Genomic DNA, 129,556 nt, shown 5'->3' with positions numbered 1-129,556 from the left:
CCTGATGAAAGAAAGACAAGGTCAGAAAGTGCCAAGAATGATTCCAGATTTCTAACATGATCTTAGGTGAGAGATTTGGGCTAGAATAACATTTTTGGAATTTTGTATACACGATCTTTGAAGCCAAGGGAATACAGAATTCTGGAGCGAGAGAAAAAGAGTGAGAAGACCAAGTCCTGAGAACTTCTAACAAAGTTTGAGTAGAGGAGCATGACGTATACTGAGAAGGGCAGATCTCAGAGAGGGGGACACATTTAGGAGAACTGTGTCAGAGAAGCCAAATGAAGACGGTTTCAAGGAAGGAGAGGACAACTCTTTTTTTTTTTTTTTAATATATTTTATTGAGTTTTTACAGAGAGGAAAGGAGAGAGATAGAGAGTTAGAAACATCGATGAGAGAGAAACATCGACCAGCTGCCTCCTGCACACTCCCTACTGGGGATGTGCCCGCAACCAAGGTACATGCCCTTGACCGGAATCGAACCTGGGACCTTTCAGTCCGCAGGCCGACGCTCTATCCACTGAGCCAAACCGGTTTCGGCGAGAGGACAACTCTTGGAAGATGTGGGTTAACAAGGTTTACTTCAAACAATCTGCTACCTCTCCTATGGTAAGGCTGTTATTTAGAACAAAGATAAATCATCTTTGTTCTCATTAATCCTGGAGAACTAAGACCTGATGAGGATGAGCCAATCTGCCATCTTCTTTACTTTTATATCATCCATCGAAGAACTTACTCAAAGATAATATTTATAAACAGTAATGATGAGGCTGAGGGAATAGTCAGGTTTTCCAGATGTCAGTCTCTGAGGAAGCACTCTATAGGCAGCTAATTATTTCCATAATTTGCTCAGTAGTTAGCTAGTACAAAAATAAAGATCCCAGTAAATGCTACCAAAAGCTACTTTTAATTTTAAAATAACTAATGAAAATACTCACTTGACCTGATTTGGGCCAACATGTATTATTCTTCCAGAAGCATCAGGATGAAAATAGATCCAGTCAGATTCTAGAGAACAACATTCCATTTCTTGGATTCCATTTTTAGCCTGAAGTTGGGAAAAAATATTGAGACTAAAGATTAAAAGACAGGAATTTTTTTTCCCTTTCAAATCTAAGAGCAGTGACAGATCAGTAACCCATGAACCAGGAGGTCATGGATAGATTCCCATCAGGGCACATGTCCAGTTACAGGCTCCAGCCCTGGTAGGGGGCATGCAGGAGGCAGCCAATCAATGAGTCTCTCTCATCATTAATGTTTCTATCTGTCTCTCCTTCTCCCTTCCTCTCTGAAATCAATAAAAACATTTTTCTTTAAATGGGGGTCCTGCCCAGGCCCTGGCAAAATAAAAAAGGGGGGGGGGGTCCTTTCTTTGGTCACTAGGACAAAGCCAGCTCTCAGGGGCCTCAAAGATCCTCCTTCTAGGCCCTGGCCGGTTTGGCTCAGTGGATAGAGCATCGGCCTGCGGACCAACAGGTCCCAGGTTTGATTCCGGTCAAGGGCACATGCCTGGGTTGCGGGCTCGGTCCAACGTGCAGGAGGTAGCCAATCAATGATTCCCTCTCATTATTGATGTTTCTGTCTTTCCTCTCTCAAATCAATGAAAAAATATATATATTTTTAAATCCTCCTTCCAGCCCTGATTCTCTTCCTCCTCTGAGCTCCCAAGGCACTTTCTTCTTGCTTGTGCTGCTCAGAGAACACTAAGCACAAACTCTCCATTTTAAAGTCCCGCTTTTTAGATGTCTTGTCTGCTCAGCTAGACTGTGAGCCCATGGAGGGCAAGGAGCTAATTTCAGGCATGCCTGCACCCCGCACCTTGCCCGAGCCTAGCAAAGAGCCAGGCAGGTACGAGGGCATTCCCGAATATCTGCCGAGTGGCAGGCGGGAATGTTGCACACGGTCACCGCTCAGATGAGTCCGAGCACAGTGGCTCAGGCATCACGCTGGCATAGCCCATCTTTATTAGTGACGCTCAGGTGACACTGGGAAAGCCATTTCTCTTCCCGGTGTTAGCTGCCTAAGAACAGAGGGGATTAGAACTGACGGCTTGTAGGGTCTGTTCTAGCTTTAAGATTCTATCATTCAGTTTACTCATCGAACACAGCCTATAGTTATATACTAGGCACTGTGACCCTGAAACTCAGAATGGAGGGTCATGAGGAAAGGGCGTAGTGGAGTCTAGAAAGGTGAGCTGGTATCAGGCAGATTTACAAGTCTCTGTGTTTATGTGTGTGGGTAAGGGTATGCACGTGCTTAGTCAGGCTAAGAAGTACAATTAAAGAAAATGGGTATCGTTGACACATGCACAGAGACACAGAGTCAGAGCAAAACAAAGATGTGTACAAAGTGTTCTGGAAGCTTGGAGACGAGAACCGTATCTGCAGCCAGAGTGGTGGTCTGCACAGGCTTACGGGAAAGGTGACAAGGCTGGGCAGAGAAGGTAGGCTAGGAGTTTCCTCGGAGCTTGTGTGGGGTGGTGAAACTGTGGCTTAGCATGTTCTGGGACTAAAGACAAACATTTGGTGGGTGGGGGTGGGTAGCTGAGAGGCAGGGAAGGGTTTACGCTGGAGAGAGGGAGAGGGCCTGGAGCCCCAAAGCAGGGGGTCTTACACGGCAGGTCTGAGGTTCACAGCTCTCTAAGGCTCTACCTTACCCTGTGACAGGCGGTCGTTGCTCTCGCTGGGTCCCAGCAGTAGATCCTGGCTGGGCAGACTCTCTGAGTGATTCAGGCAGGGCAGTTCCAGGCTGTCTGTGTTCTCTCTTGTAAGAAATGAGGCCCCAGGGGCCAGTGGGAGGGTCATGGGGTGGGGACTGGTAGCAGGGCAGGGCCTGCAGAGACAGGGAAAATGGTGCTGGTAGGAATGTCACCAGGTGAGAGGACAGGCTGCTCCCACCCCAGCCCCTGGTTTCCTCACCCCGGGCTCAGGCATTCTTGGATGTCAGACACCCAGGCCTTCACATGTAGGGCATCAGCTGTCTCCAGGATATACTCTGAGGAGCCTTCCACCTATGGGACAAGAGGAGGTCCATCCGCATTGCAGTTCCTAGGGCCTAAGGCACCCCTAATGAGAACACAAGCATCCTGCCTCTCCCCCCGCTCCCAGAAGGGCTGTAGCTTCAGGGACCTACGCTCAAGGAACCCGACGTGCATGCACCTCCTTCCACCAATGCCCCTTGCTGTTCTGTACTGAATGCTTTCTCCCCAACAGGAGTGCGCCACGGGGGCAGGGGAGCTCACGGCTCCCACCTTAACCACAAATGTGTTCTCCCGATCAGGCATCTCCAGCGCTGTGGTCGCCCGCACATCCGTGATGGTAGAGCAGGGAATGCTGAGCCGAGGCCGAGATGCCTAGGTTGGAAGAGAACAAGATCCAGACCTTTGGTGGGTAAAGACCATCTTTCCCTTCCCTCCAGAGATCCACCTTTCCTTCTACATCCTAAGGGAATTAGGCAAAAAGGAGTAACACTCCTCCTTCAGTCCTGCCCACAGCTCCTAGCTCAGAGTCAGGAGCTAGCTTTAAAAACCAAAGCCTGGCCAGTCTGGCTCAGTGGCTGAGCATCAACCTGTGAACCAGGAGGTCACGGTTGGATCCGGGTCAGGGCACATGCCTCGTTTGTGGGCTCCATCCCCAGTAGGGGGCGTGCAGGAGGCAGCTGATCAATGATTCTCATCATTGATGCTTCTACCTCTCTCTCTCTCTCTCTCTCTCTCTCTCTCTCTGAAATCAATAAAAATATAAAAGTCAAACAAAAAAACAAAGTAAGCCAAGCTATGCATGTGGGCGATGGCCACTTTGGCAGTTCAACCATTCACTCCCAGTCACCCCCTCCTCTGGGTCTCACCTTGGGTGGTACAAAGAACTCCAGGCGACTTCCTCCTCCTCCTTCTCCTTCACTTCGAAGCAGTAAGCGGCACTTCTGCCACTGAGGCTGCCCTCCTCCCCCTGAGGCAGGCCCAGCTGCCCCTCCGCCCCGGCCCACTCCAGCTGGGTCAGGGGCTGCCTCTTCCGCCCCCATGAAGCTCAGCAGCTCTTCCCTCTGCACCATCCCTGCTCCGTCCTTCAAGGTCCCTCCTCCCCGACTGAGTCTCAGCCTCTCAAAACGGTGAGTCCACCTGTCCCCCGGGGATGGTCCATCACTAACCAGCCCCCTGCCAACGGTCCCAGCCCCACCAGAGGAGTTGGAGTTGCTGTTTCCGCCTAACACTGGGGGGCCTGATGAGGTCTCCAGGGGCCCGGCCGGGGAGGGGGGGTCCACGGTCCCCCGCCACTGCAGGATGCCGCGGACCGAACCTCGGACGGAGCGGCCCACTGAACGGAGGGAGAAGCGTTTCTTCAGCTTCGGCTTCGAGGAGGAGGTTGTAGAAGAGGAAGAGACCGAGGAAGGGAGGGGGCCGGCCAGGTCCTCAGATGATCGAGAAGGGCCCAGCACAGCCAGAGGCCCGCCCGCCCTGCAGCTCTCAAGGGACAGGTCGTGTGGCGGGATCTCCACACCGGGACTCAGAGGGGCCGGGACGGGTGGTGAGAGGGAGCCAGAGGCCCGGGCCACCTCGGCTTCGAAATGCTGCAGGAAGAGCTCAGCGAAACGGCGGGAGAAGGCAGCCTCGGCCCCGGGCCCTGCGTATTGGGGGTGGGAGGCCAGGTACAGGCGGAAACGGCGGGCAAAATCCAGGGCAGCGGCCCGGGCATGGGACTCACAGAACTCCCGCCAACTGGGGGGAGGGGGCGGTGGCAAGGGAGGAGGAGAGGGGAAGGCCCCGTCCTCCAGGGAAGGGGCACCATTCATGACGGTCCCCAGGAGGTGCAGAGGGGGAGCCTGTGGGGAGGGGCAGCAAAGAGGGAAGCGGCCAGAAGACACGGGGTGAGCGGCAGCAGCTGCAGGAGAAAGAGAGGCACATACACCGAGTCACCGCTGAGGTGGGACTGCGGGCAGAGCCCCACCCGAGCCAGACTCCCTCCTCTGGCCTAGACTCATCAGAGAGCAACGGGGAAGAGCAGCAACTGCTTCCCTACCCTTTCCAAGACCCTCGCACCCCACAAGCCCCAGCCAGCCAGCCCCCCACCCCGAGGTCTAGCTGCACCCACCCTGCTGCCTTCCCAGCCCACTTTCCCAGGCGTTGGTTCCAGGAGCGATAAAGGGCCGTCTAAAAAGTCATCTCCCTTCTCTACAACAGACCCTCCGATGTGCACCATATGCTTCGCAAGCGCCGTTCTTACCTTTCCCCATGGGAGCCTTAATAACCTCTATAACAGATGCGGACACGGGAGCTCAGAAAGGTTTCAGGGCTCGCTGGACCGACCTCAGCCACAGCCTCTCACTGCCCCAGCTCCAGGAGGAGCTAGGCCTACAGAGCTCAGAGACCCTGCCTCACGTGTCCCCCAGTCCAGCTCTCAGGGAGGGTGCTCACTGAGGAGGGTGGACGGATGATGGATTGAAACAGCAACTGTCTTGGAAGCCGACCCCAGGGCCCAGCGCCCAAGCCCTGTGCGAAGGCCTGCAATGGTCACAGCCCACTTCTTTGCTGCCCCTTCAGTCTGGATCTCAGAGGCAGCAGCACCAGGTGAGGAAAGGCTAGGAGGTCGGGTCAGGGCGAGTCTTTGCTGGTCACAAACTACATAAAACGTAACAGGGAGCGGGGATCCTCGGCCTTTTCACCTCCCTCTTCTCTCACTGGGGAGTGTGCCCTAAAGGCTGGCTAGCCTGCTGGTTAAGGCCATGGCTTATGGGGTCAGACTTGGGATGAAATCCAACCTCTGACACCTATTAGCTGTGTAATCTTGAACAAATTATACGTCCTCTCTGAGCTTCAGTTTTTGTATCTATCGGGAGAATTAAGTGGAACACAAAGTAAGCACAAAATAAAGGACCACCATTATTGCTATCTTTGTGGGTTCCAATCTTCTAAAAGAGAAATTAGAGAAGGAAGAGATTTCCCGAGGTCTTACAACTGGCAAACGGCAGAGCTGGACATGGAATTTAGCGCTCCTCCCCCCTATTATACTGGAAAAATGACTGGCACCAGGACTGGGGTGAAGGTAGCTCGAGGTCTCCCCCAAACCCCAGACTCCTATTGAGCCCCACAGGCTGCACCCCCGCCCCTTCCTCGCCGGCCTAGGCCCTGCACACTCAGGTGCTCCAAGCACAGGGACCATCCCCAACCAACGCGAAGCCAGGAGATGCCGGAGTCATGGAGCACAGGGGCCCGAGCCAAGAGGTGCGGACACAGAAGAGAAACCGATCTCCAGGCAGAGGCCACCTCCGCGCACAGGCCCACCCCACCCTCCGCGCCGCGGGCGGACCCAGCGCCCTCGGGCCCGCTGACCCTGCGGCTCCTGGGCCGGGGACTCAGTTTCTCTTCTGTCCAACAGGACTCAGACCCATCTGCCCGGTGCACCTGCCTCTTGGCTCAGGTCTGATAGTCCCCGAAGGGCGGGCGGCGGAGGGTGCAGGCTCCCCTCCTGGCTCGGACCTCCGGGCCCGCCGCAGCCCGCCGCCCCGACCCTACTCCCCGGACACCCTCTACCCACCCATTCCCCGGGGCCGCCGTCTCCGGGGGGGCACCCCGCCTCCTGCGCTCTCCGCGCCGAGCGCCCCCCTGCCTCGGGGGCCCCCACGCCCGCTCCCACCCGGGGCTTCTCGGAGGCGCCAGCCGGGTCGCGGAGAGGAAAGGAGGACTGGGAGAGGGGGGTTCCGGTTCCGGTCCCACCTGCATCTCGGTCCCCGCGGTTAGCTCCGGCGGCGGCGGCAGCTCCCGCTCCCTGCCCCTCCCCCACCCCGCGGCGGCCTCCCAGCCCGGCTCTGCGCAGGCTCCGGGACCCCTCTCCCGTCACCGGAGGCAGCGACCATAGAGAGGAGCGGGCGGGAAGGGCACCTTCACGCTCACTTCCGCCGTCCTCCCGCCCCGCGCTCCCGGAGGCCGAGGAGGTGCGCTTCCGGCGGCCTCGGGGACGGAGCGGCCGAGGAGGGGCCGCGTCCCCAGCGGGAGTCCGGGGCCGGGGAGGGGAGTCGGCCTCAGAGAAGCCACTGGAGGGGGTGGCGTCGCGAGGCCGCCGACGGCCAGAGTGGTCGCCGGGCCCGGCAGCAGCGAGCCGAGGAGGCGTTTTGACGGGCGCGGCAGCCTAGAGCGCCCGGCCCGGCGGCGGCGGCGGCGCGGATGCCGCCCCGAGGAGCTGGTCCCGGGAAGACGGGGGTGACCTCGGTAAGGCCCCGCGAGGAGGCGGAGCCTGGACCGGCGGCCTTGGCTCCTCGAGGAAACGGCGAGAGGTTGGACGAGGCTCGCTCTCCGACCCGGGAATAAGGCAGGGGCGGGGAGGGAGCCAGGAATAACGCCCGTTTGGGCCGTGTCGGTGGACTTGGGAGGCGGCGGACGCAGTCCGGGGCTCAGGCGAGCCATCAAGGCCGGAGACAGAACCTGAGGAGCGTGAGGGTGCAGAGGATGGCTCACATCGAGCGCAGAGACCTGTCAGTCCGGCTCCTCTGACCGCCCCGACTCCCCGCGCAGTAAGGGAACTGCTTGCTCGAGCGGCTGAAAACCCCGGAGTGGGCTCCGCTTCTTCAGGGCGACCCACCGGAGTCAGAGGCCGAGAGGTGCCGGGAGCCCGTGCGCACCTCCTCCCGGCTCCCGGCTCCCCACGGCCCCAAACGCCGCGTCCTCGCAGCTCAGCGCCTCCAGCAGGAGCATGCCTCTCCCCTGAGGTGCGCCGTGTTTCCAGAACTGACTTTAGCTTTTCGGTCTGGGTTCAGTGCTCATCCTGGAACACGGAGGCAAGGACCCAGGAGCGTGGCGATGGGGAAAAGCCTGAACTCACACACGCACGTTGGTGCGAGGCCGAGGCTGCCTGGCGCCGTTGGGAACATCCACTGTGGCCTGGGCGGCCTTGGTGCCCCCGGCCTGCGCTGTAACCGGACATCAGCGCACAGATAGCCTTTGTTAATGCGTCCACCCATCTTCCCGGTTCAGAGAAAGATATCGATGGAAAAGAGTTTAGTTCTGTGGTCGCCTTCTTCCTCCGTGGAACCGGACACTCACCTTCTCTGTAGTTGGCCCGTCACTGTCTAGGACAGGGATCGTGGGGGAATGCAAGGACAGCAAGGGGCTGGTGATGAGGTTAAGTTTGGAAATGTGTCCACGCTGTCCAGTAAAACGTTCTGCAATGAGAGAAATGTCCTATGTTGGCACTGTCCAATGTGGTAACCACCAGCTGCATGTGGCTAGTGTGACTAAGTGTGTAGACCGTGGGAGTGGCACCAGGTGTCGGACCAGTGGGGTTAGAGTTAGACCAAACCCGGGTTCAGCAACCTTGGTCCTTGGGTTCTGGCTAGGTAAGAATTCAGAGCCAAGATAACATTTGTTTGGTAAATCAAGTAAGTGTGGAAGAAGTAATTACTAGAAATGGGCTTAGGAAACAAGTCATGAAGGTAAAGGGAGGGCCCTTGGAGCTTGGGAGTGAGGAAGCCAATAGGGGTGAAAGGGGGAGGGGTTGGGGAGGGGGGTAGGCAGGGCTAGCAGAGCCCACTGGGTCCCCTTCCTGAGGGTTTTAAGGGTGGTCCCAGGAGAAGATCTCAATAGAATAATCAGCTGCTTTCCAGGTGTGTCCTTTCAGGGTTGTGATTTCCACTGATTGATTGGCCGGCACCAGGAGAGGGGGGGTCACTATTCAGCACAACTGGTCCTGACATCAGCCTGGCTGGTTTTGTTGTTTCTCTGGGCCTGGAGCTGAAACATAACTCAGGCATAGATATTATCTCTAGAGAGGAAAGGTTAGGGGTCCAAACCCCATGGCGAGAGATATGCTAGGGGAGGAAAGGTCATCGGGGGAGCAGGGTCCCACCCTTTAATGGATTGTCTGTTGTTAGGCACCTGGGCTTTACACCCTGGTGACCTGCACCTGGCCCATTGCCCTTGCTCTGCTCATGTCTGTTTAACGGCCTGTCACAAAGAGCATGTGGCTAGTGACTACTGTATTAGTCCAGGAGGTGTCTGGCCAACCAAGTGGAGCTCTTCAGCAGAGATGGATCAATGGTCTGAACTGCACAAAGCAGTTTAGTGGTGATCAGACATGACAGTGGTTGAAACCATGGATATGAATGACATTGTCCAGGTAATATATGTAGAAAGAGGAGGGCCAGAGCCTAATTCGGGGAACGAGACAAAGAAAGAGGAGTAAAAAAAATTGCAGAGATGATGTCTTCTTCCCAGAAGCAGACCCTGAGATGAGGATTTGTGTGCAAGTTATTTAAAACGTGCTACAAGAAGAAACCAGTAAGGGAGCGGGGAAAGCAGGAGAGAAAACCAGGCAGCTTTACCACGGGGGAGCTCTGGATGTTAAGTTATGCCTCAGATTTGTCAGGAAATGAGGGAACTGGGCCTTACATATACCAACATCCCTTAGCTGTTGACCAAGGGTTGCCCCAGGAGATGTCAATTCCAAGGCCAAGCCTCCAACATTCCTCAAACGAAAAACAAAAACAGAAAAGAAAGAAAAACCACCTGGAAGTTCTATTAGAAACCACACACCAAAGACCAGGGGGTGTGGGAGTATAGAGTGTATATGGGGGGGGGGGAGGGCAAAAACAAATGATAAACAGAGATCCATAATGCTGCTATTGTCTTCTATAATGACTACCATTGCTCAGTGACCTTGGTGAGAATAATGTGAGGGACATGGTGGAAGCAGAAGCCAAATGGTAGAGGATTGAAGAACAAATGGAAGGTGAGTAAGTGGGAGGAGGGATGTGGAGAACTATCTCACAGTTTGACCAAAAGGAAGGAAAGAGATGGTGGGCTGTAGTTTGAAAGGGAAGAAAAGATCTGCCTGTGTATATCCCGAGGAAGACCTAATTATGTCAAAAGTCTAAGGAGAAAGGAGCCAGTAGAAAGGATGGTAATTGAAGGAATGAGTTTTGGGGAAGGTGGGAAGGATGGATCCAGGGCCCAGGTTAAGCCAAGATATTGATAAGGAAGTGAGAAACATGTCTTCCTCAGTAAGAGGGCATTTACTTCTCAGGATGCTTTCAGCCACAGTGGAAACTCCAATTTAAGGCTGATTGAACATAAAAAGAGGGGGAGTTTGTTGGTTCACAAATTTGAAAAATCAAAGAATGACTTCAGGCATGCTTAGAGCCAAAAGCTCAATGTCCATTTGAACTTGGTCTCTTTCTCTTCGTTCTGCTTTTTTTCTGGACGATCTTCATTCTCAGGCAGGTTGTACCCTCAGAGATAGCAATGTGGCTGCCTGCAGCTGCAAGCTTCCCGGAGTAACAACCTGAGCGGAAAATGATCCTGGCTTTCCCAACAGCTCCAACAAACGCAGTCGGGTTGAATTTCATCAGCTCAGCTTGGGTCACCCAATAAACATCTGTTGTATAATAAAGAATTTGTCTGATCTTTGTCCCATGTTCCTGGCACTGAGGATTAAAAGTACTTGGTAATTCCAGAGTGATAGAAGTGTCTGTTATTCATGAGCCCTTAAGTAACTCACGGCAAGCCCCTAAATATCTTCAGGATGGGGGCTGGTCACCACAAAGACCAACGTTGTGATAAGAGGGTTGGGATTTTGAGCCAGCTCAGCATCCAAGAGGGCAGGGAGGGGGCCTGGAGATTGTGTTCAGTCACATGGGAATGATTTAATCAATCATGCCTAAATAATGAAGCCCCAATAACTACTCTGGACAGTGAAGCCCAACCAGTTCTTCCTGGTTGGTGAATGCATTGATGTTCCAGGAGGACGATATGTTGATTCCATGGGGAGAGTGGATGGATGCTCTGTATTTGGACCCTCCTAGACCTCACCCTATGTGTCTCTTCATCTGGCTGTTCCTGACTTGTATCCTTGATTATGAAACTGTAAGCATGAACCATAGTGCTTTCCTGCATTCTGAGTTGTCCTTGCAAATTATCAAACAGGGAGTGGGGGTCATGGGAAACGCCCACATCTGTAGCCAGTTGGTCAGAAGTGCAGGTGGCTGGGGGACTCCACTTGCAGCTGGCATTTGAAGTGGGGGCAGTCTTGTCAAGGACTGAGCCCTTAACTCGTGTCTATGCTAACTTTGGGCAGTTAGTGCCGGAACTGAACTTGGTTAGTACGCCAGTTGGGGTAGAAACAGAATACTAACCCTGAACCAATACTTGCAACCAGGAGGGATAGAGTATGCTAATTTGTAAACTGGATCGTGGACCCATCTGAGATTGGAGTGGGCTGAGCATGGCAGAAGGTGGTGCTTTAAAGGAAAAACAGGGTCTGACTGAGGGAAGGGGTTGCTTGTGGGATTCTTCTGGAGGTCATCCTGACCCTCCCTCACCCCAAGAGAAGGGGCTTTCTGGAATTTTGTCTTCTTTCCTGGATGTCACAATCAGCCTTGGTGCTTTGGCCTAGACCTCCTGGCCCTCCAAGTCATACTCGGTTCTGTCAGGGCAGTTTGACAGCCCAAAACCCCGGCTTTACTTCGGCTCTGCCTCTGAACGACACACCATCTCCCTCACTGCTGTCCATCTTCTTCCCTCCGGTTCCAGGCTTCAAAGCCTGTCCCCCTCCAGGAAGCCAGGTGTGGCCGAACCACCTGGGCCACCTCTCAAGTGCCTTTTACTTGGCAGCTTTTGGGTGACATTCACTAAGTGTTTTCAATTAGAATGTCTCCAGTCACATCTGAGTGACACGGGTATGATCAAAGTTCTGTGTTGGGAAGGGCATTCAGGTCCAGCATGGCCTGGGGCTTGGGGGCTGGAAGCAGAGAGGAGACTGTTGCAGTGTCTGGGAGAGCTGATGCGGACCTGGCCAGGGTAGTGCAGCGGGGTTATACCGAGAAGAATGTCCAGAGAGATCTCTGAGGAAGCACTGCCAGGCTGGCTGGTGGGGAGAAGAGTGAAGGATGGCCTTGAGCTTCCAAAAAGTCTGTTCAGTGACTCTGAGGACAAAGCTCTGGGTCCTGGTCCTCAATTTCCCATTAAGTTGCTGGCCAGCCCAGTACTCATTTCAATTACAACCTCCTTTTAGAAGTCAGGGTTACAATAAAGCTAAGAAACCATACGGTTTAACCTTGCCACTCCATCCCCATTTTATAGATAACAGAGGCTCCAAAAGTTAGTAACTCATCTTTATTTTATTTTATTAAATATATTTTTATTGATTTCAGAGAGGAAGGAAGAAATAGAAACATCAATGATGAATCAGAAACACCAATCAGAAAGGATATATGCACCCCTATGTTCATAGCAGCACAATTCACCATAGCTAAGATCTGGAAGCAGCCTAAGTGCCCATCAGTAGATGAATGGATTAGAAAACTGTGGTACATCTACACGATGGAATACTATGCTGCTGTAAAAAGGAAGGAACTCTTACCATTTGCAACGTCATGGATGGAACTGGAGAGCATTATGCTAAGTGAAATAAGCCAGTCAATAAAGGAAAAATACCACATGATCTCACTCATTCATGGACAATAGAGACCATTATAAACTTTTGAACAATAATAGATACAGAGGCAGAGCTGCCTCAAACAGATTGTCAAACTGCAGCGGGAAGGCCGGGGAGGGTTGGGGGGCAGGAGGTAGGGGGGTAAGAGATCAACTAAAGGACTTGTATGCATGCATATAAGCATAACCAATGGACATAAGACACTGGGTGATAGGGGAGGCTAGGGGACTGTCTAGGGCGGGGGGATAAAATGGATACATATGTAATACCCTTTGTAATACTTTAAGCAATAAAAAAAAAAAAAAAAAAAAAAAAAAAAAAAGAAACATCCAAAAAAAAAAAAAAAAAAAAAAAAAAAAAAAAAAAAGAAACATCAATGATGAGAGAGAATCATTGATCGGCTGCCTCCTGCATGTCCCCTACTGGGGATCGAGCCCACAACCTGGGCATGTGCCCTTGACTGGAATCGAACCTGGGACCCTTCAGTCTGCAGGTTGACGCTCTATCCACTGAGCCAAACTAGCTAGGGCGACTCATCTTTATTTTTAAAATGAATGTGAATACAAAATTTGCTTTCTATTGAAAACATCAGAAAACTTAACAAGCCCAATACAAATGCTCAACTGATACGATTCAACACATAATTCCTTCAACAAATACTTCTTCACCTGTTAGGCACTGTACTTAAAAGTAAAAAATAAGTTCTTATTTCATGAGCTGGTGAGACAGAAAAAACAACAACAACCAAGCAAACTTTATAATTTTGAATATTTAGGTGCAATGACGAAAATCAAAGGGGACAATTGATAACAGGATGACCTGGCGTTACTTTAGATACAAGAGGTGAGACCTGAATGAGGAGAAAGAACAAGCCATGGGGAAAGCTACAGGAAAAACATCAAAGCCCTTGCCATTTTGGCTCAGTGTGGCTGGGAGGGAGGGAGAGGAAACTCCTACTAGATGGGTCAAAGAGGTAGGCAGGGGCCAGATCATGCAGGAGTTTGGATTCTTTAATAACAGCTTTATTGTGATAAAATTTACCTGCCTACAGTTCATCCATTTCAAGTAAGAGTTTGGTTTTTATACTAAGTGTCATAAGGAGTCATTGAAGGGGGATTAATTTTTCACCCATATTTTAAAGACTGATGTGGCTGCTGAGTGGAGGATGGATTTGACAGGTATTGAGAATAAGAGTAGAAGCCGATGCCCGACCGGCGTGGCTCAGTGGACACCTATGAACCAGGAAGTCACGGTTCAATTCCCCATCAGGGCACATGCCTAGGTTGTGGGCTGGATCCCCATTGGGGGGGGCTTGTGGGAGGCAGCCAACCAATGAGTCCCTCTCATCGTTATGTTTCTAACTCTCCCTCTCCCTTCCTCTCTAAAATCAATAAAAATTATTATTATTTTTAAAGAGTAGAAGCTGAGAGGCCCATTGGAGAACCTATAAGGTGACCTAGATGAGAGATGATCCCATATTGAACCAGTGTCCACAGTTGAGCTAGGAAGACGTGGTCACATTCAGGATATATTTTGGAGCAAGAACCAGCAGGACTGGGTACTGGGTTAGGTGTGGAGTGAGGGGAAGGGTGAGTGGTGATGCTGCTTATTAGATGTGGGAGGACAGTGTGGGAGAGAACTGAGAACCTGTTTTAGATGTGTTAAGTCTGGGGCACCACATAGAGGCACCCTTCAGTTTGGAAGGCTCATTAATTCAAAGCAAACATTCTCAGAGGACTGCAGTGGCCAGGCACAGAGGATATGGAGATAAAGGAAGCCCAGTCCTGGCCTACTCAAGTCACTGTCTCGCACGAGTGAAACCAAGAAGTATGTCTCAGGGGACAAGCACTATAATCTGTTAGTATTTGGTTGCAAATAACAGACAACTCTGACACAGTCTGGGTTAAACGATAAGAACATTGTCATTATATACCACAAGGAGTCCAGCCTTCTAAGATCCTCTTTACTTCGCTCTCTTCTGGATTTTGGCTGCATTATTGCCTGGGAACAAAATGGGCACAGGAGTTCTAGGCTCCCCATCCAGACAAGGACCACTCAGAATCAGAAGAAGGTCTATTTCTTTGGGGTTTCCTTCTTAAGAATAAGGAATCCCCCATAAGCAGACCTTTTACTAATCATTGGCCCCATAGGAGTAGCAACCAACCCTAAACAAACTGCCTGGCCAGGAGAATAGGACCATGAGAGTGGACCAGACCTGTCAGGGTTTATCCCTGGAACAGGAGAAGGGCCACTCTGAACAAAATCAGAGCCCTGCCTACAGGAAGATGGAAAATGGTTATTAGCAGGAACTCAAAGTGTCTCCCACATAGCAGAATGAATGGACTCAGAGTCACTGAACAGACTTTTTGGAAGCTCAAGGCCATCCTTCACTCTTCTCCCCACCAGCCAGCCTGGCAGTGCTTCCTCAGAGATCTCTCTGGACATTCTTCTCGGTATAACCCCGCTGCACTACCCTGGCCAGGTCCGCATCAGCTCTCCCAGACACTGCAACAGTCTCCTCTCTTGGGGGTGGGGGCGGGGCAGAAGGGCATGTGATTTCAAGAGCATCTTTTTAAAGAGTTCAAGATTCTACATAAAAAACTTTTCGTTTTTAACTATAATCACATAAAATGTTTGAAAGAGAGAACAATCTCTCTCCTTAAGCAAATTCAGTCTCCTAAAGACATAATTGTTTTCGACTTCCTTTGTCTCTCACCCCACCTTATATGCATGCTATCCTAATATATAAAAAGCCAGGGGCCATCAGGACTGAAACAACCGGATGGATGACCAAACAGCAGGCTGCGTGGGGCAACCAGGCCAGCAGCGGGGTTAGTGAGGGATGACCAAACGACCCAACAGCAGGCTGTGTGGGGTGACCAGGCCTGCAGGGGGGGTAGTTAGGGGTGACCAGGCCGGCAGAGGGGGGCAGTTGGGGGTGACCAGGCTGGTGGTGGTGGGGCAGTTGGGGGTGACCAGGCCATTGGGGGGGCAGTTAGGGGTGATCAGGCCAGCAGGCAGAGGTGGTTAGGATCAGGCTAGCACGGGGGGCGTTTAGGGGCGATCAGGCAGGCAGGCAGGTGAGCAGTTAGGAGCCAGCAGTCCTGGATTGTGAGAGGGATGTCCGACTACCGGTTTAGGCCTGATCCCTGGGATCATTGCCAACATAGATTTGGTGAATCTATATTGGGATCAGGCCTAAACTGGCAGTCGGACATCTCCGAGGAGTCCCAGATTGGACAGTGTGCAGGCTGGGCTGAATATTGTGCGAATTTTGTGCACCAGGCCTCTAGTTTTTCTATAGCAGTAAGCCTTCCTCTTCATTTAGCACGACTCACAGCATTTACACAGGTGGTTGGCAACCCTTGTCTCTGCAGTTTGAACTCACTCCAATATTTCACCCAGCGGCTGTGCCAAAATTCATGCCACCATATCCACGTACGGGGCATTTGTGCTCCTCCCACTCTTTTACTGTGACATTGGCCACAGGCATCTGGGGAAATTCCCTGCTACTAGTTCTGCCCCCAACATCAAAGAGTACATCTCTGAGCCTGCTCCAATACATATGTGAGACTTTGAATTTGCCAGGCTTGGGGGGCGGGGGAGGGGGGGAGAGAGGTCCCCTTCTTGATGCAGCAGTTGTCAGTGCCACCAGCAGTAGCTGTTGCAGAGAAGTCTAAGTCCCGGCATTTAGTGTTTGGTGGCAGTGGCAGTGGCAACAGTTTTCTTGTCAGATCAGTTCTATGGCTTGGGAGCTATTCCTCCAGCCCATCCCATAGTTCTATAAGCTGCCCAATACTATCCTGAAACAAATCCCTTTTTCACTTAAATCAGCCAATGTAAAGTCTGTCACCTGTAAATCTAAACTCCTGACTATTACAGAGGCTGCTATTCTCCCTTTGGACTTTTGTGAGCACTGTGTTCCTCGAATTTCAGGGGTCAAAAGTTGTTTGGTCAGGGTTGCAGAGTTGCAACTGCCTCACTTACAGTCCCTGACTCCTGTTGTGGCCGCTGACAGCCCCGGCACTGACCCTACCTTAACAAAATTTGTCATCTATTCATATCACCCATAATGTTATCTATCAAGTATTATTTCAAAAACTGATTCATTTTTAACAGTATTTACTTATGTCAGTCTTTTTTTCAAGCTAATTAAATTAAAATTGATACAGCAACACTAAAACACATTAAAATTGATACAGCAACACTAAAAAGGAAAGTTTTGTTCCTTTAAGAAGTTTACCATCCCCCCAAAATCTCACAATCCAGTAGTGGTCAATAGTGTCATAGGATAGATTTCCAGGAGTGGAGTGACTAAGGAACTAAAAAAAAATGGCTTTTTATACTGTACCACCCCCTTCCTAAGCAGATGAGGTTGGAGAATCAGGACATAAGTCTTAGCAAGTCTCTCATTTTATCATTAACACTAGAGGCCCAGTGCACGGGATTCATGCACTTCGGCGGGGGGGTGGGGGGGGGGTTGTCCCTCAGCCCAGCCTGCGCCCTCTCCGCAGTCTGCATTCTGGGAGCCCTCAGGGGATGTCCGACTGATGGCTTAGGCCTGCTCCCTGGCAATTGGACATCCTTAGTGCTGCCGTGGAGAAGCCATGAGCACGGCTTCTGGCTGAGCGGCACTCCCCCTGTGGGAGCGCACTGACCACCAGGGGCAGCTCCTGCATTGAGCCCTCTGGTGGTCAGTGCGCATCATAGTGACCGGTCGTTCCGCAGTTTGGTCAATTTGCATATTACCCTTTTATTATATAGGATGACGCATATACAGTGCAGTGCAGTAGCTAAGCGCACACTTTGGAGTTTAGTTATATTGGGTCCTTAATCACCCTGGTGCTGTTTTCTCACCTGTAAAATGGGGGCAAGACCAGCTCCTGCTGATAACCGGAATGGTGAGTTGAGGTTTTTCCCCGGGGTTGTCTCTCTCAGTGCTGAAGAATGAGCTCCGAGGACCAGAAGATTTAAGCAAAAGTGTGGAAAATTTATTACAAGCAGACTTAGACTCCCCGCATGGGGACGGGGGCCCAATAATGGCTGCCCATGAGCCTTGTAGTCCAGGGGTATATATTTGCTACAAGCCTGCTTTATATCTACCTGTGTCACCACCTGATTTCTTTGTTCAGGCCCATCAATGGACCTGAACTTGCTGTTTCTATGTATTTGTACACTTTTTTTGCTGCAGGCCCTCCCTTGGTTTCCCATACCTCCCGTTCTGTGTCCAAAAACATTCTATTATTTCAGCATGGTTGTTTTTTGTGATTAGGCTTGCTCAAACTGCTGTGTCTGTCCCTGCCTATGTTCCACTTGCCTTTGTTTCACACTGGACCCTGCCCTATCTGCCTGCGTTCAAGCTAACTTCTCTCACTGCCACACAGGGTAACACTGAGAAGGGTGTGTGTGTGTGTGTGTGTGTGTAATAAATAAATATGGCCCTGACCAGTTTGGCTCAGTGGATAGAGCATCGGCCTGCAGACTGAAGGATCCCAGGTTCAATTCCGGTCAGGGGCATGTACCTTGGTTGTGGGCACATCCCCAGTAGGGAGTGTGCAGGAAGCAGCTTAATCGATGTTTCTAACTCTCTATTCCTCTCCTTCTCCCTTCCTCTCTGTAAAAAAAAAATCAATAAAATATATTTAAAAACAAATAAATAAATTGGTTTCCCCTTCTGTGCCCAGACCCTACTGAACATAATTTAGAGAGGGGATTCAGGAAATCTTCTTGAAATATAGTTAATTGAGTCCTAGGAACTGATGCATTTTGGAAACATTAACCAGGGTTAAAAATAAGCATCTGCTATTATCATTCCAGGGTGATGAGATGAGGGATGTGAAAGTTAAAGGTTATATACTCTCCTTGAACTCATTCATTCAGTTAACAGACATCTACTGAGCACTCACTGGGTGCCCCGCCCTGTGTTAGCTGCTGGGGACAAGCAGGAATAAGAAAGACTCAAGCTGCTCTCTCTCTTTTTTTAAATGTATTTTTATTGATTTCAGAGAGAAAGGGAGGGCAAGATAGAAATATCAGTGATGAGAGAGTATCACTGATCGGCCAGACCCCCGAACATCCCACACTGGGGATGGAGCCTGCGACCCAGCATGTGTCCCTACAGGAAATAAGCCACCACTGGGAGTCCAACTGTTACCTGTGTTAACATAAAAACATTCAAACCTGTAAAGAATTTTTGTGAGTTTATCTGAGCCAAACTGTAGACAATTGCTGGGAAGCAGAACCTCAACGGATTGAGATAATGCTCCAGAGAATGGCGGGTTACGTCTATATTTATACACTAGAGGCCCGGTGCATGGATTTTTGCCCTGGTGGGGGTCCCTTGGCCCCACCTGCAGGGATTGGGCTGAAACCGGCTCTCTGACATCCCCCGAGGGGTCCCAGATTGTGAGAGGGCACAGACCAGGCTGAGGAACCCCACCGGTGCACGAATCCATGCACCAGGCCTCTAGTATGCATATAAGATCTTTGGTTAGCCCTAGCTGGTTTGGCTCCATGGGTAGAGCATCAGCCTGCAGACTGAAGGGTCCCAGGTTCGATTCCAGTCAAGGGCACATGCCCGGGTTGTGGGTTTGATCCCCAGCAGGGGGCATGGAGGAGGCAGCCAATCAATGATTCTCTCTCATCATTGATGTTTCTATTTCTCTCTTCCTCTCTGAAATCAATAAAAATATATTTTAAAAAAATCTTTGGTTAATCTCTTCCCGCCCTCCCCTTTCCCTCTCCCCTCTGAGATTCATCAGCCTGTTCCATGTTTCCAAGCCTGTGGTTTCCGTTCCTGACTTGAGCATCTGCCCCTGGTGGTCAGTGCACATCATAGCGACCAGGTGGTCGGCTGGTCGCTTAGGCTTTTATATATACAGACTGCAATCAAAGGAAGGGATGTAGGTGGGTTACATGAAATCCAATGGTGACAGACGAGAGAGGCAGGAAAAAGCAAAGCGGGGAAACCCCTGGGAATGGATAAAAAGTAAAATGATAAACACATACTTAGGTGGGTGCAGGAACATTTAACATGATAACAATGAAGGAATTTGTGATATCTGTCCTGGTGTCCTGGTTGTGCCCTGAGGGGTCTGGAAAAAGGGAAGTTACAAGTTACCCAGACACTTCAAGGGTATGTTATTATAGATGCAAAAAGACAGATAGGCTCAGTTAAGGTAAAGGTTGACCTTGTCAATGAAGATGCCAGTCTAGGATGTAACCACCCACCATAACTGTTTAATTTCCAACCATCCTTTGTGGTTACTTTAGTTCTCTGAGTTTGCAAGATCGTCATGCAGGCCTTCCCTGAGCTTGTCAGGTTAGCACGTGGTCCCTTCTGTCCACACCTGGTTCATAGGTCAATGCTCAACCTCCCCACCAGGCCAGCTGGGCTCAAGCTGCTCTTAATGGTACCTGAGGCTGGTCCCTCACCCTTGGTGTCATCAGTAAAACTGGGTGGGTGGGTGAGGCAATCAACAGGGAATTATTTCTTGAACTGCTGAGGTGTGACGGTGGATGGCACGGCCTGTCTGTCCCCGCAGGCTGTGGGCTAGGAGGGCAGGTTTTTGAGGTTTAAGGACTGCGCGACCAGGAGGCCTCGGGACCCCACTCCTGCTTCTTCTCCAGCTCATTCATTCCCAGAGCAGGGTCTCTCTATGCGGTAGATGTTACTACTGTAATCCCATTTTACAGAAAAAAAAACAAAGGCTCAGCACTGAGATGGGTCTTAGCTGAGCCCCACCCCCGAAAGGCGCCCAGGACCCTCTTCCTCAGCCCGGCGGCAGGGCCTCGTCCTCCCTCCCTCTCGACAGACCCGCGCAGTGGGTCGGACTCCAGGGGTTCGAGTCGTGGACGTTCCCGAGCAGTCCGCGCCGGGGCCGCCTCTGCCTGGCGGAGGCCGGGAGCCTCCCTCCTCACCCGGCCTCCCCGTACCTACCTCTTCCTCTAAACGCAAACACAGCCCGCCGCTCTGGGAACCCCGGAGTCCACAGGTCCTCCGGGCGCTGGTGCATCATGGGAGGCTCACATCGCCCCCTGGCGGCGTCGGAGAGAACTGCGTGCTCCCTCCTCCCGCGGGGCCCGGGTGGGTGTGGAAACCTCCATCCTACCCCGCCCCCGCGCTCCAGTATTTACTTTCCTTGACGTCTTCCGGCCCGCGCCCGGAAGTCGGCGGAGATGACCATAGAAAACTGGTGGCTAGAGGTGCCCGGATTTGCCCTCTTGGTCCTCACTTCCGCCGGAAGTAACCTCCAGTCGCAATTGCCCTCTCTGCACGCGCGGGCATCGGGTACCTCGCACCGGTACTCGGGGCGTGAGTACGACCACAATGGCCGTCACCACCTTGCTGCGCGCGACGCCCCTCTTCAGCGGTGAGGGGGCGGGGAGGGCGATGGCACGTGGGGGTCCGGGGACACGTGGGGGTCGTCGGGAGTGGCCGAGCTGCGACCTGATTGCACGCCTCTGCCCCGGCAGGTCTCGGCGCCGGCCCGACCCCACTCCTGCAGGGCCTGTTGCGGCCGCTGACGGCCCCGGCACTGACCCTCTTGTGCCGCGGCCTGGCCGTGGAGGCCAAGAAGACCTATGTGCGCGACAAGCCCCATGTGAACGTGGGTACCATCGGCCATGTGGACCACGGCAAGACCACACTGACCGCGGCCATCACGAAAAGTAAGCGGGTTGCAGAGGGGGCATCCGGCAGCGCCCGCTCTGCAAGCGGGACCTGGAGCCCGGGAGGCGGGGCCCGCACAGAGGCCGCTGGAGGTGTTTAGTGTAGCCCCAGGAGCCAGAACTCCAGTGGGCGGGGGGTGGGGCTGGAAGATTTCTGTTCAGGAGACAGATTTCCCCTGAACAGAAGAACTTTGTGGTGCATAATTGGGGGACCCTGAATGGCCTCTCTCTAGCCATAGGGACCGCCCTGTAAGCGGAGGCTTGACCCTAGAACAGCGGTTCTCAACCTGTGGGTCGCGACCCCTTTGGCGGTCGAACGACCCTTTCACAGGGGTCGCCTAAGACCGTCCTGCATATCAGATATTTACATGACGATTCATAACAGTAGCAACATGACAGTTATGAAGTAGCAACGAAATTAATTTTATGGTTGGGTCACAACACGAGGAACTGTATTTAAAGGGCCAGAAGGTTGAGAACCACTGCCCTAGAAAGTCGCTGAACGTGACCTTCAGGCCTTTTTTTCTGACTGGTGATCTCTGCAGAAGTTGAGGGAGGGTCCATCCCCCAGGCTGTCCGATTGAGGTTGTGTAAGTGGGAGGGACCTAGGCGTGTGCCCTGAGCCCCCCTCTGCCTCTGGAACTATAGCTGAGAGCTGTGTTCGCTTGCCTTCCCCCTTAGTTCTAGCCGAGGGCGGTGGGGCCAAGTTTAAGAAGTATGAAGAGATTGACAATGCCCCGGAGGAGCGAGCCCGCGGTATCACCATCAATGCAGCTCACGTGGAGTACAGCACTGCTGCCCGCCACTATGCCCACACAGACTGTCCCGGCCACGCCGATTACGTTAAGGTGAGAGCATTGCTGGGACAGGCCAGGAGCTGCCTCCTGTCAGGAGAAACGTTAGGCTTGTGGGAGGAGCTTAAGATACTCAAGATGTTTAGGTTTGAGGTCATGGATTTGTGGGCAGGGCTGATTAAAGTGGGTGGTGAGATGGCAGAGAAAGGTGAGCCTCAGTTCCTAACGGCTGTGCTTGGCTAGATGGATGTGGAGCTGAGGTCACTGAGCGAGGCTGTTTCCTCCCCTACCCAGAATATGATCACAGGCACTGCCCCCCTTGACGGCTGCATCCTGGTGGTGGCAGCCAATGATGGTCCCATGCCCCAGACCCGAGAGCACTTACTACTGGCCAAACAGGTATGCGGCGCCTGGGTAGGAGTGGAAAGAGGAAGCGTGGGGAGTTGGGCCACTAAGGACACCATCTCCCTCTTTCCCATCTGCAGATTGGAGTAGAACATGTTGTGGTGTATGTGAACAAGGCAGATGCTGTCCAGGACTCTGAGATGGTGGACCTAGTCGAGCTGGAGATCCGGGAACTGCTCACTGAGTTTGGCTACAAAGGGGAGGAGACCCCGGTCATCGTAGGCTCTGCCCTCTGTGCCCTTGAGGTGAAGGCAGGGTCAGGCAGGGGCTGCGGTGGCAGAGGATGGGGCGGGATAGGCATCCGGAGCTGTGCTCTGAGTCTGGGGGGGGGGTAAGCAGAACGGAAACTTCAGAGTCCTGTCATACCCCTCCCCCACCCCTTCCAGCAACGTGACCCTGAGTTAGGCGTGAAGTCTGTGCAGAAGCTGCTGGATGCTGTGGACACTCACATCCCCGTGCCCACCCGGGACCTAGAGAAGCCTTTCCTGCTGCCTGTAGAGTCAGTTTACTCGATCCCTGGTGAGGACCCGCTCATTTGCATTCTCCCCCTAACGAGAGCCTTGCCCAAGTCCCCAATGTCCTTTCTGGTTCCCTCCCAGGCCGGGGCACGGTGGTGACAGGTACGCTGGAACGTGGAATTTTGAAGAAGGGAGACGAGTGTGAGTTCCTGGGACATAACAAGAACATTCGCACTGTGGTAACAGGTATGGGAAGAAAGCCTTGAGACCCAGGGGCTGGCTCCAGGATGACCCCCTGCCTTGCAGACCCGTGCCTTCCCTCTGCTCCAGATGGTCCTCCCTTTCCCCTCTTCTCCCTCCTAGGAATTGAGATGTTCCACAAGAGCCTGGAGAGGGCAGAGGCAGGCGATAATCTTGGGGCCCTGGTTCGAGGCTTGAAGCGGGAGGACCTGAGACGTGGCCTGGTTATGGCCAAACCAGGTTCCATCCAGCCCCACCAGAAGGTGGAGGCACAGGTGAGGCTTCAGGCAAAGGACAGGGCTGACTGAGACGGATTGCCCCCTCGAGGCAGTGCTTCCAGCCACTTGCTCTCTTTTCCAGGTTTACATCCTCACCAAAGAGGAAGGTGGCCGCCACAAGCCCTTTGTGTCTCACTTCATGCCTGTCATGTTCTCCCTGACCTGGGACATGTCCTGTCGTATCGTCTTGCCTCCAGGGAAGGTATGGTGGGTACAGGGATGGGATGTGAAGGAGCGCTCTTCATATTAGGCCTGCGTCACTTACAGTTCCAAAGATGTGACAATGCGGGTGACTCTTCCTTCGGTGAAGAGAAGCTGGCTGATGATGTCGATCAGTGGTTCTCAACCTTCTGGCCCTTTAAATACAGTTCCTCATGTTGTGACCCAACCATACAATTATTTTCGTTGCTACTTCATAACAGTAATGTTGCTACTGTTATGAATCACAATGTAAATATCTGATATGCAGGATGGTCTTAGGCGACCCCTGTGAAAGGGTCGTTCCACCGCCAAAGGGGTTGTGGCCCACAGATTGAGAACCGCTGATGCAGATGAACCTAGTGATGGAAGGGTCTGGACCAATGGGTTTTGGAGGAGTGAGTCCTCATCCACTATTCCCTAGGCCAGTGGTCGGCTCTTTGGCCCCTTGAGTGTGGCTCTTACACAAAATACCAACTTCTGTGCATGGGCCACGAAGTTTCAATCTCATTGTACGTGCACCCACACGTGGTATTTTGTGGAAGAGCTACTACACTCAAGGGGCCAAAGAGCCGCATGTGGCTCGCGAGCCACAGTTTGCCGACCACTGCCCTAGGCTGAAGTAGTTGAAAAACTTAGTCATATTACCATTTACCCAGAGACTTCTATACGTACGGCTTAGAGAAGTTCCTAAGAGACCTACGTAGCCCAAAATTTCAACATTTTCCCTTAAGAACATACCTTAGGAATACTGATCAGTGGTCCTTTTTTTTTTTTTTTTTTTGCCTTTGCATCTGCCTGGCAGCTGGGATGAAGCTGCTCCCAGAAATCATCATCATGCTGCTTTTCCCCACAATCAGTCACTTTGGTAGCCAGCAAAACTGTTGGAATAAAGACATCTTGAAGGCCAAGCATGATCCCTGTTTCTGTCCCCTCTAGGAGCTTGCTATGCCTGGGGAGGACCTGAAGCTTAGCCTAATCTTGCGGCAACCAATGATCTTAGAAAAAGGCCAGCGTTTTACTCTGCGAGATGGCAACCGGACCATTGGCACTGGCCTCGTCACTGACACACCAGCCATGACTGAGGAGGACAAGAACATCAAGTGGAGTTGAGTGCGGACCTCTGCTCAGGCTCTTGTATGCAGGGCTGTGCTGGCCAGTGTTCTGTTTCTCATGCCCCCTTCCCAGGGCATAGGCTGCAACCCAGCAGAGTTGCAACTAGACCATCACTTCTCCTGGCCAGAAGGGCCACACGGCCTGCCAGGTGAGGTAGGTCAATAAACTGTTCTGTGAATAGTAAGCTAGCCTGGGTCTTGTGTCCTTTGTTTAAGTTGGAAGGATGGAGGAATATAAAAAGGGAGCCAGAGCCAGGCTGGCATGGCTCAATGAACCAGGTCATAGTTCAATTTCTGGTCGGGGCATATACCTGGGCTTGATCCCAATGGGGAGACATGAAGGAGGCAGCCTATCAGTGATTTTCTCTCATCATTGATGTTCCTCTCCCTCTCCTCGGAAATCAATAAAAATATCTTTTAAAAGTGGGGGAGCCACAAGCCCAGGAGGTGCCCTGGAGCCGGCTATTTTAACCGAGTTCTCTCTCTAGCCTTAGTTCATCTCAATGAAAGCTCCTCTTTGCTGTGGCAATTGGAGGACGCCAAAGGGCTGAAAGCTCGTCCTGTGAGCTTTGTGTGCTACAGTAGAATATTAGCGGATGTCTTTTTGGGAGACGGTGGGAAAGGATTTATCACTTGGAGCCAGCAGGGGCTCAGCTCATTTCCTCCTTGTGTAGGCACTGGCATTAATGTCTAGCTCTCCTTGTTTAAGCTCTGATATGTATCTTACCTCTGGATCCAGCACCCCTATGGTCTGTGCTTGATGGGTTATTACTGTGGTCACCAATTCCAAATAGGCTTGAGAAGATGTAGAATGAAGGTTTCACTTTTCAACGTTTGAGAAAAATGCTGTATCAAATAATCAGAATAAAATGCTGAGGTTTTTAAAAAATTGAGGCCCTGACTGGGTAGTTAAGTGGGTTAGAGCGGCATCTTGATGCACCAAGGTTATGTGTTTGATTCCTGGTCAGGGCACATAAAAGAATCAACCAGTGAATGCATACCAAAGTGGAACAGCAAATCAATGTCTCTCTAAAATCAATTTTAAAAAGAAAAAAAAAATTGAACCTACTGACCAGGATGCTGCCTTGAAACAAACAAAAGGTAACGTTCAGCAGGGAATAATGGGTACACCTTTCACACTTGGTCCTGACAAATGAGTACATCCCAGACATCTATCCTACTGAGTCCTGAGAGGAGAGGCTGAGGGCTGTTTGGAAAAACTCAGAACCTGATTTGACTCATGAGAAGAGGCTCAAGGGAAGGAGGATTTAGGATTAAGAGGGATTCCTGGCTGGCTGGAGTATGAGCTCCCAACTTTGAGATTTCTGCTCTTAGGGGTAAGATAAAGCCAATCTGCAATTTTTTTAAAAAATGTATTTTTAGCCGAAACCGGTTTGGCTCAGTGGATGGAGCGTCAGCCTGTAGACTGAAGGGTCCCGGGTTCGATTCCGGTCAAGGCCATGTGCCTGGGTTGTGGGTACATCCCCAGTGGGAGATGTGCAGGAGGCAGCTGATGTTTCTCTCATCATCGATGTCTCTAGCTCTCTCTCTCTCTTCCTCTGTAAAAAGTCAATAAAATATATTTTATTTTTATTTATTTTTTTAAAAATATATTTTATTGATATTTTACAGAGAGGAAGGGAGAGAGATAGAGAGTTAGAAACATCGATGAGAGAAACATCGATCAGCTGCCTCCTGCACATCTCCCACTGGGGATATGCCTGCAACCCAGGTACATGCCCTTGACCAGAATCGAACCTGGGACCTTTCAGTCCTCAGGCCGATGCTCTATCCACTGAGCCAAACCGGTTTCGGCAATAAAATATATTTTTAAAAAAAGTATTTTTTTATTGATTTCAGATAGGAAGGGAGAGAGAGAAACATCAATGATGAGAATCATTGATTGGCTGCCTCCTGCACGCCCCCCACTGGGGACCGAGCCCACAACCCAGGCGTGCACCCCTGACAGGAATCGAACCTGGGACCCTTCAGTCCGCAGGCCGGCGCTCTATCCACTGAGCCAAACCAGCCAGGGCCAATCTGCAATTCTTAACACATCAAAAGGACTAGTAGGGCCCTGGCCGTGTGGCTGTTAAGTGTCCCGTTCACCAAAAGGCCGCCAGTTTGATTCCCAGTCAGGCACATCCCTAGGTTGTGAGTTCGATCCCCAGTTCAGGTGTGTATGGGAGGCAACCAATAGATGTTTCTCTACAAAATCTTTAAATTGTTTTTGTTTTTTTTACAAGTACTACTACTTGCCCTAGGTGGTTTGGCTCAGTGGATAGAGCGTGGGCCTGCGGACTGAAGGGTCCCGGGTTTGATTCCAGTCAAGGGCACATGCCCAGGTTGCAGGCTCGATCCCTAGTAGGCCCCGTGCAGGAGGCAGCCAATCAGTGATTCTCATCATTAATGTTTCTCACTCTCTCTCTGAAGTCAAAAATACACTATTAAAAAAAGAGTACTAGTTAACACCTGTAATTAAATCACTCACAGTACTAGAGACCTGCACTTCAAACATCCCCAGGCCTGCCCGGCCAGTGTGGTTTAGTGGTTGTCTCAACCTATGAACCAAGGGTTGAAGTTTGATTCCTGGTCAGGGCATATGCCCAGGTTGCTGGTTGGCTGGGGCACATGCTCAGGTTGTGGGCTTGATCCCCAGTGGGGGTGTGCAAGAGGCCCTATTGCTGTTACTATCTCTCCCTCTCGGAAAGGTTTTCCTGCTTCTTCCATCATTGCCCCCACATCCCCAACTGACATCCCCTAGAGAGTTCTTTAATTTGGGACCTCAAAACTTACCCTCCCTCCCCAACCCCATGCCCACCACGTTTCAGATCCTGGGAATTCTTTCCCACTAGCTCATCTTCATTCTTCCTGTCCCAGTCCCAGCCAATTTTCTCTGGCTTTGCTCAGAGTTAAAAGTCCCCTGCCTACAATTAAACACCAGTCCTTACAATTCCCTAAGGGTGAAATAATCTCTACTTCACAGACAAAACCAAGGCCAGGTCAAAAAAAGAATTCCTACTGCTGCCTCGAACAAAAAACCCCAAACCTCTGAAGCCTGATTTTTCTACATCTCATGCTTGGTTCTTGTCCTAGTGTAGCTCCAATTCCCCATCACCTGGCCCCTCAACCTAGCCCTCCCCCTTTTCCCACTGCAACTTCCTTTTTATAGGTCTCACCCATACCCAAGACCACTCACCAGTCAAACCTTTATTTCCAGTGGCCACACACACACAAGTGCATTTCAGTCAGTAGATGCACTTCATGAGGACCAAGCTGGAGGGGAGGAAATTCACTGGGAGGTGGGGACCTGTACAGCGGTAGAGCCAGAAGGGCAGCATCCTCAGGCTGAAGGGCCCACCTTGGGAACCGTATCACACCACATTTCAGACTGATGGCCACATCTTAACTGTATTCTCCAAAAAGTAAACTTTAGGCAGGTTAAGTTAGTTTAAAATTTTATTTTTTTAATTTTTTTTTTATATTTTTATGTAATAAAAAGTAAAAGTCCTTGTCCAACCATCCTTGTGGGGCGTCTGTCTCTCACGCAGGTCACTCAAGTTAATGGGGAAGAAAGAAGGGGGCCCAAGTCTGACATATAAATAATAGAAAATAAAAGATCTTCCGTTTCCAGTGGGGGACAAGAGGATGGGAGGGCAAGATGGGGTGGGGATGGGCAGGGGCAGAGCAGGAACCCCCCCCACCCCCGCTGGACCCTGGCCCACCCACTTGGAGGCCTCTCCCATTCAAGGTGCTTGGCAGGAATTCTCCAGCTCCCCCGGGGAAAGGGGGATTTGGGGAGCTGGGACTGGTCCGAGCTGCTGGGGGAAGAGACATAGAGATCACTCTTCCCTCCACTCATGGAGGTCTCAGGTCGCGGCCAGGACAATCTTCAGTTCCCCGGGGGGTGGAAGGGGAGCTGCTGGGAGGGATGAGATTGAACTGGTTGGAGGGGAAAGAGAAGAGAGCAGGAGCATTAGAACCCAAGCAGCTGTCCCTTCATCCAATGCCGTCCAGTGTGGGGTGTGGGGGGAGTGGGTAGGAGCGGCCTCCTCAAGGTGTCTCATGGGGCTGTCAGAAGCACAAATCAAACACTGTTTCCCAGTGAGCCAGAGCCCTTCCTCGTGCGCCCAGCTCAGCCCCCCACACCCCAGCCTGGCCCTGTCTGCTGCGCTGCCCTTACCTCGGCTAAGTCAGGAGACAGTCGGGGTCACTGAGAGCTGGGGAGGCAGTGGGGAGGGGGGCTGCTGGATCACAACTGAGCGAGGACGGAGGGAAGCAAAGGACAGAGCCAGGAGCAAGCCCCTGGCGGCGGCGACTGTGGCTTCTGCCCACCCTACATACTTCACAGACAGGTGCAGGTCGGCAGGCGCCCTGTGGGACAGCCCTGCCTCCAAGACCCCTCACTCCCCACCCAGAACCCGTGCATCCTGCCCCACCTGCAGCCCATCAGCTCTTCCATGCCAAATTCCCCCAGCTAACGAGAACTCACGAATCCTGTCATCGGCTCCTCCTGGAAATCCAGGCGCCTGGCCAGGCTGCTCACCTTGGGGGTGTCCGATGTAGGGGTAGGGTGAGGGTGTGGAAGCTGAGAGTGCAGGCACCCCACTCTGGGGCACTGCGCCTTGGGGGGGTCCCCCATGGCTCTGGGGTGGGTGCAGCAGCATCACCTGGGGCGGGTGGGGAGCCCCAGGGTGAGGGGGCGGGGCTGCTGTGATTCCAGTTTGGACATGGGCCTGCAGAAAACAGAGAGTAGTTAGGAGCACCCCAGAAGCCTGACAAAGGCGCCGAGAATCCTAGTGTCAGGAGCATGACGTAGAGGCAGCACGGCACCAGGGACTCAGGAATGGGACAGTCTCGTGGCCCAGGTCCTCATGGCAAAACAAACCCAGACAAAGCAGGTTCCTGGAGTTCTTACCTGGGTAACATGGGCCATGTTGGTGAAGCCGTGGGGCAGCTGCTGGTGGGCATGGATGGCATACACAGCAGCTGGTTGGGGGAAGCTGCTCTGAGGGGACTGGGCAGAAGGTCCCGGTGGCAGAGAAGGAGGCGTGCCTGTCAGGGCCCCTGGGTGGTACAGATTCTGCTGTGGCTGTCCACTGCCCAGGTGTGGGGCCTGCCCTGCCTGGTGCTGTCAGGTGAAGGGGAAGGTTAAGCGCCACTCACTGCTGATACCCAGGCCTTCTACCCACTGACCCCTAATCCACCCCGCTGGGGAAATACCCCAAGCTCTACCGCTCTCCCTCAGCCACCCACTCCTGCCCCGACCACTCAGCTCCCCCAAGGCAAGCACCTGGACAGGACTGGGGGCCGCATGCTGGGACTGGGGCTGGCTCCCCGTAGGCGTGGTGGCCGGCTGCGGCTGGTGGGCATGGAGCTGCGTGGCATGGTGTGGATAGGACTGGTGAACAGTGGCTACAGATGGAAGGAGAGATAATCAGTGCTGAGCACATGGAGGGGGACTGAGGAGCACAGCCTGGAGGGAGAGGGTACAGAACTCACCATAAAGGGCTTGGGGGGTGGGCTGCTCTGCTGAAGGGTACTGGGGGGTGGAGGACGACACAATGGCCTGGGGATGGCTCCCCGATGTCAGCATGCGTGGGTTGCTTTGAAGCATGGGGGCAAACACCGGCTGGAGTGGCAGAGAGAAATGGTCAGCACAGGACTTGGAAGGCATAACTCTGCACAGCAATGCTCTGGCCTTGTCACAACTACCTTGTTGGACATTCACAAATAACCTAACTACATAGATGCTTTTTTACTGACACTTTAGTCAAGGCTTGGGTGATGGCTGGTTTTTAATTTTTATTTTATTTGTCTGGGGCTTGGGTCTTTAGGTGCCTTGCAACAGGTCCTACCAGAGCCAGGACTGAATCCCCAGCCTGGCACCACCACCCAGAACGCTGCCTGCCTCTCACCAGCTCCTCCGTGTCTGGGAGGTGGAGGTGGGATCCTAGCAAGGCCCCTGTGCCCCCACGTCCCTCCCGTGCTTCAGTCACCTGTGAGGGATAGTGGGCCATGGGCTGCATCATGGCGGGCTGGCCCGGGAACTGCTGTGGGTTGTAGGGGATGTAGGAAGAATAAGGTGTGGCAGCCACCAGAGGTGGGCCAGCAGCAGCGGCAGCCTGCATCATTGGAGGGGCCGAGGCAGGCTGGTGTTGGTCCGAGCGCTGGGGAGGCAGGGAGCCTGGGGGCAGAGGAAAAATAGTGCAGAGCTCAAGCTCCATCTGCCAGGAGGCACTGGGCAGCCCCGACTGCCCCTCCCGACCCTGCTCACCTTTTGCTCCCCGGTACTTGCCCTGCTGTCCAGGCACTGAGTTGGATACAGGATATGGATACATCTGAGGTGCCTAGGGACAGTAACGCAGAGAAGGCTGAATGACTTGCATACAAATGCCCAGAACAGGTCTGACCTGGTCCCTCAGCCAGCCCCACCAAACCTCTTACCCTGGGCCCACCGAGCCTTCTCTTACCTGAACAGCTGGTCCCATGTGGATCTGAGGTATGTAGGAAATGTACTGGGGGCTATACAGCCCACTCTGGCCTGCTGTAAGCACCGGGATGGAGGGAGTAGAATGAGTCCGGGGCCCCGGAGAAGTTGGGGTACTGGTGGATTTATTCTGTAAGAGACAAGGGAGGATGTGTATAAAGTATCTTACGATTTTTCTATTACCCATAACAACCCCCTTGCCTATACAGTAACAGCGTTTATGGAGGGAGTATTGTGTCCCAAACACATTCTGCACTCTATTTTGGTTAAGCCTCACGTCAACCCTATGAGGTGGACACACTCGAGTTATAGCTGACAGTACTGAGGGGTTTAAGCCAAGTCAGTGAGTCCAAATGAACCTCATGCTCTTAACTACCACAGACAATCCCTGAGCCAAATGCTAAGTACCAGAGAGAAACCCATCAATACTTGTCGGACATATCACAATCCTTTGCCACCCAGCCCTGAACTTGGTCGTTTTCCCCAAACCAGCCTACACACTTTCACACGTCTTCTCTCTGCCTGGTGGCAAGCACTCTCCCCTCCAGTGCGTCTACCCCAGTCCCAAGTCTCCTTTATGGAAGATGCTCCCCCATCTCACCACAGACAGCAGAGGCTTTGCAGGATTGAACTCCTTGGCATTAGGATTCAATGTGGACTTCTTCACTTGTCTATGAGAGAACAACAAAGTAAATCCTCGTGGCTTGCCCCCCATCACCCCGACACCCACCCACCTCCCCACCAACTCACTCGGCAACAGGGCCCTCATCCTTGTCATCTCCCTTGATGAGGCCCACGGGGGGGCTGCCAGTTTGGCTTGGGCAAGGTGGTGGGAGCTGATCTGGCCCCTCCGTGCCTCCTGCTGGTGGCAGGGGCGGTTTGTCCTCCTTATCCAGTAAGGACTCTGTCTTGGAGATCGGGGACCCCATGGGCTCTGAAGTCAATAGACCATCAGCTTCCTTCTCCTTCCCTTTGGCCTCCTCCTTTAAGATCCGGGGAGGAAAAGGATCCAGGCAGGTCTCAGGAGAGCTACTGGGCTGAAGCTGGAAGGAGAAAATCACACATACAACACTGGTCCAGACCCACGGCCCTGCTTCCTTCCTTCACCCTTGCTCTCATCTCTTCTACCCCACCTCGTCCTGTGCCTCTTCTTTAAGCTGCCCACCCACTTCACCTTCATCCTGTTAGCATCCTAGAGCTCATTCCCACACTTTTCTCACCTTAAACTGGGCCCCAAACTTTCTCAGTTCTTCCAGCTGAAAGCGTTTCTGTTCATTCTGAAGGCCAGGGACTATGAGAAACAGTTAAGAGAGAAAATATACATTTCTTTGTTCAAAGGTGGCTACACAGTGCCAGTAGCCCACAGTATAAAAATCTAAAAAACAGAAGAATCATCTAAGGCCTAATAGACTGTTTTTGTTTTGTTTTGAATAGACATTGTTTTTGAATTCCAACAACTTTCTAACCGAAATGCTCTCCTAATCAAAGGGGCATTATACTTTGGCAGAAAAAAAAACAATCCTTACCTTTCCCAGATATCCGGGACAGCTCCTGGGATTCCAGAGTTCTTCCAGGGTCCTTGGCCACGAGTTCTTTTACTGAGCAAGAGACAGACAGACGGACACCTGAAGGTCTTCTTTCCCAGAACCACACTTCACATGGTCCACAGCCCTGAACCATCTGGCTCTTACCATCCGTGGGGGCCAGTGAGATCTTTGGAGAAGCTGGGGAAATGGAACCTACTCCAGGATCCACAACTGATGACGTCACAGGGATGGAAGCTGAAGAGGTTGGTACTGCCGAGCCAATGGGAGGCTCAGGACAGGAGGCTGAGGCTGGGGCAGGGGCAGCCGACTTGGGAGAGCGTGGGGGGTACATCCGGCCCACTGGAAGAAAAGGGAAAGCTGCACAATGGTTACTGCTGGCCAATTATCAATGGGTACAAAGGACTTACTAAAAACACCAAGAAAAGTTTATCCACTTTTTTATATACAAGTCCACAAACCTAAATGCCTAGAAGAGCAAAGCAGGTAAAATGGCCTCATGGGCACCACGAAAGACTCAAAAAGGGCAGCCATGACTCAGTCCCAGACAACTGAAGCTATGCAGCAAGGGAGGTCAGTGTTGCCTTAGCCGTCTGGCTCAGTGGACAGAGCATCAGCCTGCAGACCTAAGGGTCCCAGGTTTGATACTGGTCAAGGGCACGTACCTTGGTTGCAAACTCAATCCCCAGCCCAGTCAGGGTGTGTGTGGGAGGCAACCAACTGTGTCTCTCTCACATCGATGTTTCTCTCTTTGTGTCTCTCCCCCTCCCACTCTCTCTAAAAATCAATGGAAAACTATCCTTGGGTGAGGATTAACAACAACAAAAAGACAAGTCAGTGTTGGCAGAACTTCCTGTATTTCAATAAAATTAGAAATTGTCTGATTTCTCCTATTTTAAAGTGCTGGCAACTAATTTAAACAAAGTTATCTGCCAGCCAGACACACCCACAAATCCAGACACACCCACAAATCACTATATTGGGGTTTCTGCATGAGGGAAACTGAAAAATTCTTTGCTAAATAGCACAAACCCAAACCTTTCAAAATACTTTTTACATCTTGAAACTGTCTCCCAGCCCAGTATTCCAACAACCGACATTTATATTTCTACAAATTCCTACCCATCTCTTCCTGTGACATGCTGAACTTTACCTGCAGGAGGCGGCAGAACAGAAGCTTCTCCAGGCCTACTGCTAGGTGAAGACAGAGTCTTGGCACCTCTCACAGGCCGCTGTGCCTTAGGGGACATGCGGGAAGGGCCTATTTTTTTTTTAAAGGTGGGAAAAAAAGAGGGAGAGTACCTGTTAGTACATTATCACAAATCCATCATCCTTCCAACCCATTCCTTTCAATTACCCTTCCCTGTCCCCGACAAGTCTGCTTCACAACTCACCTCCATTAATACCACGTGACTCAGAACCTGGGCCAGGGCTGCTATTGTCAAGATGGTGAGGGCCACGGGGTGGCAAAGAGCTAAGGCCAGGTCGGCCGCCCCGAGAACTACTGCATCGAACTCCTCCCCGGGGACCTTCCCGAACTCGTTGGGGTAGAGGGATATACTTTCCTTCCCTGGGGGTGGAGGGAAGAGTTCAAATGAGGTCAAGTAGCCACAAAATCCACACATTTTGGAAAGATGAAGCCCTTCCTTTTAAAGTCCACCTTCCACCCAAAACACACACACACACACTCTCACATTCCCCCCCCCCCCCCCCCCCCCCCAGCTTTCTGCACTATCCCACTTGAAGACCTGTCCTCGGTAAATGTTCTGTGGCTACAGGCTCATGACCTTACATTTTGTCAACCCTAACCGACCAACCAGGCTAATATCCCATAATTCTACCACCCCTGTTTGATTCTATTTTCACAAAGGGAGTAATAAAGAGATGCATATAGATCAGCGGTTCTCAACCTGTGGGTCGCGACCCTGAAAAATACACCCTGCATATCAGATATTTACATTACGATTCATAACAGTAGCAAAATTACAGTTATTAAGTAGCAACGAAAATAATTTTATGGTTGGGGGGTCACCACAACATGAGGAGCTGTATTAAAGGGTCGCGGCATTAGGAAGGTTGAGAACCACTGAACAGATGACTATGCAGAGAGGAAAAAAAGAAAGAATGTGTATCAAAATTCTGAAACAATCTTTTTTTCTAACTTTAGTCTTGTTACTATGGGTAAAGCACTTAACCACTCTAGATTTCAACCTCCTAAAATAGTAATTGGGAATAACTATTTACTAACCTACATCTCATATGGCTGTGAGGCTCAAACAAGAGTGTACAAAACTCTTGGCTCATTCAGTGAGCCCCAAACATACCAGGCTGCCCCCAGGACTTACCTAGACACCAAACTGGGGCTCTCCCGTCCCGAACCCTGCCGCTGGACGGCACTGTGCTTCTCCTCTTCAGTGCGTCCGTCATCGTTCTCCATGGCAATCCGCAGGCGGTACTGGGGGCTGGATTCAATCTCCCGAGCCAACTGGGCTGCACGCAGCTCCCGCTGACGAAACTCTTCTGAGTTGTCCTTCTCTAAGGGCACCCTGAGAAGACCACCAGAGACCACCACCATCCCAGTGCCAGGGGACAAAAGGGAAAAAAAAGAAAGACATTTCTATCAGTCCTATCACAACCCAGCATTATTTAATGGACATCTACTAAAGTGTCCCAGGCAGAGCAGCAAGGCAGCTCTGATTCTGGGGGGACACTTAAAACACATATTTAAGTACATTTTAAGTTCTAGAGGAAAAGTATGGACAAATGGGCAAGCAATTAATTTTACCCATGAGGTGGCCTGGAATCAAGATTAAAAGCATATTTTTGAAAGCAGTTCACAGGCATAACAGGAGTGGGGAGAGGGCAATCTGAACACCCAGAAAAGCATGAAAAAAGCCATGTTCCACCTAAAGACCTGCCCCTCTGTTGGTGACCCCATGCCTCAAACTGCACCACATGTGGAGTACCAAGACACTCACGTGTAAGATGAGAGACTGCTATCATAGGTGGTCTTTACACCATAGTTCTCCTCATTGAACTTGAACATTTCATTGGGGTCCCATCCATTGGACTAGGAGGAAGGAGGGAGAATGTTTTAACACCCAGCGAGGAAAGCAACAATGACCTATCATTTTCTGTCAGACTGAAAAATTGAAAAATCTGACCATACCAAAAATTGGAACACAGCTGTCGAGATTATCAACTAGAACTATCAACTGCACAAATTGGCAGTAAGTAGTAAAACTGAAGTCATAAAACCCAAGAACTCCATTTTCAGGTTTATATCCCAGAGAAATTTTGGTATATGTGCATGTTCTAAAAATTCAATAAGGCAACTATGACAAGAAAAGCACAGATAAGTAGGGAAAGAGAGAAATACAACGTGGGTATTCATAGATAGGTTCATAAGTAGAACAGTACACAACAGTTAAAAGCAATAAACTACATCTATGGAGCAACATGAAACATTCAAAAACAGGCAAAAAAGGAAATTGTTGTACAAATTAAACAGCAATTCTCACTTATGAGAATTTAAATGATTCAAAGTATAGTAGCTGTTTTTTTGGAAGAGAAATGTGCCTACACAGTATTCACTCTTATCTAGACTTTGTGTTAAGTTGAAAAAAATGACTTGAAGCAAACATTAACAATTGTCAATCACAGTCGGTCAGAGAACAGGTATTTCTGTTTTGTTACTTTCTGTGCCTTTCTAGTTGGAATCTGATTTCAAGAACAGGCAAGAGTAAACAATCCCCCCACCCTCCCCAGAAGCAACTCAGTTCCAAGAATGACAGTGGTGTCAATAACCCACACTCTGGCAGCAGAGCTGCCCAGCTCTAAGGGTCTCAGGGAAGGAGACTGTACCATGTCAGAATCGAGGTCGTAATCATCACTGTTGCTGTCACCACCCTCCCAGCGCTGAAGCACCTTCTCTTTGTGTTCCCCATTCACCTTCGAGTTCATGGCAATGGCCGAATCAGTGAACTTGTCTGTGGGCACAGAGATGAAGATCAGGAATCATGTGATATCTCATAGGCTTTCCCCCAAAGCCCCCCTTCCCATAAATTGTTTAGAAGCAAAGAAAAGTTTATGTGTGCCACGGTTTGGGGGTTGGGTAGGCACAGCATAAAAATTATCATCTTAGCCCTAACGTTTGGCTCAGCGGATAGAGCGTCGGCCTGCGGACTGAAGGGTCCCAGGTTCCATTCCAGTCAAGGGCATGTACCTTGGTTGTGGGCACATCCCCAGTGGGGAGTGTGCAGGAGGCAGCTGATGGATGTTTCTCTCTCATCGATATTTCTAATCTCTATCCCTCTCCCTTCCTCTCTGTAAAAATCAATAAAATATATATTTTTTAAAAAATTATCATCTTAGTAAGTTCATAAGCAGCAAGGATTTGAAAAGAAAGCAAACAGGAAGAGCCACAACATAGGCCAAATTTGTCCCACATTATCTTACACATCAAGATACATTCTCAAGAAAAATCCAGTCATCTTCCTCAGAAAACAAGGTAGTAAAATGGGTGGTTATGGGAGCGAATCAAGCATCATGTAACTGCTCTCAGCTCTCCATCACAGAGTGGGTTTGACATAAGAGCATGGCACAATACCTTTAGTGGCATAATTGAAGTCAACATTTCGGAAATGGACAAGCATGACATCACTTGGCTTAAACACCATGGTGTCCACAATGTCTTCCCGACGAGGGCCACCTACTGGCTCGGATGCTTTCCGGTGCACAGCGTCTACTGCCAGTTCAAACTAAAAAAAAAAAAAAGGTCCCATTTTTCAACACCCAAGGTCAATATATTAAGGCAAATATGACTATTTTTCTCTTTACCTTTCTAAACTTCCCAACATCATGCATAATGTCTTCTCAATATCAGCCACAGAACTTAGCATAAGTCCCCAAATTAAAATTTTACACTTTAAATTTTAAGCGTTTTTACATTAAAGTACCCAGCCCTCACATTTCAGACCTATGCCTTTCATTGCTTGCAGCACTGAAATCCAGCGCAAGCCTGAAGAAATGCTGTCCAACACCACTCTATTCACATCTTCAATGAACCCACTTCATTATCCCTTCTTCCACACAACTCCAAAAATAAGCTCATTTAAGTACACTGACCTTTGAGCTCAGAGTCTTGAAGATACCTTCATAGGTGGTACCATTCTTCACCTTTACATCACAAGTGGAGCCCTAGGAAAGTGTGAAAAATAAGAAAATCGAACAGATGCATGGCATCTCCAACAACCTAGAGGTTAGGTACCCACTTACCACAACAGCTGTAAGGAAATGCAGCATTCTGGAATTATTGTAGACACCCTCAAATACCTGTAACACAGGAGGGAGAAATAAATAGCCAGTTAACATCTCACCTTCCAAAAATGCATACTCCACACACACACACCTTGTAAGCACCGGGCCCCCTGCCCTTCTGAGCCCACCCGACTATTTCTGTACCTAGTCTGTCCTATATTCATACACATGCGTCTTTTAGGTCTCGGTACCTTTTTTTTTCTTTGGGGGGGTGGGGGGGGGACACAACTCACCGGTGACTGTGGGGGTCCCTTCCCAGTGCTTTGTCCCCTATAAAAGGAATTAACAAACTAGTTATTGAAATCTGTTCAATCCCTCTTACACGATTAATTTCAAAGGACTTGGCATCCTAGAACCACACACTATGTGAAAATGCCGATCTAGGCTAAACTTCATCGACAAGATTTCCAAACTTTCACCTTATAGAGGAAAAAGGCACAGACATTATATACCACTAGACACATTTCCTCCAAATGCCAGTAAAATAGTCTTCAACCAACCACCAATGTCTCACTTTCTCCAAGGGGCCAAGGCTGCATCCTTCCAAGAGACCATTGCTCCGGCATTAGATAATAACCCATCTCGGATGGAAAAGCCAAGCTCCGCCAGTACAGACCCGGAAGTCCCTAGCTCAGGCACGTTACCTCCCAAACAGAAAAGACAATCCTTTTCAGGGCCTTACACCCTAATTCCCGGGAGGACGGTAGTCCGTCTACCACCACCTTCTCGGCCTCTTTACACATTCGGCTGGTCACCCACTCTGAGCAGGTCGTCAATCGCTAATAACCCCGCTCCTCGCTGGCTGATGTAACCAGCGGTGGAAGAGGCTGATGAGGGGGCCGTTGGCGGGGCTGGGGGACAGCGCAGCCGCAAAAGGTATCCACCTAGAGGCCTCGCCCGGTCTGCGCCTGCGCACTAAGACCCACGGGCCTCTTCAAAATACCCCCTCCCGCGATCGAAACCCACTGCGCCTGCGTGTGCTGCCACGCTCAGCTGCATTAACCCATACACAGAAGAGACCGAGCGGTGTCTGCCACTCAGCCACGACCCTCCACGCACACTCGCAGCCACTGCCCTGCTATGGGGCTCGCGGAGGTCCGGGTCTTCGGACGGAGCATCCGCGCGCACGTACGCAAAGGGCGCGCGCGCTCTGGAGGTTCCCGGGCCGCAGTCCCCCCAGATCTCTCCTTCCGTCCCCCCGCCCAGCCCGCTCCCCTCCTACTGGCCAGACCGGGAAGGGGGAGGTGGCAACCCGCTCCAAGTCCCTCCCTCCCCATTGGCCAAACTGTGGGCCGCGCGCCCCCCTTCATTGGCTACGGCCCGGACCCCTTCCAGCAGCTGACTCCCCATTGGCTGAAGCCGGGAACCGCGAGACCCTTCGTGGTAATGGAGCTGGGGACCCCGATCACCTCTTCACCCCCCCAACTCCTCGTTCCGATGCGCTAGCGGGGTGCGCCCCGCCTGCCCCTCAGGCCCAGGCTGCGAGCCCTAACTAGGCTGAGAGCTGAGCATGGCCCTTCATTGTCCCGGTGGCTGTGGGGGGGCCCTTTCCCTCTGACCTGTTAGGGCCGATCCCAGCCGCATGGGGGGGTTCCCCCGCCCCCCCTCAAAGGTGGCCAGGCTAGGAGCCCGCCTCGCGCGGTGTACTGAAGTCCAGACTGCCGGGCCGGAATCGAGCCGCTGCCGCCCTGCAGCCTGCGCTCCAGCGCCCGGAAACCCAACCCTCCTCACCTGGCGCTGCCGATGGCCGCTGCCCCTGGCCTCTCCTGGTGTTGCTGCTGCTGTGACGGCGGCTGCGGCGCCAAGATGCCCTCGGCTCCCCGGCGGAGCCCGCTCCCGGCAGCAGACGCAGGCCCCAGGCAGGGGGAAGCGGCAGCGGGAGGTCCTGGGGGAGCCGAGGAGGAGGCCAGGGGACCCGGGAGGCCACCGTTGGGAGGGCTGGTGCCCCCGGGAAGCCGGCGGGCCACGGCCTGTTGCGTGGGGGGCGGCTGCTGGGGCTGGGACGTCTGTTGTGCCGGCTGAGGCTTCAACATGATGGCAGCGTCCGGAAGGGGAATTAGGGGGAAGGGAGGGAGAGGAGGCCGCGGCTGGGCCCCCGCCGGAGAGCGCGGGAAGCGAAGGGGATTGGGAAGCTGGGGACCCGCCGTTGGCGGGCGGGGGGGAAGGCCCGCAGTGTCGGGGTGGATCGCGGAGATCGCAGCGCGAGGAAGCGCCGCGAGGCGGAAGGGGAGGGGGTCTCGCGGGCCGGAGGAAAGCGAGAGGGCGCGAGCCGGGCTGGCGCGCGTGCGCGTCGCCGGGGACGGGGAGGAGGAGGAGCGCGCGGGCGGGAGGTACCGAAGGGGGAGGGGCGGGCGGCGGCGTGGAGTCCGCGCGCGCAGGGGCGGTTAGCTGGGGCGGGAGGAGAGAGAATAAAGGTGAACCGCGCGCCCCCAGCCTTTCGAGTGGGGAAGGGGCGGCGCGGGCGCTCACGCGCGCCAAGGACTTAGGGTCTCTGGTTCTCTAACAGCGCTGGAGGCTGCCGGCCGCGGTCGCTCCACAATGAGCGTGCGAGGCCGTGGGGGAGGAGCCGAGGCGGCCGACAGGAAGGAAGAGCCGGCTGCCCCGCCCACGCCGCTGGCGTAGCGTGGAGATGCCTCCGCAGGCTGTGAGCTGTCACGACGTAGCGTGTAGTTCTTCCGCCATTTGTGGCCCCGTGGGCGGGTCAAAGTGCAAAAAAAAAAAAAAAATCCAGGGAAGAGACAAGCTGCTGTTCTTTGGTGGTTGGTATGTTTCATGCGGAGCTACTTCCGGCCTTATCTGCTTAAAAAAAAAAAATGGGCTTTAAATTTATCAGCTTGAGCACGCCGATCTTTGCAGATAAATCTATGCCTAATGCTAAGTAAATGTAAACTTCAGTGATTTTAAACCTAAATGGTTTGTTTCTCCAAGCCCTGGAATGAACCCTTAAACCAGTGGTTCTCAACCCTCTGGCTCTTTAAATACAGTTCCTCATGTCGTGACCCAACCATAAAATTATTTTCGTTGCTACTTCATAACTGTAATGTTGCTACTGTTATGAATTGTAATGTAAATATCTGATATGCAGGATGGTCTTAGACGATCCCTGTGAAAGGGTCATTGGACCGCCAAAGGGGTCGCGACCCACAGGTTGAGAACCGCTGCAAACTGTAATAATAGACTGCTCTGAAGGCCCAAGTTCCCAGGGTCTCGTTCAAAATGCTGCATGCACCTCACTCTGCAGTGAAGACAGCCTTCATTCGTCTAAAATTAGGCATTGCAACGTTAGACTAGATGCTCTGTATGCAACTGTAATTAAACCCACTTTCTGCCCTCAGAGTTCAAACTAATGGTAGATTCAGACAATTCAATGACATTGGATGAAGCGCAGGGCACTCTGAAAGCAGATAGGAGTAACACCTAATGAAGTGTTGGGTAATGGATCTCTAGGCAGGGGGAATAGGATGGGTGGAGCTAAGAAAACACAAAGAGGGAGGAAGTTTTTTAAAAAAAACCAAAAACTGGAGAGGTAAGCAACCTGGGACCAGATTTTTAAGAGACAGACATTAACCTTAAAGCAGCCTTTTACATAAAATGAAGAGATCAGATTTGTATTTTTAAAGGGTTACTCATGGCAATGGATCAATGTTTCTCCCCTCCCTTCCTCTAAAAATCAGTAAGAATAAGCCCTGACTGGTGTGCTCAGTGGTTAGAGCGTCTGCCTGAGCACCGGAGAGTTCACAGGTTCAATTCTGGTCAAGGTCACGTACCTGGGTTGCAGTTTCAGTCTGGGGTGGAATGGTGGGGTGTGGGGAGGCAACCAATCCATGTGCCTCACATCAATGTTTGTTTCTCTTTCTCTTCCTCCCTCTGTCCTTCCCTCCCTCCCACCCTCCCACTCTCTAAAAAAACAACAATGGAAAAAATATCCTCAGGTGAGGATTAATAAAAGTAAAGTAAAATCAAGGATTACTCATTGCTATGTGGAGAATGGGAGATGGGTCTGTGGTCTTAGTCCCAGGGAAACTTTTAATATCTCAGTCTTTCACTCCAGGCATTAGCATGGGAACACTTCCCCAACCCTCTCCTCCAAACACCCACACACCTAGATAAGAATCTGCCTTACTCTTTGGGGAGTATTCCTTCACTCCTAGCTTCAAGTGTGTTAGTCTCTCTTCCTGTGTGTTTGCCCAGCAATTTGCCCCACTTTACCTAAGAGTTCCTTGAATTCTGTCTTCTTACTCGTACTGCTCCTTCTGCAGGACCTGGCAATGCAGGCAGTCAATTACACCCTTGTGAAGTGAATGAGTCCCAGTGGTATTTTAACGCCCCCCACCCTTCCCCTGCCTTCCCTCTTAGTTTGGACGGTCTGTTCAATGCTTCTGACTCTGGCTTTATTTTTGTTCATCAGTTTATGTTCATTACACATTTGTTTTCTTATTTCCCCTTCTTCCTTGCATAAAAGGCAGCATAGTTTATACTCTTGAATTTTGCTTTCTTCACTTAACAATATATCATGGAAATTACTCCATACCAAATCAGTGATATAATTTCTAAATTACATACAGTAAAACATTTCATTCACTTACCAGCTGAATGACTACCAGCCACTGAGCTAGACGCAGAGAGGGAAATGAGTAAAACACAGTCCTTTAATGACGTTAGCCTCCGATAGAAAGGAGAGCACATAAAAAACCATCAGTGTTCAGAGAGCCTGGAGAAGGGAGCCAATGGCGGGATGTCCCAAAGGACTGACACCTAAGCTTGAAGAATGAGAAAGTAGGTGAAGAAACAGCACGTGTAGAGGCAGAGTTGAGTGAGGGCAAGGCATGTTGGAAATGGAAGTTTAATGGGGCTAAAACTTATAATTTGAGTGTGGAAGCAGGATGTAGAAGCGGGAGACAGAGGTGCCCATAAGGAGGCTGGAGAGGTGGCATGGCACCAGGGGAAAAAGTTGGTCTGTGTTAGGCATCCAGGAGACATGGTCTTTAAGAGATCAACCAAAGGACTTGCATGCATGCATATGAGCATAACCAATGGACACAGACAGTAGGGGGGTGAGGGTATGTGCTGGGGGGTGGGAGCAGCTGGGGAGAGGTCAATGGGGGAAAAGGGAGACTTATCTAATACTTTAAACAATAAAGAATTTTTTAAAAAGAAAGAAAAATGTGTGGCCTGGCTGGAGTAGCTCAGTTGCGTGAGTATTGTCCTGTGCACCAAAAGGTTGTCAGTTCACTTCCCAGGCAGGGCACATACCTGGGTTTTGGGTTCAATCCCTGGTCAGGGCACACATGGAAGGCAACCAATCGATGTTTCCCTCTCCCATCTCCTAAGCATGTCCTCAGGTGAGGATTAAAAAAGAAAGAAAGAAAGAAATGTGTCTGCAAATTTTTGCAGAGAAAAACTCAAGAAGGATAACCCCCAAACTAATAAAATTGGTTACCTATGAGGGGCGGGGAAAATGAAGGATCATTTGGTTGTTGGGTTACATTCTTTAAAAATGTTCTTATTGATTTTGAGAGGAAGGGAGAGGGACAGAGAGAAATGTCAATGAGAGAAACATTGACTGGCTGCCTCCTGCACACCGCCTACTGAGGACTGGGCCCCCAAAACAGGCTGTTCCCTGATCAGGAATCAAATCAGTGACCTCTTGGTGCATGGGACAATGGTCAACCACTGAGCTAGGTTGGTTGGGTGGGTTACATTCTTGAAGGAAGCTACAGAGCTCTGACTGGGAAGGGTGAACTTCCGTGTGTATGTTTTGACTTTTTAAATCATGTTAATGGTCAATATATTAAACAAAAGGGTGGGGGAGCCCTAGCTGGGCTGGCTCAGTGAATAGAGCATTGGCCTATGGACTGAAGCGTTCCAGGTTCAATTCCGCTCAAGGGGGCATGCAGGAGGCAGACAATCAGTGATTCTCCATCATTTATGTTCCTATTTCTCCTTCCTCTTCTGAAATTAATAAAAATAAAAGATAATTTTTAAAAAGATGGAGGACATCTAAAATCTGAATATAGACATACATAAACGAACCCAACTCTATTTTAGATGGATAAAAATAACATGGAAGGGGGAAATAGGACTAATTCAACTAACTTTCAAAAAAAAAAAAAGGGCAAATCTTGAATTAGTAGGTTTGCTGTGGTGGCAAGGGCATGGCCATTCTGAAACTATTGGGTGTATTGTGGATTGAGCACATGAGTAAAATATAGATGGTAGGAGGCAGGGTTCTCACAAGGGAAGTAGGGAGAAGCAGATATAGGATGAATGAAGTGAACAAAGACTTTGTGGGGAGTAGGATGGGAAGCATAGAATTTATGGAAAAAATAAGATAGGTACACTTACACATGCCTAGTTCCCAGATCTTGCTTTCTACGTGTTCCATACAAAGGACCAGGACTCCTTGAAGAAATGGCTGGTTGCAGCCTGGACAGGAGCAAGGAAGATAGCAGATAAGCTTGGGGTATTTTGTTGAGCTAGGAAAGAAGCACTAAAAAAAAAATTATAAGGGCCACAAAGAGACACAAGAGCCAGCTTTAAGAAGCCAAATCTGGCACAATTTGAGCATCAAAAAAAGTTCAGTAATAGATGATAACTCACTGAATAAAAGAACCCATGCATTCATACTGTTAATAGATATACACATATATGCATATACACCTAAGAAGAAGAAACATGCAGGAGAAATAATTAGGCTATTCTTCAAAAATGTCCATGGCATGGGAGAGAAAGGTTGAGGAAATATCCCAGATTAAAGGAGGCTAAAGTGGCTAATAACTAAATGAAATACTTGGTCCTGGCCTAAATTCAGGGGGGAAATTGCTATAAAAGACACTGATGAATTTGGAGTATAGGCTATAAAGTATTACATGCTTTATACTATACCTGAGTGTGATGACTGTAAATATGTAAGCATTTATGCATAGTAAATATACACTGAAGTATTATGTGCAAAAGAATATGATACATGCAGCCTACTATTAAATAGTTCAAGTTTATAGATTATATGTAGGATGTGCCCAAAATGTATACAAACACTTTGAATAATTATAAAGGCAGTGTTTATTAAAATACATTTCATTTTCAAAATTGAGCTAATCAAATGTATACATTTTTTTGGGATACCATATATAGTCAGCAGAGCTCAAAGTTGCCAAGATGGTAAGCATAAATTCTACAAGTGGGTTATCCTATATAATAAAAGGCTAATATGCAAATTGACTGAATGGTGGAACAACTGGTTGCTATGACATGCACTGACAACCAGGGGGCAGACGCTCAATGCAGGAGCTGCACCCTGGTAGTCAGTGCACTCCCACAGGGGGAATGCTGCTCAGTCAGAAGCCCTGAGGCGGGCTCATGGCTGGCGAGTGCAGTGGTAGTGACCAGAGCCTCTCCCACCTCCACGGCAGCGCTAAGGATGTCCGACTGCTGGCTTAGGCCCGCTCCTCATGGGCCTAAGCCAGCAGTCAGACATCCCCCAAAGGCTCCCGGACTGTGAGAGGGTGCAGGCTGGGCTGAGGGGACACCCCCCACCCCTGCAAGTGCATGAATTTCGTGCACTGGGCCTGTAGTTGTTTAATAACATGCTATTTAGCCTCCATGTGTTTGAATGTTTTTGAGTGTTTTTACTGTAGTTGATTTCAAATTTCATTACACTGTGATCTGAGAAGATGCTTGATATGATTTCAATCTTCTTGAACTTGTAGAGACTTGTTTTGTGTCCTAACATTTGGTTTAACTTTGAGAATGACCCTTGTGCACTTGAGAAAAATGTATATTATGCAGCTTTTGTGTCAAATGTTCTATAACTGTCAATTAAATCCATCTGATTCAGTGTGTCATTTAGAGTCACTGTTTCCTTGTTAATTAATTTAAATTTTTTTTTTATTGATTTCAGAGGAAGGGAGAGGGAGAGCTAGAAACATCAATGTTGAGAAAGAACCATGGATAGGCTGCCTCCTGCACACCCCCTACTGGGGATCAAGCCTGAAACCCAGGCATGTGGTACCAGGAATCGAACCGTGACCTTCAAGTTCATAGGTCGACGCTTAACCACTGAGCCATGCTGGCTGGGCTGTTAATTTTTTTGTCTGTAAGATCTATCCAGTGAAATCAGTGGGATATTAAAGTCCCCTATTATGACTGTATTGTTATTGATCTCTCCCTTAAAGTCCTCTAGAAGTTTTAAAAATATATTTAGGTGTTCCTATATTGGATGCATGTATGTTTACCAGGGTTATATCTTCTTGTTGGATCAATCCCTTTAGTGTTATGTAGTGACCTTTGTTGTCTCTTGTAATGGCCTTCATTTTGAAGTCTATTTTGTCAGATATGAGTATTACTACCCTAGCCTTTTTCTTTTTAAAAATATATATTTTTATTGATTTCATAGAGGCAGGGAGAAGGAGAGAGAAATAGAAACATCAATGAAGAGAGAGAATCATTGACTGGCTGCCTCCTGCATGCCCCCTACTGGGGATTGAGCCTGCAACTCAGGCATGTGCCCTTGACTGGAATCAAACCTGGAACCCTTCAGTCCACAGGCTGGCGCTCTATCCACTGAGCCAAACCAACTAGGGCTACCCTAGCCTTTTTCGTTTCCATTTGCACGGAAAAATTTTTCCATTCCTTCACTCTCATCCTGTGTAAGTCTTTTGTTCTTAGTTGGGTCTTTTATAGACAGTATATAATTGGGTCATGTTGTTGTATCCATTTAGCTATCCTATGTCTTTTGATTGGAGCATTTAATCTGCTTACATTTAAGGTTACTTTTTTAAAGAGAAATTGACATTTATTTTCTTTTTTTAAAAATATATTTCTTTATTGATTTCAGAGAGGAAGAGAGAAGGAGAGAGAGAGATAGAAACATCAATGATAAGAGAGAATCATTGCTTGGCTGCCTCCTGCACACCTCCACTGGGGATCGAGCCCGCAACCCAGGCATGTGCCCTTGGCTGGAATCAAACCCAGGACCCTTCAGTCCGCAGGCCAACGCTCTATCCACTGAGTCAAGCCAGCTAGGGCTACATTTAAGGTTATTGATAGGTATTTATATATTGCCATTTTAATTCTGTATGTCTATGTTTCTCTATTTCTTCTCATTACAGCAGTCTCTTTAGCATTTCTTGCAGTGCTGGTTTGATGGTGATAAACTCCTTTAGTCTTTTTTTTTGTCTGGGAAGCTCTTTATTTGACCATCTATTTTGAATGATAACCTTGTTGGTTATAGTAATCTTGGTTTCAGACCCTTGCTTTTCAATACCTTGAATACTTCATGCCATTCCCTTCTGGCCTGTAGAGTTTCTGATGAGAAATCAGCTGACAGCCTTATGGGATTTCTTTTGTGGGTAACAAATTGCTTTTTTCTTGCTGCCTTTAAGTTTCACTCCTTGTCTTTAATTTTTGCCATTTTAATGATGATATGTCTGGGGGCGGGCCTGTTTGGGTTCTTCTTGCTTGAGGTTCTCTGTGCCTCCTGGACTTGTGTGACTTTTTCCTCCATCAGGTTAGAAAGTTTTTCTGCCATTATTTCTTCAAACACGTTCTCTATCCCTTGCTCTTTTTCTCCTCTAGCACACTTATTATGTGAATATTGTTACATTTCATGTTGTCCCACAGCTCCCTTAAACTGTTCTCCTGTTTTTTTGTTTTGTTTTTTTGTTAATCCTTACCCAAGGTATTTTCCCATTGATTTTTTTAGAGAATGGAAGAGGGTGTGAAAAACAGAGAGAAACATCGATGTGAGAGAAGCAAGTCAATTAGTTGCTTCCTGCACACGCCCTGACCAGGGCCCATGCTAGGGAGGAGCCTGCAACCAAGGTACATGCCCTTGACTGGAATTGAACCTGGGACTTTCAGTCAACAGGCTGATGCTCTAGTCACTGAGCCAAACCAGCTAGGGCCACCTGTGTTTTTAATTGTTTTTTCTTTTTGGTTTTCTGATGGTTTTCTATCATTTTCTAATTCACTGATCTGATCCTCGTCTTCCCCTAATCTGCTGTGTATTCCTTCCACTGTGTTCATTAGTGTTATGTCCATCTTCTTAGTTACTATATCTTTTTTCATGCTGTTGAGCATCTTTGCCATCATTATTCTGAACTCTATGTCTGGTAAATTTATTATCTCCATTGTATTTAGCTCTTCTGAAGAATTCTCTTGTTCTTTTGTTTTGAGGTTGTGTTTTTGTCTCCTTATTTTGGCTGCCTATTTGGATTTGTGACTATGTATTAGGTCAGTGGTTCTCAACCTTCCTAATGCCGTGACCCTTTAACCCTTTGCGGTCGTATTAAATTTGGACATGGGTGTCGTACTGGTCAGAATTAATTTCCATCGAAAGAGCAGTGATACATAACATGCAAGATTATGAAGGATAAACAAGATTTATTAATTTTTTTTGGAACTATGTCACTACTAGTAGAATCACTACAAACGTTATCACTTTCTACGTCAGTCAGTATTCAAGGTGCCAAAATAAAAACTCATCGTTACTTTCAGATTCGCAGTACACTTCTTTCGGTAACTTTCTTTTTGCCATTTTGGAGTATTATTTTGAAATATCTTAACAAGTGAGAATGCCTAATTACAGTTAAACGTAATTTGTAAAGCTTTATTTGAAATTCTGCGAAGTATCTCCGAAGCCTGTCGATTTCTTCACTCTCAAAAGGCAACTGACTCGCCACGGTGTTTTGCATGGCGAGTGTGGAACGACCGCGTTTGTTTATATTGAGTTTCTATATCTCCGATCTGTCGGGGCAATGTTTTGGTTCGTGACAAGGTCGCTTAGACACTTAAGAGCTTTCAGAGAAATTATGAACTGATACATGAATGAATAGAGTTAAGATTCGTACGGTTCCTTGCTGCGGTGGCTGAGAGCAGACATATGACCGGAACGGTAAGAAAGCTTTGGTGGCTGAGAGTAGACAAACGACCACAAAGGGTTAATACAGTTCCTCATGTTGTGGTGACCCCCAACCATAAAATTATTTTCATTGCTACTTCATAACTGTAATTTTGCTACTGTTATGAATCGTAATGTAAATATCTGATATGCAGGATGTATTTAGGCGACCCCTGTGAAAGGGTCGTTCGACCGCCAAAGGGGTCGCGACCCACAGGTTGAGAACCGCTGTACTAGGTAGACATGCTACACCTCCCAACCTCTAGTCTAGTACCAAGATTCAAAGCCTCCAGAGACCCACCTCTGCCTGCGACTGACTGAATTCAGTCTTGAGTAGCCTCAGGCTGTTGTCCACAGGTGGGGTGAGAGAGGTTTTCCAACAGGGTCGGGCAATTGCTTCTGCCTGGAGGCTAATTTTTGTTCTCAGTCTCTTAATGGGCCTGAGAAACTCCACAGGGTTGGGCAACTGCCTCTCCCCAGTCAAAAAGAACCTGGCTAGCAAAGGTCTGTCTGAGAAAGATATCCTCCCCAGCATGCGGGAATGACTCAGCACAGGAAACCAGGACGCCTGCCTTCCGAGTTCCAACCCCACAGCCCTCAATCCTAGCTTACGCTCACACAGCTCCAGTCCACTCTGCCCTCCCTCTGCTGGAATCCAAGGTGAGTGGCTGCACACGAATTTTTGTGTTTTGGCCCTTTAAAAGGGTGCCTGCATTTCCAGCCATCTCTCCCTGGCAGACAGCAACCCTTCTGTTTTTCACAGCCGGATGCTATGTGAGCCCCTTTCTCAGTTCTGGTGCTCTCTGTTGGGGGGCCCAGCTTGAGGTTTAGACCCCAGAGTTTTCAGTGGCAAACCACACAGCTGAGATATCTCTGTGGAACTTCTGTAGTATTAAGCACATTCATATTGTTGTGCAATTATCACTACCGTCTATCTCCAGAACTCTTTCCATCCTGCAAAACTGAAGTTCTGCACCCATTAAGCAATAAGTCCCCATTACCCTTCCCTCCAGGCCCTGGTAACACCATTGTACTGTCTGTCTCTAGGATTTTGAATACTCTAGGTATGTCATATAAGTGGAACCATACAGTATTTGTCTTTTTATATTATTTCATGTAGTAATAATAGCTGCTCTATAGTTTTGATATGGGTTGGCAACTGTCAAAGGATGTTTCCCTTGAGAATTGGTCACATGGTCATTCTGGATTGTATCCTGGGCATTTTGACTACAAACACATTTTGCTTATCCATTTGTCCATTTATACACAGTTGCCACATTTTGGCTCCTGTGAACAATGCTGCTGTGAACCTGGATGTATAAATATCTCTTTGAATCTCTGCTTTCAATTTGTTTTGGTATATACTTAGAAATGAAATTGCCAAATTATATGGTAACTAGAGGCCCAGTGCATGAAAATTCATGCACTGGAGGGGGTTGTCCCTCAGCCTGGCCTGCCCCCTCTCACAGTCCGGGAGCCCTCAGGGTCGGGAGGCGACCCGGCCATCAGGGGAAGGTGACGCCCCATCACACCTCGGCTGCTGCCATGGCCGGCAGCACAAGTCTCAGCCGGCCCTGGTTACCTGAGCCTCAGGTGGCCCTGGGCGGCTGGGCAGCCGCCATCCGAGGCTTGCCTGCACCTCCGGCCGGCCCTGGGCGGCTAGGGGGACTTCGGAGGCAGGCGTGCAGAGCGGCCAGGCCCACAGGCGGGCCTGACCTTGCCGCACGCCTGCTGCCCCAGTGGGGCTGAGCGCCGCCATCTTTGAGGGCGTGGCAGTCAGTTAGCATATTCCCTTACTGGCTGTGGGCACTGCCATCTTTGCGACGGTGTGAGGGTCAATTAGCATACTCCCTCTTTATTATATAGGATTCTGTTTAACTTTTTGAAAAATTGCCATACAGTTTTCCACAGTGGTTGCACCATTTTACATTTCCACCAACAATGCATGGGTGTTCAATTTCTCCACATCCTCAACAACACTCCTTGTTGCTGGTTTTTAAATAGCCATCCTAATGGGTGTGAAATGGTATCTCATTGTGGTTTTGATTTGCATTTCTCTAATAATTAATGATGTTGAGCACCTTTTCATGTGCTTATTGGCCATTTGTGTATTTTCTTTGGAGAAATGTCTAATCAAGTCCTTTGCCCATTTTTGAATTGGGTTGTTTTTGTTGTTCAGTTTTAGGAGTTCTCTATATATTCTGGATATGAGTTTATCAGATATATTTGCAAAAATTTCTCCCATTCTGTGGGTTGCTTTTTCATTCTCTTGATAGTGACTATTGATGCACATTTTTAATTTTGATGAAGTCCAGTCTGTCTACTTTTTCTTTTGTTGCTTGTGCTTTTGGTGTCATATCCAAAAAATGATTGCCAAACCCAGTACTGTAACTATTTTCCCCTATGTTTACTTCTAAGAGTTTTACAGGTTTAGTCCTTACATGTAGGTCTTTGAATTATTCTGGGGTGTTTAAGAGGAACTGCCTGGGACTCTAGCAGCCCTCTTAGCCAAAATCTCCACTGGTTTTCACAGCCAGAAGTTATGGGGACTTTTTTTCCTGGTACTGAAACCCTGGGCTGGGAGGCCTGGTGTGGGGCTGGGAGCCTTTGCTCCTCAGGGGGTACCCCCACAGCCAAGATATCCCTCCTAATTTTTATCTGCCACATGTGGGCGTGGGACTAGCTCATTCCGCATCTCCACCCCTACCAATCTCAATGTGGTTTCTTTAAATTCCTAATTGTAGAACTTGCATTTAGCTAGATTTCAGGAGGCTCTGAATGATGACTGTTCTGTAGTTAAGTTGTAATTTTGATGTGGTTGTGGGAGGATGCAAGTGCCACATTCACCTATGCTGACACCATGACCAGAAGTGTGTATAATCCTTTTAATACACTGTTGAATTTAGCTTGCTTGTATTTTGTTGAGGATCTAAGAAATCTTTGCATTTAAAATGTTTATATTATTTCACATGTACTGTTATTATAATAGCTGCTCTATAGTTTTGATATGGGTTGGCAACTGTCAATGGATGTTTCCCTTGAGAAGTGGTCACATGGTCATTCTGGAATGTATCCTGGACATTTTGACTATTATGCTGTGAGATTCAAGGTTCTGTTAAAATCCCCTCATGAATATTTCTGTTTCAGCAGGCAATTTAACTTCTGGTCAGAAAGACAGGGCTCTTTAGAAGTTTTAGCTGCCCATAACACCACTACTGTTATAGCTCTATGGCAGGGCCACCCTTGGGTGAAACAGGAAGAGAAAAACAAAATGGTGATTACCCTTCTTCTGAGTGTCCCCTTTTCCTGATTGCTATGCTGGAAAACAGTTTTAGCTGTCAGGGCCAAACTGTTTGTCTTGCAACTTTCGCCTGCCTTCAAAGGTCGGAGAAAAAAATAGATTTCATACTATCCTCTCTAGTTCACAGGGTCCCTTCCCCTGGACATCTGGCTAGAGCTAAGATGGGTTCTTTTAGGGTTTTGCAACCTGACCTCAGAGGTAAAAGCCATGAAAAAGAAAATACCAGGAAACACTTCTGTATGGATTAAGTTTGGACTCCTTTCCCTAATCTGACTGCTTTTATTTTCCTGTCCTCAAATAATTTTATTTTCCCTAAGTTTTAGTTGTAATCAGTGGGAGAGAGATGCTTTAGTGTGCCTAAGTCTTGGCTAGCACTAGAGGTTGGAAAACAACTTGTGAGAGCTCATAAATCTGTACTTTCACCAGAGCCAATACTGTTGTTTTCTATCTAAATTTGCTCAAATTGATGCTGGGAAGTTACATCTGAGAAGAATTTGTGAATCTGAACTTGCTTTCACAAAAACAGCTGTGTCAGCTACATTTGCTCAACTTCATGGCAGGAAGTTAGTTTTGAGAATTTATGAATCTGAGCTTAATTTTCACAACAAATGCTTCATTCTTGTTTATCCAGATTTGCTTTTAACAAAAATTGTTTTTATCCTCTAGATTTGCTGGGAAGCTGCTTTTGAGAACTCTTGAATCTGATCTCGTTTTCACAGAGGACTATTTTTTTCAGCTGGATCTGTACAATTAACTCATCTTGAGAAGTTAATTTTGTGTGCTCAAATCTGCATTCATTTGCACAACTACTGGGTTTCATCTAGATATGCTCAAACTCATGCTGGAAAATTACTTTGTTTTCAAAACACTATCTTTTTTTCATCTAAACTTGCTTAAAATTTTGTTATGTGAATACTCCCCTGAGGATATTTTTCCCACTGATTTTTAGAGGGGAAGGGAAGTTTAACTTTTTGAAAAACTGCCATATTGTTTTCCGTAGTGGCTAAACCTCATGCTGGGCCCAGCAGAGCATCAGAACTGAGACAGGGGCTCACATCACATCAGAGAAGAGAAGAGGAACTTCGATGTGAGAGAGACATGGATAGATAGCCTAGAGAGACTAACTTTTCTTTTTTTATTTCTAAACATTTTTATTTATTTGAGATGAAAGGAGAGGAATAGAGAAAGAAAGCACAGTATCAGTGATGAGAATCATTGGTCAGCTGCCTCCTGCACGCCCTCTACTGGGGATCAAGCCCACAACCCAGGCATGTGCTCTGACCAGGAGTCGAACTGTGACCTCCTGGTTCATGGGTCAACACTCAACCACTGAACCACACTGGCCAGGACCCACTACCATACTTTTGACAACCACTTACAAACCACTCACTTCAAAATCTTTTGTTTTCTCCATTCTGTGATAGACTAATTGTCCCCCGTGTCTACTCTCTTTTATTTATAATCTCCCCAAGTTTAAATGAATACACCCCAAGTTTAAATGAATACACAACTATTCAGCTAGAGGCATTTTAGTGATCCCCACAGGGTAGCAAGTATATGAGACTAAGTTCTAGCCAATTATAAGAGCGGTTTCCAGGCCCTCTGCTTCCTCTTTCCTTTCCTATGGACTTGAACAAGGATGTGGGGCTGGTAAGCCAGCTTTAACCATGTAGATGAGAACCACCACCCGGGGGAGGGGGAGGGGTTGCTGGAGCAGTAAGACGGTGGAACCCTGAATCCTTAGATGATCTTGTTTAACAGTTGCTTAACCCTAAGCCTGGACCACTCCCTGATCCCTGGACTGTCACATGAGAAGTAAATGACAGTGACCCTCGAACAATATGGGAGTTAGGGGCGCCAAGTTTCATGCAGTTGAAAATCTGTGTGTAACTTCTGACGCCCTGCCCCAAAACTTAAGTTGTCCCTTGGTATCTGTGTTTAAGTGGACAGCCCAGTTTAAACCCATGTTGTTTAAGAGACAACTCTATTTTGTTTGCATCAATACTGTGGAGTCCCTTTGTTATAGCAGCACAGCTTACAGCCTAATTAATATGCATACCAAACTCATTTCCAGCTGCCTTGCTTATGCCCCCAATACCTTAAATTCAACGTATCAGCCCACCCTGCATCCTGTTCTTGTGTTCCTAAACACAAAGAATATCCCAACTACTTCTTGATAAGGGCTCTTTCTATCACCTATATATCCCATCAAGAGAATCTGTCATTCTTAAGTCAGGAAACTCCTACTCCTCTCAGGTTCAACTGGTCAGAAAGTCCAGCTTGTTACCTATATGCCTCTTCAATCCCTCACCTCTGATCCTAACCATCCTGGCTTTAGATCAGGGGTGGGCAAACTTTTTGACTCGAGGGCCACAATGGGTTCTTAAACTGGACCGGAGGGCCGGAACAAAAGCATGGATGGAGTGTTTGTGTGAACTAATATAAATTCAAAGTAAACATCATTACATAAAAGGGTACGGTCTTTTTTTTTTTTTTTTTAGTTTTATTCATTTCAAACGGCCCGCGGGCCATAGTTTGCCCACGGCTGCTTTAGATGCTTTTTACTTTCTGATTGACTCTCTGCCTCCAACTTCATACTTTACAATGCTGCTCCACAACCATTCTTAAAACTGAATCCATTTGTGAATTTTGTTTCCGAAAGTCCAAAGCATTTCAAGTCTTTGTCCTCTACACATACACTTTAATAAAAACCACTATCCTTTGCACTTGCTCTCATTCCTTTGCCTACATCAATGCTTCTCAAATATGGTGTATTCTTTTTTAAAAAGCTCCCAGTTTACATCAATACTTTTGAAAACGGTGCACAAATGAGGTAAACAATCACATGCTTCACTGTCACGATAATGGCCAAGTTTCTCAGTGCCTATGCTTAACTGTGGTGCCTGTTTTGTCACAGACTAACTGCGGGCCCACACTGGTCCAAGGACCACACTTCACACAGGTTTAGGCACACTCTCCTCTTCCTGATGGTGCACCACCACCCATCCACCCGCAAGGACGAGCCATCACTACTGCCTACTCCATTTTGTTTTCTGATATTTATGCCCCAGTCACATCCTGCTCAAATAGCCGCTACCTTTCCTTCACACCTGTTATAACTTACCACGTGGCTACAATTTTTTGTTAAATGCAAAAGAGCAGCAAGCTCTTTGAAGTCAGAGATATGTACAAGATATTTCTGCCTTGTGCCTGTCATAGGGTAGAAGCTAAGAAATAAAACTAGCATAATGAACTGCCTAAACACCTCTGTGGCGACATGCAGACAAACAGGAACTATAACAAGTTTAAATAGACCTTTAATGACTGGGATGTGGTTTAGGACTTAAAGGTTGTTGAAGGGTCTAGCCACGGGGGCAGAAGTGATCAGTAGGCTGTCTGAGACTGCTGCTGGCGGTAGCCACCCCGGCGCATGTAGCCTTCGTTTTTGCGGTAGCCATCCTTCTGGTCTGCAGGAGGGAGACGGGAAGGGGAGGGAGTGAATGCCAGCGGAGAGACAGGGAGTCAAGACGCTGGGAGAGCAGAGGGGATGGAACCACTCACCTCGGAAGTAGCCACCATAGGTACCCTGCTTGTGGTCAAACACCCGCTCATTATTTTCCACCAGGCTGCCCAGCTTTTCCGCCAGCTGCAGAGCCAGGTTCTGTTGGGCAGTAGGCTCCGTGCGGTGCATCACCACTGTCTGTGTTGGCTGGTCCAAGGAGGCCTGACGGGAATGAGCCAGAGATAGGGACAGGACACAGATCAGTCCCCTCCACTCCAAACTCCCCATGACTCACCTGCCCATTTACCACCCCTGGCCCTTACCATCAACTCCTCATTAATGATCATCTTGCTAATGATGGAGTGTACAGTGGGTAGGTCCAGCTCAAACATGTCAGACAGTGTCTCCATGCTGGGGAGAAAGAAGACAGGGAGCAACTAGGACCTGTGACCACAAAGCTGGGGCTGCTCTGCTTCCTCAGGGCTTATCCTACCTGATGGAGTCATAGACGCTGCTGTAGGTGAAGAGGTAGGTCCGTAGTGACTCTTCCTGGATCTTCCTATGGGATAAAGAACAGATCTTCAGGGAAGGAGACCAACCAGTCTTTTCTTCCCCACTCACATTTCCCCTCCTCGGCTCACCTAACCAGCATGGTTCGGACTTTGTCAGCCTCGGGGAAAAGGTCCCACACTTTGCCATTCATCTTCTCATTGATTATAAAGCTGTGGCAGGTCTTCCAGTCGCCCATCTTCATAGCCTTGGAGGCAGCGACCACATGTTCCCTCATTGATTCAGGGGGGCCTGAAAGGTGGGGAATGAGGCAGGGACTAGGAAAACCGGCACCAGGGTTCTGGCCCCAAGCACTGCTCAAGGAGGATCACAGGCTGGGAGAGCCAACAACCAGCCTGGAGACCTTCCCATCTCTCCACTGAACAGCCATGTGATTGTACAAGTCCTTTACTATCAGAGTAGGTTGATTTAGATTTAGACTAAATTAGTCCATGATGTGCTTAGGGAACCAGTGACCTCCTTGAAAATGTTGACAAATTGCTTTGGGTATCCTTATGTATATTATTCTAGAAAAAGGGTCCATAGTTTCCATCAGATTCTTATAAGGATCCTTGACCTAAAAAAAATTAACATCTCAACTGGAATGGTAGTTATCCAACTTCCTTCCTTCTTATACCACCTTCATGATTTTTGCCATATCTACTATATATCACACTGTTATCAATTTATTTTTCTTTAAAGTGGCTCACTCCTTTTCTTAAAAAAATTTAGCCTCGCCCTAACTGGTTTGGCTCAGTGGATAGAGCGTCGGCCTGCGGACTGAAGGGTCCCAGGTTAGATTCCGGTCAAGGGCATGTACCTTGGTTGCGGGCACATCCCCAGTAGGGGGTGTGCAGGAGGCAGCTGATCGATGTTTCTCATCGATGTTTCTAACTCTCTATCCCTCTTCTTTCCTCTCTGTAAAAAATCAATAATAATAATAAAAAAATTTAGCCTCACTTTAAATTTAAATTCTGATAAGTCATGGGTTTGATATGCTGATGGACTTTGGCCCCCAAAATACAGTTGTGAGAAACAAGCCAGGAAGATAGATATGGCAAAAAAAGAGGAGCTGGAATTCAGGGTAGACAATAAAGTATAAGAGCTCCAAGACTGGAAATGGAGGGCAGGTGAAGGGAACCATGAGCAGGGCCAAACCCAAAACGGGGACAACAAGCTTAAGCATGTTCACGGCTTAAGCCCAGTAGAAATGTGTGAATAGGGCTAAGGATGAGGAAAGACACAACCCTTTTGTGTTAGCTTCCATTTGATCACTTCTGAAAATTAGGCAAGGTTAGAGGTTCAAAGGATATTTCTCTACAAACCAAGCAGTAGTGTAGAGCTGAACTAGAAACTGGCTTTTGGCTCCACTGCAGGCACTGACACAGAATGGTAGTAACTGCGGTGAACTAGAGAGCACTAAGAGATGCTGGAAACACAGGCTTTCACTGGAAATTTCCAATTAAAGTATCACCACAAAAGCCAAACAAAATCTGCCTAAGGGGCACCTGCACTTCAACAGACCACACACACAGCCAGCAGAGGACAAATCTATAAAGGGATGCGGCCGTGAACAGTAAGCCTGACTCACTTGCCAAGTCCTTCAACCCCACTGGAAGGGCACAATTCAAATTCCTTTCCCAGTGAAATCAACTCATTCAACTGCTGGATTGATGGATCAGATCTTTCAGAAGTGATCAGAGGGGCCAATGTTAGATTCTGGAATGCCAAGGGTCTAGTTGGTTGGCTAAAAAATAATGCACATGAAGGGGAAAAAGAGGAATAAAGGTTAGAGAGGCACACATCAGCTATGTTAAAGTTAGGCAAGTCACTTAACTTCCATGCCTCAATTTCTGAATCAAGAAAAAGGGGGTAATAATAGTATCTACATTACAGAGTTATTAGTAATAAAGAATAAATTATTTTTACAGTGCCAGGCAGAAAAAAAGTACTATAAAATGTAACTTTATATTAAATAAGAAATACCACTGGAAACAGGTCATGAGTTTGACTTAGTGACTATGGAGAGTGAGCTTTACTCTAGGCAATGAAGAACCTCTAAAGGTGTGGAGGTGTATAGCAGCATAAATTCTATAGAAAGGTAAGGCTGACAAGCAGACTGAAATGAGAGAAAACAGAAAGCGGGGAGCTTAATTTGTAAGACAGAACAATGTATCCTATGGTGAGAGATTAGAGAAACTATTAAGTAAAAAGGATGCCTTAAGGTTCTCTATGAAGATATCATTAAATCAAATAGAATCAAATTATTCCCTTTAGCTTCTCTCAATCCTTTTATTAAAAGTAATCAACGAACAGCCTGGCTGGTCTGCAGGTCATGGTACAATACCCAGTCAGGGCACATGCCCAGGTTGTGGGCTTGATCCCCAGTAGGGAGTATGCAGAAGGCAGCTGACCAATAATTCTCTCTCATCAGTGATGTTTCCATCTCTCCCTCTCCCTTTCTCTCTCTGAAATAAATAAAAACACTTAAAAAGTAATAAAGGAACAAAGAAGTGAAGTTTGTCCCACTACAGAGCCTCATACTCACCCAACAGGGGCTGTCGCTCGCCCACCCGCAGCTGGTGATGGAACTGCTTGCTGATCATGCGTCGGCGGGCATCACTTTCATGGGCGGCCATGTAGGGGATCTCCAGGAGCATGGCAGACACCAGATACACACACTCCAGCAGCTCCAGGTTGATGTGCAGGTGGAAGGGCACCTGCCGGCGCCGCTCCACCTTTTCCTGCTCCTGGTTGCGCTCCTGGAGGCTGCGCAGCAGCAGACCCTGACCCAGGAGCTCCTTGGCCCGGCCACTTGACTGGATGTCCAGCAGGGCATTGTGAGCATCCTTGGTCAGGCCCTGGCGGAAGGCACAGATGCCCAGCTGCACCATGGTGCGGTTGTACAGGATCTGGGAGCAAAGGATGATGCACTCAGAGGTGACAGTGATGGGCAAGTCATTCCAAGTTGTTCATTCATTCAACAAATATACAAATACTCAACAAATGATACACTGATGTGGGGAGCACCAGGCAATAGGATGGGACTGAGAACAAAACAGACAAGTCCCTGCTCCACCACAGAGCTTCCATTTTAGGGATTGGGTGTGGAAGAAGAAGAACCACAATATACAGGTGGGACTCGTGCTAAGGAGGAAAATAAAGCAGAGGAGGAAATGAAGGGAGTTTATGTGGTGGTGGTAGTGGTGGGAGCTCACAATTTTATACAGGATAACTAGGGAAGGCCACATCTTGATGGGAATGTTTAAATAAATACCTAATAGAAAAAGAGGGAGCAAGTCCTGCAGGTAACTGGGAGAAAAGCATTGTAGAAAAAAGAAAAAGCAAAGGCAAAGGCCATGTGCAAGAGTTGTGCCAGGTGTACTTGAGGAACAGGAATGTGAAATGGCCACGGCTGATAAGAAAGATGTGATCATAAACCAGAGGATGAGCAAGCACACAGCCATGTAAGCCAGGTTAAGGATTTTAAGATGGAAAACCATGGGAAGGTTTTGAGCGAGTAAGTGATATAATCTGACGTAATTTAATATGGCTACTGTATTAAGAGTAGCCTTTGGGGGTGGACTGGAAGTGGTCAATGGGGGGAAAAAGGGGACATATGTAAAAAAAACCCACTCAATAGTTTTTTTTGTTTGATTGCTTCTTTTTAAAGAAGGTCAGAAGCAGAGAGAGACCAAGATGATGGTGGCTTAGACCAGAGGGTAGCACTGAATGTGATAAGTGGTTAGATAAGGAGTTTGAACAGAAATGGCTGGGGAAGCAGATGTAGTACGTGAGAGAAAAACAAGAATCATGGATGATGCCAAAGTTTCTGACCTCGGCAACTGAAAAATGGACTTGCCACTAATTAAGACGAAAAGATTGTAAGCAACACAGACTTTTTTAAGGGGGGAAAGACTAAGTATTAATAACAGCAAATACACAGAGGTCAGTATCAGTCATAAACAGATGCAAAGAACCTTAAAAATTATTAGTAAACAGAATCTAGCAACATTTAAAAGAGATAATAAATCTTGACCAAGTAGGATATATTTCAGGAATGAAGGCTTATATAAAAATCTAAAATCATGGTTATTCACCAAATGAACAGAACAAGGGAGAAATTAACCGTGTATCATTTCAATAGATGCAGAAAAAGCTTTTGACAAAATTCAATATCTGTTTTGACAAAAATTCTCATTGAACTTGGATCAATCTGAGAAAGGATATTGACCAAAATACTGCAGCTAACATTATACCTAACAACGCATTTCCTAGAACGTATTCCCCTCATTAAGAAGCGCATGACTGTACTAGAGCTAAGTGAATTTAGCAAAATGGTAGGATACACTGAAAGTTAACAATTGAAAAATGATTTCTTTTTTAAAAAAAATTACATTTACAAAAGTGTCAGATATCACATGATATTCAGGAAAATTTTTTAAAAAGATGTCTAATACTTCCAACATTGCAGAGAGAAACTGAAGAAAATAAATGAAGAGATAACATGTAAGACTGAAAGGTTCAATATTTACTTAACATGTGAATTTTCCTAAAATTATTTTATAGATTTGATAAAATCCCAGCAGATATTTTTGTAGAAACTGACAAGCTGACTCTAAAATTTATGTGGAAATGCAAAGATCACAAAATATCCAAATCATTGCAAAAAAAAAAAAAAAAAAGTTGGCGGACTCTTATCACTGACTTTTGAGAGTTACTCTAAAGGCACAGCAATCAAGACAGTATTATAATGGCATAAAGACAGACAAAAACATGAATGAATGGACCAGAACAGAGAGCCCAGAAATACACTCACACTTAAAGGGTCCAGTAGTATTCCACAAAGGCACCAAAGCAATACAATGGGGATAGACCTTCTCTGACCCTGACTTCACACCATACGCAAAAATCACAGATTTAAATGTGAAAGCTAAAACCATAAGAACTTAAAAAAAAAAATACAGAGAAGAATATCTTCATGAATTACAAGTAGGCAAAGGTTTCTGTCACTAGGACCCAGAAAATAACCATAAAAAAAAACCTACACCAAAAGGAATGGTTAAGAAAATGAATAGGCAAAGCACAAAATGGAAGAAGATTATTTGGAAAACTTTGACCTGATAAAGAACTGGCATCCAGGATATATAAAGAATTCCTACAACTCAATAATAAAAAGACGAACAATCCAATCTTTAAAAGCAATAGGCAAAAGTTGCTCTAGCCGGTTTGGGTCAGTGGTCACAGCGTCAGCTTGTGGACTGAAGGGTCGAGTGTTCAATTCCGGTCAAGGGCACATACCTCTGTTGCAGGCTGGATACTCAGGGAATGTGGATGTGAGGGGGCAACCCATCAATGTGTCTCGCATCAATGTTTCTCTCCCCTTCCCTTCCACTCTCTCTGAAAATCAATATCCTCGGGTGAGGATTAACAAACAAACAAAAACAGTAAGCAAAAGTTGACCAGACATTTCATGAAAGAAGACAGATAAAGGACAAATCAACAAAAAAATAATCCATTTCAAGAGTTTTTGGGGAAATACAAATGAACACCATGGGATTCCATTACACAACCACCAATATGGCTAAAATTAAAAAAGACCTACAATATAAAACATTCACAAGGAACACTCACACATTACTGGTAGGAATATGAAATGACATAACCAACCACCTCAGTTTCTAATAAAACTAAACATACACCTACACTATGATGCAGCAATTTTACTCTTAAGTATTACCAAAGAGAAAACATATATCCACACAAAGATTTGTACATTAATGTTCACAACAGCTTCATTCACAAACTGGAAATACACCAGCAATCTATCCAGACAAAAATAGATCAAGAACTTGTAATCAGAGAACCAAGATGGCGGCATAGGTTAACGCCAGCGTTTGCTGCTTTGAACAACTACTTCAAAAGTGAAATCAAAAAAACGGAAGGGACATCACCCAGAACCACAGGAACACTGGCTGAGTGGAAGTCCTACAACTAGGAGGAAAGAGAAACGCATACGGACACTCAGAGGAGGCGCAGTGCTGAAGTCAAATTCTGAGGTGCGGAGTGCGCGGAGCGGGCTGGCGGCGGAGGGCGCGGTTGGTGTTTTCAATCGGGAGGGAGTCGCAGACTCTGAGCACCAGATCCGGGCGAGTCTTTAGGGACCCAGACTCAAACGGGAGAAGCGGGACTGTCTGGCTTCGGTCAGAGCGAGGGCAGCTTTCTCTCCGAGCTTTGCAGCGGGTGCTGGGACTCAGAGAGGCAGAGCCCCTGGGGACAGGACTGAGAGCCGCCATAACTGCTCTCTCCGGCCCACCCTGTTGATCCTGTGCGACCCACCCCGCCCAAGCCCTGCACAGAGGCATTTGCCGGATAGCCTCAGGCAAAGGCTAGATTAGCACCTCCCTAGAGGACAGAAGTTCTCTCACTGCTGACACAGCTGATTCTCATAGCCACTTGGCCTGGAGGTCAAACCCTCCCTGGAATTAGCTACAACAATCAAGATTTATCTATAAGACTGCGAACAAAGACCACTAGGGGGTGCACCAAGGAAGCATAACAAAATGCGGAGACAAAGAAACAGGACAAAATTGTCAATGGAAGAAACAGAGTTCAGAACCACACTTTTAAGGTCTCTCAAGAACTGTTTAGAAGCTGCCGATAAACTTAATGAGATCTACACGAAAACTAATAGGACCCTCGATCTTATATTGGGGAACCAACTAGAAATTAAGCACACATGGACTGAAATAACGAATATTATACAGACGCCCGACAGCAGACCAGAGGAGCACAAGAATCAAGTCAATGATTTGAAATGCGAGGAAGCAAAAAACATCCAACCGGAAAAGCAAAATGAAAAAAGAATCCAAAAATGCGAGGATAGTGTAAGGAGCCTCTGGGACAGCTTCAAGCGTACCAACATCAGAATTATAGGGGTGCCAGAAGATGAGAGAGAGCAAGATATTGAAAACCTATTTGAAGAAATAATGACAGAAAACTTCCCCCACCTGGTGAAAGAAATGGACTTACAGGTCCAAGAAGCGCGGAGAACCCCAAACAAAAGGAATCCAAAGAGGACCACACCAAGACATATCATAATTAAAATGCCAAGAGCAAAAGATAAAGAGAGAATCTTAAAAACAGCAAGAGAAAGAAACTCAGTTACCTACAAGGGAATACCCATACGACTGTCAGCTGATTTCTCAACAGAAACTTTGCAGGCCAGAAGGGAGTGGCAAGAAATATTCAAAGTGATGAATACCAAGAACCTACAACCAAGATTACTTTATCCAGCAAAGCTATCATTCAGAATTGAAGGTCAGATAAAGAGCTTCACAGATAAGGAAAAGCTAAAGGAGTTCATCACCACCAAACCAGGATTATATGAAATGCTGAAAGGTATCCTTTAAGAAGAGGAAGAGGAAGAAAAAGGTAAAGATACAAATTATGAACAACAAATATGCATCTATCAACAAGTGAACCTAAGAATCAAGTGAATAAATAATCTGATGAACAGAATGAACTGTTGATTATAATAGAATCAGGGACATAGAAAGGGAATGGACTGACTATTCTTGGGGGGGGGGAAGGGGTGTGGGAGATGTGGGAAGAGACTGGACAAAAATCGTGCACCTATGGATGAGGACAGTGGGTGGGGAGTGAGGGCGGAGGGTGGGGCAGGAACTGGGAGGAGGGGAGTTATGGGGGGGGGGGAAGGAACAAATGTAATAATCTCAACAATAAAGATTTAATTTAAAAAAAAAAAAAAAGAACTTGTAATCAAAACAGTATGGTTCTGGCATAAAAACAGACATGGATCAATGGAATAGAGAGTCCAGAAATAAACCCACACCTTTGTAGCCAATTGATATTCAACAAAAGAGGCAAGAATATACAATGGGGCTAAAGAGTCTATTCAATAAATGTTGTTGTACAGATACGTGCAAAAAAATGAAACTGCACCACCTTCTTACACCATACACAAGAATAAACTAAAAATGGATTAAAGACTTACATGTAAGACCTGAAACTATAAAAATCCTATAAGAAAATGTAGGCAATAAAATCTTGGACATTTCTCTTAGTAATATTTTTTCTGATATATCTTCTTGGGCAAGGGAAACAAAAGACTAAATAAACAAATGGGACTACATCAAATTAAAAAGTTTTTGCACAGCAAAGAAAACCATCAACTAAATGAAAAGTCAATGAATGTGAGAGCATATTCACCAGTGATACATCTAATAAGGGATTAATATCCAAAATTTAAAAGAACTCATACAAGTCAACATCAAAAAACCAAACAATCCAATTTAAAAGTGGGCAAAGGACCTGAATAGACACTTCTCCAAACAGGACAACCAGATGGCCAATAGACATGAAAAGATGCTCAGCATTCCTAATCATCAGAGAAATGCAAATTAAAACCACAATGAGATATCACCTCCTAACTGTCAGAATGGCTACCATCAGTAAATCAACAAGTGTGGGAGAGGATCTGGAAAAAGGGAAACCCAGTGCACTGTGGTGAGAATGCAGATTGGCGCAGCCACTATGGAAAACAGTATGGAGTTCCTCAAAAAATTTAAAATGGAACTTCCTTATGATCCAATGACTCCACTTCTGAGAATATATCCAAAGAAACCCAAAACACTACTTCAAGAGAATATATGCACCCCTATGTTCACTGCAGCCTTATTTACAAAAGCCAAGCTATGAAAGCAGTCCAAGTGTCCATCAATAGACAAGCAGATAAAAAAGCTGTGGTACATTTATACAATGAAATATTACTCTGACACAAAAAAGAAAATTTCTTATTTGTGATAGTATGGATGGGCCTAGAAAGTATTAAGTGAAGTAAAATCAGTCAGAGAAAGACAAATACCATGTGATTTCACTTATAAGTGGAATCTAAAGAACAATATAAACCAACCAACCAACCAACCAACCAACCAACCAACCAACCAACCAGAAACAGGTACATAAATGCAGAGAAGACCAATGATCGCCAGAGGGGAGAGGGATTGGGGAACTGGGTGAAAAGGTGAAGGGATTGATAAATACAGATTTGTAGTTACAAAATAGTCATAAGATCTAAGTACAGCAGAGGACATATAATCAATATTTTAACAACTATGTATGGTGCCAGGTGGCACCAGAATTGTCAGGGGAAACACTTTGTACACCTGAAACTAATGTAAAAGTAAACTGTAATTGAAAAGAAAAAGAGTCATACAATGAAGTAAAAAAGAACAAATGAAAGTGCTATTTAAAAACCACCATCAGGAAGGTTCACCAAATATTCACCACGTGAGTATTAATTATATTAAACACACATTTAAAGACACAGCTTCAAATATCCTCACAATGAAGCACACACAAAATTAGTTGCTCCACTGTTGTGTCCCAACACGTCACATTACATTTGGATCCCTGTCTTCCAATTGGTTTGACAACTTCTTAAAGAGTTCTTTTCACCTTTTTAAACAAGATGATCACCTAATGTGCCGAAGTAGACACATTAGAGGAATAATAAATGTTAGTTGAACCCAAATCTCTATCCCACAGGACTCTAATGCTGTTGGACCAGTACAATAAAATGTTAATACGCACGGGATCAAAGAATGCTGGCAATTGGGAAAGACCAAAGGTTTACTTACATCTGAATCAGCCAAAGTGACTAATTTGATTGAGCCACTGTGCTCCAATAGGGACCTGGCCTGGTCTTCCCTTTGCCACTAAAACCAGAGCGTCTCCTCATCCTACCTGTACTGGAGGATCCGCGTGCTGAATGTTGTCTTGTAGGTGGCTCATAAGCATGAGGTCACGGGCCTGGTACCAGCGGGAGTGCAGGGCATGATGGTAGATATGGCAGAGGATGGCGCATGTGCGAATTCGGTCTGTGCGGTCTTTGGCATAGATGTACTTGCAAAGTCTCTCCATCAGCAGAGCTGAGTCCTCACCCTCATTTTCTGCCTGATCTTGGTCAGACTGGGGGGCAGGGGAGCGGGGGTGATGTTATTGTTTGGTGAGGGGAAGAGAAGGTACCAACAAAGACAGTGGCTCTAAATGGCTTAGGCATTAGCAACCAAATAGGAGACTCCACCCAGCCTCACCCCAGGAAGTTCCACTTCAGGAAGCTCCCAGGGAAGGAAGTTTGCCACCAACTCCTGACAGATATGTAGGACAGACTGACATCTCTCTCTCCCCCCCGACACTTGGCCAAGCACTCACCTTTGAGGAGCCCTCAGGGAGGGTAAGCTGCCGTTGATGGGCCTTGTAATCAAACTTGTAGTAGGTGTGGAGAATGCGCCTCAAGTAGACACGACAGATCTCCTCAGTGGTCCCCTTCTCTTCCAGGTAGTGTTGCACACGCTCAATGATGGCACACACCTGCGCCTCATCCTTCAGGTGCTCCACATACTCTGGCAGGGAGAGCACCATCCTCAGCTCAGCCAGGCACCCAGGCTTTCTCAGTCACCCGTCCCTGACCAATCCAGTTGCCTATGTATGTTTTCTGCACCCATCAGATCCTGTCCTGGTATACACCACGCTCACTTTCTGTTCCTCCTGTTAGGTGTTCTCTTCTGCTAATTCCTTCCGATTAACTCCCCCTCCTCCTCATTCTGATCTCACCTCAAATAGCCTCTACCTAAGGATGCTCTGTTCAACCATTATCTAAAGCTGCTACTCTTCGAGGCTCTAGCACAGGTCCCAATTTGAATTTCGAATTCAGAGTTGATATCATCTAAAATTACCTCATTTGTTTATCTGGGAAAAAACAAAGGTTTACTGCCGTCCCCCAGCACTGAATGTGAACTCAATGAGCATGAAGGCGTCTTGCTGCCTTGTTCACTGCGACATCCTTGACTCAGTGGGTACATGTGGGCATTCACATTTTACTCTGGAAATGTCCTGTATTTTCCCCACCCCAATGTCCCTGATCCAAGCTAAACAAGCCAAATGGGCAGAGGCCGTACCCCAATGATTCCCGAAGTGTGGTTCCCAGACCAACTGCACCACCTGGAAACATGTTAGAAATGCAAATTTGAGGCCCCACTCAGACCCACTGAATCAGGATTTAAGGGAGAGTGACCCAGTATCTCAGGCCCTCCAGAGTGAATGCTCTGGGGAAAAAACTGGCTTTCCAAATGCTCGTTTAGTATAATCCTTAGTTTTAGTCCTTGCACATTTCCTCTCAGTGATGTCCATGCTTGCTCAGGCTCACCTTGGGAGTGAGGGTCAGTATTTTGCATTATTTTGGTAAATTCTTCATCCATCCGTTCCACCAGAGTTAGGATACAGCCACGGACACGCAGTGGCTGTAAAGATAAAGGAGTAGTAAACCAACCAGCCCATACCTCAGTCCAAACTTGATCGTTATTTCCATCAAACTTTCTCAAAGCAGACAACATACACATCTCCAATTAGCCTGCCAATTCCTCTCTTTACCTGGTCAACATTATGCAGGTTCTCACTCTCTTCCAGAATGTTCTCTCCAACAAAGATGTTAGGGTTTGCAAACAGGATGTCCATCAGCTCATTGATGCAATCCAGGCACTTCTGCCACATCTCAGGCTGCCAAGAGATCAGATGGCAGTCAGAGGTGTGCAGGGGGAATGTGGAGGAGCCTCCCAAAAGCCCCTTCACCAGAACACACAGAGCCTTCAACTACTAAGACTGTTTCCACAGCCCTTGAGGTTTTAAAATATATTTTTATTGATTTCAGAGAGGAAGTGAGAGGGAGAGAGAGATAAACATCAAAGATGAGAATCATTGATCGGCTGCCTCCTGCATGCCCCCCACCGGGGATCGAGCCTGCAACCCAGGCATGTGCCCTTACCTGGAATTGAACCCAGGACCCTTTAGTCCACAGGCTGACGCTTCTATCCACTAAGCCAAAGGAGCTAGGGCCACAGCCCTTGAGTTTTAAGACACTAGGCACCTTCCCCCAACCCACCAGCTCAGCCTTGGAATGCTCCTCTTTATTGCCCTCACCTTCATGTACGTAGCCAGGTTGGGGTTGTAGTCATAGAGAGAGGCGATGATATTGAACTTGATCTTAATGGCGACACCCTCCCCAAGATTGTTTTCAGAAGCGATCTGAACCAGCAGCTGTAGCAGCTCAATCTGGGATGCACTAGAGGGTCCAGAACAGGGTGAGGCATCAAAGACAAGTCAAAAATCTCATCCTGTCATACAGCATGCTTCCTTTGCACAAGTAAGGCAGCCTCATTCCCAATACCCCCATCCTCACTCCTATATACTTGCTTCTCCTTTATAAATTTCAAACAGAAACAGCACTGATGCTAACAAGCTATCATCCTCTTTAGTCACTGAGTGACTAAAGAAGGTGAGCATTATTCCCATTTTATAGATGGGAACAGTCCTAAGAGGACAAGTGATTGACTTAAGGTCAAAGGGAGAGTAAACAGCAGAAAATGGACTGGGATGGTTTATGAAGACCATTCCTTCTATGGAGCCACACACACACATCTTCCAAAACAGCCTCAACCTCCACCCTGTAGTCCCACAACCCGGATCCACGAATCTCACCGATCAGTTCCTTTCTTGCCTCGTGCCTGCAGAATTTCATTCAGTTTCTTGATGACAACAGCATGGGTGATCTCAGTGCCCTTGGCAAACATTTTTGGTTTCTCCTAGGCAACACAGATCCTGTCATGTGCAAGCCAACAGGAATTCGTTCCTGCCTTAACTTTTCTCCCAACCCAATCAGACTGGGCCTGTATGCTCTTCCAAACTGTTTCCCAACTCATTTTAATTCTAAAATTCTCACCTTAACGAGGGGCACTCCACCTCGGACCCTTTCCCACTCCCCGCCTTCATTGTCCTCCTCCTCCTCATCCAAGCGCTTAGATTTCCTATCGTGCTTCTTCTTGGCTTTGTCCTCCCGTTTCTTCTCAGCAGCCTTCTTGTCCTCCTCTGTGGCCGGGGCTCTGCCGGGAGACACAGGAAATGAGAGACCAGTCCCCTTCTCCCTACAGCTTCTTCCTACCACGAAGTTTCTTTCCTCTGTAGAGTCCTGCATCCAAGCTACACTCTACAAGAATGACCTAAAGTTAACCATTAACCACAACAAGGACCACTAAGCATTGAATTTGCTGGATGACTTTCCAAGGTATGTCACCATTTTACACGCACTGAGACTCTTATGAAGGGAACAATATAGCCTGTTCTAATAAGGCAGAGGTAACCAGGCCGCTGCAGACACAGAAATAGCCTGTCATGTTGCTCCACTGCTAATCTCTAAGGTTTCCCAGAGAATCCCTAAGAAATATAGTTGTTCTCTGATACTAACTGCTCTGTCCACACTGACCTGGGAACAAATTTTAAGTTGATTAGTTGGTGGCTAGTAAAAAGACTTTCCTAAGTTTCTTTTTTAAAAAAATATATATTTTATTGATTTTCTACAGAGATGAAGGGAGAGGGATAGAGAGTTAGAAACATCGTTAAGAGAGAAACATCGATCACCTGCCTCCGGCACACTCCCTATTGGGTATGTGCCCGCAACCAAGGTACATGCCCTTGACTGGAATTGAACCTGGGACCCTTAAGACCGCAGGCCGATGCTCTATCCACTGAGCCAAACCGGTTAGGGCAATGCCAACTTTTAAAAGCAGAAAAGCCAACACAAAAAGCAGCAATAGTTCTGCCAACTAAAAGAGCAGTGTTGCCCAGTCAGTGTTGCTCAGTGGTTGAGTGTTGACCAATGAACCCTGAGGTCATGGCTCGACTCCAGTCAGGGCACATGCCAGGGTTGTGGGCTCCATCTCCAATAGGGGAAGTGCAGGAAGCAGCTGATCGATGAGTGTTAAGTAACTTACCCAAAGTTGTACAGCTACTAAATAAAAGACTAAGTTTTCCCATTCTATGACGGTCCCAGGATTATTCGGGAAGGCTTGCTATATACTAAGAAGTACTACGGTATACACTAAGAAGATCTCTGAAATAAAGATAATAATAGCTACCATCACTAAGAGCTCCCATTTCAATACTGGGCTAAGCCATTTCTCTATATCACCTCCCTATTCTTGCAGCTATCCTTGAGACAGGGTTAAGTACCATCCCATTTTACAGATGAGGAAACCAGAGACGGAAAATGCTCTATAACTTGTCCAGCACTGCACAATGAATCAGTGCCAAACTGAGATTTACACTCAGTCCACGTGTAGTGAATAATGTCATCGTTAAATATTTGGACTCTGGAGCTTTCAAACCCAATCCTCAGGACACATTAGCTTTGTGAGCTTGGCCAACCAGTGTACTAGACTCTGAGATCCCTTTGTGAAAAGGGAGCAGTTGGCATCTACAACCTGAAAGGACTCCATGGAAGAAGCAACCACCTTCAAGACGATTAACGGTGTCCTACTCTTCCCACTGTAGCGAGGTACCACTTCTCTTACTTTTTAAGGAATCTTGAGGCCAGCACGGTCTGTTTCCCTTCCTCCTCCTCTGAGTCTGAGTCAGAAGATGTTGAACCTGTGTCCCACTCTTCATCCTCTTCTGAATCTTCTGAGTCCTCATCTTCATCCTTGGAGGGGAAAAAAGGATCAGTAGAGACAAGATGGGGAGACTGACGACTCTCTCTGCTCCCATAACACACGTTTCAGAGGCTTACAGATGGGAACAAGAGTGGTTCTTCATGGAATCAGGATATTAAGACCTAGAATAGACCACCAGGGCCAGAGAGTAGTGACTTGCCCCAGAATCCAGTTTTCCATATTCCAGTGCACTCAGTGCTCTGATCCAAGAGGAAGTCTGTTCTCAAACCACACTCCACTAAACCAACCCCTCCTAACCCTAGGGTTCTATGAGACTTTTCTTCTCCCAAGAATGGCCCATGGGAAGCAAATCACCCCTCATTATAACCCTGGCTCTGACCTCCATCTTTTTGAGGAACTTGCGACTCTCCCCAGAAGGAGCTTCTGATTTCTTCTTCAAGAAAGCCGCAGCACTGACTCCGTCCTCATCCCCATCTGAAGAGCCTGGTGGGAAGAGCAAGGCTGAAGGACAACCAAGAAACCAGGCCAAGGGACCCACTAATTTTAGACTTCCTAACCATTTGCAATAAGGGTATTCTCTCTCACCTTCTGAATCCTCCTCATTCTTCTCAGCATCTTCATCTGCAGACTGCTCAGGGTTCTTTAAAGAGGGAAATAAATGAGACCATAATTAAGGATGCCTACCAACCACCACACCATACTACCCCTCCACCCTAGAGTTTTGTCATGACTCCTTCTGTCACATCTCCCATTTGCAAATGTTTTGTCTGTCATGAGGTCACTGTCCCCACAGTTCAAAGAGTCTGCGCCTAGCACCCCCACCTGCTTATAATTTGTAATATGGGACTCAAAATCTCGGTTATATTTTCGGATCTTCTGGCGCAGAGTGCTCAAGGCCTTGGCGTTGTTCTTGTTCATCTTCTTCTTTCCTTCCTTATCTTCCCATAGCTAAAGGAACAAAGAGAGAAGAAAGGAATCTGAGACTAAATAGTATTTCCTAAATTTCAGGCTTTACCACCATTTTTTAATATATCTGCACACCATCCGTACTACTTATTACACCTGTTATTTTTAAAAGACCTTTTACATATCACCACTAAAAGTACAAAACCACAAATAAGAGATAATGTAAAAATAAGTACAATTAAAATTCTTGGCTAAAAAATAAAAAAGGTCCTTCTCTTCACTCTATCCCCTTATTCCCTGTGTTCTGGGAAACACTGTATATAGGGCAAACCACCAAGAGGGGATATGATCCCTGAAGTGGGTTAGAAGCAGGCCCCAGGTTCACACCCCTTTGGGTCCCCTTCCCCACAGGAGTCACACCTCATTAAGATAGTCCTCCAGGTCAGCCAGGATGCGGATGTAGAACCGGGGGACACCTTCCTTGTCCACAATGCTTTTAGCCTTCCCATAGGCCTTTCCCAGGAGCTCAAATTCTTCCAGGCACTTGGTGACATCCCGAATTTTCATGGCATTACGGATGGTGCGGATAAGGTTGGTCAACTCCTCAAACCTGGGTTGGGGGACCAACGGCATATTGGACACACTCACCATCACCCACCGTCCAATGAGCCGCTGCTCCAGAGGCTCCCCATGGCCTCACCTCTTGTCCTTGGCACTTCGAACCACTCTCTTGGTGTCTTCTTCATCTTCACTCAGCAACAAGGGCCTGAAGGAACAGAGAACGTTAATCTCCCTTTCTATTTCCGGTCTTTCCAAGTGATCCCTACTTCTCAGATGGGGAAGATAGAACTGAGTAGCTTAGGCCATTGGTACCACACTCACCCTACTTGATCCTGCCTCTTCATAGCCTCCTCATATACAACTCAATCTTTTAAGCTTACTTCAAGTAAGGCCTTTTGCCAAATGTTATGGAGCACACACAGATCTCCATCCTCTCAAAAGTAAACAACGATGCTTGTGTACGATGCCACAAAACTCACTATGTGAAGACAGGCACTAAGAAGTACTGAAAGAAGCTGAGAAAGGGGCACTGTAGCTAGAATGAATGGGCAAGTGTTCAGGAAAGTGGTACCTGAACTAGGTCCTAGAAAACAATGTGTCCCAGAGTGTGAGAGGCCAAGGACAAAGAAAGTCTCAGTGGCTTTAACACTTCCACTGCCAGTATTTTTCTTTTCTTAAATTTTTAAATTGATTTCAGAGAGGAAGGGAGAGGGAGAGAGAGGTGGAAACATCAATGAGAGAGACTCATTGATCGGCTGCCTCCTGCACAGCCCCCACTGGGGATCGAGCCCCAACCCAGGCATGTGCCCTTGGCCGGAATCGAATTGTGATCTCGTGGTTCATAGGTTGACGCTCAACCACCAGACCACATGGGCCGGGCAACCCATATTTCTCTTCTTTATATATATATATACATATATATATATATAATTTTTTTTTTTTACAGAGAGGAAAGGAGAGGGATAGAGAGTTAGAAACATCGATGAGAGAGAAACATCGATCAGCTGCCTCCTGCACACTCGCCACTGGGGATGTGCCCGCAACCAAGGTACATGCCCTTGACCGGAATCGAATCTGGGACCCTTGAGTCCGCAGGCTGACGCTCCATCCACTGAGCCAAACCGGTCAGGGCCATATTTCTCTTTAGTAATGAGAAAACAGACCACAGACAGCATTCAGCTATCAATCTCTCTCTTCTATCTTACTAATTTCCCCCAAACCCCCTCCCCCCACATCATCCTTGCGCCAGACGCCATGCTACTCACTCTCTCTCTCTCTCTCTCTCTCTCTCTCTCTTTCTTATTGACTTGAGAGAAACATCGATTTGTTGCTCCCCCTATTCATGCATTCATTGGTTCACTTGACCTGCGATCAAATCCGCAACCTTGGTGAATCAGGAGGAGGCTCTAACCAACTGAGCGCTCCCACCAGAGCCTTCCAACATGTATTTTTAAACAGTAGACAGTCATGTGGCAAAATGATGATGGTGCCGTGGTGTGTGACAGCAAGCTGAGAAACACCACGCCACTGTTTCAAGGGGTGAAAAGAGTTTTTAATCTGCAGGGCGGGGAAGGACGTTTAAGCGGAGGTAAACACCAGGAATACAACAGGTGTTTTAAGTCCCCGCCCGCAGCGCCAGGTGGCTGGGCTTCAGAGCCACAGCAAGGTGCCTTTTGGGGTCCGATGCCGAACAGAGGAGGGGAGGCTGGGGGGGCACCAAGGCTGTGGACAAGGAGGCCAGTGAGGAAGCGGATGCAACAGGCCCGGCCGGCGGGAAACCTCTCGGACATCCCTGGTCTCCGGTGGGTTCCCAGCTCACGGCGCCCTAAACGTGAAGGCTGTCCCTCCAATGCCGTTCCGGCGCCTTAAACTCTCAGCATCCTCAGAACCCGCTTTCGCCGCCTCCCAGGGAACCTCCCGCTCCCACCTCCTTTCTCCCCCATCCCGCACGCACGGCCTCCCCACTCCCGCGAACCCGCGCTTCCCGAGTGGGCACACGACGCAAGCCCTGCCACTCACTGTTTGCCGTAGTTGCCCCCGACAGGTTTGGTGACGAGCTCCTCCCCGGACAGGGACGACTCGGACTCGCTGTCCGAACCGGTGGTAAAAAACCGCGACATGGCGACGGCGCTGAGGGTTGCGGCGGGCGCGGCCGGACCTGCGGGAGAGCCGGAGTGACGCGCCGCGAGCAGGGGCCCGAGCCGCCGCCTCCCGGCCGCCACCCAGCACCGCCCCTGCGCGTACCCCGACCCGGGCCCTCCTTCTTGAAACACGCGGACCAAGAAATACCTACCGGCTGGGCCTGCGAGTCACACCGCGAAACAGCGGAAACGCGGAGAGGAAAGAAGGCGGCACTGACGTCACTTCCGGGGCGCCGGCAAACGATACCCGGCAACTACAACTCCCAACGGCCTTCGCGCCGCACAGGGGGCGGGGACAGGCCCGATGCGCCCTGGGAAGGAAGTACGGCACCTCTACATGCCCTGATCGGGCGGCGCGTTGTTATCCTTTATCAGTCACAGATTTCGAGCCTCACGCCTCACCTGTGGAATCAGGGTCTCAGGGCCAAGAGTTTACTTTTTAAAAACGTGCACGTACCCGGCCGGCGTGGCTCAGTGGTTGAGCGTCAGCCTATGATGAACCCGGAGATCGCGGTTCGGTTCTGGTCTGGGCACAGTAGGGGGCGTGCAGGAGGCATCGGATCAATGGTTCTCTTTCATCATTGAGGTTTCTCCCTCTCCCTCTCTCTGAAATCAATAAAAAATATTTTTTAAAAAAGTGCACGTGATGCTGATGAGCTGCTGTGTTTTGGAACTAGAGCAAACTTCGTCGGTCAGACTTTGAATTCAAATACCAGCTTGGTCACTTGTTAATGTTTGAAGTTAGGCAAATTTCCCAACCTCTCTGTGCTTCAGTCTACCCAAGCTGTAAAATGACAATAATGACACTGACTTCATAGGGTGTTATGAGAATTAAATGCCTTAGTATATATGAAGCATTTAGGACAGTGTCTTGTACAAAATAAACATGTAGTAAGTCATTCCACAAATACTTGTTTACTGAGCATTTGTTATGAACCAGCAGTGTCCTAGGCACTGGGTGCAGCAGTGAACAAAATAGAAAGGGACCCTAATTTCACAAGGAATTTATATTATAGTGGACTGGTCAATTAACAAGTGAACAGATAATTTTAGATTGTGATAGCACCATAAAGAGATTAAAGTGACTGGTGAGAGTGATTGGTTAGGAAGATTCTTTTGATTAGGAAGGTCAGGACCTCTGAAAAGGTGACGGTTCAGCTGCGATACACATGATAGGAAGGAGGGAGCCATACAGAAGGTATCTAGGGAAAGAACGTTCTCAGCTCCCAGCCAAGGGGAGCCGCAAGTGCGGAGGCCCTCAAGCAGGAAGGAGCTGGGCCAGGTCCGAGAAATAAAAGAGGCGGCCTGTGTGCTATCAGCAAAGTGAGCAAGACATTAATAGTACGGAAGTAGACAATTCTAGATCATACAGGTCCTGGTAGGCCTATGGATTTAAAATCCAGGTGGGTTGGAGAAACCACCAGCAGGGGTTTTAGCAGCGCAGAGACTGTTTTACATTTTTTAAAGGTGGTTTCATTCATTCAGCACTTGCTGCTGTCTGGGCCTGTGTTCAGCATTGGAGGCACAATGCCCCGCTGAAGGAAAAGTGGGGATTAGCACGTTGAGGGGAAAGATGGGGGCAACTTGAGGTTGAGAAAACAGTATGAACAAAATCCTGGGGACAGGAAAACTCGGGGCATAGTCAATGGCTGGTATACTGGGGCTAGAATATGGCAGGGCCTTTGTATACATCCTGGCCTGTAAACCCTGTTCTCATTCCTCCCTCCCTCTTTCTCCTCCCCCGCTTTCTTCCTCTCCTTTCCTCCCTCCCTCTCTCCCTAAAGATCCACTTGATTCTGAAATCAACCTCCTCACCTCCTAAAACAGAAATGAAATACACTGATATTGCCAAGGGAGCCAGAAGTAAAGGCTAAGGCAGGATGAGTGAGACAAAGATCACCATCACTAAACACGAAGAAATGCAAATTCATACTAAAGCTAAGCTACTGATTTTACAGTGATTTCCCGTTACTCTCAAGACCCTGATCACTTGCAAAGGAAAAATCATATCAAACTCTCTGTTTTTTACCAATCCTTTACTAAGTCATTATGAAAAATTTAAATTTAACAGAAAGGAGGCTTTTTTAGTAAACCTTTTATGAAAAATGTAACATAGGTAAGTGACAGATCATAAGTACACAGCTTGATGAGTAGTAACAAAGCTAGTACACCTGTGTAACCAGTGCCGGTCAGGGCACATACAGGAATCAACCAATGAATGCATTAATAAGTGGAACAACAAAATTGATATATTTCTCTCTTTCTCTCTCTCTCTCTCTCTCTCTCTCTCTCTCTCTCTCTCTCTCTCTCTCCTTCTCTCCCTCTTCTTTTCTCTCTCTAAAATCAATCAATAAAAAAAAATCTTTACAACAATCCTGTGAGGCAGGTACTATTGTCCCAACTTTAGAGAAAAGAATGTTGACATCCTAAGAGGTCAAATGACTTGCTCAAGTTTACACTGCTAGCCTGTTTTCCAACCCGGACATGGTCTTCCAGCCAAGTAAACCATGGAGAGCTTTGCTCTTTTAGAGCTCTACCCTAACGATTTTTGAGTTGCCACAACTTGGTCTTGTGAGTAGGATGGATCGAATGAGGGCAGCAGAGTAAAGAGAACCTGAGAATGTCTTCCTTTCCAAGCATAACTAGGCTGCATAACTGGAGCCAAGCAGAACATGGGTGTTTTTCTTTTGTGTGTGTGTGTTTAAAAATATATTTTATTGATTCTTTACAGAGAGGAAGGGAGAGAGACAGAGAGCCAGAAACATCGATGAGAGAGAAACATCGATCAGCCGCCTCCCGCACATCCCCCACCGGGGAAGCGCCCGCAACCCAGGCACATGCCCCTGACTGGAACCGAACCCGGGACCGAACCCGGGACCCCTCAGTCCGCAGGCCGACGCTCCATCCACTGAGCCAAACCGGTTTCGGCTAAAAATATATATATTTTTTATTGATTTCAGAGAGGGAGGGGGAGGAGGAAAGAGACAGAACCATCAACGATGAGAGAGAATTATTGATTGGTTGCCTCCTGCATGCCCCTACTGGGGATCGAGCCGGCAACCCAGGCACGTGCCCTTGACTAGAATCTAACTGGGGACCCTTCAGTCCGCAGGCCGATGCTCTATCCACTGAGCCAAACCAGCGAGGGCTTTCTTGTGTGTTTTTTAGGACAATAAGCACCTTTATGACATGGGCTAAGATAGGAGGGAGGGCGTGTATTTGCCTTTCAGGGCCTGGTTTCCCTCAACTAGAGCTCCAGTTCCTTGCCCTCCAGCAGAGAGTTAGCTACTGGGCCACACTGGCCTGTTCTCGAGAGAAGCACGTAGGACGCTTGCCCTGCTGGACCTGCTCCTCGAGAAGACTGCTGATTTTGGCATTCTTTCTGCTTTCATCCTACTTTTTCTGAATTTCCTTTGAACATTTTTTGTTTAAAGTCTCTTCCTCCTCAGGGGTTGGCTTGGCCCAGGGTCAGTGCCTAGTGCAGTGATGGCGAACCTATGACACGCGTGTCAGGGGTGACACGCAAACTCATTTTTTTGGTTGATTTTTCTTTGTTAAATGGCATTTAAATATATAAAATAAATATCAAAAATATGTCTTTGTTTTACTATGGTTGCAAATATCAAAAAATCTCTATATGTGACACGGCACCAGAGTTAAGTTAGGGTTTTTCAAAATGCTGACCCCCCGAGTTCAAAAGGTTCGCCGTCACTGTCCCAGTGGGACTGCGGCTGCGGCTGGGTGTGCTGTCAGTGAGCACGAGGCGGCTCTTTTCTAGGGTCTAGGTGCGCACCAGTTGGCGGCTGGGTGCATGGTCGACAACATCCATGATCCCTGTGTTGCCCGTACAACACTCGGAGCCCCGGAAGAAGTTGTCCGCGTCCAGCCTCAAGGCTGGGTACTTCTTGTTGCCCCCTGCACGCGGACTGTGTGCGCGCCTCGGGGCAACCCCAGTGCTGGCCGCAGGGCACCCCAGCTCATGTTTTCGCTTCTGTGGTGGGTCTTTCTCTTGCTCTGAGAGATGCCCATGGCTTGGCGCCGGCTGTGAAAAACAGCTCATGGGTGTTTTCACTGATTTATTAAATATGTTTTTTATTGATTTCAGAGAGAGGAAAAGGGCAAGAGAGAGAGATAGGAACATCAATGATGAGAGAGAGTCATTGATGTCGGCTGCCTCCTGCCCGCCTCCTACTCAGGATTGAGCCTGCAACCCGGACATGTGCCCTGACCGGGAACCGTGACCTCCTAGTCCACGGGTCCACGCTCAGCTGTGGAGCCACGCCGGAAGGGCAGAGCATGCGTGTGTTAAATGGGTGAGTTTAGTTAAGGCCTGGGTTTTAATGGGTCCTTAACGGTCCAGAGCAGGAAATACACCCTGGAGGAGCTTTGATCAGTCTGGTGTGGCCAGTTCATGTGGGCGTCCCATTTCCCTTACAGGTTGCTTCTCTGCAAGTGCCTGTAATCATGCAAGCAACGAGCAGCACAGTGATGGTCATTATGGCGTTTAAGTAGCAATTCCAAAAGCATAAAGGCATTTGAAACTCATGGCAGACTTCAGGTGGGCGGGAGGAGCAGATATTACTAACCTCATTTTACAGATGAGAAAACCAAGACTGTGAAAGGGCAGGTGATGGCCACACTAGTGTCAGAGTGAGGCCCTGAAAGTAGGTCCTCTAATTTAGCGGCCACAGAAGATTTTTCTGGAGGTATTGCTTTATTTTCTAATGTTGACCATAGCAGGATACATCATAATAGTGGAAAAGTAGTGGATTGAGAAGAGGCAGAGAATGGAGCATAGGGGCAGGGGGGAAGGGGGTAGAATTAGGATTCCTCTCTGGGACTTAAGTCCTAAGTATTCACTTGTCTCTAGCTACTGAGGTCTCAGCATTGGAAGACCCAATGCCTCATTTTAAAAACAAATATCTCTTAAAAAAAAAAAACTACAAATATCTTGAAACACTTTATGAAAGTCATAGATAATTTAACTTCTGACTCACACTATTTTATTTTGTGTGTGTTTTATTTTCCCAAATTGCCCCAAGCTCGAGACAGGGATAATATCTTCTTATATATCTTAGTATCCCACTCAATGCATTTCACATAGTTTGTTTTCAATAATGTGTTCTTATTAGTATTGAAAGACAACATACATACAGCTAAGCATACCAACTGTTGTTTTAAAAATTATATTTTTATTGATTTTTTTTTTTAAAGAGAGGGAAAGAAATATCAATCAGCTGCCTCCTGCACGCCCCCTATCAGGGACTGAGCCCGCAACCTGGGCATGTGCTCTGACAGGGAATGGAACCAGTGACCTTTTTGGTGTATGGGACAACTCCCAATCAACTGAGCCACACTGGTCAGGGCTGTTTTGCCTGTTCTTGAGCTTCATATAAACCGAATTATAAGGCATGTCTATTTTTTGTGTGACTAGCTTGTTTCAGAAGCCTATGAGATTCATATATGTTGTTACATATACTTGTGGTTGCTTCTTTTTTGGTTGCTGAATAGTCTTCAATTGTGTGACTATGCCGCAATGTATTAATTCTTCTTTTGATTTGGCTTGCTTTTGGTCTGGGCCTATTCTGAATAAAGTTTCTATCAACATTTTTTATGTTTTTTTGTGTGGACATGAATACTTACACTCTTGGGTGGGATAGGTGGGCCATAGGGTAAGTATATATTCAGCTTCAGTTAATCCTGTCATACTCTTAAGTATATTTATAAAGGAGAAAAAGGAATTTTAAAAATAAAAACATGTATTTAACTATGTAAATGTTTGAGACATGATTTCCCTAGAAGATACAGAGAAGTTAGAGATTTGCATCTACTTGAAATGACATAGTTTAGATTTATGACAAAATAATTATAATATGAAAAAATGTTAGGCTTTTTTCTTTATATTTGACATGTTGAAATAGGTATGTATAAATAGGGTGAGGCAAAAGTAGGTTTACAGTTGTTCAAATGGAAAATAATTCAATAATAATACAAGACTAAACTGATTCATGTACTCACAACTGTAAACCTACTTTTGTCTCATGCTGTATATATACTTAGCAGTTTTATATACAGTTGTGTCCTCTTATCCATGGTTTCACTTTCTGTAATTTTAGTTACCCATGGTCAAACCTGCTCCAAAAATGTTAAAATAGAAGATTCTAGAAATAAAACATTCATAAGTTTTAAATTGCACATCATTTCTGGGTAGCATGGTTATCAGATTGACTGTCACAGTGTCGCAGTGTTTGTGCTCACGATCTTTATTTTAATTAATCATGGCCCCAAGGTGCAAGAGTAGTGATGCTGGCAACTCAGATATGCCACAGGGAAGCCATAAAATGCTTCCTTTGAGTGAAAAGCTAAGTATAGTATAATAAGATATTTTGAGAGAGACCACATCCACATAACTTTTATTACAATACTAGAGGCCTGGTGCACAAAATTTGTGCACAGGTAGGGTCCCTAGGCCTGGCCAGCAATAAGGGCTAATCTGTGGGGCAACTGGCGGGGCGATTGGGGGGCCCCTGCTGGCACCCACCTTGGCTGGCCTGGGGCCTGCGGGCTGGGAGCAGCTCCTGTGTTGAGTGTCTGCCCCCTGGTGGTTAGTGCGCAACATAGCAACCAGTCGTTATGCTGTTCGGTCTATTTGCATATTAGCCTTTTATCATACAGGATATTGTTATAATGTTTTATTTCATTATTATTATTATTTTTATTAGTTAAGGTATTACAAATGTGTCCTCATCCCCCCCCCCCCATTAACCCCCAACCTCCCCCCCTGCCCCGCACACTCATGCTCCCATTCCCCTGTTGTCCATGTCCATTGGTTTGGCTTATATACATGTATACAAATCCTTCAGTTGATCTCTTCCCCTTACCCCCGCCCTCTCCTACTTTCGTTCTGGGGATTGATAGCCTGATCGCTGTTTCTCAGTCTTTGGATCTGTCCCTTTTCATCAGTCTATGTTGTTCTCTATAATCCACAAATGAGTGAGATCATGTGGTATTTATCTTTCTCTGACTGGTTTATTTCACTTAGCACAATGCTCTCCAGTTCCATCCATGCTGTTGCAAAAGGCAAGAGTTCCTTCTTTTTTACAGCAGCATAGTATTCCATTGTGTATATGTACCACAGTTTTCTAATCCACTCATCTGCTGATGGGCACTTAGGCTGTTTCCAAATCTTAGCTATGGTAAATTGTGCTGCTATGAACATAGGGGTGCATATATCCTTTCTGATTGGCGTTTCTGGTTTCTTGGGATATATTCCTAGTAGTGGGATCACTGGGTCAAATGGGAGTTCCATTTTTAGTTTTTTGAGGTAGCTCCATACTGTTCTCTACAGTGGCTGCACCAGCCTGCATTCCCACCAGCAGTGCAGAAGGGTTCCTTTTTCTCCACATCCTCTCCAACACTTGCTGTTTGTTGATTTGTTGATGATAGCCATTCTAACAGGTGTGAGATGATAACGCATTGTCGTTTTGATTTGCATCTCTCATATAATTAGTGACTTTGAGCATGTTTTCATATGCCTTTCGGCCTTCTGTATGTCCTCTTTCGTAAAGTGTCTATCTAGGTCCGCTGCCCATTTTTTTTATTGGATTGTTTATCTTCCTTTTGTTAAGTTTCATGAGATCCCTGTAAATGTTGGAAATTAAACCCTTATCGGTGGTATCATTGGCAAATATGTTCTTCCATGTAGTGGGTCTTCTTGTTGTTTTGTTGATGGTTTCCTTTGCTGTGCAAAAGCTTTTTATTTTGATGTAGTCCCATTTGTTTATTTTCTCTTTAGTTTCCATTGCCCTAGGAGCATTATCAGAGGAGAAATTCCTTTGGCATATGTTTGCAATTTTGCTGCCTGTGGATTCCTCTAGTATTTTTATGGTTTCCCGTCTTACGTTTAAGTCTTTTATCCATTTTGAGTTTATTTTTGTGTATGGTGTGAGTTGGTGGTCTTTATTGATTTCAGAGAGTAAGGGAGAGCGAGAGATAAAAACATCAATGAGAGAGAGAATCATTGATTGGCTGCCTCCTGCAAGTCCCCCACTGGGGATCGAGCCCGCAACCCAGGCATGTGCCCTTGACCAGAATCGAATCCGGGACCCTTCAGTCCACAGGCCGATGCTCTATCCACTGAGCCAAACTGCCTAGGGCTTATTTCATTATTAATCTCTTCCCCCAACTGGGTAGAATTTATAAATTAAACATATCATAGGTATGTATGTATAGGAAAAAACATTGGATATGTAGGGTTCAGTACTACACACAGTTTCAGGCATCCAGCGGGGGGCCTTGGAAGAATCCCCTTTGGATAAGGGGACAACTGATTACTCAGAGTCACAACGAACAGATAGCTACAGTGCAGCTAGAAAACAATGAGGTTTTCCGGGTGTTGCCTTCAGTGAGGGGGTTTTCCATGGAGAGTGAACAGCTCTTGGTAAAGATCCCAACAAATCAAACACAGTTGTCCTTCAGTGTACATCATAGTTGAATTCCTGGAAAATTCAGTGTATATTAAAACCAAGCAAGATATACTTTGGGCTCATGCCTAAAATGAAGTTAGATTCTTGGCCCGAATTGTTAGATGTCTGAGGCGGGGGAGAGTACCGAAAAGCCACTCAGGAGTGGGAAGATTGTTCTCTATATAGGATAATGCACTTGGCAGGATGGCTTGGCCCTTACCCTCCATTCACAGTGAGATTCAAACCACCCGCGGACTTCCAAAATGATCACAGTGGGGCAATGCCACCCCACAGAGAACCACTCTTTAGACCCCTCTGTTCAGGACAGTAAATAGTAGCCACCTGTGGCTTATTATATTTAACTTAACTAATTAATATTAAATACAATTAAAAGTTCAATTTCTCAGTTATTTCAAGTGCTTAAAAACCACATGTAGCAAAACTTCCCACAGAGAAAAGGCCTGATCCAGATGGTTTTACTGGTTAATTCTACAACCAGTTATAGAAGAATTTACACCAGTTTTTCACCAACTGTTCCAAAAAATAGGGAAGGGCATATTTCCCAACATGTTGTATAAAGCCCCATATTACCCTGATTCCAAAACCAGACAAAAACGACACAAGGAAACTACAGACCAACATCTCTTATGAATATAGACACAAAAATCTCCTCAACAAGACACTAGAAAATCTAATACATAGACTATGACCGAGTGGGGTTTATTAGGAATGCAAAGCAGGTTTAAATATGAAAATGAATTAATGTAATACATCATTTCAATAGAATAAAGAACAAAAACCACATGATCATCTGAATAACCGCAAAAAACAAAACAAAACACAAACCAAAACAAAAACAAACAAAAATCCCCAACAAAACGGACAGCATCCAAAACCCCTTCATGATAAAAACATGTAACAAACTTGGATTCAAAGGGAACTTCCTCAATAGGATAAAGGGCATCTACAAAAACCCCACAGCTAACATCATACTTAATGATGAAAGACTGAAAGCTTTCCCCCTAAGATGAGTAACAAGACAAGAATGTCCACTCTTGCCACTTCTATTCAATGTTGTGTTGGAAGTTCTAGCCAGGGCAATTAGGCAATAAAGAGAAATAAAAGGCATCCAGATTAGAGAGGTTTTCAGAAGACATAATCTTGTATATAGAAAATCCTAAGGATTCTATAAAAACCTATTTGAATTAATAACAAGTTCAGCAAAATCGGAGGGTAAAATATCAGCAGATAAAAATCAACTGTATTTTTAGAAAATATATTTTATTGATTTTTTACAGAGAGGAAGGGAAAGGGATAGAGAGTCAGAAACATCAATGAGAGAGAAACATCTATCAGCTGCCTCCTGCACACCCCCCACTGGGGATGTGCCCGCAACCAAGGTACGTGCCCTTGACTGGAATCGAACCTGGGACCTTTCAGTCCGCAGGCCGACGCTCTATCCACTGAGTCAAACTGGTTAGGGCTCAACTGTATTTTTATACACTTGTAATGAACAATCCAAAAATGAAATTTAAAAAACAATTGCCAGGCCAGAAGGGATTGGCATGAAATATTCAAAGTGATGAAAAGCAAGGATCTATAACCAAGATTACTCTAGCCAGCAAAGCTATCATTTAGAATCGGAGGACAGATAAAGAGCTTCCCAGACAAGCAAAAGCTAAAGAAGTTCATCACCACCAAACCAGTATTACAAAAAATGTTAAAGAGTCTTCTTTAAGAAGAAGAAAAAAAAACTACAAATATGAAAATGTCAATAACTACACATCTATCAACAATGACACTGAATACACTAAATATTCCTATTAAAAGACATAGGTTGGCTGAATGGATAAGAAAACAAGATCCTTACATATGCTGCCTACAAGATACTCACTTCCGATGGAAAGACACACAAACTGCCTGGCCAGTGTGGTTTAGTGGTTGAGCATCGATCTATGAACCAGGAGGTCAGGGTTTGATTCCTGGTCAGGGCACATGCCTGGGTTGCGGGCTCAGTCCCCAGTGTGGGGTGTGCAGGAGGCAGCCGATCAATGATTCTCTCTCATCATTGATGTTTCTATCTCTCTCTCCCTTTTTCTTCCTCTCTGAAATCAATAAAAAGATATTAAAAAAAAGAAAGACACACAAACGGAAAGAAAAGGGATGGAAAAAGATATTTCATGAAAATGGAAACAAACAAACAAAAAAGCTGGGGTAGCTATACTTATACCAGACAAAATAGACTTTGTAGAAACCAAGAAGGACCCAGCAACTCCACTTCTGGATATTTATCTGAAGAAACCCAAAACACTAATTTGAAAAGACATATGCATCCTTATGTTCATTGCAACATTATTTACAACTAGAGGCCCGGTGCATGAATTCGTGCATTGGTGGGGTCCCTCGGCATGGCCTGCGGGGATCAGGCTGTGGCAGGCAGCTGAGGAGGAGCCCGAACCCGGGCCTGGTGCCACACTGCTCCCACTCATCCTGGCCCCACTGTGCCTGCCTGCAGCCACTGCTGCTCGGTAGGCTTGCCAGACGTGAGCCTGGTGTCTGGCTCCCCCTGTGGGAGTGCACTGACCACCAGAGGGCAGCTCCTGCGTTGAGCATCTGCCCCTTGCTGGTCAGTGTGAAATCATAGGCTTTTATATATATAGATAGCTAATATATGGAAGCAAATTAAGTGTCCATCAATACGTGAAGGGATAAAGAAGTGGTACATATATACAATGGAATATTACTCAGCCATAAAAGGGAACTGCAACAACATGAGTAAAATAAGTCAGAGAAAAACAAATACCATATGATTTCACTTTTATGTGGAATCTAAAACAAAATAACTGAACAAAAAAAATAAACAAACTCATAGATATTGATTAATAACTCATAGACTCTTTAACATTTTTTGTAATACTGGTTTGGTGGTGATGAACTTCTTTAGCTTTTGCTTGTCTGGGAAGCTCTTTGTCTGTCCTCTGATTCTAAATGATAGCTTTGCTGGATAGCGTAATCTTGGCCAGAGAAAATTTAAAAAAAAGTATATATATATTGATTTCAGAGAGGAAGGGAGAGGGAGAGAGAGATTGAAACATCAATGATAAGAGAGGATCATTGATTGGCTGCCTCCTGCATGCCCCCTCCTGGGGATTGAGCCCATAACTCGAGCATGTACCCTTGACCGGAATCAAACCTGGGACCCTTCAGTCCACAGGCTGAGGCTCTATCCACTGAGCCAAAATGGCTAGGGCTGCAGAGAGCATTTTGATGGTTGCCAGATGGGAGGAGGCTTGGGGGGCTAGGTGAAATGGGGGAATGGATTAAGAAGTACAAATTGGTAGTTACAAAATAGTCATGGGGATGTAAGGTATAGCATAGTTCAATAATATTGTAATAACTATATGGTGTCAGATGGGTACTAGATTTATCAGGTGATCACTGTATAAGTTTTATAAATGTCTAATCACTATGTTGTACACCTGAAACTAATATAATATTGTATGTCAACTGTAACTGAAAAATAAAAAAAATAAAAAAAACAATTCCATTTATAAAAGCACCAAAAAAGAATAAAATACTTAGAAATAAATTTAACAAATAAGGGTAAAATGTATATTCTGAAAACTACAAAGCATTGTTGAAAGAAAATAAAGGAGACCTAGCCCAGCCAGCGTGGCTCAGTGGTTGAGAGTCCACCCATGCACCAAGAGATCACTGGTTTGATTTGCGGTCAGGGCACATGCCTGGGTTTGGGGCTCAATCTCTCAGAAGGGGACGTGCAGGAAGCCGCTGATTGATGTTTCTCTCATCATCATTGGTTTTTCTTTTCTTTTTTTAATCCTCACCTGAGAATATGTTTTCCCATTGATTATCAGGCAGAATGGAAGGGAGAAGTGGGGGAGAAAGAGAGAGAAAGAGAGAGAGAGAGAGAGAGAGAGAGAGAGAGAGAGAGAGAGAGAGAGAGAAACATTGATGTGACAGACACATTGATTAGTTGCCTCCCGCACATGCCAGACTGAAGCCGGGGATTGAACCTGCAACTGAGGTATGTGCTCTTGATGGTGATTCGAACCCAAGCCCCTTCGGCCCATAGGCTGATGCTCTACCGACTGAGAAACCAGTCAGCTCATCATCAATGTTTCTTTCTTTTTTTTAAAAAAAATATATTTTATTGATTTTTTACAGAGAGGAAGGGAGAGAGATAGAGAGTTAGAAACATCGATGAGAGAGAAACATCGATCAGCTACTTCCTGCACATCTCCTACTGGGGATGTGCCTGTAACCCAGGTACATGCCCTTGACCGGAATCAAACCCGGGACCCTTCAGTCCGCAGGCCGACGCTCTATCCACTGAGCCAAACCGGTTTCAGCATCAATGTTTCTATCTCTCTCTCCCTCCCCCTCTCTCTAAAAATCAATTAAAACATTTGAAAAAGTACACCTTAATTCAGAGTAGCCACATTTCATGTGTTTAATAGCCACATGTGTCTAGTGGCTACCATTAAAAACACACACACAGCAAAGACCTAAATAAGTGGAAAGACATTCCATATTCATGGATCAGAGGAGTTAATATTGTTAAGATGGCAATACTCTGTAAACTGACCTACAGATTCAGTGCAATCCCTATCAAAATCACAGCTGGCTTCTTTACAGCAATTGACAAGCTCATCTTAAAATTCATAAAACAATATTGAAAAAGGAGAACAAAGGATTCACTTCCCAATTTCAAGAACTCACTACAAAACTACAGTAATCAAGACAGTGTTTTACTGGCATAGAGTCAAACTGAGAGTCTAGAAATGAGCCCCTCCGTTTACCGTCAATTGATTTTTTCAACAAGGTACCAAAACAAAGTAGTAGGGGAAATCTTTTCAATAAATGGTGCTGGGACAACTCGATATGCACGTGGAAAAGAATGAAGTTGGACCCTGTGAGGGGGGGGCCCCAAGACCACACCCAATTTCAACGATTTGCAGGAAGACTCACATAATTCAGCGTAGTCATACTTGTGGCTATGATTTACCCGAGTGAAAGAAAGCAAAGCAAAATAAGCAAAGGGCAAAAGAAGGCTCATGGTGTGAATGAAGTCCATGGGAAACCAAATGTGAGCTTCCGGGGTCCTCTCCCATTGAGGTCACATAGTATATGCTTAATCCCCCCGGCAAGGAGTTGGAACAACGTGTGTGAAATGTTGCCAAGTAGGGAAGCTCATTAGAGACTCAGTGTCAGGATTCTTATTGGGGCTGGTCCCATGAGCCTGCCTAGCAAGTACCAAAATTCCAGACCTTCAGAAGGAAAGCAGGTGTCCAGCATAAACCACGTTGTTCGTACAAACAATGTAGGCACAGCAAGCCCCTCTTATCAGTTAAGGGTGGGAAACAGCCTGAAATCTGTTTCCAAACTCCAGCCAAAGGCCATTTTTGGTAAGCAGGCTTTTACAAGGTTAGCTGTTTGAACCTGTTATGTTAACTCTTTCTGTACAGACCCCTACCTCACACCACATAAAAACCAAACAAAAAAACAAAACTCAAAATGGACCAAAGGCCTAACTGTAGGAGCTAACACTATGCAACTCTTGGAAGAAAACATAGAGGTAATTCTTCATGACCTTGGACTTGGCAACTGTTTCTTAGAGGACTTCAAAAGCGCAAACAACCAAAGAAAAAAATACATAAATTGGACTTCATCAAAACTAAAAATACTTGTGCATCAAATGACATCATCAAGAAAGTAAAGTAGGAGAAAATATTTGAAAATCACACATCTGATAAGAAACTTTATCTAAAGATATAAGAAACTCTTACAACTTGAAAATAAAAAGGTAGCCTGGCTGGTGTGGCTCAGTAGTTGAGCGTCAACCCATGAGCCAAGAGGTCACCAGTTCAATTCCTGGTCAGGCACATGCCCAGGTTTCGGGCCTGATCCCTAGTGGGGGCGTGCAGGAGGCAGACAATCCGATGTTTCTATCTCTCTATCCCTCTCCTTTCCTCCCTCTCTAAAATAAAATATTTTTAAAAAGAAAATAAAAAGGCAAAGAATCCAACTTAAACAGGGGCAAAGGATTTGAATAGACATGTTTTCTCCAAAGAAGATGTAGGAATGGCCAGCAAGCACATGAAAAGATGTTCAAAGTCATTAGTCCTCAGGGAACTGCGAATCAAAACCACAACGAGACACTACTGCATACCCAGTAGAGGGCTATAATAATAATTAAAACAAAAAGGGAAATAGCAAGTACTGCTGAGGACGTGGCGTATTAGAGCCCTCATACGTGCTGGTGGAATGCAGAATGGCATAGCCACGTTGGAAAACAGTCTGGAGTTTCCTCAAAGTATCAAACAGAATTACCAAGTGCCAGCAAATCTACTCCTAGGGATTACCCAAGAGAAATGAAAACGTATGTCCACACAAAAACTGGACAAATGTTTATAGCAGCTTGTTCATTACAGCCCATAAATGGAAACAACCCAAGTGCCTGACAACTGCTGAATGGATAAACAAAATGTTGTACAACCACTCAGCGCAATAAAACTCAACCATAAGAATGAGTAAGGTGATTTCCAACATGGATGAATCTTGAAAATATTATGCTAAGTGAAAGATGCCAGTCACAAAAGACCACACGTTATGATTCCATTTATAGGAAATGCCCAGAATAGGAAAATCTATAGACAGAAAGTAGACTGGTGGTTTCTTAGGGCTTTGGGGGGACGGTAAGGAAAGGGTGGTAGGTAAAGGTTATAGGATTTTTTTTAGGTGATAAAGGTGTTCTAATTTTGACTGGTGATGGTCATACATATCTTGAATTATACTGAAAACCAATTGTATTGTAGGTGAAGTATCTATAATAATAAAAGCATAGTATGCTAATTAGACCAGACAGCCAATAGACCTGCTGGACGATCTTCTGAATGAAGCTGGGGCTGCGAGGGCCGAGCCCCTTGCATGAATTTCGTGCATTGGGCCTCTAGTATCTCAATAATGCTGTTAAAGTTAATTTTTAAAATAATCAAGATTAAGTATGTTTTTACTCACTTAGCAAAGATTTCAAAATGATTGTTCCCAAGTGCAAAGAGGGTGTGTGACAAGCAACTGGTGCATATAAACTGGTATAGCAAACAAAAAACCTTTCAAAAACATTGTAGAAAACCTAAAACAACAACAACAACCTAAAAAAAATGCTCATCCCTACAAATTTCAGTTTTGAGAATCTATCCTAAACACTCATATGTAGAAAAAGCATAATGCACAAAGGTTTATTTTTTATTATTTTTTAAAATTTATCTTTATTGTTGAAAGTATTACAGATGCCCCTTCCCCCCCCCCCCCCATTGACCCTCTCCACCTTGCTCCCGCCCCATCCCCAGGCCTTCACCATACTATTATCTGTGACAAAGGTTTATTTATTTATTTTTTAAAAAATATTTTTATTGATTTCAGAGAGAAAGGGAGAGGGAGAGAGAGATAGACACATCAATGATAAGAGAGAATCATTGATTGGCTGCCTCCTGCACACCTCACACTGGGCATGTGCCCTGACTGGGAATCCAACTGTGACCTCCTGGTTCATAGGTTGACACTCAACCACTGAGCCACATTGGCTAGGCTCATCATTGATGTTTCTATCTCTCTCTCCCTTTCCCTTCCTCTCTCTAAAAATCAATAATTTAAAAAAAATCAATAAAAACATATATTTTTAAAAATTTAGCAAATAAGGGTAAAATGTATACTCTGAAAACTACAAAGCATTATTGAAAGAAAATAAAGGAGACCTAGCCTGGCTGGTGTGGCTCAGTTGGTTGAGCATCGTCCTGTGCACCAAGAGGTCACTAGTTGGATTCCTGGTCAGGGCACATGTTTGGGTTTAAGGCTCAATCCCCTGCAGGGGGTGTGCAGGAGGCAGCCGATTGATCTCTCTCTCTCTCTCTCTCTCTCTCTCTCTCACTTTTGTCTCTGTCTCTCAAATTAATAAAAAAATATATATTTAAAAAGTTAGTCACTTCATAAAAAATATTAAGTATAAGTACTCGTATACATAGATATAGCAAATATGGTAGAGATAGTAACAGTGAAATATGGGAAACATTGCTAAGCCCACATCAGTTACTTAAAATATAACAATCTGTGCATTTTACTGTATATAAATTGTACCTAAAAAGGACTGTACAACCTGACCAGTGAGCCTCAGTAGTTGAGCATCGACCTATGAACCAGGAGGTTATGGTTCAATTCCTGGTCAGGGCACATGCTTGGGCTGCAGGCTTGATCCCCGGTGGGGAGTGTGCAGGAGGCAGCCGATCAATTATTTTCTCTCATCATTGATGTTTCTCTCTCCCTCTCCTTTCATCTCTGAAATAAATAAAAACATATTTTTAAGAAAGGACTGTACAAAAACATTGGATTCTAGTTAATAATCTGCACACCGAAGCATGCAGAGGGAAGTGTATTCAAGTCGGCCTCCTACTTTTTTTCAAGTTGAACACGTTTATTGCACATTCACTGTAGGCAACTGCCAAGTCCTCAAAATACAGAGCTTATGTTACCTTTGAGGATTACCTTTGAGGTAATGTACCCTTTGAGGACTGCAGAGATCTACCAACTGTATAAAAACAACTTGGTGGAAACAGGTAGGAGAGGATAATTTGAGCGAGAAAAAGATGACACTGGAGGTTTGGGAATGGATCTTTCAGTATAAACAGGGTTCAGAGGTGTGAAAATGTGGTCTACCTAAAGATTTCTTCTCATCTGTCCCTTAGTTTCCATGCCTTCAGCCATTTTCTACCTCTGCCTTCTCTATATTTATTTTTGCCATTTTATACTTGCAGCTCTTTCAACTCCCTTGCCTCTAGTTCATCCATCTTTCTACTCACTACCACTTAACTCTTGCGGGGAGCACTTTAGCAAAGCTACTTCAAAAGCATGAAAAGTCCAATGGAAAGATCCAATAGTTTCACACACAGCAATTCATACTAAGGAAACAGAGATGCTTTCAAAACCTAAATTGCGTAAGTGTTATTTATATTAGCATAAATAAACTTAAATGCTTAATTGGGAACTATTGGATAAATTAAAATACATCTTTAGAAGACATTAAACCATTAAACTTTTTTTTCAGGGAATATTTAATAAGGCAGACAACATGCTTCTCTAACATGTATTTTTATATCACAGAAGCTGATAGAAAGCAAAACATCCTGTTTTGGGTGAAAATGGTCTGCTTTATGTGTATACACTGAAAGCAATTTAAAATGTACTGTAATTATAATTTCAGACTTTGGAATTTGAATAGATGCCAGTGTCCTCTCTTTCTTCATATGGGAAAAGGAAATTGCTTTGAAAATCATTTGAAGCGTGGGCAAAAACTCCACAGCTCTATTTTAGGCTCACTCTGTCGCCTTCACGATTCAGACGATGCAAGGAAAGCTTCAGTTCAACCTTTTAGAGAAGATGCCCTGGCTCGCACGACCTCATCGACGTGGAGAATGGTGGTGGCAATCACAGGGCAGGCGTGACGAAGCTGTGTCCTTTACACAGTCGTTATCCCAGTGCCTACTCTGCTGCTACCACTGGTTCACCTGTGTTCAAGCCCACACCCACAAGTGGACCTGATTCTGGACGTTCTGAGTGTTTCCTGAAGATCAAAACCAGAATTCTGAGCAAGAACCTTGGGAACAATGAGCACATGAGCAGCAGCAAATGCTTGAACTCCAAGCTGGGCCCTGCCCTTTACCCCGGGCTCATGTTTGATCAGGGCTTCTGCCACTGCCACTTCCACTGCATCAGCGCCTGGAGCGACACAGCCATCAATAGCATTTCAACGGCCCTCAAGACATCTCTTATTGCGTCTTTGATTTGAGTGACTGTGCTTACTTGGTCACATTTCTCAGTAAAGGTGAACTTCTCTTCTCCCAAGGGATACTCATAGACAGGTCCTGCATGTCCCCATCGAGTTAGGCCACCAAAAGAATTTAGAGCTGCCCCACCACAAGCAAGAATCAGCCTTTCCATATTTCTCCTCTTAGCTCTGTGCAGCCGCTAAGCCCTCTTTTACAAGAGCATCTAAAGAAAATAGGTCAATTCCCATTTGATTCATAACAACAAATCCTTTATCTGAGTTACCACAGGGTTTCCTTTTCAGTTCTACTATTTTTTATATATATATATTTTATTGAGTTTTTACAGAGAGAAAGGGAGAGAGATAGAGAGTTAGAAACATCGATGAGAGAGAAACATCGATCAGCTGCCTCCTGCACATCTCCCACTGGGGATGTGCCCGCAACCCAGGTACATGCCCTTGACCGGAATCGAACATGGGACCCTTCAGTCCACAGGCCGACGCTCTATCCACTGAGCCAAACCGGTTTCAGCTCAGTTCTACTATTTTTTAACTCTATCTTCAATGAATTTTCCTTCAGTTTTTTTTTTTTAAATGTTTATTTGTATTAAGTGGGTAGAATGGTGCAAGAATGCATCTGGGCTCTTGTTTCCCTACCATTCACATTAGCTTGGTAAACAAAGATTAAGTAACATTAAAGGGATTGGAAGAAATTAATATAAATATATCCAGCGTGGTCAAATCCTCTAATTCACTAAAAGATGAACTGAAATTGTTGGTCCAATTCACATAAATCATGTGAGAGCCTGAAGAAATTACATTCCCAAAAAAAAAAAAAAAAAAAAAAAAGAAATTACATTCCCTTTCACTGTTCTAAACCTGTTAAAAAGGGAAGTGAACAATATTTATATTACAAGACAACAATCTTTTATTGAAACATTTTTTGTCTAAAACTATGCATAGAGAGATTAATTTCTTGTTCATAAAGTTCATAAATTAAGATAAGTCTAATATCACTATTCCAAACCAGTATTATTTACAAAAATGAACCTTTTCTTTGCTCTATCGCCAGGTTCACAGGACTAAATTTTAAACCAACTACAGTCTAGCCTTTCAAATCTTTCTGCCATCAAATGCCCAGTGACCCTTATAAGGGAGGACAGTGTTTTGACAGTAACATCATCATTCACCAGGAATGCAGAATCACAACTGAACAAGAACAAAATGATCAAATCATTCCAAACAATTCCTACTTGCTTTCCAAATGCATGCTTTGTCTAATTATCCCTTTCTAAATAAGCAGGTGGGAAAGGAACTCCTTGGAGTATAGTAATGTCAATTAAATTAATCTCTTCAAAAAGTGAACATGATGGGATAGTGTGTATATGGATGAACTACTGTGGATGACATTAGCAGATAACAAAGTAAACGTTAAACCCACAACTGGCCAGCTCAAATCGATACTTCTCATTTAATCTGGATCACATGTGCAATTCTTACCTTCTAGTTAAATACATTGCCAAAATCTTTCAAAGCAGACAGAGAATAGGCTTCTTACAAATTCAAGTTAAAATGTTAAATAATAAAAATCGCGAGCTTATTATACAGTTTCTGACAGACTCCAATATGCTGGGTGCTAAAAAGTAATTCTATGTCAGTTGCTAGTAAAAAGGTAAATCTTGTATACACATAAAAAGAAATTTACAAACTGTAGTGTCCCTGTTAAAACAAGAATATCTAGAATGGAATTTTCAGTAAATACTTGGGATGAAGGGTAAATCAGAATAGAAGAGAAAGCAAAATCTACATAAATTAATTCCTAATTTGAGAAATCAATAAAATGTATACATAAATTGATAAATACTGTCTCCATAGGTCACTGATTCCAAAGACTGGTTAGTAGTTAGTTTCTAACTAAGTTATTCCAGGACGTTCTGATGTATGCTCTCTTCTGTGATCAGTTTGTTCTGGTAGACTCCAGCAAGCATTTGCCCTTGAAAACAGTTCCGTGGGAGAAAGCTCTGAGGCAATCACTTTCCATAAACTAACCACATAATAAGTCCGAAGATAGCAGCAATCACCGTCAGGACAAGCACCAGGATACAGATCTTCTTGCGAGATTTTCTCTGATAGTAAGCAGCTCGCTGTAACTGATCAGTGGCTCTTTCCACGTGCACCTCTGAGCTTTCCACATTGGCTTCTATGCTATCAATCAGATCACCCTGGTCATGGATCATCATAGCCAAATCTTTAAATATCTGATTGACATCCAAAATGTCAGCCTCCAGCTGCCGAATCGCCGTTTCCCTCTCCTTAATAAGTTCCAGATCCTGCTCGGTGATGGCCACCTCATCCTCCTGGCTTTGCATCTGGTTCCACTCCTCATGGCTGTCAAATGAGACGAGCTGCTCCTCTCTTTGCCTCTCTTCCGCCGAAAGTCGAGATCCAGCTCTTGCTCTGGCAATACTCTCCTTTTCCTTCTCAGACACCTTTCTCTGCACAGCCTGGAAATTGTTCAAGGCTGCAGAGAAGTCATTCATGAGGCGTTCCTTCTGAAGTCTCTGCTGGCGCTGTTCTGAGGTCGATAAGGGGAGGGGCAAGGACCCTAGTTCCTTCAGTTATTCATTTGTTTCCTTGGCAAGCTGATTTGTCGAGTGTTGCAACTGCTGCAGATTTTCCTGTAGCTTGGCGGAGTCCTGCTTAGTTTCTAGTTGGCTCATCAAATTCTTTAGCTGAACAGTGGCTTGGCTGATCCGCTGAATATTGCCGCTGCACGTCTGGATGATGCTGCTGAAGTCCCGAGGCGGGGGCCCCGAGGGCCCCGGGTTCCGGTACATGTCTAAGGGACCGTAGGACATGATGAGGAGCTGAGACGGACTCGCCCTGCACCGCGGTCCCACCGGAAGCAGCCACCAAACCCGACCGCAGGCTGACTGGGAAACCGGGAAGAGCTTCCTTCAGTTTTTACCGTTTCTCTCTTCTGCATTCTTGTAAAAAAAAAAAAAAGCCAGATTTCACTCCCACCCCCCCTCCCCCACCCCATATTCTAATGACACATTGCATTTGAAGATGTATGCATCTTCCACTCGATTTTTCATGTCAGGATGTCATGCCCCACTATCCAAAACAAGACCTGTTATGAAGCTTGTATCAGTTTCAAATTTATGTTTCTGCTCCATGATCTCAATCATTAAGAGGTCAATAGGTTCCTCTTGTTTTTTAATGGTCAAAATGGAGTCAACTACAGCCCCTGCTAAGACATCAGCACGTTCAGCATGACCTTTAGTACATAGAGATGCCTGGCCACATCATGAGTGTTTCTCTGTCCATCTCTTTGCTTACTTACTTTTTTTTTGGTCACAGAGGTAGACAAAACGAGCTGTGAAAGAAGTGAGCCAGCTGCGTGGTTGCAGGAATCAAGTTACAGAGGCAAAAGGGCCCTTGGAGCTTAGGAGAAAGCAAAGGTCCGCGCCTTGAGGGAAGGAAGGGGGAAGGAAAGGGGTGTGTGTGTGTGTGTGTGTGTGTGTGTGTGTGTGTGTGAGAGAGAGAGAGAGAGAGAGAATGAGAAAGAGAACGAGAATCTCTTTGCTTACTTTGACTTGTTCTAAAAACGGAAGTACCTCTTCCTTTGCAGCTTCAAATCCTTGTTATGATTCTGGGTTGAGACCTTCAGACACGTAGAGACCCATCTGTGTTAGCAGTTCTCCAGCGATTAGGACCCTGGAAGTGGTACCATCATCTGGGCTCTCTCCTCTTTGGCTACCAAGGAGGCTGTTGGGTACTGAATTTGCATTTCAGGAAGCAGCACTTGCCATCTTTAATAAGTTTGATGTCCCCAGCACCAGAAACAAGCATCTTCATGGTGCCTTTAGGCCCCAACTTGGTCCTCAGAATGTTCTACAACCCCCAGGCTGTGTTGATGTCAACCGCCAACACTATCTGGGCTTGGGCCACCTCAGTCTTGGGGTGTAAGGTCTTCACAGCTGACCAAGCAGAAGAGTAAGAGACCCGGCGTGAAGAATGCCCAAAGCCAGCTCCCAGCCTCCTACTTTGAAGTGCATTACAAGAATAAGACGGACTGATGGAGAGCTGATGCAGCTACAGCAAAGTGGTCATAGTAGAAGCCAGGGAAAAGGAGGGAAGGAGAGAACCAAGATGGCGGCATAGGCTAACGCCGGAGTTTGCTGCTTTGAACAACTACTTCAAAAGTAAAACTAAAAGACGGAAGGGACCTCACCCAGAACCACAGGAATGCTGGCTGAGTGGAAGTCCTACAACTAGGAGGAAAGAGAAACGCATACGGACATTCAGAGGAGGTGCAGTGCTGAAGTCAAATTCTGAGGTGCGGAGTGCGCGGAGCGGGCTGGCAGCGGAGGGCGCGGTTGTTGTTTTCAATCGGGAGGGAGTCGCAGACTCTGAGCTCCAGATACAGGCGAGTCTTTAGGGACCCAGACTCAAACAGGAGAAGCAGGACTGTCTGGCTTCGGTCAGAGCGAGTGCAGCTTTCCCTCCGAGCTTTGCAGCGGGTGCTGGGACTCAGAGAGGCAGAGCCCCTGGGGACAGGACTGAGAGCCGCCATAACTGCTCTCTCCGGCCCACCCTGTTGATCCTGTGCGACCCGCCCTACCCAAGCCCTGCACGGAGGCATTTGCCGGATAGCCTCAGGCAAAGGCTAAATTAGCACCTCCCTAGAGGACAGTTCTCTCACTGCTGACACAGCTGCTTCTCATAGCCACTTGGCCTGGAGGTCAAACCCTCCCTGGGATTAGCTACAACAATCAAGGTTTAACTATAAGACTGCGAACAAAGACCACTAGGGGGTGCACCAAGGAAGCATAACAAAATGCGGAGACAAAGAAACAGGACAAAATTGTCAAAGGAAGATATAGAGTTCAGAACCACACTTTTAAGGTCTCTCAAGAACTGTTTAGAAGCTGCCGATAAACTTAATGAGATCTACAAGAAAACTAATGAGACCCTCGATGTTATATTGGGGAACCAACTAGAAATTAAGCATACACGGACTGAAATAACGAATATTATACAGACTCCCGACAGCAGACCAGAGGAGCGCAAGAATCAAGTCAATGATTTGAAATGCGAGGAAGCAAAAAACACCCAACGGGGAAAGCAAAATGAAAAAAGAATCCAAAAATGCGAGGATAGTGTAAGGAGCCTCTGGGACAGCTTCAAGCGTAACAACATCAGAATTATAGGGGTGCCAGAAGATGAGAGAGAACAAGATATTGAAAATCTATTTGAAGAAATAATGACAGAAAACTTCCCCCACCTGGTGAAAGAAATGGACTTACAGGTCCAAGAAGCGCGGAGAACCCCAAACAAAAGTAATCCAAAGAGGACCACACCAAGACACATCATCATTAAAATGCCAAGAGCAAAAGACAAAGAGAGAATCTTAAAAGCAGCAAGAGAAAGAAACCGAGTTACCTACAAGGGAATACCCATACGACTGTCAGCTGATTTCTCAACAGAAACTTTGCAGGCCAGAAGGGAGTGGCAAGAAATATTCAAAGTGATGAATACCAAGAACCTACAACCAAGATTACTTTATCCAGCAAAACTATCATTCAGAATTGAAGGTCAGATAAAGAGCTTCACAGATAAGGAAAAGCTAAAGGAGTTCATCACCACCAAACCAGGATTATATGAAATGCTGAAAGGTATCCTTTAAGAAGAGGAAGAGGAAGAAAAAGGTAAAGATACAAATTATGGACAACAAATATGCATCTATCAACAAGTGAATCTAAGAATCAAGTGAATAAATAATCTGATGAACAGAATGAACTGGTGATTATAATAGAATCAGGGACATAGAAAGGGAATGGACTGACTATTCTTGGGGGGGAAAGGGGTGTGGGAGATTCGGGAAGAGACTGGACAAAAATCGTGCACCTATGGATGAGGACAGTGGGTGGGGAGTGAGGGCGGAGGGTGGGGCGGGAACTGGGAGGAGGGGAGTTATGGGGGGGAAAAAAAAGGAACAAATGTAATAATCTGAACAATAAAGATTTAATTAAAAAAAAAAAAAAAGAAGCCAGGCAGTACCTATGTGAGTGCTCACTGCACAAATTCTTTCAGCTTCCCTGCGTGTTTGAAACTTACATGCTGGAGAAAAATGTGTATAGACTGCCTCATAGTGAGTGAGCGAATTAATAAGCCTGAAAGACTAGGCAGAAATCTGCTGAAATGTTGTCTTTACACTCTCCTGTATATACTCCAAAGTGGGCTGGCATTCCTTTTATAATAAACTTTTTTTCAAGAAGGAAAATGGCACCAGAATCAATCGATAAATATAGGCATTTATTCCAAGGGCATAACGCCCAGAAGAAAGTCCCCGAGATCAGTGTGGAGTGGGAGAAAGCTGCTGCCCCCTGACCAAGGGCGGACGGAACCCGGTGCTTCTCTACAGCCCAGCTGTGCCGGGAAGTCCAGGGGCAGAGCTCATGGCCGGGCCCTGGGCTGTGGGCCCGGGGTCTGGCCTGCCCATCTGCCAGCGCGTCCTGTGTCCCAAGCCCAGCGTCAGGAGAGATGGCAGAGGAAGTCGTGCAGGGGCAGGGCCAGGAGCCCTGACAGGGAGATCCCCAAGGTGTCGGACACACAGGCGGTTGCCATGGCAAATTCCCGGTGCTCGTCACTGGTCTGGGGGACGGGGGGGAGGGGGCAGGGAGCAGGGGTGAGGCTTCCGTTCTCCACACCCCTGCCCTGGCTTTCCCCAGAAAGGCCACCCACAGCCCTCGCCGGACGGGTGCTGACCTCCAGGGCGATGTTGTGGAAGGTGTTCACGTAGGCAGCACCCCCCAGGAGCCCCTCATACAGAACGACCAGGAAGACGATGTAGATGCTCGGAAGGAAGCTCAGCAGTACGTCCGCCAGCAGGAAGACCAGGTTGAAGCACTGTGGGTGCAGGTGGAGGGCAGGGCTGAGCCTGGACTCGAGGCAGGAGGAAGGGAGGCTGCCATCCCTCCCGTGGCCCCAGTTCTTGGAGACACTGATGAGGGAGAGGGCTGGCAGGCTGGGATTGAATCCCAACATCCAGCCGGCCTACCAGACCCTGGGATCTGGGTCACGCCTTCTCTCTACCCTATCCCACATCCCAGACCCCATGGGTCCCCTCTCTGGCCCCTTTGCTCACGTCACTCCTACTCCCTGGAATGCCATTCCACCTCCCCTCACGTGGGATCCCTTTGCCACTGTCCAGAGCTCAGCGTGGACCAGGGTCATTTACTCCTGTGACCTCATTCCTCCTCCCAAGGGCTCCCTGAATAGTTTCCCCCATTGAGGCTACGGTTAGGCCAGTGGTTCTCAATGGGGCTTGATTTGCTGCCCACAGGACGTTTGGCAATGTCTGGAGATCTTGGTTGTCACAACTGGGAATGGAGGCTGCTATTGGCATCTAACGGGTGGAGGCCAGAGGGGCCGGACAGCCCACCACAAAGAATGATGTGGCCCAGCGCTGAGGTGGACACACACCAGCTTAGCCGTTCCCACCTCATTTAGGAAGCTTCTCTGACCCCGCCCGAGGGTGTAGGTCCCTCCTCAGTGCCCCGGCCCCTCAGGGGATCCCAGTGTCCCCTCCGGAGTGCAGGGTTGTCACCAGGGTGGTTCACGGCTTGATGCACATGAGGGTCACCCACAGGCCTCACCCTTAGAGGTCCTAATTCATTCCGTCTGAGCAAGGCTCAGGAATCTGCATTTAAAAAAACACTCTGGTAATACTAACGTGACCTGTGAAACACTGCAAACACTTTCATCTGCGGCGTTAGGCTATACGCTTTCTGTAATGGAAGTAAATGATTATATGCCCCTATTTCTACAAAGCAGCCTTGGTTGAAATTATAACTAAAGTCATAAACTACACATCAGCAGCATCTAATGAAGAACCCTGAGTTAAGATGTATTAACACAACAATTTGGGCCTTTGGTTCTACAGAGCCCTGGGCTGGCGGTACTGCTTCAATAAATGAAGAAGAAAGTTAGAGGATATTGGCATGCTGTTGCCATAAGGTTAAAGTGTAATCTATACTTATTCTAGATCTTGTTATGGATTTAAGTACATTAAAAAGGGCAAAGGACATTCCTATAGTAATTGAAAGTTTATTTTAATAGTTACCTACGGGCCTATAGAAACAATACATGCTGATTATGTAAAAGCACTTTTCTTAGCCCAGCTGGAGCGGCTCAGTTGGTTGGAGTGATGTTCTGTACACCAAAAGGTTTCAGGGGCAGGTTCGACCCCAGTCAGAGCACATACAGAAAACAGCCAATCAGTGTTTCTCTCTCACACTGATGTTTGTTTCTCTCTCCCTTCCTCTCTCTAAGCATGTCATTGGGTGAGGATTTTTAAAAAAGTGCTTTTGTTAGACTGTTGTAGGGAAAGGTGTTTGTTTTCTTAAAGCTGTAGATTACTTTTGTCATGGGTAGTTGAATTTGCTCACCAGCCTTGAGACATACAATCTGTTGAGTACAATGTCACTGATCCTATATAATAAAAAGCTAATATGCAAATTGACCGAATGGCAGAATGACCGGGCGCTATGATGCGCACTGACCACGAGGGGGCAGGCGCTCAATGCAGGAGCTGCCCCTGGTGGTCAGTGCGCTCCCACAGGGGGAGCACTGCTTAGCCCGAAGCCAGGTTCATGCTGGCGAGCGCAGAGGTGGTGGCAGGAGCCTCTCCTGCCTCCATGGAAGCTCTAAGGATGTCTAACTGCCGGCTTAGGCCTGCTCCCTGCCTAAGCCATCAGTGGACATCCCCCAAGGGCTCCTGGACTGCGAGAGGGCGCAGGCTGGGCTGAGGGACCCCCTGAGTGCATGAATTTTGTGCACCAGGCCTCTAGTTCTATTATAATTAACCATGCAGAGTAAAAGAACTGTGCATTTTCTTATTGTTAGAAATGCTATTTGAAGGCCTGTGTCTCTGCATGAGGCTTGTGCAAATAATCATGATGTAAGTGATTCTAACTGATTGAGACACAGTATAAAGTCCTGTTCTTTCATTCCTCTTCTCATCTCTATTTCTTACAACTACCCTGAGAAGTAGATGGTGGCCATGCCTGATTTCTAGATCAGGAAAACAGAAATTGGTTTGGAGACCTGCCCTATGTCACACAGCTACTGAGTACAGGAGCTGGGATTTACATCAGCTTTGCCTGGCTCCGAGGACACACTGGACACGCAGCTCTGATGGCCTTCTGTTCCTGTGCTTGGAGAAGCTGGGAGTGAAGGTGGGAATGGAGTGGAGGCCAGGGGCCTCGTACCTGCAGCAGGGCCAGGGCCCATGTGAACTGGATGCGAAAGCAGCGAAGAGAGGAGCGGGAGGCAAAGACGCCGGCCTGGTACAGCATCTGGTACCTGAGATGGGGCAGGGAGGAGGAGGAAGCCCTCTGGTGCCCACTCACATGGCAGCCCCTCCTACCCCAGGCCCACGCGGCAGACTGCCCGTCCTGCCACCCTCCTCACTGCTCTCACCAGCGGTACTGCTGAGCGTGACTCAGGGACGTGTTCCGGAAGAAGAGGAGCTCAAACTGCAGCAAAGACCAGACAGGGAGATGAATGGGGACACGTGGGCCCCCACCTCGATCTCTATTCCCACACCCCTCCCGGTGCCCTCACTCACAAGCCCCTGATTGATGAAGTACTCAGCAAAGTAGACCAGGACCAACGGGAGGATGTAACACTGCAGGCCCTGGAAGAGCCAGAAGACATAACGTACGTGGTTGGCTGGGAGACGGGCACTGGCCACGGGCGGGGACGGGCCCCAGCCACCGTCCATACCTTGAACACAGTCCACTTCTCCTGAAGGGAGAGGCCTGGGCTGGAGTCTGCAGAGGAGCAGGGAGAGAAGGGCAGGTGAGGTTGGCATACGGGCTCCGCCAAGGGGTGCTGCTGGGAAAGAATCAACCCGCCAACGTGGACTTGTACACTTAAAATGGTCAAACTGGTCAACTTCATGTTATGTGCATTTCACCATGGTTAAAAAAAAGACAAGGCCTCTTCCTGGCTCTTGTACAGTTTGATGGCTGTCTGCCTCCACCCCAGCCACACTGGCCCTTCTTTCTGTTTCTTGAACATCCCGGCTTATTCCCACAGCACTTACTGCTCCCCCTGCCTGGAACCTGCTCTCGCGGATGTCCACGGGGCTGAGGCCTTGTCTATCAAATTTCAGCCCAATGACACCTCCTCAAAGAGTCCTTCACTGACCACCTTCTCTAAGCAGAACTCTCCACTTCCCCCAGTCGTCATTTTCTAGCACATCACTGCCTTCCAGCACTTACCAATATGTTTCTGATTCCGTTGTTTACGAGTCGGCCTCATTTCCTCATCTTACTCACCACGCACCCCCGTGACGGGAGGGTCTGGCACACAGTAAGTCCCCAATGAGTATTTCCTGACTAGCTGACTGCGGTCGGCTCTCACGCATCCCCTTCCCCTTCCCACGGTGCACTGTGGGGAGGAAGCCTAAATGAGGACCTCCTGTGTCTCTGACCTGGCTTCCACTCGGGGGCCTCGGGCGCCTCGCTGCTCATCAGGGGCTGCCGAGCTGCCCTCTCTGCCTCTTCTTCCCCTCCAGGGTCCTGGGGCCCGGGCGATGTGAGCAAAAAGAAATAGCTAGGAGTAGGTGGAAGGAGAGAAGGACCAAGAGCCTCTGTCAGCGGGGAGAGGCACCCCACTCCCATCCTGTGCCAGAGCCCCAACTGTAGAAACATGCTTTCTTCCCTGGAGCTGGAACTTGTCTCCTTGTTGCTTCGACCGGGGCCTTCGCCTGACTCCTGGCCCACACTACGCCAGCCAGCTGTTTGCTTAACATACTCCTCTAATGGCTGCTCTAGCTACCGCTTATTGTGTGTTCATTCTGTGCTAGGCCAGAACCTCCCAAACTTCACTTATGTTTTGTCTTCATGCTGTTTGCCACATCCACGTTCCTCCTGTGTATAATACGTTTTACTTAATGCGTTCCTTCAGTTGATTCCCTTTTTCTATCTACATGGCCTTGTCCTAAGCAATAATCTGTGAAATCACACCTTTGATTGACTGGTTAAATTTTTTTTCCAAATACACATCAAATTAATCAAGTCCACCCTCAAGTCACCTTGGGAACCACACTGTACTGGATGCTTCACACACATCGCCTTGCAGGGAAGCAAGGAGAATGGCCACCGTTTGAGACATGGGAACACGGAGGGTCAGAGAGATAAAGCAGCTTGTCCCATCCCACACGGCTAACATGTGGCGGCTCCAGGCTCAAATCCAGGCCTGTCAGAGTCTAGGCCAGCCGTGGGCAAACTACGGCCCGCGGGCCGGATCCGGCCCGTTTGAGATGAATAAAACAAACAAACAAAAAAAGACCGTACCCTTTTATGTAATGATGTTTACTTTGAATTTATATTAGTTCACACAAACACTCCATCCATGCTTTTGTTCCGGCCCTCCGGTCAAGTTTAAGAACCCATTGTGGCCCTCGAGTCAAAAAGTTTGCCCACCCCTGGTCTAGAACCTACATCCCTCATAACAAGGCTGAAGGGATCTGAGGATTCGGATCCTGATCTAGTTTTGTCTCCTCAAACCCCTCTTCCTCCCAGCCCCGCACAGCTTACCTGGCCAGCAGCAAGGCGGGGATGCCCAGCATGGACAGCAGGGTGTGCTGGGGGGAGAGGCCCACCTGGGTGAGGCCCAGGTAGGACAATGCCCCCAGCAGCCCTGCTCCTCCAGTACCTGAGGACCACCAGGAGATCACAGCCCTGAGGAGGAGGACACTGGGGCACTAAGAGGGACCAACGCCAGCGGTGGGAACTCCTCTCCCCACTCCCCGCTCCCCGCCTGCTTACCTGGGGTAGAAGGCGGTGAGTGAGAGGAAGGTGACCTCCCCCAGGCCTGATGAGATGCTAGCCAAGACCACACCTGGGGGGAGGACAAGCACGACAGTGGCCATACTTAGCCTTTCCCCATACCCCAATCCCTGGCGGTGTCTGGCTATGGCCTCCTCTGCATCAGCTCAGAGGGGCTAAAAACAGATCCCTGGATGGGCGGGGCTCCGGATCTGAAGTAGAACCAAACCCTCCTCTGAATGCCCTCTCACAGGGAATGAATGGCACTAACACCCACTGTCATCAAACCAGGAGCAAAAACTCATCCTGGACGCCTCCTCCACCCGCGATGGAGTCTTGGTTCCTCTGCCCAGCTCCATCTCCATCGCCATCTAATCCAGCGGTTCTCAACCTGTGGGTCGCGACCCCTTTGGCGGTCAAACGACCCTTTCACAGGGGTCGCCTAAGACCATCCTGCATATCAGATATTTACATGACGATTCCTAACAGTAGCAACATTACAGTTATGAAGTAGCAACGAAAATAATCTTATGGCTGGGTCACAACATGAGGAACTGTATTTAAAGGGCCAGAAGGTGGAGAACCACTGACCTAATCCATCCATTTCCTCTCATGTCCCACCCCACCTACCCCTCCAAATTGACCTCATCTCTCATCTTCTTCTTGAGCAGTCCTAGCAGCTTCTGAGGGTTACAAAAATAATCTCTTCCCTTTGCAGAGTTGGGGTGACTACTCCCACAAATGCTCTGTTGCCTTTCCTCTGGGCCCCCCACCTGACACAAAATCTCATGCTCACCACACAGGCTGGTCACCACCGAGTGGGAAAATGCAACCAGGATGAAGCTTCCAGCTGCACAAACCCCACTGAAGAGAACCCGGGGGCTGAGGGGGAGGGGAGGGAAGGGCAAGGTCAGCTTCGCCCTCACCTCCTTTGCCCTCCCAGCCTCCTCCCAGACCCCAGCCCCCCTCCTCCTGCCCCTGCCCCCCACCTGTAGGGCAGCAGATGAAGGCCAAGGGGAGCCAGCAATTTGATGACGAGCGTGGGGAGGATGTCTGCCAGGAGCACCGCCTGGGACAGGAGGACAGAGTGAGGCCCCAGACCTTCCCCGGGACAAACCTCTGAACCAACTGGCCAAGGGGACCTGCGACAGGCTCTGAATTCAGATCTGGGTTCAAGTCCCAGCTCTGCTGCTCCTTAGCTGTGTGTCAGGTATTCACATTCTCTGACTCCAGTTTCCTCATCTGGAAAATGGGGATGGTTACAGTGCCTAGCGCACAGTACTGCTATGTGGATGAAATGAGCCAATATTAGCTACACACAGGAAGGGCTCAGGGAATGGCAGTCTTAATGATTATAACTAGGACAGTCCCAGCTGGATGCCGAGGGGGTGGGGCCGGGGGTCAGGGGAGGACCCGATGGGTACTCACAGCTGTGGAGACAGAGTTGCAGTCAAAGCGAGATGAGTTATTGTGGGGGGTGGGGGCTGGGCCTGGGTCTACCTGATGGGAAAGAAGGAAGTGTTTCACCCAGGGAGGCAAGAGGGTAGCCCAGTGGTCGGCAAACTCATTCGTCAGCGGAGCCAAATATCAACAGGACAACGATTGACATTTCTTTTGAGAGCCAAATTTTTTAAACTTAAACTATATAGGTAGGTACATTGTTATTAACTTAATGAGGGTACTCCTAAGCTGGCCTTGGCTAAAAACGTCCTCAATCTGATTGAGGTACGTTCGCTGAGGTCGACCCCTTTCAACTCTCCCATCCACACTCGTCCTGTATACTTGTTCCATCTATCTCCTTTCCGAAAACCGACTTCTGCGCACGGGCCACAAAGTTTCAATCGCACTGTACGTGTGCGCCTGCACATGGTATTTTGTGGAAGAGCCACACTCAAGGGGCCAAAGAGCCGCATGTGGCTCACGAGCCGCGGTTTGCTGACCACTGGGGTAGACAAACAGGGCCTGGCTCTAGTCTCAGCTCTGCTCTGACTTGAAAGATGGTCTTGCGTCAGCACTGACCTCCTGGACCTCAGTTTCTCTGTGTGCACAATGGGAAGGAGGAGGTTTCCATAGAATGGCCCCCTGGCCAAAGATGGCCCTGTAAATAGACTTAATTGGGGAACACATTCAGGAACTTTTATTAAAAAATGTGGGTTTCGCCCTAACTGGTTTGGCTAAGTGGCTAGAGCATCGGCCTGCGGACTGAAGGGTCCCAGGTTCGATTCCAGTCAAGGGCATGTATCTTGGTTGCGGGCACATCCCCAGTAGGAGGTGTGCAGGAGGCAGCTGATCGATGTTTCTCTCTCATCAATGTTTCTAACTCTCTCTCCCTTCCTCTCTGTAAAAAATCAATAAAATATATTTTTTAAAAAATGTGGGTTTCCAGAAAATCTGATCTTGAACCAAATTCCTTGTTGGACCTGCAAGGTGGCAGCTGCTCCCCTTGGGCATGTGCCCTCGAGATCCTCACAGACAAGAGGTTCTTAACCAGAGGTGATTAGCTCCCACAGGAACATCTGGCAATGTCTGGAGACATTCCTGATTGTCACAGCTGGAGGGCAGAGGGTGCTATTGGCATCTGGCAAAGAGGCCAGGGATGCTGCTAAAGACCCAACAATGCACAGGCCAGGCCCACAACAAAGAATTATCCAGCCCAAATGTTAACAGTGTGAGGGTTAAGAATCTGCCAGAGACCCTGGTCCTACCCCGCCAACACCTGAGTGTGTACACCTGGCACCAACTGACTCTTAAAGACCCTTCCTGCTCTGAGATCGGGGAGACTGGGAGCTTGAGCCCCTTGCCCCACCCCTTGGCTACCCTTCTATGAGTGTTTCAAGGGCGCTTCTGCCCCAGGTGAGTCCCTCGTCTCTTCCCACAGAGGTGAAGGTGGAGAGGGTCACTTACATGGCTTTGGTTTCCAGATGCCCTCTTGTGGCTGAGGATGTCATGAGCAGCACTGAGCATCACCACGTAAGAGAAGTTGTTGCAAAGGCCCAAGAGCCTGGAGTGAGGACAGATTTCCCCCGCATTTACTGAGATATAATGGACATATTAGAACAGATCTTAACCTCCTTTCAGGCCTACAATCTAACCGCAATCCTAGCTCCAATCCTCCCCTTTCCTTCAATCAAGCTCCCACTTTTTTCTCTATCACCAGACCTCATCTCCATTCAGTGTTAGGGTTGGAAATACGGGCTTTGGGATCACAGAGTTGGGTTCACATCTAATCTCCCAGACTTCTCCCAGGAAGAGGAGAGAGTCATCCTTGATGACGGTTCCTCTGAGCTCCCCCCAGTTCCTGGGGCATTTCTCATCCACTGAGCCTCTGTCTCGGATGCGCTGTGGGTCAGTAGGAAGCTCCTGGGGCTTGAAACCAAGGGCTATGTTCAGGCCCCAAGTCTGCTGCTTCCTACTTGTGTGGCCTCGGTCTACTCATGAGTCAAGCGGCGATACAAATTTCTCTTCCACCTGGAGCAGTTCCGGAAAGGTCAAAACAAGATAATACCGAAGTCCGTTATGATCCATGGAGGATCTTGTTTGCTCACGTTCATCCCCCAGAGCAGCACTCAGTGATGGGAATGGAACTGGGCCCAGCGCCAGAGGTTTCATGCGTCCTTTTCACAAGCCCATGAAGGGGGACTATTGCTCTTCCCATTTCACTGCTGAGATACTGAGACTCAGAGAGGCTATGCGACCAGAGTTACATGGGAAGTCACTTCCAACCCAATCTGCCACCCAAGTCCTCGATGTTTAGGTGGTGCCAGGAGGATTTTTCAGCACTTAAAGTAATTTTAGGAGGCAGATGGATGCTCTTATAAAAAGTGCCCAGCCCTTGTGGCTTAGTGGTTAAGCGCTGACCCATGAAACAAGAGGTCACAGGTTTGATTCCTGGTCAGGGCTCAATCCCCAGTAGGGGGCATGTAGGAGGCAGGCGATCAATGATGTTTCTCTCTCTCTCTCTCCCCCTCTCCCTTCCTTTCTCTCAAAAAATCAATAAAAAATATATTTAAAAAGTAGCAATGCACTTATTTAAGTGTGCATTAGGAAAATGTTGGCTTTCCATAGAGTAGTGATTTAAAGTTTTCTTTAAGCCGAAACCGGTTTGGCTCAGTGAATAGAGAGTCGGCCTGCCGACTGAAAGGTCCCGGGTTCGATTCCGGTCAAGGGCATGTACCTAGGTTGCGGGCACATCCCCAGTAGGAGATGTGCAGGAGGCAGCTGATCGATGTTTCTCTCTCATCGATGTTTCTGACTATCTCTCTCCTTTCCTCTCTGTAAAAAATCAATTAAAAAAAATATATATATAAAAAAATACATATATTGCCCTGGCCGGGTTGCTCAGTGGTTAGATGTCAGCCAGCAGAGGGAAGGGTGGGTGAGTGCGGGAGGCAACCAATCCCTGTGTCTCTCTCACCCCGATGCTTTTCTCTCTCTCCTTTCTCCCTCCCTTCCACTCTAGGAATCAATGGGAAAAATATCCCCAGATAAGGATGAAAAGAAAAACCCCAAAACGTATATTTATGAATGTAAAGGCTTAATTGATTGGAATAGAAACAAGTAAGTAATCCCACAGGTGGTATGAGGATCTGGCCAAAACGTTAAGGTGGTAAGTAAATGAGTTAAATTTGGGAAATTTACACATTGCCTCAGGCAAACCAAGTGGTTCAGTAAATATCTGTGGATTCAGCTCCCTTTCCAACTCTCTACTCCCCTCTTTCCTCCGGTGGCCTCCCTCTTCCAGCCCCTTTTCACTCTGTTGAGCTCTTGGGCCACTCACCAGAAGCCCATCGCGTTCTTCCAATGGGCGCCCTGCCGGTCCGGCGGCGGGGGCCGAGGTTCCCGAGGTTCCTGGGCCGTCACCTCTCCTGCGAGGGCGAGAGAAGGCATGACCCCCCACCCTCTCAGGGGTAGGGTGACCCCACGGCGTCCTCCGGGTGGCGCCTGCTCCGCTCCGGAGCTGTCAGGGGGGTCCCGGCCAGAGGCAGTCGCTCCAGCGCGGGGGCCGCAGTACTCACCCTCGGAGTCTGAAAGGCGTCGCTGCGAGCCCGCGCTGCCTCCCATGGCATCAAGTTCAGGGTCCCCAGGGGTCCAAAGTCAGCGCACGTTCGGAGTCGGCTCCGATGGGACAGGGACCGGGAGGGTCTGTGCCCTGTGAGAAGGGTCAACGTCCCACTGCTGGTCCCCGCTGCGCTTCTCTGCTGCGCCCCCCGAAATCCACTACGCAAAGCCGGGGATCCATCTCCGGCTCACCCACGCCCCACCACGCCCCACCCGCCCGACTCCGCCCCCGCCCCTCTAAAGCAGGGGGTCCCTGCAGCCTGTACCTTTAAGAGCAGCTGAACATTCCGCACCGCGGAGCAGCAGGTCGGCGAGTCACGTGACGGCGCCGGCGGGTTCCCCCATCACGTGCTCGGACGTCCTCACCACTTCCGGGTTTCCTCTCTATCTTCGCTGCAGGCCTCGCCAGCTCCGGGGTGTGGGGCCGAGAGAGGCCAGGAGAACCCTGGAACCGCTGGTTTAAAACTGCAGTGGGCGGGATCAGCACGAAGAGCCCTGACGTTAGATGAACGGCGCCCGCGGCCGCGGCGGGTCTTGTGCCAACACTCATCATGGCTGCGCGCGGCTTCAGCGCCCGCGGCCCTCACCTGCCAGAAACAAATATGGCCGCCGGCGACTCGTTTCAGCCACGACCGTTTCTGGCCGGGAACAAAGACGGACAGCTGCAGGCCGTTCTTATTCCTTTCTGTTGTCCTGACATTGCTTTAGAAACGGAATGTAATGGTAACAGCCGCCTAAGAGAACGTCATGAAGTATTTATGGGCAGTATCCAAGGCGTTAAGAGGTCCCTTTACCAAATCATTCTAGAACCAAAGAATATCACAGGAGTGATCTCATCCCCTTTATCTAAGTAGGAATTTAGGAAGTGGGGCTCCAGAAGCGGATTAGAGGAAGAGGTGGAGATCAATGCCACTTCATATAGTCCCAAATAAGGAGGGATTGTCTCACCTTCCTCTAGATCAGCGGTTCTCAACCTGTGGGTCGCGACCCCCTTGGGGGTCAAACGACCCTTTCATAGGGGTCGCCTAAGACCATCGGACAACACATATATAATTACATATTGTTTTTGTGATTAAGCACTATGCCTTAATTATGTTCAATTTGTAACAATGAAATTGTCACCACAACATGAGGAACTGTATTAAAGGGTCGCGGCATTGGGAAGGTTGAGAACCACTGCTCTAGGTGGTAAAGCAGCATTCTGTGATTTCTCCATTACCTCCTTCCCCCGCTGATATCTCCTACGGGCTTCCAATCCCTGTGCCCTCCTGTGTCCGCTCTTTCTCAAAAGCAGGCCGCCAGGCTGCTGTTAGAAATGTGCTCCTTTCCCTTTGGTCTTCCCAGGTCACTCAACCAATGAAAAGTGGGGTTCTACACCCATGCAGGGCTCTAGAAACTCATCAGTGTGTCATACATGGCCTCTGCCCTCAAGGAACTCACAGGAGGGTGGGAGGCAGACACAAATAACCACAATTCAAAACCTAGCTAAGTTTTGTTTCACAAGAATGACTCGGCAGATTAGGAACAGCATTGAAGCCGCCAATCCAGCCCCTTCTTCCCCTTGGGGAAGCATTAATGACCCTGAAATGAGAAGCCATAGCTCTTACCAGCCCCCTACCTACTCCCACGCCTCGTCCCCAAGCGAAACAGGAACCACAAACCCCAGCTTCCTCTCAAAGTGGCTGTGGCTTGTGGGGAGGCGGAAATGGCTGAGGTGTGAATACAAGACCTGAGTCACTTGAGCTGCAGTTGCCACATGCACCCTCCCCCATCCCCAATTCTGAGGTCTCCTGCTCCCATTTTTTCCTTTTCTGGCTTCTGCCTTTGCCCTTTAGCTCAAAATATGCACCTGAGTTCCTTGTGGGGTGCACACCCATTTCCCAGCCTGGGCTGGAAGCTGCCGTGGGCATTGCGGAAGGTGGGTAGGGCCTGGGGTAAGGATACGTCAGGGGGAAACAGGGGAAGAGGAAGTGCTTGGGTCCTGGGTAAGACTGGCTTGTCTTGGTGGGTGGGGACGGTCATTGTCAGCTTTCTGGACACACAGACACAGACAGGATGGATTTCCTCCGGCTGCATCTCCCAGGGCTGCACCAGGCCTTGAGGGGGACACTGGTGAGAGGGGCAAAGAGATGCCAGGGACTTTCACCCTGCTCCCTGGGACCTCATCTTCCCTCCTCCCTTTGAGTCTCTCAGACTTGAGATTCCTTCCCTAGGATAAGGCAGCCTCTAAAGCAATCTTTTCTGGATTTCAATCCTCCCCCCTCCACAAACCTATCCACATACCCCAATCTAGGTCCTTTCCTATTCCTTCTGCAGATCCTGTTGTCCTCCTCCCAGAACCCAGAACCCCTCCTCCTATTCTGAGTTCCTCTGTCCCAGGGCCCGCAGGAGAGAGCTGGGCCTTCCCTTAATGCCTTTGTCTTCCCCTCTCCCCATTCTTCTAGGATTCCTTAAGTACCTTTGTCTCCTACCTTTTGGGAGATGAGGTCCCCACTGTAGAGAGGGGAGAGGCATGTGCAGCTCAGGAACTGGGGGAGGTGGCTACAGGAAGGCCAGGAAGAAGTGTAGAGGAGGAGGCCCAGGAGGCCCTGGAGGCTGTGGGAGGCAGCCAAAGCAAGGGGGACGGAGGACTGAGAGGGCCTGGAGAGGCTAGAAGACACCAGGAGGGAAGCTCAGCTACAGAACAGACCTGGAGTTGGGGAGAAGGCAGCTCCCATGGATCTCAAGGAGATAGGCAGGACACTGGGGCGCGGGAGGCAGTCAAGGCCTCCAGGTGCCAGGAGCCAAGCGCCCCCTTGGAAGCCAGAAAGAAGTCTGACGCAGGGTCTGACGCTGGCCGAGACGAGAGCAGCCCAGCCCAGGAGAGTCAGGAGTGCAATGAGCAGGAAGTGAACAGAGAAGAGACACCGAGAACCTGGGAACAGGAGGAGGAGGAGGAGGAGGAGGAGGAGGAGGAGGAAGAGGTCAGGGCAAGAGAGCCAGGGGGGGCCAGAGGGGTGGAGTCAGAGTGGACCTGGCGTAGGGAGCCTGAGGGAAAGGCTGGTGCCCATGGCCAGAGGGCGGCAGGGGATGGCAGCGAGTCAGAACAGGCAGTCAAGGAGGCAGGTGCAGAGGAGACCCAGGGAGCTGGGGCCACAGAGGCCTGGAGGGAAGGAGAGGTGGTGGCCGTGGAGAGGGATGGCCAAAGCACAGAGGCACCGGGGACTCAGGACCCAGGGGCAGCATCTGAGGATGGGGCAACCTTGGGCAGAGAGGAGGTCAGGACAACCTCAGGTGGGGAGGAGGCCTGGGCAGTGTCAGGTGGGGAGGAGGCCTGGAAAATGTCAGGTGGGGAGGAGGCCAGGACAGTGTCAGGTGGGGAGGAGGCCTGGGCAGTGTCAGGTGGGGAGGAGGCCGGGACAGTGTCAGGTGGGGAGGAGGCTGGGGCAGTGTCAGGTGGGGAGGAGGCCGGGGCAGTGTCAGGTGGGGAGGAGGCCGGGACAGTGTCAGGTGGGGAGGAGGCCGGGACAGTGTCAGGTGGGGAGGAGGCCTGGGCAGTGTCAGGTGGGGAGGAGGCCGGGACAGTGTCAGGTGGGGAGGAGGCCGGGGCAGTGTCAGGTGGGGAGGAGGCCGGGACAGTGTCAGGTGGGGAGGAGGCCGGGGCAGTGTCAGGTGGGGAGGAGGCCGGGACAGTGTCAGGTGGGGAGGAGGCCTGGGCAGTGTCAGGTGGGGAGGAGGCCGGGACAGTGTCAGGTGGGGAGGAGGCCGGGGCAGTGTCAGGTGGGGAGGAGGCCGGGACAGTGTCAGGTGGGGAGGAGGCCGGGGCAGTGTCAGGTGGGGAGGAGGCCGGGACAGTGTCAGGTGGGGAGGAGGCTGGGACAACCTCAGGCACAGAGGCGGCTGACTTCCCAGGAGTCAGGGAGACTGAAAATGGGGCAGTCCCAGGTGATAGGAGCCTCGAGGGTACTGGGAGAGCCTGGGCCCTAGGAGAGGCCTCCAGGGGAGCCCAGGAGGAGGAGGTGGGTGGACATAGAGAGGCTGAGGTGAGCCTGTGCCTGAAACAGACTGCGGCCCTGGGAACTGAAGGAATGGGAGAAGCGGCTGAGGTCCAGACAGCAGGGAAGGAGGCCGCAGAAGGCCAGGGGTCAGAGTGGGAGGCAGGGGAGGGCTTTGAGGGTCAGGCAGATCAGGAGGGGAAAGAGGCCAAGGCAAGGCAAGACACAGAGATCAGGGCCGCTCAAGCCAGTCCGGAGGAAGTGGTGCAGGCACAGGGGGCCAAGGAGGAGAAAGAGAGTGGCTGGGCCGGAGAGGCTGAGCTCTCCCAGGACCAAGTGGCAAACAAGGCTGAAGGTGGTGCTGACTTTGCGGCAACCCCAAAGGCCACACCGGAAAAGGAGTTCGGGGAGAAGAGGAGTGAGGAGGGAGCTCAGAGGGGTCGAGAGGAATTTGGGGTCGAGGGTGGTGGCCCAGAGCACAAGGTCACTGAAGTGTGGGACGCTGAGCAGGTAGGCGGCCTGCAGACCCCCGTGGAACACCCCGGGGAAGAGCAGCAGGTGAAGGAAGAGCTCTGGAGCATTCCAGCCCAGAGCAAAGGAGAGACAGAAAGGAGCCTGGAGGGCAGTCCCCAGCACACGGGGTATGTGAGGCCTGAGGCCGAAGTCTGGGAAAACCGGGGGAAAAGGGATGTGGAGAGAGGGAGTACCCAGGAGGAAAAAGTAGGTATGGAAGAGGAGGGGGAGGCCGCGGGAGGCCAAGAGCCTGCACTGCCACAGGTCCTGGGGGCAGGCGGAGAGTGGAAGGAAGCAAAGGAAGCAGGGCGTGGAGCAGAGAGCCAGGAGCTGGGTGGAAGGCACGGGGCAGAGTTAGGGACAGGCTGGTCCCTGGGTGAGTCAGATGCCAGAGAAACCGAGGGTGAGGAGGTGGGGGCCGCAGTGTCCTGGGAGGCAGAGAGAACACCCAGGGGAGGCGGGAGGCTGGAGGAGGCAGCGCCGAGCTCCCAGGACAGTGAGGACACACGGGCCAGTTCCTCGGCTGTGGGGATTGTGGAGCGTAAGGCAGCTTCAGATGAGAGGGCTGCCGGGACTGGGGAAGGGCCTGAAAGAGAGACGGGGGAAGTGTGGGATGGGGCATTTGGGAGAGGCTGGGACTCAGAAGGGAGAGAGGAAGCTGGCAGAGGTGCAGAGGTGATGGAGGCTGCAGAGGGAGAGAGCAGAGGCGGGCAGGCATTTGGCCTGGAGGGCTCCGCAGAAGAGGAGGTTCCTGGCAGAGGTGGCCAAGTGGAGGCTTTTGAGGCTGGGGAGGGTGAGCCAAGAGGGGAGTGGGTGGAGGCTGGGGAATCGGCAGTGGCAGACGGAAGCTGTGGGATGGGTGGCTTTACCTCGGGCTCCCAGGCGGTGAGGGCAGAGGGGACCATGGTCGTCGTGGAGGCCGAGGGGTTCCCAGAAGGGCAGATACTGTTAGAAAGAGAGGCTGGGGCACAGGAGGCAAGGCAGCAGGGACGAGGCAGCGAGGGGCAGCGTGGGGACCACGGCCCTGAGGCAGGGGCACACATGCCCTGTGAAATGGAGGACATGGAGGTGAGTGGACACCTGAGGCCAGAGGCCAGGGAGCTGGAGGCAGAAGACCTGGAGGACGCCCAGGGCCGGGAGGACCAGCCAGCAACCCAGGAGCCTGGGCCACGTGAAGAGGCTGCCCGTGGGGATGCTCAGGGCAGCTGGAGTGAGGTAAGGGCTCCGGGAAGGGTCCAGGGCCAAACAGACCAAAATCCTGAAGCCAGCCCGTACCACTCAGTGCTCCCTCCCTGCAGGCCCTCCTCCCTGTGTCTCGCCTGGACGTCTCTGTCCCGCGGAGCCGCGTGCTCCTCTCCCGCAGCTCCTCACAGCGTCGCTCCAGGCCCTCCTTCCGGCGCGTCCCCGCCCCTGAGCAGCAGCAGGAGCCTGCCAGCCCCCCGCCAGAGGAAGAGCTGGCAGCCCCTGAGCAGAGACTTCTCCACCCAGAGGAACCCCCAGAGCCAAGCCTCCCTAGGTCTGAAGGGACCCCAGTGCCAGCTAGGAGAAAGCCCCTGGGACACGGGTAAGCGCTGGGGGAAGTGACTGGGCTGGGCTGGGCTGGGCTGGGCTGGGCTGGGCTGGGCAGGAGGCTCTGGACACTGGAGACCAGCTCCCAGCCTGTCTTCCATTTCCAGGTTTGGCTTTGCACACCCCGGCATGATGCAGGAACTGCAGGCCAGGCTGGGCCGGCCAAAGCCCCAGTGATGGCACCGAGACCCAGGAGCCAGGCCCTGAGTGAGAGGCGGAGGGCTCGGCTGAATCCTGCTCAGCCTGCCTCCTTCGGCCACTTGGATGCACCCTATCCACCCACTGGGCCTCAGTTTCTTGCTGTTTCATCCACGAAGTAGACAGAACCAGCCATCTCTGAGAATCATGGACTTAAGGAATCTGACTCTCCAATGCAGCTGGTGGACCGCCTGCCCCATGGGGACCACTGCTCACAGCCTGCCCTGACTCCCTCCCCAACCGGTCTGGGCAGCTGTCTGGAGGCCTGAGAGGGGACAGGGACAGTCTCCCACAGCCTCCCCTCTCCGCTTGCCCCCACTTCCCAAGCCCCTCCCCAAGCCGCGGAGAGCTGTGGGAGGAAGGCGAACCTCTGGGGTGAAGGCAGCCGGAGGAAAGGGGTGAGGAGGGCCTATGGAGCTGCATTTACAATCAAAGGTTTGCTGTAAGTGGACCAGCCACCTTCAGGCTCCAAAATGGGAGCTCAGCCTCAGAACTCTGCTAGTTACTGTGGCAACCACCAACTGAGCAAGCCAGAGTGGAGAAAGGTGGGCCAGGAACCCCAACGTGTAGGAGCAGAGAGGGATCCAGGGTGGCCAGAGGCTGCAGAGTCCATTCTGCGCCCCCTTTGGGTATCAGACACCCCTTCTCTGAAAAGAAGCCGAGGCAGAGAGAGGGTGAGAGTGCTTTATTATGCACCCAGAATGGCGGCCTCGCCGAGGACAGCCAGCAGGTCCCGAAACAATAAATATCCCGTCATTTCCCTGAACAATAAATAAATATCCATGAAATAAATATCCAGCCAGGACTGGAGGGGCCTTAAGTTATTGGGGAGGGAGGGCAGTGGAGTCCTGCCTTGTCTAAGGCAGGGAGCTGGTGGCTGTCCTGTTGGCCCAGACTCCTTGTGAAATCCTAACCGGCGAGGGAAGGGGCTGAGAAACCACTCCGTCAGGGCTGGGAGCCGGCCAGCGTTGGGCACCCCAAGGCCTGGCCTGGGTTCTTAGCTTGGGAGAGCAGCAGCAAGTCCCGCACGGCCCGCGACAAGACCAGCTCCAAGGAGTGCAGCAACTGGTAGGCATAGAGGAGCTGGGGCCAGGACATCCGGGCTGACGTCTGTGAGGGGCCGTCCAGGGCCCCTGGGGGCAGCCCCTTCCCCTCCTCGTTCTCCTCCTCGGGGAGGTTGAATCCTGCAGCCAGCACCTGTGAGGAGAGGCTCACGGTCAGAAAATGGTCCACTGAGGTGCTGAGCGAATCCTTGTTCCTTTACGTGCCTAGTGGTGCCACATGACGTCAGAAACCATAAAGCCGTGATTTCCCTACTTCAGCTCTTCCATTATGTCATCACCTCGTGTACCCTGCCTGGTTTTTTTTTTGTTTCAAGAAAATGGAAGTCACAGAGCAAGCTGGTGCTCACAGAGGGAGCTGGCTCACTCATCCAGGATTGCTCTAGGCCAGTGATGGCGAACCTATGACACGCGTGTCAGAGGTGACACGTGAACTCATTTTTTGGTTGATTTTTCTTTGTTAAATGGCATTTAAATATATAAAATAAATATCAAAAACATAAGTCTTTGTTTTACTATGGTTGCAAATATCAAAAAATTTCTATATGTGACATGGCACCAGAGTTAAGTTAGGGTTTTTCAAAATGCTGACACGCCGAGCTCAAAAGGTTCGCCATCACTGCTCTAGGCACTGGGGTTCTGGAAATTCCTCTCTTAAGGGTCATCTTAGGATCAGAAATGGGCAGAAAGGTGATACAGCTTGTCTTTCTGCTGCTTGCATTTTCGATTCTCCTTTTAATAAAGGTAACATTCTTATTTCCCTGTGACATGTTCAGCAGGACCTGATGATGTCAGAGGATGACAGGGAAAAGGGAACCGACTTTATTATTGGTCCTGCTGTGCTGGATGCTGTGCTGGGTGCTTCAGAGCTGTTCTCTCATTTAAGACCAAGACCCCAAGAGATTCAGGTAGAGCCAGGACCTGCTTCAGCCACACACACACACACACACACACACACACACACACACACACACACATCCTTCACACGTACACACTGGGAGGATCTGGAGGATCTCCCTTCAGACTTACCCCACCTGTGGGCATAGGGGTATTTTTAAAAGGGAGCCAATGACTCCCAGTTTTGGTCTCTGGGGGTCAAGGAGGGGGGTGGGTACTCTACCTGGAAGCGAAGATGCCGCTGCAAATCTCGGAGATCCAGCCTCATGGCCCACAGCTTGATCTTCTCTGAGCTGGTCCAGCTTCCCTGGGTCCCCAGCCCTCCCAACAGGGCTTGAAAGGGGTGCAGTGTCATGGAGAGGAAGAACAGTCGCTCTGATCCCTGTGGACGCAGAGGGAAGGGGTCGGAAAAGGTCCACAGGGCAAGGATGACCCACTTCAAACCCAACCTCATGTCTCTCTGGGCCCATTCCCACCCCAAACTCCACCCGAGTACCTGTTCTGATCCTCAACGTCATCTCCTCCAGTTCTTCCCTTCACTCATCACCAGTCTAGTCTCCGCTGTCTGACCTCTAGCCTATCTCCTTTCTCAGCCTCACTTTCAGTTGCATGTACGACCTCATATCTAACACCAGCCCCATCTCCACTGTCTTATCACTCTCTACCCACAAACCCGTTTTATTCCTGTCTTCACCATCCCATCCTATCTCCATCTCCTCACCTGTTTCAGTCTGTCTCCAACCTCTTTCCTACCCTTACTCCCATTCCTACTCCCAATTAGATTCCTTAACCATATGTCCAGACTCATTCTCTCTATCCCATCTCCAACTCCATCCCAACCCCATTCCATTCCCATCCTCACCAGTAATCCACACCCCTTCTCATCCCCAACCTTCTTCCTGTTTCCAGCCTCTCCCCATTCTCATCCCTCCTCCATACTGATTTCTATTCCTAATCCCATTCCATTCCCACCCCACCTCTTTCCATGCCCAGCTTCACTTTTACCTTCTTTTTAACTCCATTTCTTTATTCAGCTTCATCTTTATATCCGATGACATACTTAACCTCATCCAGACTCTGTCCTTCAATTTATCCCCAAATCTATCTTCAGTTCAATCCCTGATTTCATCTCTATCCACCCAGCCCAGCTTTACTGCCAGCTCACCTGCAGCCTTCCCCCACCCCCCCAACCCCCACAACCTCTCCCACTCACAGAGAGGCTGCACCAGGCCTGGAAGGTCAGGGAAACATTGGGGAGCTGCTGTCCCAGGGGCAGGAGGTCCAGGTTCACTCCTGGCAGGTGAGCTTCAGCCTGTAGGGCAAGGTCTGTTAGTGGGGGCCAGATGGGAGTGAGGGTCTGTCCATCCCCAGAGCCAGTTGCATTAGGGAAACTCACAAAGCGGTGGGCCTGGGCCTGAACCTCGGACAGTAGCTTCCTGGCAAGATGCAGGCTGACCTTGAACTCCTCCTCTAGGCTCAGGGGGAGTCTCCCTGGGGGCCTTGGAAATCCCCAGACACCAGCTCGAGCCAGGAGCAAGGAGAGCAGCAAAAGGCCAAGCCCTGGAGAGATGAGGAGAGGGTGGGCAAAATGAGGGGAGGGCTTGAGGAGAACTTGCGAGAAGGGAGAACTCAAGAGAAGGTGCCTTTTCTGAGCCTGTGCTATGGGCCTGTGTATCATCCCACTGGCCCCTCAAAAACCACTAACGGATGGAAGCTACTGAAGACACCATATGGCACATCTGTGTGACTGAAAGGCAGTGCCCTTTCCCCCAGGCAGACACAGCCTTGCACAGCCCCCACTAACTCCCTTGGCTAAGTGTCCTTTCCAGTGAACTAACTGCACAACTCTGTGTGGCAGCCTGGGCGCTAGTATTCTTCCCATTTTGCAGATCAGAACTGGACTCCGGATCTGTCCAGATGCAGGCCCTGTGAGCTTCCCCCAGGGATCTGAGAGCAGGCACCACCTCCCCTGGAGCAGGCACACTCTGTTCTGCCAAGGATTCCTCGGGCTTGGCCTGGGCCCCAGAGTGGCTGGCAATGCTGGAGGCTCTACCCCAGGGAGTCAGAGGGCAGACTGATCGAGCTGCTACCAAGGCGAGTGGGTCGCTCTGCAGTGAGGGAGGAACAGGGGTGCCGGGAGGGGGAGGAGGCCTGGAACGGGAGGTAGAACCTGTTTCTCATTTGGATTCTCCCCTCAAGCAAGTCACCTCTTATTTCTGTGCCTCGGGCTCCCGTCTGTAACATGGGGGAGCTGGACTAGCTGATTTCTGAAAGTGCTTCCTGTCCTGTGTTTCCTGAGCAAAAGGAAGAGGCACAACGGGGCGGGAGCTCTGGGAAGAGAGCAGCTTTCAGCGGTTTCTCCCTCAGGGAGAGGAAACCTAGCAATCACTGGGTTACACAATTCTCCTCGAAACCCAAACCAAAACGGTCCCTAAGCCTGTTCCTGCTCGCCCCTCTTCCTGCCTCTTCCCTGTCTGTTCTTGATCCCTCGCCCTCGGCTCTGCTCCTCAAAATGTCCTCCCCGTAAAGACCACGGGGAGTTTCTGGGTAGGTCCCCCTCCCCCATGGACTTCCAGAGAGGGTTTCCAGTGCCTGGCTCTCAAATTTCCAGGCTCCCTGGCTTGGGGGCCACTCTGGGCTCCTGGAGACTTTGGGCAGAATGGGGTTCTTCCCAGGCCTGTGTTGAGGGAGAGGGGTGCCCAGACTGGTGGATATGGCCCACCCAGAATTGAGCTGTGTCATTTCCTACTGACCCTCCACTTCCTGCCTGAGCTCTGGAGCCCCCAGACCCTTCCCTTGGCAGACAGTCCTGGGTCCTGGGTCCTGGCCATTGAAGGTTCTGTCCCATCCTTTAGTCCTTGGTCCCTACTCTGACCCTGCTATCTGCTCGGGTCCCAGCCTCCGAGTCCCTCAGTCTCCAACTGCAGAATGGACCTCCCCCCAGGCTTCGAACTACAGACCCCTGTAGTTAGGCTGCTGACGCCTTGGCCACAGCCCCTGACATGAGCCAACTATTCCTGCTGTTCTTCCTCTACCCAGCCCCAGTGCTCAGCCAAGCTCATTCACTCCGACCCAACTCCTCATTTACCTGCCAGGTCTGGGTTCTGGTCAACCTGCCTGTCCAACTCTCTCCATCCATGCCAACCAAACCGTCTCATCCTCTCTCCAGTCGTGGCTGAACCACCACCTGACTGTCCAGCCCTCCTTCCCCCTCCATGCCGGCCTCCTTCCCATCCTTCCGCCAGCTGTATCCTTAGTCTGCCAAAGAGTAGCCCCTCAGCCCTTCACCCCCACCCACACCAGCCAAGCTCTCCCGTCCTCTGCCCAGTCTCAGCCAAGCCTCCCACCCCTCTGCCCCAAGCCCTGGCCTCAAACTCACGCCAGCCAAGGTCGCCTGCCTTCTGGCCCATGGCAGGGCCCAGCCTCTTTGGCCAGCCATCTCCCGGGCCGGGGGAGTCTTATACTGGGGGCTGTGCCCAGTTTCACTTTCCGTGCTGCTTGTACTTTCAGCTTTGCTTTAACTCAGTCTTCCCTCCTCACCACCCCTTGCTAAATGGGGAAATGTAATTTCCCTTCCCAGAGGGGGTGTGGTGGGGGATGGTGGGAAGCTGGGGTTCTGTCGATCCAAGCTGCTGACCCTGCTGAGCTCCAGGTCCAGTCTTCCCCTCACTTCCCCACTCTCAGGTGAGCCACCTGCTCTATTTGCTGGTAGGTCCCAGAGACTTGAATCCCCTCCTGTTTCTCTGCTCTGTCGTCATCGTTCTAGTGCCATCACCAGCCTACTGTCCTTCAAAAGATGAATGGCCAGGTAAGATGACTGCCCATCAGAGGGGACTTAGGGTCTTACTCTCTTCTGGTTTACCAGATGGCTGAGGAAGGGAATACAAGGGAAGTTGGGGCTCATTGGGTGGCTGGGATGGGGCCTTGTGTGGGGCAGAGGGGTCTCAGTCTGGGCAGAGTCAGGGCTCAGTCTACAGCCTAGGTCAGGGCTGGATGAGAAGTTTAATTCAGGGCCAAGTACTCAGCCTTTCGCCAGAGTCAGACCTTGAATTAGAACTCACTCTAGAATTGGGATCAGAACATGGTCTAGGGTTGGACTCAGAGCTTTGTCTGGGGCTAGCATCCTGGCTCTGTGTTTGGGGTCAGAGCTATTAATGGCCTGGGGGCTCTATGTGGGATGAACTAGGGTTGGGCTCAGTCCAGAGAGGGTACAGAGCTCGGTCTGTGGTCAAGGTTCTGACAGCTTGTGACTCAGGTCAGGGCTGGGATAAGAGCTCAGTTGATGAGCAGGTTAGGGCCCAGCCTGTGGCCAGGTTGGGTTGTGTGAGGTCAGGACCAGGCCTCAGCCAGATTCCAGAATAGTTTCTGCTCTATAGACAGCTGTCAAGGCTGGGTTGCATCAACCACAGATCTTCCTTCCAGCACAGCCCCGCCCTAAGCCCCACCCTGGATTTCCCATCTTCAGGGAGAAAATGGGGGTTTCTTGGTCTTCCCCAAGGCCCACTGCTGCCACTTTCCTTTTGGGACCTGCGGGGTTTCCCTATTGGGTCCCTGCTGTGAGACAGAAACCAAGGGGGCTTCCCCTTCCTATGCCCTGTCTCCTCAGCCCTGCCTTGGCACTGCCCACCAGGGTAGCCTGGGACCAACTGCCAGGGAAGTACCAGCACCAGCCAGCTCAATCCCTGAGGACTGTGGAGGAGAAGGAGAAGGAAGAGCGATTGGCACTTGCCTAGCCCAGACTGGTTTCCCTTGCTGTGCCCCCAGTGGTGGCAGCTAATTCCCCCCTCCCCTCCCCCCCATGCCATGCACCTGGTGCTCCCTGCTGGAGGGGGGGAGTCCTACACATCCTTAGGCTCACGGTGAGGGCCGACAGAGGCTCTGGCTGGCTTTCCTCACATCCCCATGTCTTGCCATCATCCTAGAGACATGCCCACACACTCACTCCCTGACCATAGCCATGCCTGACCTCTCAAATCCTGAACCCCATCTCTTGCTCTCTGGCCCTCCCAACCTTCTCTTAGGGTTCCCCGAGACCTCTGCCCCTTGCTGCTTCTCTGCCCTCCTCAGTCAGGCTGCAGCTGGCTCCTCCAGCCTCACCTCTCACTCCCACTCTACTCCTGCTCCAGCCCCTGGAGCTTCATGCTTGAACACGATGAGCCACCTCATACTTCTTGGCCTTTGCACAAGCTGGTCTCTGCCTAGAATGCCCTCCCTGCCTTATAGGTCTTGTCACAGGCTTCCCCCTGAATGGCTTATTCTTTCCTGCCATAAAGCTTGCCTGCAATGGGCATTGAACATTTGCTTATCTCGCGCACTCTCTCCTCACTCACACCACTCCAGCCATCCCGGCCTCCTCGTTGCTCCTAGAACATGCCAGGCATGCTCCTGCCTCAGGGCCTTTGCACTGCTGTTCCTTCTGCCTGAACACCCTTCTTCCAGATATCTGCAAAGCGTACCCTCGCCTTACAATCTCTGCTCAAATGTCAAGTTCTCAAATAGCGTCTTTAGGGACCACCCTACTAAAAACTGCAACCCTGCTGCCAGCCCCCTCTACTCCTCTCCTGCATTTTCCCCCTGCATAGCATTTTTATTTTTTAAAAAATATATTTTATTGATTTTTTACAGAGAGGAAGGGAGAGAGATAGTTAGAAACATCGATGAGAGAGAAACATCGATCAGCTGCCTCCTGCACATCTCCTATTAGTGATGTGCCCGCAACCAAGGCACATGCCCTTGACCAGAATCGAACCTGGGACCCTTCAGTCCGCAGGCCGACGCTCTATCCACTGAGCCAAACCGGTTTCGGCAGCATTTTAGATATATAATATTTTTAGATATTTAACATTTTCTCAATCATTTTTCGTTTGTCTTCATGTACATGCAGATGTGGGTTCCAGAAAGGTGGGGATTTTTGCCTGTTTTGTGCCCTGATGTGTCCCCAGTAGCTGACAATAGTAGGTTCATGTTTACTCACCCAACAAATCTGTCTTCCGCCCCGAGGGCCTCATCGAAGTTCTGCTCAGGCTGGTGATCTGTAAGCCGCCGGGGGAGCAGCAGGTCTGGGGCCAGCCTGAGCCCTGAGGTCTCACTGCCAGCCTCCTCCCACTCTGGCCAAGGCTTGGGGCACCTGGACATGGCCCTGGCTGATGATCTTAGCAGAACCTTGACAAGAAGCCAGAGGGCTAGTGAGGGCCCCGCCAGCCTCTGTCCACATCCTTGGAGGATGGGCCTGGGCCCATCTCTGCCTACCTGGGCCTCAGTTTCCACAATAAGATCTTGGTTGGTGGGCTGAGACGTGGGCTGGGGCCAGTGGGAAACGGAAGGGATGCGGTGAGGGGGGAGAGCTGCGGGAAAGGAAGCCAAGAGTCCCATGTGGACCGCAGTGTGCAGCTCACCCTGTGGGCCTCAGTTTCCTCATGGAAAAGTAATAGCAATTTTCAAATGATGCCACCATTATTATGGAGAGAATGAAAACCTAGAGGATTTTTAAAAAGAGAAAGAACCATACACCTATTTCCTGATTGTTTTCCAAGCCCTGACCCAGCTCTGACCTGTGGAGCACTCCACGGGGTTGCCTGGGAATCCTGAGCTCAGGAACCAGAAGCTTCAGATGTGACGTCAGGATGGAATCAGGAAGGGAAATGTCTTATTCAAGGCCACCCAGTGGATCAGTGACAGAAGGAAGACTGGAACTCAAGGGGGAATCCCTGGGCCCTGTGATGTCATCATCTTTGAGGCTTGGAACAAATCCCTAAGTGAAACCAAGATGGGCTTTAGTGCAGGCGGGAAGGCTGGGGGGAGGCGAGGTTGGAGCTGGGGCCACGCCTCTGAGTCTCCCGCACATAGGATATGAGACCCTGAGGCTAGGCACTGCACTGCCCACCCCCTCCCAGGAGAGCGGGGGTGGGGTGGGGTGGTGGGGGACGGCGGTAGGTGGTGGTGGTGGTGGAGGTGGATGAGGCCTGCAGTCCCATGATCACTGGATCTCTCTCCCATCGTTCACATGCACCCACCCCACGCCACACCCAGGGCCTAGCAGGATTTATTTGTACCCTTCCCACCCACCTTTGACCCTGGGAGAGGGAGCCTGGCGAGGGGAAAGGGTCCCACTTCTCTTTTCCCCATGAGGCCATGGCAGGCACGTGGGAGGGCTGAGAGAAAGGGGGTGGGAGGACTTCCTGCGGACAGGATGGTCATCCCTGGGTGTTCTCTGTAAACGCCACAGGAACACAAGGCGGGAAGGCTGAGCTGCGCAGGCTGCAAGGAGAAGGTGGGAGCCAGGTTTGTTGAGCACCAGGAAGGAAGAGCCGAAAGCCCAGCAGGAGGGAAGAGCACCAGAGGAAAAGCACCAGCCCGGGGAAGAAAAGTCCCGGGTTGAGTCCCAGCTCTGCTCTGCCCTTTCCCATGTACACCCTCTTGAGCAAGATGCTCCAAACACGCGATGCCTCGGTTTCCCCATCTGCAGAATGGGGCCCACCACTCAGCCCATGAGCGAAGGCAAACTTGGGAGGCTGCAGGGTGCCATGGATCAGACAGCCCCCCTCTCCTTTCACAGCTCCAACACTTCCCAGTGCGACTAGGCACAAACCCCCCTGTGCTTGGCTCATCTACCAGGTGGGTACGCTCCTACCAGCGGACAGGACTGCTGTGACAATGATGCACATAGACAATTGGCACTGCCACTCAGTAGCTGTGTGATCGTAGGCAAGTTATTTAACCTCTCTGTGCCTCAGGTTCATCATCTCTAGCATGAGGAACATAATATAAAACTGTTTAGAGCAGTGGTTCTCAACCTTCTGGCCCTTTAAATACAGCTCCTCATGTTGTGACCCAACCATAAAATTATTTTCGTTGCTACTTCATAACTGTCATGCTACTACTGTTATGAATCGTAATGTAAATATCTGATATGCAGGATGGTCTTAGGCGACCCCTGTGAAAGGGTCGTTTGGCCGCCAAAGGGGTCGCGACCCACAGGTTGAGAACCGCTGGTTTGGAAGCCTCAATGAGCTATTGTTTGTAAAGTGCTTAGAACAGGGCCGGCCATGTGACGAGACTGTAGGTTTTAGCTATTATTAGTAACACAAGGTCTGACCTTCAAGGAAGCTCTCAAAAATAAATACACGGGGGCCACAGGCAGAAGGGACCTGCAGCAGAAATCTCAGGGAGCCAGCCACTGCTCTGAGGACCTCTGGGAACACACACTTCCAGGCCAGGTGATGCTCTACCAGGCCTCCCTATGAGAGGACTTGGAATAGAGACAGACCCTGGGCTGAGCCTCAGGGCAGGCCATGCCAGGTGTCTGAGAGGGGCAGACACGCCCTGGGCAGACAGACGCCAGGTCCTTCAGCAGCCCTCACCTCCAAGGTGGACACTGGGCCCCACTCCCAAACTGGGGCCCTCACCTGGCAGCCTCTGTGGAGTGTCAGCCCCCCTGGCCGCCAGATCCCTTGCTTGTCCTGCCCACTGCATGTGGAACCCCAGGAACGGAGCACACCCCCTGCTGATATTTTTATGTGCTATCTTATTCATACAAAAGAAGTATACCAGTTAATAATGCGGATTTTTTTCAATAGGTGGAGTTACACATATGTTGATATATATGTGATTTGATATGTATGCTATTTTGTTGTATTGACAGCAAGCTTTGAAACTTCATATGTCAAATTTGCTGAAGGTGTTAACATCATAGATATTTTTATGCTTAAAAATGTCGAATTTCATGCCAAAAAGAGGGCATTTGAAAGAAGTTTTAATTCATTATTTTGAAGAAAAAGTTATCGTATACTTTGGGAAGCTTATGGTGAACATGCTCCATCTCAAGATACTGGTGAATGCTGGTTTAAACACTTTAAAAGTGATGATTTCGATGTGAAAGACAAAGAACGTCCATGTCAACCGAAAAAGTTTGAAGACCAACAATTACAAGCATTATTGGATGAAGATGTGTGTCAAACTCAAAAACAGCTTGCAGAAAGATTAAAGGTTGCTCAGCAAACAATTTCCGATCATTTACAAGCAGTGGGAAGGATTTTTTAAAAAAATATATTTTATTGATTTTTTACAGAGAGGAAGGGAGAGAGATAGAGAGTTAGAAACATCGATGAGAGAGATACATCGATCAGCTGCCTCCTGCACACTCCCTGCTGGGGATGTGCCCACAACCAAGGTACATGCCCTTGACCGGAATCGAACCTGGGACCCTTCAGTCCGCAGGCCAACGCTCTATCCACTGAGCCAAACCGGTTACGGAGGGAAAGATTTTAAAGGAAGGAAAATGGGTGCCACATCAACTGAACGAAAGACAAATGGAAAACCGAAAAGTCATCAGTAAAATGTTGCTTCAATGGCATGAAAGAAAGTATTTTTTGCATCGAATTGTGACTGGCGGTGAAAAGTGGATTTATTTTGAGAATCCCAAATGCATAAAGTCATGGATTGATCCAGGTCAACCATCAACATCGACTGCAAGGCCAAATCGCTTCGGAAAGAAGACAATGCTCTGCGTTTGGTGGGATCAGGAAGGTGTGGTGTATTATGAGCTTCTAAAACCAGGTGAAACCATTAATACTGATCGCTACCGACAACAGCTAATCTATTTGAACCACGCTTTGATCATGAAACGCCCAGAATGTGCCAGAAGACACGGCAAAGTAATTTTGCTTCATGATGACTCACCATCACACACTTCAAAATCAGTTAAAGACACTTTAAAAGGTCTTGCCTGGACAGTATTAACCCACCCGCCGTATTCACCAGACCTTGCTCCTTCAGATTACCACTTGTTCTGATCGATGGCACACGCACTTTCTGAGCAGCACTTCAAAACAGACGAAGAAGTGGAAAATTGGGTCTCGGAATGGTTTGCCTCAAAACAAGAAAAGTTCTATTGGGACGGTATCCACAGATCACCTGAAAGATGGGGAAATGTGTAGCTAGCGATGGACATTACTTTGAATAAAGCACTTTCGATGTTTCTCTTGAAATGATCATGTTTTCTTTGATTACAACATCCTCCATTATTAACCAGTGCACCACATATATGTTTCTGCCGACCTACTTTTCTTCCTCCTGTCTCAGCTGTGGTCCTGGGTCCCAACAGGCTATCTGCATGACCGAGTCCCTGATTCCCACGGCTCCTCATTCCACCCCGAGTAAAAGCGAAACCCTTTCAGTGGTTTACAAGGTCCTCATGACCCTTCCCATCGACCCCTCTTGTCCTCTCCCTGGCCTCCTAGCCCTACAAACACTGCAGGCTCACTCCTACCCGGCGAGGGCCTTTCTTTGCACCTGCTGCTTCCTCTGCCTAGCAGCGGTCGCGTGGATCACTGGTGGTCTGTGAGGTCCGAAAGTTTGGCGACCACTAGCCTAGAGCACTCTTCCCTGGGCTCTTTAAATACCTGGCTTTGTCCCTCCTTCAATTGTCATTCTCTCATAAATGCCTTCTGCCCTCTGTGGCTCTGAGGACTGTCCGAACCATTCCCACCTACATTAAGACCCTGTGTGCAGCCCTAAGATCTAGATGTTAGTCTCTTAGCCTTTCAACTTTTCTACGCCTTCTGTACCCTTCCCAAACCCATAGGTTCTGCTCCAGGCCTCAGGCAAGTGGAATGGACACGTTCACTCCTCCCATGCTTCTGCAGGAAGTGCCCACCTGGGTCGGAGGGGAAGGCAGAATTAGGGCGCTATGGTCTTGGCCTGCAGGGCAGTCATCTCTCTGCAAAGACTGGTTGAATATGTGAAACCAGAGTGTAAGACAAAGCAGGCAGTTTGTAAATCACTGGGACACCTGGCGAGCCTCCTTTTGGCCTTCATTTCTTCACCTGGAGAATGGGTATGGCAGTACCTTCCTCTCAGGGAAAGAGAGAGCACTTGAACGTGTGCTCTGGTGACCTGGAAACGGGAAGTGCTAATACTATTGAGAGCTGGTGGAGCAAAGATGGTCAACTGGTCAGAGGGTGAGAGGATGACGAGAGAAGAGCATTCCACCTGTCCACCATTCTTTTTACACACACACACACACACACACACACACACACACACACACACACACACACACACACAATTGATTTCAGAGAGGAAGGGAGAGGGAGAGAGAGAGAGAAACATCAATGATGAGAATCATTGATTGGCTGCCTCCTGCACGCCCCCTACAGGGGATCAAGCCTGAAACCCAGGCATGTGCCCTTGACTGGAATTGAACCCAGGACCCTTCAGTCCGCAGACTAACGCTCTATCTACTGAGCCAAACCAGCTAGGGCTTTACATATATTTTCAAAAGCACCTGGATTTTCCTTTGGGGAATTATCCATCTCCTCTCCAGAGGCTGACACCCCCATGTGGGCACGGGACCCAGGCCCGGCCAGCCCCTTGCTGCAGTGAGCAGTTCAAGGACCGAGACGTGACACACAGAGAGTCAGTCCTGGGCCTGCTGGCAGGAAGGGCTTTCTCTCTGCAGGGATTGCTAGGCCGGTAGAATGTGAGCCTGAGCCTGCCTCAGACGGGAGCCAGTGCAGGGAAAGCAGGGCTGAGAGCGACTGAGGGAGACGAGAACCTTGGTGATTATTTATTTTAAGCTCCTGGATCCAGCTTTTCTGGTGGCAATTTATTCTGAAACATTCAGTTTCACAAGCCAATCTTCTTTCCTGCTTAAGGCACTTTGCATTGTGTTTCTGGCACTGGTAGCAGATGCCCCTCCCCTGCTTTGATCTGCCTTCACAATTGATTTCCAACATAAAAAAATCTCAGGCTAGATTTTAAAAATCATGATAAACTCCGATGGTATCATTTAGTAGAAAGCAGCCAGTGACAAGCACATTCCA

At 48.6% G+C, this 129,556-nt stretch overlaps 8 protein-coding genes and 1 pseudogene across 36 annotated transcripts in view; 2 read left to right on the top strand and 7 right to left on the bottom strand.

Annotated features, from left to right (window-relative positions):
* Nucleotides 1–6,500, bottom strand: part of SH2B1 (SH2B adaptor protein 1) — a 10,612-nt gene extending 4,112 nt beyond the window's left edge. Inside the window, 5 exon segments of the mRNA XM_059692439.1 lie at nt 2,657–2,832; nt 2,919–3,010; nt 3,251–3,352; nt 3,847–4,877; nt 5,220–6,500. Of these exon segments, the coding sequence (XP_059548422.1) occupies nt 2,657–2,832; nt 2,919–3,010; nt 3,251–3,352; nt 3,847–4,877; nt 5,220–5,229 (1,411 nt within the window). The 5' untranslated portion in view covers nt 5,230–6,500.
* A 14,134-nt stretch (nt 6,501–20,634) lies between these two features.
* On the top strand, nt 20,635–24,762 carry TUFM (Tu translation elongation factor, mitochondrial). The gene is made up of 10 exons (XM_059692436.1): nt 20,635–20,791; nt 20,895–21,089; nt 21,771–21,937; nt 22,178–22,282; nt 22,369–22,533; nt 22,675–22,807; nt 22,888–22,992; nt 23,110–23,261; nt 23,347–23,466; nt 24,402–24,762. Exons 1-10 carry the CDS (start codon nt 20,749–20,751, stop codon nt 24,573–24,575), a joined length of 1,359 nt encoding a protein of 452 aa, XP_059548419.1. The 5' UTR covers nt 20,635–20,748; the 3' UTR covers nt 24,576–24,762.
* Nucleotides 24,763–28,018: 3,256 nt separating this feature from the next.
* ATXN2L (ataxin 2 like) lies at nt 28,019–40,467 on the bottom strand. 24 transcript variants are annotated; one of them, XM_059692412.1, is made up of 24 exons: nt 39,662–40,460; nt 38,164–38,200; nt 37,889–37,945; nt 37,739–37,810; nt 37,221–37,371; nt 36,476–36,600; nt 35,590–35,681; nt 34,957–35,157; nt 34,006–34,181; nt 33,765–33,872; nt 32,759–32,971; nt 32,594–32,665; nt 32,288–32,358; nt 31,818–32,110; nt 31,669–31,738; nt 31,051–31,197; nt 30,855–30,927; nt 30,577–30,764; nt 30,080–30,209; nt 29,871–29,992; nt 29,496–29,708; nt 29,070–29,313; nt 28,761–28,920; nt 28,019–28,519 (listed from the first exon to the last, which is right to left on the bottom strand). In XM_059692412.1, exons 1-23 carry the CDS (start codon nt 39,961–39,963, stop codon nt 28,766–28,768), a joined length of 3,312 nt encoding a protein of 1,103 aa, XP_059548395.1. In that variant the 5' UTR covers nt 39,964–40,460; the 3' UTR covers nt 28,019–28,519; nt 28,761–28,765. The 24 variants fall into 24 exon arrangements, with proteins under 24 accessions (XP_059548395.1, XP_059548396.1, XP_059548407.1 ...); XM_059692413.1 differs by having other exon boundaries at nt 28,019–28,496; XM_059692424.1 differs by having other exon boundaries at nt 28,761–28,797; nt 39,662–40,459.
* Nucleotides 40,468–55,430: 14,963 nt separating this feature from the next.
* On the bottom strand, nt 55,431–74,573 carry LOC132232802 (eukaryotic translation initiation factor 3 subunit C). 2 transcript variants are annotated; one of them, XM_059692409.1, is made up of 21 exons: nt 74,468–74,573; nt 74,194–74,332; nt 72,314–72,379; nt 72,034–72,223; nt 71,530–71,655; nt 71,293–71,347; nt 71,087–71,190; nt 70,609–70,736; nt 68,982–69,141; nt 68,741–68,844; nt 68,183–68,324; nt 67,637–67,762; nt 67,413–67,506; nt 66,419–66,609; nt 65,951–66,175; nt 58,731–59,094; nt 56,275–56,434; nt 56,127–56,192; nt 55,957–56,044; nt 55,693–55,855; nt 55,431–55,598 (listed from the first exon to the last, which is right to left on the bottom strand). In XM_059692409.1, the coding sequence occupies exons 2-21, from the start codon at nt 74,292–74,294 to the stop codon at nt 55,516–55,518; spliced, it is 2,736 nt and encodes a 911-aa protein (XP_059548392.1). In that variant the 5' UTR covers nt 74,295–74,332; nt 74,468–74,573; the 3' UTR covers nt 55,431–55,515. The 2 variants fall into 2 exon arrangements, with proteins under 2 accessions (XP_059548392.1, XP_059548393.1); XM_059692410.1 differs by lacking the exon at nt 74,468–74,573 and adding an exon at nt 74,419–74,467.
* A 17,331-nt stretch (nt 74,574–91,904) lies between these two features.
* On the bottom strand, nt 91,905–93,888 carry LOC132232479 (T-complex protein 1 subunit zeta-like; annotated as a pseudogene).
* Nucleotides 93,889–94,070: 182 nt separating this feature from the next.
* Nucleotides 94,071–95,563, bottom strand: LOC132232801 (syntaxin-12-like). Its single transcript, XM_059692407.1, is given in 1 exon segment — nt 94,071–95,563. A coding segment is annotated over 1 exon segment (828 nt). The 5' UTR covers nt 95,477–95,563; the 3' UTR covers nt 94,071–94,648.
* Nucleotides 95,564–98,918: 3,355 nt separating this feature from the next.
* CLN3 (CLN3 lysosomal/endosomal transmembrane protein, battenin) lies at nt 98,919–110,031 on the bottom strand. Of its 2 annotated transcripts, none has more exons than XR_009452488.1 (16): nt 109,789–110,031; nt 109,480–109,613; nt 109,242–109,329; nt 107,369–107,465; nt 105,893–105,964; nt 105,454–105,533; nt 105,261–105,346; nt 104,465–104,537; nt 104,234–104,377; nt 103,126–103,247; nt 102,414–102,460; nt 102,256–102,324; nt 102,108–102,163; nt 101,897–101,990; nt 99,393–99,564; nt 98,919–99,278 (listed from the first exon to the last, which is right to left on the bottom strand). XR_009452488.1 is itself a non-coding variant. In XM_059692458.1 (16 exons), exons 2-16 carry the CDS (start codon nt 109,523–109,525, stop codon nt 99,159–99,161), a joined length of 1,335 nt encoding a protein of 444 aa, XP_059548441.1. In that variant the 5' UTR covers nt 109,526–109,613; nt 109,789–110,005; the 3' UTR covers nt 98,919–99,158. The 2 variants fall into 2 exon arrangements, 1 of the variants encoding a protein (XP_059548441.1); XM_059692458.1 differs by having other exon boundaries at nt 99,393–99,533; nt 109,789–110,005.
* An 869-nt stretch (nt 110,032–110,900) lies between these two features.
* APOBR (apolipoprotein B receptor) lies at nt 110,901–116,589 on the top strand. 3 transcript variants are annotated; one of them, XM_059692452.1, is made up of 5 exons: nt 110,901–111,440; nt 111,967–112,822; nt 113,363–115,224; nt 115,308–115,573; nt 115,686–116,589. In XM_059692452.1, the coding sequence occupies exons 1-5, from the start codon at nt 111,279–111,281 to the stop codon at nt 115,753–115,755; spliced, it is 3,216 nt and encodes a 1,071-aa protein (XP_059548435.1). In that variant the 5' UTR covers nt 110,901–111,278; the 3' UTR covers nt 115,756–116,589. The 3 variants fall into 3 exon arrangements, with proteins under 3 accessions (XP_059548435.1, XP_059548437.1, XP_059548436.1); XM_059692454.1 differs by lacking the exon at nt 110,901–111,440 and adding an exon at nt 111,492–111,634 and having other exon boundaries at nt 115,686–116,588; XM_059692453.1 differs by lacking the exon at nt 110,901–111,440 and adding an exon at nt 111,492–111,634 and having other exon boundaries at nt 111,967–112,849; nt 115,686–116,588.
* IL27 (interleukin 27) lies at nt 116,447–121,010 on the bottom strand. Of its 2 annotated transcripts, XM_059692460.1 has the most exons (4): nt 119,131–121,010; nt 118,948–119,046; nt 117,958–118,116; nt 116,447–116,973 (listed from the first exon to the last, which is right to left on the bottom strand). In XM_059692460.1, the coding sequence occupies exons 1-4, from the start codon at nt 119,410–119,412 to the stop codon at nt 116,722–116,724; spliced, it is 792 nt and encodes a 263-aa protein (XP_059548443.1). In that variant the 5' UTR covers nt 119,413–121,010; the 3' UTR covers nt 116,447–116,721. The 2 variants fall into 2 exon arrangements, with proteins under 2 accessions (XP_059548443.1, XP_059548442.1); XM_059692459.1 differs by having other exon boundaries at nt 118,948–121,010.
* Nucleotides 121,011–129,556: the final 8,546 nt, after the last annotated feature.

This window comes from Myotis daubentonii, chromosome 4 (assembly GCF_963259705.1).
Source record: "Myotis daubentonii chromosome 4, mMyoDau2.1, whole genome shotgun sequence".
NCBI classification, from domain to species: domain Eukaryota; kingdom Metazoa; phylum Chordata; class Mammalia; order Chiroptera; family Vespertilionidae; genus Myotis; species Myotis daubentonii.
Note: the sequence above shows the minus strand (reverse complement) of the source record. Positions and strands in the feature narration are given on the sequence as shown.

Coding starts and splice junctions, on each gene's coding strand:
- CLN3 (XM_059692458.1), bottom strand. CDS start 109,525: ATGGGAGGCAGCGCGGGCTCGCAGCGACGCCTTTCAGACTCCGAGG. Junction 103,248..104,233: donor CCCGCCTTGCTGCTGGCCAG/GTAAGCTGTGCG, acceptor ACCTACTCCTAG/CTATTTCTTTTTGCTCACAT. Junction 102,461..103,125: donor GGCCCCCGAGTGGAAGCCAG/GTCAGAGACACA, acceptor GCTCCTCTGCAG/ACTCCAGCCCAGGCCTCTCC.
- LOC132232802 (XM_059692409.1), bottom strand. CDS start 74,294: ATGTCGCGGTTTTTTACCACCGGTTCGGACAGCGAGTCCGAGTCGTCC. Junction 72,224..72,313: donor CGAAGTGCCAAGGACAAGAG/GTGAGGCCATGG, acceptor CCCCCAACCCAG/GTTTGAGGAGTTGACCAACC. Junction 56,045..56,126: donor AGCGTCTATGACTCCATCAG/GTAGGATAAGCC, acceptor CTTTCTCCCCAG/CATGGAGACACTGTCTGACA.
- TUFM (XM_059692436.1), top strand. CDS start 20,749: ATGGCCGTCACCACCTTGCTGCGCGCGACGCCCCTCTTCAGCG. Junction 21,938..22,177: donor GCCACGCCGATTACGTTAAG/GTGAGAGCATTG, acceptor TCCCCTACCCAG/AATATGATCACAGGCACTGC. Junction 22,534..22,674: donor CTGCCCTCTGTGCCCTTGAG/GTGAAGGCAGGG, acceptor CACCCCTTCCAG/CAACGTGACCCTGAGTTAGG.
- IL27 (XM_059692459.1), bottom strand. CDS start 119,412: ATGATACACAGGCCCATAGCACAGGCTCAGAAAAGGCACCTTCTCTTG. Junction 118,117..118,947: donor AGGCCTGGTGCAGCCTCTCT/GTGAGTGGGAGA, acceptor CTGCGTCCACAG/GGATCAGAGCGACTGTTCTT. Junction 116,974..117,957: donor AGCGGCATCTTCGCTTCCAG/GTAGAGTACCCA, acceptor CTCTCCTCACAG/GTGCTGGCTGCAGGATTCAA.
- ATXN2L (XM_059692411.1), bottom strand. CDS start 39,963: ATGTTGAAGCCTCAGCCGGCACAACAGACGTCCCAGCCCCAGCAGCCG. Junction 37,946..38,163: donor AGGGACCCCCACAGTCACCG/GTGAGTTGTGTC, acceptor CCTGTGTTACAG/GTATTTGAGGGTGTCTACAA. Junction 30,765..30,854: donor CAAGTACCGGGGAGCAAAAG/GTGAGCAGGGTC, acceptor CTCTGCCCCCAG/GCTCCCTGCCTCCCCAGCGC.
- APOBR (XM_059692452.1), top strand. CDS start 111,279: ATGCACCCTCCCCCATCCCCAATTCTGAGGTCTCCTGCTCCCATTTTT. Junction 111,441..111,966: donor TGCCGTGGGCATTGCGGAAG/GTGGGTAGGGCC, acceptor CCATTCTTCTAG/GATTCCTTAAGTACCTTTGT. Junction 112,823..113,362: donor GGAGGCCTGGGCAGTGTCAG/GTGGGGAGGAGG, acceptor GGACAGTGTCAG/GTGGGGAGGAGGCTGGGACA.